The sequence below is a fragment of the Tauraco erythrolophus genome, chromosome 4, assembly GCF_009769465.1.
Source record: "Tauraco erythrolophus isolate bTauEry1 chromosome 4, bTauEry1.pri, whole genome shotgun sequence".
Classification (NCBI taxonomy): Eukaryota; Metazoa; Chordata; class Aves; order Musophagiformes; family Musophagidae; genus Tauraco; species Tauraco erythrolophus.
The window spans coordinates 35,078,385-35,222,563 of NC_141468.1; the positions used below are offsets into that span (position 1 = coordinate 35,078,385).

General features: G+C 38.5%; 1 protein-coding gene across 1 annotated transcript; it reads right to left on the reverse strand.

The window, feature by feature from the left end:
• Nucleotides 1–18,853: 18,853 nt before the first annotated feature.
• ADAMTS20 (ADAM metallopeptidase with thrombospondin type 1 motif 20) lies at nucleotides 18,854–119,685 on the reverse strand. The gene is made up of 39 exons (XM_086609827.1): nucleotides 119,595–119,685; nucleotides 118,885–119,231; nucleotides 105,405–105,567; nucleotides 101,403–101,659; nucleotides 90,224–90,307; nucleotides 89,381–89,505; nucleotides 88,413–88,453; nucleotides 87,988–88,093; nucleotides 86,732–86,878; nucleotides 85,976–86,117; nucleotides 84,524–84,628; nucleotides 72,165–72,310; nucleotides 70,592–70,773; nucleotides 70,359–70,495; nucleotides 69,069–69,186; nucleotides 65,557–65,652; nucleotides 64,138–64,304; nucleotides 63,899–64,028; nucleotides 62,673–62,799; nucleotides 60,818–61,028; nucleotides 60,128–60,292; nucleotides 59,239–59,403; nucleotides 57,496–57,618; nucleotides 56,070–56,177; nucleotides 54,722–54,886; nucleotides 54,209–54,499; nucleotides 53,714–53,875; nucleotides 52,190–52,366; nucleotides 29,463–29,630; nucleotides 28,072–28,245; nucleotides 25,035–25,208; nucleotides 24,190–24,390; nucleotides 23,926–24,055; nucleotides 23,680–23,774; nucleotides 23,489–23,583; nucleotides 22,964–23,097; nucleotides 22,100–22,191; nucleotides 19,632–19,736; nucleotides 18,854–18,943 (listed from the first exon to the last, which is right to left on the reverse strand). Exons 1-39 carry the CDS (start codon nucleotides 119,683–119,685, stop codon nucleotides 18,854–18,856), a joined length of 5,736 nt encoding a protein of 1,911 aa, XP_086465953.1.
• Nucleotides 119,686–144,179: the final 24,494 nt, after the last annotated feature.

A 144,179-nucleotide genomic window follows, 5' to 3' on the forward strand; every position in this document is an offset into this window, starting at 1 on the left:
AACCTAGCACTGATCACCTGATAACAGAGCAAATATTTAATTCTGAGTTGGCTGCAAATATTTGCACTTGAGCTGTGTTTCTGGGTTGTAACTGATAAAATGCACACTGTCATTTCTGCCAAGGAAGGTCTGGTGACTTTTTCAGGTTGCCTTCCAGTGGGATTTCTCTCTGAGTTTGCTATCCATACTCTGGCAAGTTTTACAGCCACTGCCAGCAGCAGGAGAATGGACAAGACCATACACAATGAGTAGGTCTGCATTTCATATCAGATATTTAGTTTTCTATGTTAAATATTTTTAGAATTTCGTATTTGTACCTGCATTTATACATACAGCTATGTGTAAAGATTATGTCTCTCCTGGTTGGGACTGAGTTAAATTTCCAAAAATTTTGAACTTTTCATGGACAGCGTGAAACAGCAGAGTCTTTGTTTCAGACAGTTCACTACACAAAGCCAGAGGAAATTCATTTCAGAGAAAAATATTCATTGTGCTTGCGTATCATCATATATTAGTCTTCTTCCTCCTGTTGTGCAAATTACTGAGGGCTATGCTGGTATACACGGTATACACCAGCTGAGGATTTGGTTTTATAAATCCCTTTTGGGTTTGCACTCCAGCAGGGCCCGTGCCAGTGACTACCCTCGGGATCCCAGAAGAGATAAGAACTGTAATCGATTGTGCCCCTGAGGGCTTTTCTTCCTATTTGTCTGTCTGTATGTGTGTGTGAGAGTGTCTTTTATCTTTTGCCAAAAGTGGCTTTAATCCAGCACTGAGCTTTTCTTCTTCATGCATGTTCCCGAATGCTGCAGTATTTTGTGTTTTCAGGGTGGGATCAGCAAAAGGCAGCTTTCAGAGAACATCTTGCTCCAGAAATTTCAGAAAGCAGCCTTTTTTTTCTTTAGAAGAGAGGCGAGAGAGGCTGCAGAGCTCAATTTTGAAGACATGGAGGGAATGGCACTGCTGCACCATGCCAGGCTCTGTGCCAGGCTAAAGGACTTCAGCGATGGAGCTCTACCAGATCCGGCTCAGGCAGTGAGAGCAGTCACAGCTTCTCCCCTTTCTGTCCCTCACTTTCCTTTCCTCTGCCAGAGGTTCCTGTCCCAGTACAGGGTGATGAGGAGTGCAGGGGGCTGCATTTCACACCCAGCCTGCCAGCTGGTGAGGAAGAGGCTGGTCTCTTCACCGGGCTGTGAATCATAGTGGAAGGACGTGAACCCCTTTCCCTGCTGCCACATGTTCACCAGAGGCCATGAGGTCTGGAGAGATGTGCTGTTCCTCAGGCTGTGCCTGCTCCCCTTGCCATCACTTATCAGTGCCCGGGGGCTGCGGTTACATGTTGGCTTGCAAAAGTGGCTCATATGCCCCCTCAAACTGTAGTTGTCCTCCTCTTCTGCTCTAATTAGCAATTTCCAGCTCACACAGACCTGTGTGGCGAGAAATTGATACCAGGAATAACATCCTCTGGAAGTGAACGGACTATGTGTCACACTGTCCATAAGAGGGGAAGGAATAATGATCAAAAAATATTTGGCCACATTTTTGAATAAAGCAGTGACACGGAACTCAGGACGTTCATGTCGTCCTGATTCTGGTCCAATTTTACTCTATAGTTGTCTTAAAAGCTCATAAATTAAGTAATTAAAAATGACACATTCTCTTAGTGCCTGTCAATTAGAATCATAAGACAGTCTAGGTTGGAAGGGACCTCAAAAGATCCTCTGGGCCAATATTTTGTGGGAAAGGGAAACTAGATAAGACTATCCAGCACCCTGTCCAATTGTACCCTGAAAGCCTCCAGTGATGGGGACTCTGCCACGTCCCTGGAAAGGTTCTTCCAGTGAATGGTTGTTCCCACTATAAAAAAATTCTGTCTTATATGAAGATGAAACCTTTCCTGCTGCAATTTGTACTCGTCCCTTGCTTTGTCTATGCGGCTCTTTGTGACAACAGACCCTCCATCCTCTTTTTAGCTGCCCTTTAAGTACTGGAATACTGTAAGAAGAGATGGCTCAGGGGGACCTCATCATGTTATTATCTTCGTAAAGGAGAAGAGACGTAACTCCTTCAGTCTTTCCTCAAAGGGCAGGTTCTACAGACCTTTGATCCTCTTTGTGGCCTTCCTTTGGGACCTGTCTTTGTGAAACTTCATACTGTTCTTGCCAGCCCACTCTTCCAGACTGTGCAAGTCTACGGTTCTCCCTTCTCACGTGTCCACCTGACCACCCAGTTTAGTGTAATCAGCAAACTTGATGAGAGTGCTTTCAATACCATCATCCAGATAATTTATTAAGAGGTTGAACAGGAGTATTAGGAGTTGTTTCCAATGTAGAGAAATATTTGGACTTTCATTTTAGTCTGAGTCTAAAGAGACCATTTTGCCTCAGTGCTGGGAAGTTTATGGAGCAGATCCTCCTGAAAGCCTTTTGCAAGGACATGAAAGATGAGAAAGTGTTCGGGAACAGCCAGAGTGGGTTTGCCAGAGGCAGTGACCAACCTGACAGCCCTCTGTGATGAGATGGCTGGCAGTCAGATGAGGAGAGCAGGACATGTTGTTTACTTTGACTTTAGCAAGACTTTCTGCAGTATCCTCATAGTCAAACTGGTGAGATACGAGCAAGAGACTTGGATAACAGGATAGGTGGAAATTGGCTAGATGGATGGTGACTAATAAGACTTAGGACAGCAGTAGGGCAAAGTCCATCCAGTGTCTGGTTAAAGTGGCATCCTCAGGGATCAACACCAAAGCCAATACCGTTCAACATCTTTATAAAAAATTTGGACAACAGGATGAGGTGCACTCTCAGTTTTGCAGATATCAAATTCCCTTATATTCAGCACTTGTGATACCAGGTTTGGCTTACTTTTTGCACTTTTGGTCCTCTCCAGCACAAGGAACACATTGACGTAGTGGAGCAAGTGCAGCAGAGGACCATCAAGCTGGTCAGGGCTTACAAGGCATGTAAGGAGAGGCTGGGAGAGCTGAGCTTGTTAAGTCCAGAGAAGACATGGCTTTGGGGGAACCTTATTGCTGTCTACAAAAGTTTAATGGGTGTATAGACAAGAAGAAACCATAGTCTTTTTGGAAAAGCATAAGGCATCAGACACAAATTGCAACACAGAAAGTTTTAATCAGATAGAAAGATGCAATTTTTTTCCCCACTATGAGGGTAGTCGAAGACTGAAAGAGGGTGCCCAGAGACTGTGGAATCTCCATTGTTGCAGATGTTCAAAACTCAACTGTACAAGTAGATCCTGAGCAACCTGATCTAGTTTGCCTTCTAGCTGGAAAGCCAACTAAGAATGGAGGGGCAGCACTCTGAGCACTTTGTGTTTTCTGTGGCATTTTTCATTCGTAGCTTAGTGATTTTTTCCCCTCATCTCTGCATAGGGCCAAGAACCAGTCCCTGTGGAGCCTGACTAGAAAAACAGTCATCTGAGAATGTTTTCTCTTCTACAGTTACATTTTTGTTGCTTCCGCTAATGAAAAAACAATGACGATCGTGTTAAATGCCCTGCAGAATCACAGAATCACAGAATGTTAGGGATTGGAAGGGACCTCAAAGGATCATCTAGTCCAATCCCCCTGCCGGAGCAGGACCACCTAGATCAGATCACACAAGAACGCGTCCAGGCAGGCTTTGAACATCTCCAGAGAAGGAGACTCCACAACCTCTCTGGGAAGCCTGTTCCAGTGTTCTGTTACCCTTACTGGGAAGAAGTTCTTCCTCATGTTTAAGCAAAACCTCCTATGTTCCAGCTTATATCCATTTCCCCTTGTCCTATCATTGGATGCCACTGAGAAGAGCCTGGCTCCATCCTCATGACAGTCACCCTTTACATATTTATAAACATTAATGAGGTCCCCCCTCAGTCTCCTCTTCTCCAAGCTAAAGAGACCCAGCTCCTTCAGCCTTTCCTCATAAGGGAGATGCTCCACTCCCTTAATCATCTTTGTGGCCCTGCGCTGGACTCTCTCAAGCAGTTCCTTGTCCTTCGTGAACCGAGGGGCCCAGAACTGGACACAATATTCCAGATGCAGCCTCACCAGGGCAGAGTAGAGGGGGAGAACAGCCTCTCTCGATCTACTAACCACACCCCTTCTAATACACCCCAGGATGCCGTTGGCAGAAGCCTACATAAATTTCATCAGTCTTAAAAAATTTACCTATCAACCTTATTTTGTTAAAACATCAATGTTAAAATAGCTTGAAAAATGATATCAGGTGAGTCTGACAAGAGCGATATTCCATAAAACCATATCAATTGGCCTTGCTGATGGTGTAGTCCTGCAGAGAGAACTCTTTATAAGTAACTCTGATGTTCTGCCCAGGATTGATGGCAAGTCCAGAAGCCTGCTTTCGGATCACTGTATTTATGTCTTTAAAATAATGGCACACAAATGAGCTTTCTTACAGGCCTCCAGAAACATAAGCCAAAACTTTCCCAGTTGGGTGCCAAAGACTGCACATTTGAATAGTGTCTGCAGAGGCCATGGGAATGGCAGATGCTTAAAATTAGGTCATGTTTATTTATATGCTGAATATAGATTTAGGCATCTAGCTTCTAATTTGAAAATTATACAAGTGTGAACAGCCCACCTCCAGACACGCATTGTTGTGCTTGTGATCATTTGCTTTGCTTATGTGTAAAAACCTGCTAAAAGTGGGTGTAGACAGCAGGAACTCGTTCAGCGTGGCCACGCCGGCAAGGGAGGGCAGGTTTGACACCACCGCCAGGTGTCAAACGCAGCATCAGACAATAGTGGAGGTGTGGAACAGTGTACAACAGGAAGACACACCTGGGTGGGAATTTGCCACAGAGCAGGTCTGGGATGGAGATTACACGGCATTTGAAGAAAGGGACACAGAGAAGGAGGGAGAGGGAGAGACAGAGAGAGTCGGAATTAAAGAATTAGAATTAAAGTCGGAAAATGGTTAGGTCCTGCCAAGCCCTGCTAAGCTACTGCTGCTGAGGACAGGGCTGTCCCTGAGTTCAACCATCTCACTTACTGCCACTTACGCTGCCATTAGAGTGTGCTTTTCCAGCTGACTACATCCCATCTCCCAGGGTAGGAGCTAAACATTGCACAGTAAGTCCAACTGAATCTCCTAAGTAGTGTTAAAAATTACAAGTGCATTGTGATGAGCAACAAGCTATGCTGGTCCTGGTCAAAATCCGTAGCAAAGAAACTCACGACAAAGGTCTTCACAGTGCTGAGGGCAGGAGGTGACATTTTGAAGATGATCTAAGTACGTGCCTCAGCAAGGCTGATTTTCCTGGGCAGACTGCTGTGCTCACATGGGCACGCCACGTTTGATAGCCAAATAAGCTTGTTCAGAACAAGCTGGGCATCTCTGCACAGCCCGGCTTTATCGCACAAGCTTTGCATTTAACGTTGGCTCCTGAATGCATAAGTAATTTTTAAGTGGGACTTCTGGCCAGAAATGAAACATATTTAGACGCCAAATTCATAATTAAATCACTGAGAATTAGATGCCTAAACACCTTTGAAAATCTGGTCCTATGGCTTTCAAGTTGCTGAAATGCATCTGGAAGTCTTAGCCAAAGGACTAGTCTGATCTTGCCATCTACTGATAGGAACTCATGGCTACAGCTGGGAATGTATTTTCTTTACAACTTTTTTCAGGCACCTGAAGGGCCAGAGTCTATGAAAGGGCCAGTCTATGAAAATCAGCTCCTGCCTTCACCAAAATGAAACCTAGTATTTACAGGGTATTTATATTGTCCCTTGACAGGCTAAAAACAGGCTTTGTCTCCTTTATTGTTTCTAAAATGACAGGAAGAAACTGTTTCTAACATTGGACAATACATTTATTCTTCAGAGAGAAGCAGTTTATAATGTGGGATGCCTGCTCCGTTTCCAGTGCCCCGTTTGAGGGCACAATTTCTGAGGAAAATTCTGCAATTCAGGCCCCTTTTAGGTTTCTCAACTTGGTTGCCTAAAGAAGCAACTAGCACAAACTGATCATGGTGAAATAACAAAAAAAAAAAAAAAAGAAAAGAAAAAAAAAAAAAGAAAAAAAAAAGAAAAAAGAAAAAAAAGAAAAAAGAAAAAAAAGAGAAAGAAAGTCTAATAAGCTATCTCAGGGCTAAGAGTAGGGGAGATGGTTTCCAGCCCTCCTGTGCTTCTAGAATCTCCGTTCTTCCCCACCATCTTTGTTCCTGGCTTTGCCTCTGGAGAGCATGTACCTGCTCTACAGTGGCCACCTTCCTTGTGCCTAATTTACCAAGCCATTTTTTTCTGGTTTAATTCAGAAAGGAAAGACTTTATGGACCATGAGACCTCACACTAAAAAAGTCACAGAGGGAGAGAGAGGAAGCAGTCTGGCAAAGGGATACATCAGAAGAAATAAAAGTGCTTTTCCTTCTAGGGAACTTGTGACTGAAAATGTGGGAGGACTGAAATTTGCTATGTAGTTCTGAAGTCAATTTAAAATATAATCAAGAAAGTACTTAAAAGAATGAGCCTCTGCCAAATGAGTAAGCCATTAAAATATGCCCAAAGTATGTTATATAAGCAGAGTTTAATGCAACTAATGGTAAGAAAATATTTGGAGTCGCTAAGTCTGTATGTACTACAAATCAAAGTGTTGTGTAATTAGAATTATTTTGTCACCATCTTGTGGGACATTAGGGAACATCTGGCATGCTTCTGATTTCAGCTTGTGGGTCCAATATGTGCTGAAGAAAATGGTGAGGAAGTGATTGCTTTAAATATGACACTGGTGCCAGTGCACACAATTCTGTAAAATGAGCATTTTAGAGCTCCTGCAGTTTCACTGTGTTGCTGAGCAAACCTTCCTGTTTGCAGGCCAAATATTTCTCCCAAAGGCTGTCTGCAGATTCATACATAAAAGTTGGCACAATAAAGGGGGAAGGGAAATCAAATTGCTAACGTAAACAGTTATGTCCTCAGAGAATGTCTCTTTTTCAGCCAGCTGATTTCAAACGGTTTCCTTTAAGCCCTAATTTATTACTTCAAGTTCAGAAACTGCCTAGTCTGAAGATGCTTGAGACATACACTCCTTTTCTCCACCAGGCCAAGCAGTTGGTGTCTGATGCAAACTTTTCTGGGTAAACGTGAACCAGATGTTCCTCAATCCTGACTTATGAACTTCTGTCCCGGGTTTCTACGCTGAGTCAGTGCGGGTGGGTGGAAGAGCTGCACAGCGGCAAGGGGCTGTCTGGGTAAGTGCCCTGCTCCAGACCCCTGTTCACTCCCATATCCTCCAAAACACAGAGAACCCCCTTTCCAGGGCCATTGTACAGCACCCAGCACAGCAAAAGAGATTTGTAGCGAACAAAAAGCCGTGCTGTGGGTTCCTAAGGCTTGTCATGGCAATCCCTCTGTGCCAGCTTTGCCCATGGATGCTTCGCAGCCAGCTCTCCTGCTGCTGCCGTGGCAGCCGAGGATGTCGCACCTGAGAGGTCTGCCATAGACAAATCTGGAGTCAGATTGTACTTCCCAACTGTTAATAAAATTTCCCCTGGAATAAAAGTAGAGGAGCTGGCGCCACTTGCTGATATTGAAAACCACGAATTTCCTCTCCCTTGCAATCTGCCAGAATTATAGACTCTTTTGCAACTTAAAATTTCAAGATGTTTTCTTCAAGTGAGCATCCCCCTCCTTCGAAATGCACTCAGAGAAAATCAGTGACTCAATACAGCATTGCTGTTAACGAGGAGAGGGAAGGGTGACAGCAAACCAGTACGACAGCTGCATGCATGGGAATATGTTAGTGAGTGTTTCATCCCTGCATCTTCCCCTCCTGGGGCTGTTACAGGTTTTTGCAGCAGCAGTCAACAGGAGTGATGCTCTGGGGCTGAGGTGAAGAACGTAAGCTATGTGCCAGAGGGACGAGGAGGGTCTCTTCACTGTCAGCCTCAGGGTTGCTCCGGGGCCGGTCAATTAAACAGGGCTGGGGCATGGGATGACCTCTGCCTCTCTGGCTGTGGTGTTAAATTGTCACCACGTTTCTCAGTGTTGTTTCAGCCTCTACCATTCTCCAGACAGCGTATGGGAACATTTCAGAGCAGCACACAGCAGAAGCTCCCTGCAGCAAGCACGGACTCCTGCCTTGGAGGGGGGATTTACACCTACAGACGTGTGGTGGTGGACTATGTTGTGCCACTACTTAGTAGGGTAGATGTAGCCATGAAGAGAAGATTTTATCTGATGCCTGGCAAGACCTGTTTAATATTTCTTGTCTGGATTGATAGTCGCATTTTCTTCTCGTTAAGAAGTATCTTTGACTCTAATGCAGGTATGTAGGGAGCTGAGTGGGAAACCATTGAACAGATTCTTTCCCAGTTTTTAACAACATATGTCACCTAATGTCTTTCATTGTTCAGTGTATTACAGTCCTCCTGCCCTGAGGCCTCCAGTTGTATAAGATATCACAAAATAGACCACTGATGTCAGCTGGAGCCTCTTGTTATTACAGCAGTGAACTTGTGAAATTTGTTACAGGTAATAAATTCTAAGAACAGTCAAGAACCCTAAACCAAGAAACTGGAGATTTGAAGACGACCTATTTTGTATTTGATTTGTCGTACTGTTTCCAATAGGCTGAAAGACAGATGGCTCCTGAACTTCAGCAGGACAGAAGGAAATCCGCCCTGAGCGGGACACAGCAGACACCCCAGTGTCAAGCCTTGGAGGTGCCCTGCCAAGTCGTGTGAGCCACAGTCGCAACCAGGACACCCAGGCTCCTTGATAGCACCTATGGAAAGAAGTATGGCTTGGTGATGAGACTGACAGAAGGCACTTCTGAGGAACCCGTTACCCACATTGCCTCCAGGAAAGGCTAAGGCACGAGCATTACGCTGACAGCTGAAGTCCACGCTGGATGGAAGCATCCCCTGCTTCACTGCTCATGGATGAGCCCTTTCCTCATGACAAAGGATCAATGCAGCATCACTGGAGCAAGGACTGGGTCAGTCAAGTGAGTGTGGAAAACTAAATCATTTCTCAGCAGAACAAGCAGGGGTTTACATATACGAAGATCATTCTTTGGTTTGATCTGTAATATAGTAATTAAGAGCACACACTCTTTTTAGGAAGAAGACCTAGGTTTCAGACTCTCGTCTGCTCGTTGCAGCTATGTAGGGATGACAGCTTGTCTCCTGCGTACCAAGAGATCATTTTAATGTCCTTGTATCTAATATTATGACAGTTTTATCTCATAGTTGGCATGGCACTGATGACATCGTTTAGCTTTGGTTCATATGGTAAAGGCAGTGTGAATTAGCAGCACAGTGTACAATTAGACAGACCTTTAAAGCAAGATATGCCCTCAGATGTGCATGAAATTTCTGCTTTCAGAGTGAGTAATTTTTGAGTAGCAATAGGAAATTTAACTTGCAACATTTTTAATTACATAGAAATTTTAAATAGCAACTTGTCGTGGTTTTAGGCTGATCCAGCAACTAAAACTCACACAGTCTCTCCTTCTCCAATAAAGTAGAGAGGAGAGAGAAAAAAAAACAAAAGGACTGAGGGTTGAGGCAAGAACAGAGGGAGCACCCACCAACCATGGTCCTGGGCAAAACAGGCAGCGCTTTTCTCAAAGCAAAACAGTTTATTAATGATTACTTAGAAGGACAAAGGGAAATAAAAACCGATTACTTGAGAGGACAGAAAGAAACAAAACCAGATCTTAAAACCGACACCTTCCCCCCCCCCCCCCCCCTTCCTTTTCCTCCCGGCTCTACCTCCTCCCCCCAGCAGCACAGGGGGCAGGGACTGGGGGAGTGCAGGTCAGTTCATTCCGTGCTGTTACTGCTGCTTCTTTCTTAAAGGAGAAGGAGTCCTTACACCCTTTTCCCCTGCTCCAATGGATCCCCTACCCACGAGGAAAAATCCACAAATTTCTCCAACGTGAGTCCAGCCCACTGGAAACAATCCTTCCCCACAGATTGCTCCGGTGTGGGCTATACCACAGTCTCGGGTACTTAGGGAGCTGTAGCCACTCGCTCCGGCGTGGGTCGTCACGAAGACTCCAGATGCCTTTCTGCCTTGCCGTGCCCCCAACACGACCATCCTCGGGCTCAGGCATCTTCTCCCCACGGGCTGCGAGTGGGTCACTGCTCCACCGAGGCCGTCCTGGTTGCAGGGGGGCCGCCTGCTATCTCACCATCAGCCGCAGGGGAAACTCGGCTCCGGCACACCTCCTCCCGCTCCATCCTCACTGACCTGCTGTCGATGCGGCTGTTTCTCTCAGGTCTCAGTCCTCTCCAGGTGAACTCAGCCCAGTGGGCACCCTGGGAGTGGGGTGCCCCCGAGTTCCCCAGCTGGCTCCGCCGCCGCCATTCTCCGTGGGCGGCGCCGGCCCGACGCAGGCAGCTGCCCGGCCGGGAGCCAGGGAGCGGGGGCAGTGCCCTCCTCCCTTCTCTGGTCGATCCTGGGCGAAGCACCTTTTCCGGTTCCCTTGTCCTGACTTAAATAGGGCAATTCGCAGAGGCGCCCTATTGGCTCAACCCCGAGGGGGATGGCAGTCTGATCCGGTGGCCAGAACTAAGCCCAACCCGGATCCAAAACCGGGGAGGTCGCAGGGAGCAAAATCCCTCTCCTGCCACCAGAACCACCCCCCCCTCCACATCAAACCATGACACAACTCCAGATTAAAAAACCCGCAAGAGCTACTGTGTTACACCATTTCTCCTGTTTTCCTGTTAGCAACAGTATATTTTGAAAAATAACCACGTGTTTTGTCTTGGACAAAACACTACAGGAAAACACATGGCCAAGAACAAACATCTAAAAATCCCCACAGCCTGAGGTCTCAAACACGGGGAACTGGATCCCTACACTAGAGCTGTGCACCAGTGCAGAATTACACGCATATTATCGGGATTCGGTGAAGAGCTAGAAATACACCCTGGTATGGCGACTTGTGGGCTCAGAGCCAGAAGTCCTTTATTATACTGAACAGTGGTCACACCAATTCACACAAAATCTTTTGTAATGGTACCACATTACAAAAAAATCAAAAAACTTTGCCAAGTTGCTTCTTATGCTTGTGGCAACTTCTGCATTCTGACATGGAAAATGCCACTGGCTTGATGAGGAACGTGTGTGAGGGGGGCAGGTGGAAATATTTGAATACAGGAATGTGTGTTTCTACGGCAATAACACTGTAACGGGATTGTGTGGCAATGTGTTGATAGTGGGGGGGTCTACAGGAGTGAGTTCTCTGAGAAGTTGTTAGAAGCCTCCCCTGTGTCTGAGAGACCCAATGCCAGCCAGCTCCAAGATGGACCCACCGCTTGCCAAGGCTGAGCCCATCAGTGATGGTGGTAGCACCTCTGGAATAACATAATTAAGAAGGAGGAAAAAAAACCCACAACTATGCATAGCAACCTCAGCTGGAGAGAGGAGTGAGAATATGTGAGGGAAACAACTCTGCAGACACCAAGGTCAGAGAAGAAGGAGGGGGAGTAGGTGCTCCAGGTGCTGGAGCAGAGATTCCTGTGCAGCCCTTTGTGAAGACCATGGTGAGGCAGGCTGTCCCCTGCAGCCCATGGAGGTTAACAGTGGAGCAGAGATCCACCTGCAGCCTGCGGAGGACCCCATGCCAGAGCAGGTGGCTGCCCAAAGAAGACTGACTCCATGGAAAGCCCATGCTGGAGCAGGCTCATGGCAGGACCTGTGGACCCATGGGGAGAGGGCCCACACTGGAGCAGGTTTGCTGGCAGGACTTGTGACCCTGCGAAAGGGACCCATGCTGGAGCAGTTCATGAAGAACTGCAGCCTGTGGGAAGGACTCACATCGGAGGAGCTCGTGGAGAGCTGTCTCCTGGGGGAACAACCCCACGCTGGAGCAAGGAAAGAGTGTGAGGAGCCCCTTCCATGAGGAGGAAGGAGCAACAGAAACAGCGTGTGATGAACCAACCACAACCCCCATTCTCCATCCCCCTGCGCCACTGTTGGGGAGGAGGTAGAGAAATCATGAGTGAAGTTGAGCCTGGAAAGAGGGGAGGGATGGGGGGATGGTGTTTTTAAGAATTGGTTTTATTTCTCATTATCTTACTCTGATTTGATTGGTAACAAATTGAACTGATTTCCCCAAGCTGAGTCTTTTTTCCCATGACAGTAACTGGTGAGTGATCTCTCCCTGCCCTTATCTCAACCCACCAGCCTTTCATTATATTTTCTCTCCCCTGTCCAGCTGAGGAGGGGAGTGATAGAGAAGCTTTGGTGGGCACCTGGCATCCAGCCAGGGTCAACCCACTACAAACATTGAAATATGCTGCCTCACTTTTTTCAGCAAGTAAAGCAGAAAGAAAAAAAAATTGAAGAACTAATTTCTCCAAAAGAAGGTTTTTTCATTTAGAGAAGTCAGCTTCATCCAAAAGATACGAAACAATGTTTATGGTGCATGGAATAAAACACACAGAGAGAAAAAGGCACTGCACAGTGCAAAATTGCCTGTAGATATATTTTTTATTAAAATTTGATTATTCTTACACTTTATATATAATTTATTATGGCAGGGGAGTTTTGTTTGCTTATGGGCTAGGTAAGCTTTTCGGGTAGCCAGAAGCTTGCTTCTGTTTTAGAGATTAAAACCCTCCCTGTCCCTCTGCTTAAGTAGGAGTGTCAGTTACTGCTAGAAACAGAGCTCCAGAGTTCACTTCCTTCGCTGCTTTGAAAATATTCTGAATGTTGAATTTCATACGAAGCAATGCTGTCGACAGCTGGCCAGGCAAACACATTGCAGGAGGGTTGTACTTCCAATCCAAAGTGATTTTCCTCTTTTCTGCCCGTCTATCTGCATTCTCCACAGATCCGTCTCAAAATAATCCCTCTGAGTAAATATTTGGCAGCATAATACCAAAAATATACCCAGCCACATGAGAAAGAGCAGCAGTGAATCTCTCTAATCCCGGCATGGAAGAGAGGACTCTAGAAGCAAAATAATCTCTTTTTTCACTGTGCACTTTCTAGTACTGCTTTTATGCTGACACACAGGTTGTGTGTTTTCCCTTTGAGGTAACAGCTATGAATTTACTCCTCTTTTTCCCTTCTCTCTCAAAAGTTGCAAGCGGGAATTTAATTAAGGAACTGGGGACAGCGTTATTTTTCTGGCAAGAGTAGTAATAAACCTGAGATAAAAAACAATAATTGAAGGGCAAAAGAATTCTTAGTTAAATACCTTGTAAACCCTGATGAAACGGGCTACTGGAGGCAGCTTGCTTAGCCCTGTCTGAGTTGCAGACCTTCCAGAAGCACAAATACTAGCCAGGCTGCTTTCTTTACTGAGGTGTTAAATAAATGTTTTTAAAACAAGCTTTTTCTGCAAGACGTTTTAAATACAAAAAACTTAAAAGAAACTTTCTGCCACCAGATTTTACAAGCACAAAGTTCAATTTTTCTGTGCAACCACATTTTTAATTATTCCAGCTTCAAGAGGAACATCAAAAAACTCCTGGAGAATGATGAACTGACTCTGAATGTCATTACCAGGATCAATGAAAGACAGTCAGAGACAACTGAAGTGCAAAAAAGGATTTCATCCCACCAGGTGTAAATATATGCTGCTGCTATGAATCACTCTAGCCTTTTGCATAGAGAAAATTCATGAGCTCTCCTTAAATGTTCCTTGCCTCTGTAAATCAGACTGTAAAATAAGACCATACAGTGATTTCAAAAAGAGCCTTTCAGTATTCATAAATGCGAGGTTTTGCTTTCCAAAACAAAATAGTAATGGTGCACAAGGCAGAAATAGCTCCTTTTATTTCAGCTGCTCAGAGAAAGACTAGTTCTCTACCATTTACAGCACGGGTTCTCCCTGTTGCATGCTTTGTTTAATTATACAAATAAGATTTGAAAAACATATGTGGACAAGAGAATTTTGTTGCAGGAACAGAGATAAAACACACACACACAGATTAAAGAAGGAAACATTTGTTTATTAAAAAGGAAAAGGTTCTGGATGGCAGCACAGAGTCAGACACGAGACAGATGAATGTATGCACAGCTGTTCATGTTTAAAGGCAGAATATAGACGTAAATACAGTTAGATCTTCGCTCTGCTCTGCTGCTATAGTATTTTTATACAGTCAATTCAAAGGAATATCTGTCATAACTGAACACAAGGAGAAATTTATCAGAAACAGAGCACAGATTGCTTCTCTAAAGTCAGGATAAACAAAGCCCAGAAAAGCCTCTCAAGCTATGGTATTGCAAAATAAATTTAATTGTGCAAAAGCAAACCACCTTCTGTGGATGAGAAGATCAAATGTCAGATTCGACTCCAAGTCAGATAGCTTGTCCTTCTGTTTTAATTAAATGCAGGTAGTTTTCCAATGCTATTGTCACGATTCCTGCTCTGTCTGAAGGAAAGCCAGTATTGTGAAGCAGGAATGCATTTTAAAAGCAATACCTCACTTTTTTCTATGATCTATTCAGCCTATTTCCAAACCACACCAAGAGAGGTTGATGAGGTCCCCCTTAAAGCTTTCTTTAATGCATAGATACAATGAGACCAGCTTGAAAAAAGGCTCAGGAGAAGATGGCCAAGCACTACAGGAGAGCAAAGCAGGCCTTACAAGAGAGGCCATAGGATACAAACTCTTTCTCAAGGTTGCCACTCTCTAGCCTGGAGGACATTACCTCATATCAGTTCTCCAGGACCTCCAGTCCTACTTTCACCTGCGTAGAGTAACATACCATGTAACTGTTCCATACATGAGTAAGTATAAAAACATTTAAGTGTAGATTTTAGCATTTCATGGCTCAAGTACCACATCAACAAAAGTAGAAATATGGCAGTCTATTGTATCATGAAAGTTATGTTTTGGAAAAGGTTTTGGTGGGTTTCTTTGAAATGCAGTTGGAAATTGTTTTAACTTATAAATAAAACTAATGTGGATTACTATGAAATCTCAATGGTAATTTTTATGTATAATGCTGAGTTTAATACTAATTTCCTATTTAAATATTCAGTTATCTTGCTCCAAAACTATTGCTGTACATAGTTTTCCTATTCTCTATTCTTTAATTAATGTTAAAATATTACAGCTTATTTCTGTTCCACTTCTAATTCAAGTTCTACTTCAAGCCACAGAACTTTCAAGAATCTATTTGTTTCTGTATGGAAACAAAAAAAACCCTCACACTCCTTGCTAATCTTATTTAAAGCCCTGCAAGATATAGAAGGCACTTGCAAGACAGCAATATTTTATTCAGATTCTGAATATCTCGGGGATCTCACGTGTTACTACAATAAAACTGCAAAGATATAAAACCCCTGCTAGTTTTATGTAAGATTTATTTCAAATAGTGAACAAGACTGAGAAGTTATGCTAAACATATTCCAAGTTACAGGAGTGGAAGAAAAAACCCAATGTTTTCCCTCATCTTTTCAAGTATGTCTCAGATATTATAGCCTTTCAATTAGGGAAAAAAAAAATATATGGCCATTCATCAGAAATCTACGTAGACACATACTCATGCTGAAATCACAGTCGTGACTTTTCCCATGAACGCAGGATTGGTGATTGTACAACACATTTACTCGTGTTCTGAATCAAACGCCTGGGCATATTTTACACCTCTCTGTGGGCAGAGTGGCACAACAGACGATGCCAGGACGAATTCAGCTAGGATGGAGACCTGTTAGTGGACCCAGAGCCAGAGATTCCAGCTCCTCTGATGCCTCCCCCATATCGCCTTAGGAGAAATACAGGTAAAAGACACCTAGATGATGTCTTCATCAAGTGATGTCACAGATATTGTTACATGGCAGTAGACCATTTCATAGCAAGCCGAGTGACATTTCGTTAAATAAACATGAGCAATAGGTTTTTTTACATCTATGTAAATGCCATCTTTGGCATTCAATATTCAGATAAACACACTGTGTGTATGTGTGCATACACACAAGCAAGCAAGTGCAGTTGTGTCACCTAATATTTGATGCTATCAATCATTGATGGGATTGAAAATGTCCTGGAAGATGTCTAACAGGAAGTATTGTTACAATCATCTTTAACTATTACCATTCCATAATTATTATTTTTTTTCCTCTATGGAATAGTGACAGAAAGTTGAGTGTTTCATTTCCTAAGCATTGACCAAAGCTGGAGAGCTGTGTGATTGTGACCAGCCATGGGCAGCTTGGCACATGCAGATCTAAGAGGTGGAACTTGGAGCACTCTCACAGAGCACCTTGCTGATCTGGCACACATCTTGGCTGCCCAGTGCGATGGAAATCCACAGCAATGTCAATTAAAGGAGATAGATAGAAACATGATACTGCAAGTATAAACCATGAGTCTCATTTTATTGCATGAAACATATCAGCAGCATCACTTCTCCAAACTCATCAGAGCTGATCATCAGGTCATATTTTCCGTAAATTGCCCTTGAGATGAAAAGTTAGTAAGTTGAAATGGGATGATAAAGCCCTTTTTTCCAATGAAAACAAAACCCTAACACAAAGAATTCACAAAATGTCAGAACACACAAGTACTTTTTCCCTACACTAGGGTTCAAACTCCAAAGCAAGGCTAAAAGAAAGAAAAGATATAAAAAAATACAATACAATGCAGTGCTGTTTTATGCAGAAGTTAACTTTGGGCCACAGGGTTTGCTCTAATTATAGAAAATACATTTTTACTCAAACATCACTAATATTACCTAATAAAAACATGCTGTGTTGAATATTGGATTAAAAGTCATGTCATTTGGTAGTGGATTTTCAGAATGATTCTGTGGCAGGGGAGCTAAGCGTTTCGTAGCCCTTAACTGGAACTTCAGGGCTGAAAAGAAAATGGTCCTCCTGGGGATGGAGATGGACTGCAGTTCTGCTTCTGCCAAAGCAGTAGTTGAGGGAATTGATCTGAATTCAGCACAGGGAGGAGGAAGATTATTTCAGATTTCTACATTATTTCAGTGAACAGTTTGCAGGGCAACCTCTGAAGAAAGATATAGTAGAACATGGAGGGGTGGCTGGATAGAGCATGCAGATATGGAGCTTGTACCTCTGAAGCACGATTTGCTCCCATGGGAAATACTCATATAACTATAATCTACTTGTGTGGCGGTTATTCCAGTACAAGTCTATGTATATTATTGTGAATAGCTATTAAGAATGTAGCATAAACAAGTTAAAATGGTTTTGCAAAATTTTGTACTAAGCAATTGATTAAAAAAAACCCCAAAAGTACTCTGGTACCATTCACACAAGCATATTTATTATATAAATATTTTATAAATTACAAGATTTTAATTATAAATGTAAACATTTCTAGGAAAATAATGTTTTGTATTCTTATTAATGTTTACAACTAATATAAGGCACACAGTGCAAAAATACATTTCTGATGCAGAGATCACAAAATAATTACCTACATGTGTTATCCAAAAAGTAGCTGCTTACACTTCTGTGGTACAGTACTGTTTTTAATCAATACATATTGCTAATTCATGGCTTACTCTTTGTGGGTAAAAATATGATATAGCTGCCATTTGATCTATCAATTTTATTGGGATGCGCAATAGACATTTGGTTTACAGAATGCATATTGTCAGAAAAAGTATCTATAGCTATCTGCTATATAGCATGTGTTATTATGCACATAGAAAATTTTATTCTGAATACCTGAGACTTGGCCCTGAAATGCACTGTCTTTATATGCATATACTTCTACAGTTCTTGACTGTAAAGTAATACAAACAATCAAATCAAAGAGCTAGATCAGTTTTAAGCCTTACAACTCTTTCATACATAAACTTTTCTGGAAGAAATAATTTCAACTAGCAGATGTTAGAACTGTATTTACAACCACTGAAAAATGTAACTGAGTCAAAGATGGACACCAAACACACTGGGGTTTGATGCTGCCTCTGCTCAGAGTTTTCACCAAGGTTACTGAAAACTCTGCTGAATTGGAATATGAGGGAAACACACCACAGCCTTTACTAATATGCCATTGGCCAGTGGAAAGGAGTAAGTGTATATAGAAAATGTTTAAGTAAATACATATTAGAACAGTCACATACAAGATGCTATGGTAAACAGAATACACTGCTTTTACAGCATACTTGGATGAGAGTCAGGGACTGAAAATCAGATTTCCAAGCAATTTGTTTCCTTATTTTCTTTTCCTGTAACCACAACAAAATTAAGCCTAGATGTTTAACATGTGCTATAGAGACTACAGAGGTTAAACCACACTTCTCAGGATTACTGCTAGGAGTTGAGCACCACAAAGAATATGATGAAAAGGATGGGGGAAAAAGGCTTTTACTGACAGAGAAACACACAGATTTATAGAAACTATCTCAAGTATGTTATATACTTTTTCTGTAAATTATTGACAGATAATTCCTAAAATGTTTCGCAAAATTGGAAGTATTTTAAAATATGACCTGTCTTCTCTATATAGAAACCACACTTTCCTTTCTATATTTTAGTACAGTTGATTGAGAAAAGCAGTAGATTATAAATTTTAGCAAATACGGCATAAAGAATCGCACTGATTAGTTGCAGGTAATGCATTACAATTATGGTACAATTTAGGGTGTCACCCATAGTAGTAACCTCAGTGTAATTTACTCGCTAATATATACTGTACATTGAATGAACGGCGCTCTGTTAAAATCTGAAGGTTTATAATTGTGATTTATGCACTTGCTAGCCCACAAACAGGTAAAACACCCCTGAACAAATACTGAAGAAAACAGAAATTCTTAGTAGTGAGCATTACAGTAACGAGCATTACAGAGATGAAAGAATTAAATATATATATACACAGCACCTACAATTTGCACCTAAATGGCGTATGTCCCTGCTTTGATGTTCTTACCACATCAGAGTTCTCACTGTATTTGAAGTTGGAGACCAATAACTGTGTTAGGAATACATTTTCCACAAAATCCTCCACATCTTCCATATATTTTAGTACCATCCTGGGAATTAGACAGAGAGAACAGTCAATCAAGAAAAGCAATTGAAATCCCAGTTTTACAAAAAGCTCCTTGAGGTTTGCACACAATAGACCCTTTGACAAATCATACCTTCAAATACTAAATCAAGAGACGACATAAAATTAGCAAAACGGGCACAGAGCCCCTTTATCAGTATCGCCGTACACCTTCTTTCCCAGCTTACCATCCAATGTTGTCTTAAACTGTGCATGTTTACTGTTCTTGTTCAACTGGTCTTTCGGTTTCCCATATGAATCAAGTTGGAGGCAAGAAATTTGTAAGGATCCTCTGTAACAGAGTATCTTTAATAAAATGGGTTTCTTGGATGTTGTGGCTTTTCTTTTTTTAAAGTATTATTAGATACCTTCAAAACTTTTAACAAACCTGATTAATATGACAACGGGCTCTTAATAAATCAGTAAGAGAAGGGTAGGCAGGCATTGTTGATCTGGATCATATTCTGGTGTCATTAAACATGCTGCGAGATCTTTAAGAGTAAATTAGCAGGCCTAGTGTTCACATTACATCTAGAAGACGACTTAGATGGGTCAGACACCTTGAGCACTATTTTTGATTCACAACTAGCTTTCACCAGAGTCATCACTTGCACTTCTGGAAGCACAATATTCCAAGCTGTGAGAGCAGGTAAAGAAAAACAACATCGACTTACGTGAGACTTGTGTATGTCAGAAGTTGCGTAGTTGCCCTGAGCAATCCACCTAACTGTACTGGATAATCTCAGACCTGTACCAGCCAAATTAATGCTGAACTGTCCCTAACAAAACAAAACAAAACAAGGCAAAAAAAAAAAAGAGAAAAGCAGGAAAAAAAAATCAGAAGGTAAAATACAGAGCTGATAAGCAGAGTTTGAAATGCTAGAACACTTTACATTGGCATGTCTGCACATATCACTTAAGTTATACCTGACATTAAGTACTGCAGGGTGTGTACGTAACTGGGTTAGTTACATTGCACTATATTCTCTTTGTGGACACTCAGGACATAAACACACAAACATGTTATTCTGCTGTAAGTAGGACCTCTGTGTCAGCTGATCTGTCTACAGAGTCTGAATACAGAACTAACATCAGACAATTCAAATTATTTTAGCCTCCTTGCTACGTACTAAATTTTAATTTAAAACAGTATGGACTTGCAACATACAAGAATGAGGTTGGCTTTCTTGAAAGACTTTTTTTTTTTTAAGTGCCTGAACTTTTTGGAAATGACATGGTCAGGACCTACTGCTATCTGGAAATTACAGACTAATCAGTTCTTAGACATCTAATTCTCAAATTTCTGCAAGCGTATTGTTCAATCATCATCATCTTATCATCTTCCACTTCTTTTTCTGTATAACAGATAACATAATTGAACATGAACATAAGCGGAGGTTAAAATAAATAAATTTATAGCTAAATTGAATGTTTTGCCATACAAACCATTCAAAACAGTTGACTGATTCTAAAATATCTACCTACGCAAATACATACTCCGAAAACTAGCTTTAAAAAAGAGTCAGTTCATATAAGAACAAGAAATGTATTAAAAACAACAAACTGCATGGCCTTGGTAAACAAACTGGGGTATATAAAATGATTAAATTGCATTCACATAGAACTGCAATATATGTTGGAACGAACCACTACCTCCACAAAGAGCCTAACAGTCAGTTTAGGCAGCACTACAATCAGAAACCTCCTGCATACCTCCATACAATTCACTGAAGGCTTGAATTCAGACCTAGTTAAAATTGTCTAAATCCTGAGATCAAAGCTTTAGCAAAGATAGCATTTCTATTACATATCGTAGCTTCTATGTTTTATTGCTTAATATTGTCAGTCATATATATATTTTTATATACATATAAAAATAAATATTTGTGCAGGTATATAAATGTGTGCATGTATGAAAATACAGCATTCCATCTCTATTCTTGTGATTCACTGAAATTCCTTCATAAAAATTGAGTCATATTATTCAGTATGGCAGGTTTGTTTTGAGAGCACTTCTATGTAAAGTTGTTGTGTTTATAACACTCATATGTTCGGGCTGAACTAAAACAAATTGTTCTTCAAGTGCCCCAAAAGTGGAAGATTTTAATTTAATGAATAAAGCATCTAGAGGAAATTGATACAAACGGTGTGGAACATTTTCCAAAATTAACAGGCCCAAAGTGACTTCATTCACAGCGATATCATTTTGCAAAAATAAATTAGAAGTGCTACGTACAATTATAATGACAGCTCAACAGCTCTCTGTCATGTCGTGCAGCATATTCAAGGCCAGGAACAGATTTCAAGGACTGAGAGTGCAGGAACTGAGACCTTTCTACTGCATTAGAAGTGTTAGGTTCAGTGCAGATCTTATAGATGGAAATGTGTAAAACTATGTAAGCAGAATGACTCCCAACAGAAGCTACAGATGGCAAATAGATGTGTATTGCACTAAACCCAAAGAGTTTGCAGGTTGAAGATATCCAATGCTGTAATGAACTCCAACTGTTTTCTTGTCAGAGGTTAAGTCATTTGTGCCTGAATTGTACATAAATCATCTCTAGCTACCCTTGAATTAATCTACTCACACAGCCTGTCTTAAATTTAAGCACCTAGGATAGGTGGACAAAAGGGATTCACCTCCAAGTAAGTCTGAGGTAGTCAATCTTAACTCCCTTTATAATCAGTGAAAAGAAATATGCACTTCCAGAGGACGGTTGACCTCATCCTAAGGTGTCTAATAGGGTAAGATTAGCTGAACTGTTTTCCAGGGCATCTCATTTCTGCCAAAGGACTCCAATGGCAGCCTAGGTTGACTAGTTCAGACTAGGGCTATGTCTGCATTAGCAAGAAGGACACTGCATCATGAGCAGATCTGTAGTGTAAGAAAATTGGGCTGGAGAGCCCAATGCCTGTATACAGTGCACAGATTGAGGTTTTACTTTGGACTACCTGTCATCTAGTCCCATAGACTGAATCCTCATTAGCAGTTGGAGTGCATTAAGGCTCTTCTGGAGCTCGTCGTTTGATTTAGTTTCATCAGGAGTCTTTCAGGACTGCTCCGTGATGCGAACCAACAAATGGATTTTTTTTTTCCCCCTTCTTACACGCACATTTCAAAGGCATAAGGAATCATACATACCTGTGGACATCTGGCAGCACTGTAGCAATCTCCAGCTGTAGCAAATGGAACTGCTCTCCCAAGTATAGTCTGAGCAAAAAGAAAATCTGTGGCTAGAAGAGAGAAAAATACTCAACTCTGAAATTGCTGCATTAGAAGGTCAGGTGAAAACAGTGTGAAAATACATTAACATGGGGGGGGGGGGGGGGGGGGTGGGTGTTTTTTGTTTGGGGTGTTTTTTTGTGTTTCGGTTTAAGGTTACTTTTGAGTTTTGTGGGGTTTTTGTTTGTTTGTCTGTTTGGGTTTTGTGCAAACTATGTTTTAAGTGGTCCATTTTGGTTAATACGACATCAATCCAACCTACAAGCCTAGTTTCCTTTCCGAGATAGGAGCGGTATAGGAGGACAATGGATGTTCACTTGGACGCAGCTCCAAGTGAGCTGGTTGTGGACCACCTTGTCATCTTCAGGCAGAGGCTTGAAAGTCCTGCAAGGTTCCCTGTCCATTTAGTACATCTGCCAAGGTCTGAGAAGGGACTAACTACAGCATAGGAAGACTTTCCCAAGAAAAATATGCCAGGTACTAAAAGGAAATGGAATAATAGGAACAAAACCTTAGAAATTGAAGCTAGTTCACATATAAAATATGAATTGGTAAGATTCATGAGACTTGACCACTTGGGACAAACTGACAAGGGAAGCAGTGGTGGTTTCTCATTTTTTTTTCTTTGAAGTTGCCATTGAATTCCTAAAGAAAATAAGAATTTTGATTGCCCGAAAATGGCATAATTGGATCCATAAGTGGGTCGAAACGGTAGTTGGTAATCACAACCATGTGCAATTTCAATAGAACACTCACATTGGCTAAAGCTGCCAAAATGCTTACTTTTAATTTGCATGGAGGCTACATCAAATCTTATTTTGCTAAAAACTGTGAAGCCAGCTGCAAGGTAATCATTTCGACAGGCACAGTCTTGCCTTCTGCTTCCATTGAAAGGGCATTCATATGGATTCTGCAGCCTAGAGAATAACAAAGATTTAGTTTTCCTTCAGACATTTTTCCATAAAATAACATCGTGGCGAAAAATACTTGTATTGCTCGACGCCACATTAAAATATTAAACAACAGTTACTGAACAAGAAGCTCAGCTATTAATCTTGGCTCAGCTGAAACACTATTTTCTACTAAAATCAAGAAGAAAATTTTTATAATCATTTAGTGCAATTAACACTATTTCAATCTGGACATATCCATATTTCTGCATGTGTGTTCGTATGCCTGGATATTCAAATCATAAAATCAAGGGAAAAAACTCCACTCATCTGTTCTCACAAAAAGTAAGTATTATTTTATTTTTTTATTTTGGAAGAAATAAATGCACTTCAAAAAGTTACAAAATCATTTTTATACCTGAAACCATATACTTCAGAGAAGTTGTCTGTTTCACCTTTTACCAATGTCAAATATTCTTTGGGATTCTCTGAGTGCATGCCTGAACAATAAATCTGGAAGAGAAAATACAATCGTTTAGCAAAATCTTTATTAAAACAGTATTATTACATAAAAATATATGCTCATAAAAACTCAAATATTAAAAGTACCTTTATCATCCTTCCCTTAATGTTTAGTAGGTATTCACCATCCTTTATAATCCCTTTTCTAATCTGGATATCTTTGCAGGTGGTAAGAATTTCACCTTCAAAATGAATTATTAAATTGTATTAATATTTCATGAATAGAGCTTGGTTTCAGGACTCACTTTTGTATAATTGGGCTCCAAATATAACTTTTATATAAATAACCTGGGAAAATATTAAATCCAACTGAAAATTACAGCTGTCACTTACATTCTTCCTCATGGCAGATCTTTCTGGCATCTGGTTTTAAACGTGGCAAGCACAAGTCACTGGATAAGCCATTCTCAGTGATACATTCTACAGTTCTTTCCTTTACTCCCACTCCACAAGACACTGAGCACTAGACATGGATCACCATCAAGAGTTAGTTTAGAAGGTAGCAAATAATTAACAAAATTATGTCAGCAAATCAGTGTTGGCATTCATTTGTGTTTGAGGCAGCTATCAAAAATCAGCTTGTGCATCTATACTCACCTTGTTCCACTTCCCCACTCTCCAGGTAGCTGCTTGTGAACATCCTTTGATATTACATTTATAAATGTATGGGGATGGCTCTACTGGGCACTCTTGGTATGTTACGGTTCGAAGGCCATGGGCATGATGATTTTGAACAGAATGGATTCCAACACAGTATGTGATCCTCTGCTGGTAGCCAAACTCGCAACTGGCTGAGCACTGAAATAAAATCCCCAAGCACAGGCATTATTTCTGTGAAACAATCTTTTGGCAGCATTGCAGTTACAGATAAGTCAGCTGTGATCTTCACTTTGGCAAAAGCCAATAACTCCACGTGTGGCACCTCCGTGCTGGTACATCAGAAGTGAAGGTCTACAACAGTTATGCATGCAAGGAGATGGGAAGCCCCATGCCGCCCTTTTCTCAGAGCTCGCAGAGGTTCCAGAGCAGTTGGCTCCCAGCTGCAGTACACACACAGACACGCACACATCAGTAGTGCAGATGTGCAAGGGAAACAAGGCACTGACCCATCACTTTGCTGCAATCAAGGAAAACACTTTTGTTTACTTCAGTGAGATCAGCTCACAAGAGAGTTTCCTGGGAATCACAAAGGAATCCTGTGGTAGGGGCAGCTCTCCTCTAGCTGATGTTCATAAGTCCCAGGGAGCTACCAGAAGGCTGATAACACAGTCACTATAATAAATCATGGCTGATTGGAAGATTCAATGTGCAGAAAGTTTAGGCATCTACATTCAGATGAAAATACACGTTTTTTGCTATGCAAATGTAATGCACGTGTTACAGCAATGACACTCTTTAATGTAAAATTATATAAAAATGTGCAAGCAGTATAATTAGTTTACCTGTGACAGCTCTCCTGTAAGCACAACGTATTTAGAGGGAGCTGTCCTGCAGTTTTTGGTTGATGGAGGCTTTGTGGCAGGATCACAAAAGCTTTCCTCTACGTGGAGCTGGTTTTCATCCACACACTTAACCTTCCGGTATATTTCCTTTGTTTTTCTATATGATGTTGAGCACTGAGGGTGGGAAAAACAATCACGGGTTTTGCACTTAAACTAGCCATTTACAGAACGATGTTATTTGCCAATTGCCACACACCTCAAATAAAACCCAGACAGCAACAACTTTTATGACATCTGTTATCAGTGTTGGACTGAATTACTCACTGAATCAAAATCCTTTGTTTTGTTTTCGAAGTTCAGGTACCTCCAATCAGCTGCAAAATACCAATAGTGTATAATGACATGATGCTAACTGTGGGGTGAGATGGAGGAGAAAATTAAAATGTCAGGCCAAGATGACAGGTTGAGTGAAAAAGCTCTTCTGTATGAAAAGGGAAGAGCCAAAAAAGGCTCAGTGAAAGACGAAAGGAATAAGTCGGTCTTGAAAACAAAACAAAAAGAATCCCTGGGGATACGTACATGATATTACAGTGATAAAAGAAAACAAAATTTCTTATTAATGAAGTCAGTGGCAGCTTTGGGCAGCAGTATCTGTTGAGCCTGTGCCTTTGCCCTCAGTGTTCCCAGACCTCTCCCCATGGCAAGTTGGTGGGTTGAAGAGTTGTCGCAGCTCTGCCAGGACAGGATGAGAACCTTGCTGCCACCAGAATCCAGAAAAGTAGAGATACAGGCTACGTAATAAATGTCAACAGGACGTCCCCAGCTACAGGTGCCTCAACTAACCTATTTGAACTTGTTGTGAAAAAGAAGGAAGGCTCAAATGCACAAAGCCCAGTCTCAGCAGAGGCAGTAACTGATAACACCACCTACTACAGTCAGTCCCAAACCTAACTTAATGCTATTTAGACCCAACAACTGTCAGAGGACTCATCAAGGTCTCATACATAGATCAACCCTATTGTTCAACTTTCATTATTATTGACTCAACGAGGCAATTTGAAGTACAAAACCCAGACGTTGTAAGGCGAAACAGCTCTGCCAGAGGAAAACTTTATCAAGTCAGGTCTTGAAAATCTCAAAGGATGGAGACTGCACCAATTCCCTGTGCAGCCCATTGAACTGCCTGAATTGCTCTCATGGAGAAAACATTTTTCGTAATGTGCAGTTTGAACCTTTCTGGCTTCACCTTACTCCTGTTGCCTCTTGCCTTCTCACCATATGGCACTGTGGAGAGCCTGGCTCCGTCCTCTTGGTAACTTCCTTTCTGTGGACTTGTATCAGAAAATGGAGCATGGATCCAGTTGACTGGTGTAACTTACAGAAACACCTGATCTTTTAATGGCATGAAGCAGCTCAGAATATTAGGCACATAACGAATAATCCAGTCATGAGGTAATGGGGACAGGCAGAAGAATCCTTTTTGTTATGCTTTATACATTAGTCTTGTAGATATTCTTCTCGTAGTATGAAAATGTGTATTTGGTAGGAGAATGCTGGCCGCTGCCGTCAGCCAGCCTCCCAGCTGCAAGCTGGAGAAGTGCTAGATCTGGAAATTTTTCTGCTGTGCTGTGACTGTTGAGGCGAGGAAGTGACACACAAGCACTCAGAGCTGAGACAGCTGGGCAAAACATTGTGAATTTGGTGGAGGATGTACCGCACCGCGAGTGGAATACAGATGGATAAGCACTTGAACTTGTACATTAATACTAGATGTAGAGGGCTGTATATGAATGTGGTGAGAGAAGGGAATTGAACACAGGAAATTCAAGTGAACTGCAATATCCATGTGGAAGAAGTTATGAACTAGCCAGAAGATGTAATGAAACACAATGCACTTGGAGTGGAGAGCTCCGAATACCCAGCTAGAATACACAAATGTTTGATGGGACAGGAAAATTCACTTGCATTCTCTGAAAGTGTATATTTGTGCTAAAAGGACATTGTGAGCCACTTCTGTTAATTCCTGATTTTAACAGCTTCATATGAGTAATGAACACTCGGTAAAAACATACATTGTCAGCTTTCCCTCAATACAGCTTAACAGAGGAATATATAGGTCTGAACTGCACGAATATCATCCAGGTTTTGCAGAGGAGAAACAAATGATTCTATGATATACTAACAGCAGCCACTTCTACAGCATTGTGACTCTCATGGTCTTCAGGTTCAAAGTTTCAGGAGGTTTGCCCTAGGAAATTTAGCAGTGGAGATTATTAAGATGCCACAACTGCAAAAACTGGGGTTTTGTTTAATGTTACAGTAAGAAAGACTCTTCTGTACACCATTTCAGGTATTATATATAATTCTGGGGCTTCTCTCTCTCTTTATATATGTTTGTATGTTTGCATATATGGATACAAAAGTTATTAGATTTCTAGCATGTAGAAAGTAGTCATCACATCTTTAAAAATGACAGTTCTCTCCTGAGGGCATATTTAGATTTTCTTTAATATGAAAATGTATATTTGGTAGGAGAATATTAAGTTTTATTTTGCTTCTTATCTTTCCTGTTAAGTCTTCCATACAGATCATCTTAAAAAAACCCTGTTGTCCAAAAGTTTTGCCTCTGAGGTTTTTATCTCCAGCTGACTTTTCATCTGTATTTCTATTCTTAAAAAGTGATTTTAAAAATGACATTTCATAATGAGATTTTATTAAACATTTTAGGTAATATGTAAAGAACTTTGCATTCAAATTATACAGCTCTATCAATAGGGACCTGCTCACATCTCCATCAGAGCTTTTGTCTACAACAGTAGACCAGCAAGTCCTGTATAAGAGAGTAAACTAAGCCTTTGACTTTTTTTTGTCACTTTCTTTAATTTCACAAACTTGACCTTCAGAACATCCAGCCTGGTCACTTGTTATTCTGCAAACTAATAGCCATTACAAATGTATCTAAATGTGGAAAAAAAACCCAACCCAAACAGTCATGACATCAGTCAGTTACATCACACAAGTTGAAAGCTCTACTTACATCTTCCCATTCATCTGCCAGCCACTGGTACCGCATGCAGGCAGGCAGCCAGCAATGCCTCTTGCTAGCAGGTCGGGTACCATGATTACACATTGCTTCACTCACTTGACCCAGGCCCTTCACCTGACAGTAGACGTCCCTTTGCTGAATCCCCACTCCACAGGATACAGAACACTAAAGATTGATCAAAATTAGTCATGTCAGTGTGAAATGAGACAGTCCCCGGAAGGTGGTATAGTTGCCGTTATTACACGTTCTTAGGATATTATTTAAAATATCCTTCACTGCCCCTACCATACTAGTGTTTCACTGTATCTGAAAAAAAATTATGATGAAAATGCAAACTACAGTTAAAATCAAAATTTGTAAGAAATACAGAAAATGAATCTGAGGTACCCAGACTGATCTTTCTGCTTATCTTAATTCGCAGTAGAAACAATCACTATAGGAAGACGCAAAGCAGAAGTTTACATTTTTGCAAGATTAAACAGTTTAAATTCTGAATATACATCATTCCTTTATTACAGACTAACAGTCTGGTCTGTTGTTTTAAAATGCAAATATTAAAATGAAAGAACAATATCTCAGTATTCAAGGTTAGAAAAATCTTGCAAATGGTGTAGTATTTTGAGGATACTTCTTTTTCTTTTGCAGGTAGTACTAAAGGTTCTGAATCCTGAGTAGCTTAAAAAGGTCCAAATCCTTCCTGCCACATGCCTCCTTTCCTCCTTCCTGGCCAAAGGTGTTTCACTACCACACTAAGGCTTGCTGTGACAGACAGCCCTCTTTCACCCCAGTCAGAAGCACAATTAGTTCCCAAAGTCTACTGGAAGACTCAAGCCTAGTTGTGGGGTAGACGTTGGTCTATCAAGTGCAGTCAGATGGTGGAGAGCAGTAATGTGTTATTATTAATGAGGAGAATTATATTTTGAAAGAGTGAGATAAATGCAAGCTACTGCTCGGTTACACAAAATTTCACAACAAGGTGAGAGACCTTTCACAAGACCAAACCAGGGAAAAGGCCGGTATTTGTGCCCACCACCTCTTTTTCTTGTCCTTCCCTCACAAACCTGGTTTCACTTCAATATTCAGACTACCATAGCAATTACAGTGGTACTACTGAATTCATCACTGGAGGTAAGAAGTAAACTTTAAAAATTTACAGTACAAGATTCAGATTACCAAATACTTTCAGTTTTCACAGATATTTACTTCTAATCACTTTTAAAAGAAAGAATAATGAACCACAATGAACTACTTGCTATTTTGTAGATTTAATTGTGAAGTCCATATAAAAAAAGCTTCCTGACCATTACTTCAATTGGAGTGTCACGAATATGATCTTGTCTTGTACTCTCTTAGAGAACATAATTGTAGCAGATTTTACATACCTCTTTCCATCTGCTGGCCTTCCAAGCAGGACATCTTCCAGCTCTACATACTTTGTACATCCGTGGTTTTTTTAAATGTCTGCAGTTTCCTTCCTCTATTTTAGCTTGGAAGCTATTAAAACAATGCACATCACGAAACTTCAAACCCTTTCCACAGGAAACTGAACACTGAAAAGAGAAGTGTATTTCATCACTTTACTAAAAATCTCAAAGTAATAAGAAAACCAAAAGAATCTGTGGCCTCACCCAAAATGGACTCTATGATTATGGGAATAAGTTTCTGTATTATGACGTAACATCAACCATACATATCTGAAACTTCTGTGTGAGCTCTCTCCTACTGAGCATTACTGATCGGATGTCAAACATCTCATGTCTTGTTCATTCATTCATGTCATCACTGACAAATACCTGAGCTCAGCCATCCGTGTACATGCAGGAGACAGATGGATATCGTCATCTCACAAGAACATGCTATAGCAGCCTGTTTCCAATACATATACTGCTGTTTTCATGTAAGCATTGTGCTCATCATAAGCATTAAAGGAAGAATGAAAACACATAAAATCATGGCTATGCATGTTTCCAGCTCTTAGGCTACGAAGTCATGTTTGTTCTTCCACCAGCTTTGGATATCTTGATGTATGTGGCACAGAGGCAAGAGAAGAGATATCTAAGTAGACTCTGTAGGTTATGGTGCATGGCCTTGCCCTACCACCCTGGTATTCCCTTTCATTCAGAAAGTTGCTACGATATGCACCACTGGCTCTAGGACCTCCCTCCCATGTAACACCAATGGGGCTACAGGTACATTTTGTGAAACTGGCACTGGCAAGTACGCACTTAGCCATGACTAGAGCATGTCCAACACATCAGTCTCTTCTGGAGAACAGGCCATTCCTCTATGTTCCTGTCACAAGACTTTAATGAGGTTTGAATGTAATTCTTCAAACCAGGTCTCTCCTATTCACCTGCAGAGCTGAGTTGCAGGTCCTAGGGAACTTTCAGTCAATAAAGAACAGCTGAAGCACTTCCAAATTAGGTGGCTACTCAGCAGACTTATCTTGGATCATGAGCATTCTGAATATAGGCACTTATTATAATCTTGTCATTAATCTTCCTATTTTATGTCATCCTATCAAAAAGTATTGATCGATGGAGTTAATTTCTTTTCTATCTGGAAAAAAGAACATGCTTGATTTGTTATAGGATTTCCTCTGTGCTTTATTTTATACCTAGACAAACATTTTTTACACAATCAAATAGGGAATTCATACTCAAATCAAAATTTAATTTCTAAGTGGATGTGAAAAGGATTTAAATATAAACTTTCTTCCAAAGCACCTATTTCTCTTCCTTTTGTCTTACATTGACATCTATGTCTCTAGCATTTCACACTAATTTAATCAAGCCCTTTTGAAAAGAAATATATTTTCTATTTTCAGAAAATGAAGTTCAGATCATACAGTTTTGACACAAAACCTGGCAAATATTTGCCTGAGAACAATGGCTAGAGAAAAGGTTTTAATACATACAACGCACAACTATAATAAATCAAGCTGCTAGGAAACAAACATTTTTCACAACAACAAAAACTATACTTTATCAAACAGAATCTCAGTTGACTCACTTGTCCTCAGATACTACAGAGATTCCTATATGTCCTTAAACATTTATATGTGTAATCTTAAAGACTTAATTGAAACTGCCAATGTGTTTAAAATCAAGTTTTTGCAGAATAAAGCAAAAAAATTTACTTATCACACAATACAACGAATAGCATGTTTCTCTTAAGCAGCAAATTATATTTGCAAAAAGATAAGAGTACTGATTTGGTTACAACTTGCCTTTTATATGTCTGATATACAATTCCAGTAACTAAGAATGTTTATTTTTAAATTAAATCATTTTGCTCTTAGCAAAATCTTTCAATTTATAATTTTATAACACTGTTCATGTAGTTTTACAATTTATGTTTAATTAATTTAGAAACTACTTTAAGATAGGAAAATACTTCCTAGAACAGAAATTACCTGAAACTAAATTCTTTTTCTTTCCTTTCCTTCTATGAATAATGTAGGTCAGAAAACTTAAATCTCTGCAAACCATATAATTATAAAGGGCTTTCAGAAAACTCAGCTCTGAATTCAGAGGATTTCATTAGCAAAGCAGGCAAGATGACATGTAAGCATGAAAACTGAAATACTGATATGGTCTTGATAATTGATTTTACCCTCCCTCAAAGACTTTTTTTTTTTTGGTGTTTTTAGGAATTTCAATCATAAAATCTAGAGATAAAGGAGCCCTGAACTCTGAAGATTCTTCCTCTTTATTCCTCAGTCATATGTAAGTGAAGTGCAGTACAGAGTTACTCAATCTTCTCCTATGATGCGTTGGGAAAACACCACATGCCTCTCCTTCCTCCATGGCTTTCACCTGTGAAGCATCGATTAGGGTCCAGAGGGCTACCAGACAGGGCCCTTCTAGTCATTCTAGAGGTGGCATTCCAGACTGAGAACTGCAACCACAGAAGTTGTCCCAAGAAGTCTCTGCTTCAGGAGCTGGGGCTACCATAGCACAGAATGAGCTCACTCTTTAATTTCTCATTGCCCACAGCATTAAGTATCAAGACGTCACTTTTCAGTATATGTACAGAATTGTTTATACAGCCTGTGCAGACGTCTTTTACTCGACAAAAATGAGATTTATTGTACAGGGCTAATGGCTGCTAACAGCAATAGCATGTGCAAAGAAGTCTTTTACTCTGCATCTCCAGTCTTCTAATGATCTTCTGATAATATCTCTACCCACTAGACACAAGATTACATGTTTACTTCTACACAGGTTAGAATTGGGTCTTTTTTGTTGTTGGGTTGTTTTCTCTTCATTGGTGCAAACTCAACTGAGCTATATCTCTTTCATATTTAAATGAACTAATTTAATCTTTATAATCTGTGATGTTCTTTCTTCTAAACAAAGAAATTGAAGATTTGTGTACTATAATAGTAAGATATTTTTAATAGTTACAGAGCAATGCCTGTATAAAGAGATTATTTACAGTTCTCTTTCATAAAGATATTCTGCTGAATTTTGTAATTAGAGTGCAATTATACAGGAATTTGTTTTCAATCATATTAGATGGGAAGCTGAAGAAAGAGTTCAGATAGGAAAATACCACTTTGAATGTTAAGAATAACAGAGGCTTTATGAACAGTTATTTCAAATACTACTAAAACTTTTTTCACTCAAACCGTTTAGCTTAGATGGCTCAAGATAGCAGAAAGCTATTGTTACCTTAACACTAAATGCAGAAACGCAAATGAAAGATACTTAAAATATGTAGGTAGAAATTATTTTCAATTACTTAAAGACTTTTGAATTCAAAAAATCATTTAAATATAAAAAAATATAATTTAAATTTTCAGTAATTTAACTCTGGATAAGTAATCTGATTTTTTTTTCTTGCTCTAAGAGACAGTAAGTTACAGAATGTTGCCAATTCATACCAAGAAAATATCCACATTTAAATAACTTTTTCCAGGGAGGATTTTCACTCCACGTTAATTTAATATCATCTTTAACAACTTCAAAAGACATGTTCAACAGGTTGGGATTATGTTGAAAAATCTTAAATGCATTAAATCCTTAAAAAGTGCAAGTTTTCCAGAAATAGAGAGACAGCATTTCTGTATACAGATTTGCTGTCCTCTTCTTTCCCATATTCATCTAATTACAGATCTGATCCCATGTTTCCATGTGTCCAAACCTCCTGTTGAATAGATCTTGCACAATTTATTTTCTTCTTCAGTGTAAGAGGTAATTCACTAGTGTCCTAATATTACGAGTTTCAACTCATGAGCTTTTGAAGTTGTTGGGGTATATTGTTGTTGTTTTGTCGGGTTCGTTTGTTTGTTTGCTTTTACTTAAGTCACAAAAGAACATCAAAATTTAATTCATTAGTTTAATGCGTTTTTCTTGTTTCACTGAAGGAATGAAAAATCTCCATACTTTTAAAATCTAAAAAAAAAAAAAGCCCAGACATTAAGCAGCTGTAAACCTCTGTTTAAATATGATTGCCCAAACTTAAAACAAGTAAACGACCAAACTGAGAAGTGTCTCCAAGCAGCTGTGCTACAATCAGGTGCTTGGGGTACTGTATCTCCTGGAATTCTGTGGAGCAGCTTCCGCCCGCTTCAGCGTGGTTACGCAGGGACAGATTCTTACTTCTGCTACAGTGACCATGTCCTGCCAACATCAATGTGAGGAATAGAAACCTAAATACTTCTAAGGATCAGACCCTTTACAATTTCAATGGGACCTTGATAAAATTTAGGCAACTGATTCCAGGATTGTTATTCTTGGAGCCTTACATACATATCAGCTACGGAAGCACCTAGGCTGCCCTGAGCCATGAAGACCTTAAAAAGTTCCTTTGGCGCTGAACAGTCTAATTCTACAAACATGCACAATCCTTTTAACAGACTGACCAGCTCAGCACTTTACATGCCCATAAGGACAATCAGCATCCTGAAAACAAGTTTTCCTCTGTTTTCACTAACAAGTTAAAAAAAGAAAGCAGTTGCTCTAAGAGTACGCTGAGTGCACAGCAGGTAATGTGGCACATCACAAAACACAGTGATAGATGATATTTAGTGCAACCAAAGAAGGAGAAATGCTCCTTTTTTCTTTTTTCTTTAAGACATGAAAAAGCTAATGCACTCACCCTGGATGTTGATGATCCAGGACCATCAATGCAAAGTTCAAGAGGGTATATTACTCTGCAGGTAAAGAATTCTCCTGAAATTGGAAATATTCTGTCTTCATTCCTTAGATAATATATAAAAACAGTTCTTAAAGGGACCATTTTCTCCCAGAATGTCCTGGCATCAGATGCAGGCAGGCTCAGTTGTGCTCTTTAGTGGATAGTGACCCACCTTGAGCAAGAGAAGCAAAGACTGCTCCTGTCCAATACAACTTCTCATTACAGACTCCTGACAAGTAGATAAGGGTTGCCTGTCCTCCAGCACAGAGAACAAATACCAAAGAATGGAAACTAGGTCTCTCAAATGCTGAATTAAAAGCTTTAACCAATATAAAGTGGGAATACCTCTTAACTTTTCTGTAAGGGCAGAGCATAGCTTCTGCTCGGTTGTTTGAATGAAAAATACAGGTTCCATAAAAGATCCCTGAGTAGGATTCTCAAGTGGTTAGAGTCATCTAAGCTCCATCAAGCTCCATCCCCACCATCAGTGTTTTCCTTAGAGAGCTGCATATTGCACACACTGACCGCAGACACCCGCCTGACCGCCTTCCTTTCAGCTTTGCATCACCAGTGAGAAGCATCAAATTCTCACTTGTACAGGAGCAAGGCCTTGTTCTGTGCTCTGGAGGTCACTCACGTCCTTTCAGCGCATCCAGCCTACAGTGCATTTCTTATGAGGCTGAATTTTGCTTGCTCCTTCTTGGAGCTCCTAACACATTATTACATGCTACCTGTGGAATACGGTCCTCTCACTGCGTGGCGCCCACTCTGTTCTGTGGGATGCTCTGGTAGTGATCTTCCCAAGGATTAACTCTCCTGACTGGGGGAAGTACAACTGCACTTCACTCTCTTGCTGCTTGATGCCTTTCCATCCAAATTTGAACAAGGTCAAGAACAATCTAGTCCTTATGGCCTAACACGTCTATAATGTAGCTTCACTTGTACGACATTCCACACAAGTGGAGGCTTATGGAGAGTACATTTTCCACACATTTTCTGCAGATTGCATGTGTAGAAAAAAAAATAATCCATAAGCACTTTATATCTCAAACGAAACATGAACATTTCTTCAAAGAAATGCAAGTTGAAGAAACCATCCTGTAACCATTTTACACAGAAATTCTAGCACTTGTCTCAACATCGACTAAAGTAATATTTCCCATATGTCACATTCTTTTAAAAACACAAAACTACAGTAAAAAGCTGGACTTGATTACTATTGTTCAAAGTCATTCCATAACGCTGGTTAACTAGGATTCATCTGTTTGGGTTTTTTTCATAGTAATAAAGTTCTGTGAGGATAAGCCTGACAGAACTCTTGGTGCTTTCTGTGGCACAGACAGACTCTCAAGACAGGCATGCCATCATCTGTTCTGACCAAATTAAGGCTCTTTCTGCAGCTGACATGTGGAGTTTCACTAAAAGCTTTTTGATTCTTTTGCTATTGTTATTATTTCATTGAAAAGTTATTTGGTGGATTTTGTTCTAAATTTTCTTAACCTTTTCTTTCAAGGGAGCGTTTTGTGTAGCTTAGCTGGTAGCTCAGCAGGCTTCTGGATACTGAAAAAAAGACCAAAGTACGTAGCAGTTTCTCTTTGTATTCATATTAGCTATAAAGGGACTTAAAACATAAATGACTGTGACTAAAAGTGGTACTGTAACTGTACTGGTTTTGGCTAGGATAGAGTTAGTTTCCTTCATAGTAGCTACAAGGTGCAAGGTTTTGGATTTGTGACTAAAAAAGTGTTGATAACACATGGATATTTTATTTATTTTTGAGTAGTGCTCATACATCATCAAGGCCTTTTCTGCTCCCTATGCTGCCCCGCCAGCGAGTAGGCTGGAGGTGCCCAAGGGGTTCAGAAGCGACACAGCCGCAACAGCTGAGACCCCAACTGACTAAAGGGATATCCCAGATGATACGACATTGTGTTCAGCACTAAAAGCTGGGGAAAGGAGGAGGAAAGGGGATATCCGGAGTGATGGGTTTGTCTTCCCAGTTAACTGTTATGTGTGATGGAGTCCTGCTTTCCTGGAGATGGATAAATGTCTGTTGATGGGAGGTAATCGCTGACTTACTTATTTTAATTTCCTTTTTGGCTCAGCTTTTGCTTTATCTATTAAAATGACCAACTTAACCCATGAGTTTTCTCCCCCATATCACCGGGGCAGTGGTGGGGAGAGTGAGGGGCCATGTGGGGCTTAACTGCCTACTGGGGTTAAGCCACAACAGGAGCATGGAAAAGGATAAAACATATTACAAATGTTAAAAAGTGTTTTCTTTGTCTCAGACTTTTTTTTTTGTCATGCACTTCAGTGACTAGACAGGAAGATCAGTTTAAAAAAATGACAAATTTATATAGTGGATCAGAACAACTACAAACGTACAGGGTTAAACAAAGCAGTTGCTTGAGTAGTCTGACAAACTGCATTTTGATCATCTCTGGTTGTCCCAAAAGTTTGTCTGGGCTCTTCTAAAACTACGCTAGAAGTAGACTGGGACCACTACTGCACAAGACACTAGTAAAACATTACTTTGAGCATTACATAGTTGGGAGTTACTTCAACTTTTCATTTGCCATGTTAGTACTAGCTCTTCTTGTGCCTGCTTCGTCCCTGTTAGCTGCATCTCCCCAAGGGTCCTTGCCATGCTTGAGCATGAAATGGGCATTTTTCAGCTAAAAGTATTCAGAAACTTTTTCCTTCATTTAAGTATGTAGACTACTAGTCAAGAAGTAAGAGACTTTGTAATTAGATTCTACCGAACTCTTTGATACAGAGTCAGTAATTCTTCACTAAAACAAGTACAAACACTTGTGTTGTTAGTTCAAGCACTCAGAAAGGACCATGGTTACAAAAGACCAAACATTCCATCACTGCTGAGAAAGAGTGGATTGGACTCCAAGAGGTATGGGATTTACTGTCACATTTAAGTTGCACCTATGTTAACTACAGAAGTTACACTGAAGATATTTTTAAGTTACTTCATTGAGTATAGCTTCATTTCAAAAGTTCACTGTTACATCACATTCCTCTAGTGTTCAGAAAATGTCTCAATTTGATTAAGTCCTCCTTGCAGCTGCAGTGTGTACGCATGCTTTGCCACATTTCTAAATGTGCTTTTGCAGCTATAGTAGTGGAAGGGAGGAAGGTTAGGTTAAGAAGGACTCAAAGAATTCATCCAATCCATCATGCTGCCCAGAGTTTGGACCAGCTATACCTGGACCATTTCTGACAGCAGTTTGTCAGTCTTGTCTTCAATGGCAGAGATGCTACAGCCTCCCTTGCATGCATTTTTCCACTGTATAATCATCCCTATAGTTAGAAAAAGTATCTCGGGATTTAATGATAGTCTCTCTTACTGTTAAATAAGATGGTTACTTCTCATTCTACCCTTAGCAGGCTTAGAAACACTCACCTCTTTACAGCCACTGATTATGTGTTGGAAGAATACCTCAGTCCATCCTTCTATAGACTTGGTCTTGAAAAACACGGCTACCCCAGCCTGTACTCATTTGTCACTTTGTCCAAGTCTCTTACCATTCATGTTGCTGTCCTCTGAACACTCCAGCTGTCTGCATGTTTTTTACAAGGAGGTATCCAAGACTGCATGCTATGTATCAACTGAAGCACTATAGTTAAAATGTGCCACAACAAAAAGCGTATACCCAACAAGCATATATACTCAGTATTATTCTTCAAGTTCTTTGTGACCTTCCCACTTTGCAGAGTTCTAGATAACATTTGGAAGATAAGATCTAGAGTGAAAGCTACTTTCCACAGTAGTATTTGCAATCACACTGCAAATGTCATGGGATATTTGAAGTAAATTAATAATAAATGCACTTCCCTCCTACAATTGAGAACCGTAGTCCCACTGGGGCTGCAATGCTACTCTCTGATACAAACACTACCTAGATGACATTCCTGCCACACAATCTGACTAGAACTCTAAGCTCAGTAACTTTTTTTTTTTTAAATCAAGTAGGACTGTATTCCTCACGACCAAATGCACAGCCGGCTGAGCCCAGTGAGATCCAACGGGTTCCTTTCTCTCAAGCTGATGAATTACTGCTGACTGATTTCTACTTGTAGAATACTCCCAATAGCCTCCACAGATACTGCAAATTCGTCCCTGTCTGTTGCCTATGCATGAAGAAATATAGTAGCCCTTGAATGTGTTTGACTCTTGTGTATCAAAATGCGAAAGGTGAGACACCAGCACTCCCCGTGTTTCAGTAAGATGCAACACGAGCATCATCCCAAAAACACTTTGCAAAGTTCAGTTTGCAGCACAGCTTTGGCTCCCGTCACACTGACATATGGTCCCCCAAGGTCAGTGACACAGAATAAATCTCCATATTCCTATTGATGGACTTGTCAAAACCATTTGCAAAGCGTACCATGAGGTACTATAGCGTATCTGAAAACTAAACCAGGTATAGACAGCCCAGCGATGCATGCTCCAGTCACACCTTTCTAAGCCAAACATAATCATGATGTTTAACTGTTGTTCTTTCCCAGGCTTTAGGCACAGATAGGTCAAGAATATGGGTGTTCTCTTTAAGCTCTACAGTGAGATTTCACAGTACAGGTTGTCACTTCTATGCCATGAAAAAAGCCACAATTTTTAGCTGTTGCAACTACTACCACCTACAAAAATACAAATTTGGATTAGCTGTCCACGACTGAATCCTCCATGAACTTGTTAGAGCTGCCTGAAGTCCTTTCTGATTCCTTGCTAAGCCTGGATGGCCCACAATTCTACAACTACCTTCCCTTACCTAAAGTATTGAGAAAATTTATCGCAGCTTCTGAAGTGAAGTTTTATCCCCAAATCCTTCTCTATCCAATATAAGCAACAATACTGCTGTGACTTGCAGGGATATTTTTTATGAGTAGACATGTACGTAAGCTTGAGAGTCTCAGAGCCTCTTTATACAAAAACACATGAAGAAAGCCATTCTTCTTTCTCTGTGACGGGATCCTCCAAAAATGCCCTTGTATTTCAATTGCAATACCTGAGTTCTTTGTAGCTAGATTCTGCAGATAACAATCATGTTTTTCTAGTTAACACTGAGCTATGCTTCATCCAGAAAGTATCGTTTTATATTATTTTTATACATAATTAAGCTTGCATCAAAATTGCAGTACTTATGAGAACACCTCATCTGTGTTCAGATAGCTTTCAAGTAAAAGCACTGTTCCTTCAATTTGAAGACCATTTTTCCTCCCCAACAATTTCACCTAAATTACTTTTAATCAATTAAAAATTGGTAAATTTGGAGTAGAATGCATGATAGATTTTTAAAAGAAAAGTGGTGTTAAAGGTCAGTTCCCTCATTATTTTCCTGAGGGAAATTTACAGACTTGCCTTTCAGAAGCTGTTCTCTTCAACACAGAATTTCAGAAAGGATGGCCCTCACACAGAGTAGCTGCTGTCACCTAGTGCTGTCATGATACCAGAGTATCACCATCAGCAGCCAGTATCATAATCTAATATTGAAATTGCATAACTTCTCTTGTCTCCAGAACAAATGGAGGCAGTAAGAATTTTCTCTAAGGTCAGCCCAAGAAGCACTTCCACATTTTTGGTCTGGCTACATACTCTGGCTGCATAACGGGGTGAGAAGCAGGCACACATCAAGTCTCCACCATCCAGATGTTGCTTTCCAGGGCTTCCAGGTACATTTCATGCATGTGAACACCAGTGCTCTCCAAGCCTATCCCAGTGAGGGTGTAGGACACCCTGGAGTGTGCTGCAGTACGACCTAACAGCTAGTCTGCATGTCTTTAATTTGGCCTATCTCTCTGTCATCTCAAAGCGCTGTCCATTACCTCAAGCGTAGCACAACTAAAATACATGACTGAGTCTTCCTTTGAAAGCCCTGTCATGTCTTTCCCCCTCGCAACGAACCCCACCATTCTGTCCTCACTGCCTGAAGCCTGGTGTCCTTTCTGATGCCAACTACAAAGCATTTAAAAAACGGGCTGTTACCATACTCAGCTCCCACCCACGTGACACTCTTCCAGGCTTCCCTGTGCTGTGCATTCCCAACCTGTCTACATACATCTCATAATGAGACTGTAAGGTTTTCCACACAGCAGTCTTCTCTTTGTTTTAGTTACCTAGCACAATAACACAAGAACAACAGAACTACTAGAACAGCTGCAACATTACTTTAGCAATTGTTGTATTTGGCTTTTACACTACCTATATCTTTAGATCCTGGTGGATATTCAGTTATATCCAAGTCCTTTTCAAGGGCATGCTCAGATAATAGTTCAGTGCCCAAAGAATTTTCACAGGTTCTATATTTCACAGGTGCCACTTCAGGTGTCCTCATTAAAGAAAAAGAAACTTTCAGAAGTTTTTTTCTGTAACCGACTGATCATACTTTGTATAATATATAACTACTCTCCCTGCACTTTCTATTTTTTTTTCTAAAAATGTAAAAGTCTTATTACTCTTCATTTTAAGAAATAAATTACATTACTTATGGGAGACAAGATTTTGTTTCTAAACAAAGTTCTATCCTTTTTCTTTCAAAAGAAAAATGTCTGACTTGTTTGGAGGTGACTCCAGTTCTTTGCTGCGACAAAGAGTGAAAATTCCTGATGCCAGGTAAAAATCTCAAGCTTTAGGGGGAATGAGAATTGATAAATAAAAGCCTTTCATAAAAGTTCACTGTAAAGTCTAAAAAATACTCATAATTCAGAAAGGAAAATCTGGGCTCAAGCAATATTCAAGTCTACGTTTCATAAGAAGGAAGCAAATTTGACTCAAATTTTGGACAAGAATAAGTCAACATGGCATACAGGGAGAAGATTACCATCTTCCCATTTTCCTCAAGGGGAAATGTTTTCCTCCAAGAAAACAATTGTGTTGTATTCCATGTTGTGGCACAGCCATTTCACATGGATTATGGAGATATTATTGCAAGCATTGATGGAAGGTTGTGTGGCACAGTGGAAGAGCAGGAAAATAAAACAAGATGAACAGAACAGTGACAAAAATGCAAGAAAGGCTAAAGAAAGAGGGAAATTCTTCACAGAAAATGATCATACTTCATTGGAGTTGAACATGAATAGTTGAATCAAAGCCCAAAATCAGACTCAGTTGGCATGACCTGTCTCCAGATATTACTTTCTTTCAGATTTCAGCTCCCCTGGAAGAAGAGCTCACTATTAGATGCAACAATAACCTAACAGAGAACCATCTGCCAGTGGCAGGCATGCTAACACTGCTACACAACAGCATCAGTGAGATGCAAAAAACAAGCCTTGTGCTAATGGAAGATACTTTGTGTTTCTGTTACTGTCTGCTTGATATTTTTGAAAACTTAAAATAATCAATTTCATGAGTTGATGATTAACATGTTCACCTTCAACAGTAATGACACATCACATTGGTATCTCATTTAACACTTCCTTTATAGGTTCCATTTCATCTCTCAATTACAGTAAAAGTTGAATTGTGTAGTTATTTTTCCTGCCTTACTTGATTTGAAGCCGTTGCATCTGGCTACCACCTGAGAATCAAAAGAACTATAAGTATTTCTGCCTCCTTTCAGCAGCCTTTTGGCAGGCTCTGCTGCCTCATGTGCAAGTCTAAAGTGTCACTGAAGGGTCTGCATGTACCTCTGCTAAGAATTTCACCATTAGTGCTCATTCAAGCAATATTATCACTGTAATTAATGACAGTATATATTAAAACAATGAGAATATGATCAACTTACTAATTGCTGGGAGGGATGGAACAGATAAACTACATTGCTGAGCCAGCATTCCTGCAACATATCTAGTATGTGTACCTAACTGTTGTCATCTTTCAGTCGAATGATATATACAACAGACAGATGGTTGAGGCAAATCACAATTGAAAATACAGGAACAGTGGTAAATAAAAATAATAACTCAAAACCCAACAGACAATTCTGCCTTACCTCTCCTTCTGAAATCAGTGGCAAACAGGAACAGAGCTAGAGTCTCAATAGGCCTTTTTGAAAATCTTAATCTACAAGTATAAATTTGTGTCAAATTTACAAGACTGAACAGCAGTCCTGCTCTTTGCCTTTGATACCTCCTAGCAAGTATTTTGTACAGGCACTTTTACCGTTACAGACATCAAATTTCTGACTTGGATAGACTTCAGCAAGTCTCATCTTTATTCTACAGTCATGTAACACTAGTAGCACCTTAAAGCAATTACATGATAGCGGCAGCACTGGAGACAAACAGAGAGCAAAGTGCAAGCATTGAGAAAGAAGGGCAACAGAAATGGAGATTAAGAGACCTCAGGGAAATCCAGTGTGAGGAAAAGAAATGCAGGGTTTTTTCTGTTTCAAATATGTAAATAAATTTCTGGACACATTTTCCAAATGGACAACAACAGACGTATCTATGTCTATCCAGCAGTTGTGTTCACAAACCTCCACGAAAAACAAACAGCAATGCAAAGTGAATCCATTGTTGCTTCCAACTACCAGACACAATTTAACAAACTGTATCACAGAGAGAATAGCCTCCTGCCTCTTGGGAAGCCCTGGAAAACTGAAAAAATGCATGAGAAAGACATAACCTGTGTCCTCACTGAAAAGCAATGTCCACCCCTTGAGAGTGACATTTTATTCATAGGTCTTCACAATAAAAGTTGGACCAAATTTTTAACATGATGGAGGATCTCTGTGGAAGCTACATTTGCACAATCAAAGGGGTTGCACAGAAAAAAGCATTTGTTTATATACTTTTCACAATTTAAAACTTCATTTTATGGATTCTTCTTTTATCTTCAGAGATAGGGTCTTTTCAATTAACCAATTACACTAGAGATAATACAGCCTTACAATGGTAGGCCAATTGGTTTTAGCTGAGTTTGCAAAAAACTAAACGTGAGCAGAAGAAACACTGGATTCCAGCAACTGCAATCTGATTTATCATTTTTAATCATGTTAGCAGCAGCAAAAGAGTAGCTCAGAAGTCAAAGGAATAACAATAATAACTGTGCATGTCTGCTCTATAAAAAGTATCACTTCAGTTTTTTTCATTTGATTAAAAACTAAGGCCTTGTGTTTGAACTTTAAGGAAAACTGGAAATACAAAGCAATATTTACTGGAACAATACAGTATTTTCAGAAATTTTTCAAACTTTTTAGAAGCATACAAAAAATAACTCTTTCTATGGCATTTAACTAAATATCAGCTAAAGAATTAAGAAAAGTAACACATTATTTTAAATATTACTTGGGCATGAAAATATGTTTCTTAGTATATTTTACATAATAATAAGCAATACAACATTTTACCTACCTTCACATGTTTAATTCCAGTTTGCTTTCGACCTAAGCCACTCTTCTGTGTATTTTCCATTTCCTTACAGATCAATCTTTCCAACATTACAGTCACGTGTATAAATGTGAGCATGCACACATGCTTCCGGAGGACTAATTCAGCAGGAAATCTAAGTGCCTGATCCTGCTCTCACTGATGTGAAAGCACCATAGATAGATGCATGCACTAGAACATATATTGATCAACACAGTGGTCTGCTTCAGTGGAGACACCAGTCTTCCACAATTAGCAGTTTTCAAAGAAAGGACTAAGAACTCCCACAATAGAGAACTAAGGAACATTTTGTTCATTTACTAACCCATGCTAAGTAACCAAAATATTTGTGTATTAACCTTCCCAAATGTTAGGAAATGCTAATACTTTAATATATGTTTACTAACTTTTAAATATGGGTCTCAAAAACACTTTGAACCAATATTTATGAGTTGTGACTGGGGTTTTCAAAACTGCCACATATATACAGGCAGATCAGAATGATTTTCACACGGATCTGACCACCCAGAACCCTTCAGCTATTCTGAAAGTTCTATTTCTGCAAAAAAGAAATAAATAGGTCAGTAGCTTCACATTCCTTTCATTCTTATTAAATAGTTTTATGTATTTAGGAATGGTATTAAGGACCATCTGCTTTTTTTCCCCTTCCATGATATTTCGGTTGCTTGTTTTCTTTTTTTTTTTTTACTTTGACTATGTTCCCCTCTTAATTATCCTTTTTTTTAAACGGAGGGTCTGAAAGTTCTGCAAACCACCTCATGCAAAAGTGTTTCAGGAACATAAAAAATTGTCTTTGAAATTAAGAGTTGAGCAGTATATTATGATGATCAGTTCTCTATGACTTTGTCACTGACTAAGTGGGAGCAGGACTGGGCAACAAAACTATACTCCAGCAAAAGGTTCAACAGCTAGTATCTTTAAGCTTTAGCATCACAGATCATGTGCCAACTACCTATTCCAGACCAGTTGTTCAATGGCATCAATTGCTGCTTTTGTCAACCATCAATGATGGTTTGCGTTTGGTTTTTTTTTTCTGTTCAAGAGCTTCCCCCATGAAAACGATGTCACTAAAATATCATATGAAATTCATTGCAACACAAAGATTACTCAATGGTAAAAAAACCTCACTTTCAGCAAAAATGGTTAGTTCCTCCCCCGTTGTTTTTTTTTAAAGGACTTTAAACATCAGCATTCCTTAATAAAGGACACATTAAATATAAACACAAAGCCACACAACATGCATAAAAAAGAAGGGTTAAAATGCAACTGTATTTCACAGACACAAGTCACAGTCATTAAATTAAATTATCACACATATATTATAACTTATTTATTATTTCAAGCTATACAGGCAACATAGCACCAAAATGGAGAAATTTTCCTCTAAACTTGATGAACAGTACACAAATATTTGTTTTTGAATTTTGGAAACCAAGTATTTTCTTTCATTTTTATCAGAATTACCCCAAATGAAATCCACTATCCCAAGTCTGGTTTATGACATTGTTTGGGTAGTGACATATGTTATCAGTTATCTCTGAAAAGGCACCCTCATTTCCAAAGTTTTAAAAAAATGAATAGCATATGTTAACATTAAGATTTCAGCCAGTAGGATATTAAATAAATGTGCTGTATTGGTAATGAGGTATTCTGAAGTTCGACATTAGGCAGCAGCAGAAGTAGAGGTAAGAGACTGATGCTGGTTTTGAAAACCAAGTTCACTGATCCTGAATTCCCTTTTAATATAAAAGATTATCTTTAAAGATATAAATACTTTTTACACATTAGAAAAAAAATGAATGAAGGCACTTATACATAGCAAGATTTTTTGCATTAAACCAAAAACAAATAAATATTTTACTTATGCAAGTTTGGGCTGCTTCTGCTCCTGCAGAAGTCAATAGGATGACTGGCAGTAACAACACTGGAAGGAGACTGGGATGTCAATTCTTAAAAGATAAATTTATATTCGTTAAAAGTAATAACAGATTTCTTCCACTAGTGCAAAGACAGAATTACATTGAAATTATTCTGGAGCAACTAAAAAGAAAACTGAAAAACTAGAAAAACAGCTACCTTAAAGAATATTACATTATGTATCTGAAGGGCAGCAAGTAATAGCAGTATGACATTTCTGACACTTGAAAGTAACTTAGAAAAAAAAAAATCTTTATTTTATCAACATTTCAGACAAATAAAATATAATTATCTTCTGTAAGGGTCAAATCTTGCCTGTATCACTAACCATAAAGACACCTCAGCACAAACAGATTTAGGCTGTTCTCAAAGAACTCAAAATAATTAACACTCTTAAATTGTAGTTTTGTGGAACTTCTCTTTTAATGTAATTTGAACAGTTAGTGAAACACTTGTCTGTGACATTCAATTTCTTAACAACAAAGTACAATTGACCTGACTAGTTCGTTGTCAGTGTTCTGTGCTTTTAATAGTGTTAGAACTTTGTAAAAGCACTCTGCACAAGTACTATTCTTGGGAAAGTTGTGCCTGTCCACTTTTAATTTAATGCCTCTTTAATTACAGAATATTTTTAAAAACTTTAAAGTAATTAAGAAAAGAATTCTACTGTTATTATCCGATTTCACAATGGTAAAATGTTAGGACAAATCCTTCCTAAGTTTTAACATTGAAAAGACCTGGAAGTATCATATCTCAACTAACAATATAAATGTGAAGTAAAAGAGCATGAAGTCCAACATACTAAGAAAACAAACGTAAGAAAACAAAGTGGTAATGACTGCACTACAATTCACTCACACTAGAGAGTATAAATCCTCTTCCATTAGTATTCAAATAAAATTCCAGATGTAGATGTTTTCAAGAAAATCTAACAGAAAACAAAAACCTCAGGATGGACCCGAACTTTCCTATTCTCTGAACCGTAACTGGTAGTGCTTAGCAACAAAGCTGTGCAATGACAGAAACTGTCAGCCTCCAAAATACTGACTGTTTGAGGTAAAACTGAGGTACAGAGCAAAGGCATAACTGTTTGCTTATGTGGCAAGACTTGTTACCTTCGAGTTACAGAGCTTCCTGTGCTGCGGCTGCTCAGATAAGGCGTGCACACAGTAAGCTGTCTGGTTTAAAGTGTGCCGTGAAGATTTACTGATAGTAGACTACTGCCAACGACCTTCAGGTAACACTCGGTTACTATCTGTGTTCAGTAATCCAGCTATGTATTCTTTCTCAAGAAATGAGAAAGCATGAGAAGTAAATGTATATTTCAAGTTGTGACATATCTGGTTAAAATGTCTCTGATAAAATTTAGGTTGCTATCCACACTCATACAAGAATGAAAGCCCGAATGAAATATAAAGCTTTCAAGGTACCAACAACTGCTTCCACCAACTGCCTAAGCAGGAACCTTGCTGTTTGGCTACCTGACTCTCCAAGGGTTTTGGTAAGCACTGAAAAACTATGGAGGACCAAAAATAAAATCAAACTCCTAAATATGTCAAAATTCTTGTTATCCAAAAATGCAAACAAACTTTCCTCACTATGTGAAACTGGAAGATATTGTCTTCCCATATGTGAACAGCCTGTTTGATTTCTTCAGTGTAATTCCTCCTCATACTCCATAAAAGCTTTAAGAAAATATATAGAATGAGAGGCACACAGCACAGTAAAATCATATATGTATCAGGAATTTAGACAAACTTACACTTGTTTTCTATTGTGCAGCAACAACCTAGGAGGCATAGAAGAAGAAACTACAAAGGAAGATATGATCATTTAACAAAGAGATAAATACCAAAATCTTAAAAGAAAATGAGACAAGAAGAGGATGCTTCAGTTAGTAGTCAGATACAGTCCTTGAAGTGAAGGCACAATAAAAAACCTCAATTAAGAAAAGCATACAAGATGAGTAAAACAGTTTTCACTTGTTGAACAGCAGAGTAAAACAAGATGTATGTTCACATCACACATTTTGCCCAGGTACCAGGCCATGCCTTTGGCACTGGAAATCTCCTAACTTGCTACTACGTGTCAAATTAATTCCCAGCCAAGTATTGCATTTCACCTGGGACGTACCAGCTAACAGCTGGGAAGTCCTTAAACCTCCTGTTACAGTTAAGCTCTTCAGCGGGCCAGATGAAGCTATAACTGCCAGCTACCCTTGTCATTTCCTTAGTCCTGAAAACTACTGGAGTGATAACTATGTTAGAGTTACTGGATTCATAAGTAAAATGATACTTTAAATTATTGTGTGCTACACGCTAAAAATAGTATTTTATTCTCCATTACAGCTATTTCACTTTGATGTAAATGATGCTGCTCATGAAAGATTTACAAGACTGTATATGTACACGAACTATGCATCTGAAGATTTCTTGTATCTAAACATAACCACTGATCCAACTAACAGCTGATTTGCTTGAATTCTCATCTAACTTTTTGTCAGGTAACAGATGATTGTTTGGCTAAGAATATTAAGCATGTGGATATGGGAAATGCTGTTCAAGGGAAAAAAAAGCTTAGCATTGAACATAAAAAAGCAGCACTTGAACTCAATTAAGATAGATTATTCTACACTCTTCTAGCACAAAATTGTTAAATCTACTCATCACAATTCAGTTTTAAAACCTTATGATATCTTTGCAAATTTGTAATGCTCTCTCTGTTCATGCTTAAAGTAAAAAACAATTTATTGTCTTAGAGTCAGAAAATCTGAACCACTCTGATGAAAATTAATACAACAAACCAGAAGTCTTACTGCATGGACTAAACACAAAAACCTAGTAATGCACTGTGGAAAAAAGGGATACAATAAAAATCTATACTAAAACAGGGTACTCTTAGCCAGCTGTCAGAATGCTGTGGAATTTTTCTTGACATTATATAGTGTGACATATGGTTTCCATACTTTAGCTTGTAATTTATTTATTCTTTCATGAAGTTTTGGATCATTACCTCAATCCCTTCACCAATGAAACTAGAGTAGTCTAAAAGGAAAATGTCCAAGATATATGGGCCAAGTTTATTGGTGGTGCAATTCCATTAAAATCAGCAGCTATATTTACCTCAAGTATTATTTAATATATAAATGCATTATAAATATGTATATTTCAAAATATATACATCTGTATTGTAATTTTTGTGTATCAAAAAGAGGTAGTGTATTTAGATAAATGCAAATTAGGCAATGAAATCTTGAAATCAAATTTTTCAAATTTTGAAACACTTGAATTTAGGAATGTTTGTATAATATTTATCAACCTCATTTACATCACGAATTGACACCAATATTCTTTGGAAACAAGGCAGTTTTCATGATGCAAGAACTGGGTGCAAACCCTCTCCATTTCCTTTGGGTTTTGATACAAAGGCAGAAAAAAGAAAAAAAGATAAGCATGATTTGGTTCTTACTAAAAGAATTCCCTTGGAAATTTGCGCAAAGCTAAGAGGGCAGAAGATGTAAGCTACATTCTAGAAAGATCATTGTCAGAGGCTCAATGACCTCCAGATCAAATGAATTAGTTACAGGCAAAGGATGTGTTTTTCCTAGCCATTCTCCCTGTAAAACTTCAGAGCCTCTTTTTGGCTTGGATATCATGATATGAAAATTCTGGACTGAATTAAAGTTTCAAAGAATCAAAGTTTCTGAATACGCATAATACTTCTGAGAAAGTTTCCTGGAGTGCTATAAGCCTTTAGAATTTGGTATTTGCTTCCTTCATATCCCTTTGAGCAACTGCAGAAACCAGCAGCGGAGGACTACACAGCCTTTAAGCTTTGTCATGGTCAGCTCTGGTACCCATAGACAGAAACTATAAAGTGTAACAGCCCATAGCTGCTAAACTGCAGAAAGCATCAACCAGAACTCTGGCTTCAAATCACAAGCAGAGCCTTGCTTGAAACTGCCCTATTGTACATTTACAAGAAATCTAATCATATTGTTTAAAATGAATAAAAACCTGAAAGAAATGTACTTATAAGGCATACTGCTATAAGTCTTCTATCCTCAAATATATATCAATAGCTAGTGGAAGAAGGTGGAATGTCCCAATACGGAAGAGAGTATAAAAGACACTGACAACTGATGAACTAGAACAACCCTTCTACATGCTGGATCAGGTTCTTGACTCTGAGGATTCTGAATTAGTCTTAGCTAATTGAACTTATTATAAATCTATTTCTGCTGGAATCTAAAATCCAAGAGGAAACTATCTGGCCATTTAAAAGGTGGAATGATACATAAGTGAAGCTTTTAGTTCAGACATGGTTTAGACAAAGCTACATCAGAATGAGGAAGAGGGTTTTTTAAGCAATTTTGATCCGCATTTCTGAACTGGCTGGGCCGGAGACAGGACCAATATTCAAGGAGGCCAAGCAGTTGTTCCAGGTAAAGCATTTGCTCAAACTCCCTTTGTTCTATTCACACTCTCCATTTATTACATCTATGCCATGCATGCTAGAAGTAAGACAGCAGAATCTATCGTGGAAAATTATACTACATGTGCAAAGTCTCACATTTCAGCTTCTATTTACATTTTGACATTGGAATCTCACTAGTAGATATAAAAGTGTAATGCATTGCTGTCCAGACACATAAACGTTACTCAATACTTTTATCAAAAATACAAATAGTGTTTTATCTGGTTCTTGCTATCTTTATAGGGAAGGGAGTGAGTGTAGATGTGAAATGCTTGATGACCCTAGCCTCCAAGGAGTGTCCAATCATTGACAGTCCCCTATATTAGAGCATATCATATGCCAGAGAGGCTTAAGAGAGGCAGAGCCATGATCCGTTGCCAAATTATTACATCACTAGTCCACCACCCATAGGTGAAGGCTAAACAAAGCCATTTGTGCTGGGCTACAACAGTGTTTCTGTGACTAAAGCTTTTACTGCTCTTTCATAATAGTCATCCTCAATGAATAAATTTTGCTATGTTAAAATACCAACAAAAATTAACTGAAGCTTGTGTGCTGGTAGCATTCAAACTAGCTAAATCACTAAAAAGTGGCAGCATATTTAATATGCGAGTCTGCTTTTGTTTCCTGAATCTGCTATGTTTGTTTCTGCACAACACCATATGACAGTGTGATGAAATTAAAACTATTACTGAATACCCATAGCTTGCAATCCTATGTAAAACAGAGGCCGCAAACTCTCTTTCTGATAACTAGATTCCATTCTAAACTTAGTTTTTGAAGGATTAAAATGGCTTTTTATGTCAATCGAGGTATAAACCAACATGAAAATCTTTGCAAAACTGAACCATATGTAACATTTACAATCCATTACAATAGCTTGCAGGTAACCTATCAAAGCCAGACAAACTGCATCACTCAGGGAAGGAACAGGCCTGTGAATAACTTTCAATCTAAAAGGAAAACAAACACGGAGTTCAAAGGCAACTGTGTGCTGAATGTGCTGCTTGTCTTCTCAGCACCTGAAGCACATATGTTAATTAAGTTTTAGCAAGTCACCACTAACTATTTGGCTAATGGCTAAATGAGATACTCTGGTGTCTTTTAAACACAAACCCAAAACTCTGTTTTGCACAGTGGAAGATAGATAACTGTAGTAAATTATTAATTCAAACTTTCATTTTAAAGTCTGTTTGCAATAAATTAGAATTGATTATATGAACACTAATAAATTATTTAAAGTTGAAATTGGACAATATTTTTTAAAATGTTACCATGTTAATTCAAAGAACAAAATTACATAATTTTATTAATAAAAAATAATTTTAAAAAAGAACTGTTGTCCTAGCCCATCTCCCGGGGATGTTAATGACAGGTTTTTAACTTATTTCAATGGAACCAGACCTGGATCCAACTTCCTTTGATAGCCATTATTCTCCTCAGAATTGAGCACAATAATAAATATCATTGTCAAATTCACAGCTTGGGAAATATAACGTACTCTATATTGTAGGGCTTGCTATGATTACTTCAGTATGTTAATAATCTGCTAGTAGCAATTTTAAAGATTAATGGTGATTACTGTAGGCATTTTACATATTAATAGACACTGACATGTGGACAATAACATATTATAGTTACATACATAATTATACATAGACAGCTTTAATTAGTCAGTTTTAAAACCACAAATATAATCTTTTATACACAAATGTACACATAATACGGAATAAAATGTTTGATGACAGAATGTAACATACATGCGTGTGAGTTATTTTATACTTAAATACACTACTAGAAAAAATAATGCACTGAAAAGGTTTGGGGTGGTTTTTTTCTTTTTACAAATATAAATATGTAGGTAATACTACAGTATAAATTACAGCATATACTTCTAAATTTAAACACAGATCAAATCATAACCCTTCAAAATAGAACAACCTATCAGGTACTGCTATCAGCTATGATGATTTCTGGTAATTTTCAAAATATTCCCTGTGATGTTTTACAAAGCATGATACTGTTCCCACTGAAGTAAATGGCTGTTTCCCATTTAATTCAATGACTGCAGGAATAATTGTTTACTAAAACTACATAGAGTATATTCCACATGCATTATTATTTCACTGTTATCAAATAAAATAATAATATAATTTTTAAAAGGCATGGGGAAACAGAGTGACAGAAAGAACAAGAAAGCGAAAAATATTAGTGAATGCTATCGTACCGATTTCCACGGTCCCCGATGCCATGAAACATCACCAGGGCAAGAATGCACATTACATTGTGCCATATTAGGTGGCTTGTCTAGAATTTCACAGTTTTGATCACCCAACATTTGGCCAGTAGGAAGCTGACAAATCACCAGTCTTGTCTTTATTCCATCTCCACAAGTTTGAGTACACTGAAAAACAGAATTTTATATGCAATATTTTTGTTAAGAGAGCACTCACATACCAAGAAACTAAAAAGCTATAGCAATAATCAGTACCTGTTATTATTTACTATGTCTATTTTCATATTCTCTGGACACTCGATTAAAGAATAAGGACTTACAGTCTAGTCTCATAATGAAAAAACAATTCTCTCAACAAAGCATTTGCCAAACTACATTTTAATAGTTTATCAAGTCACTTTCTACAAAAAGTCTCAGTTAGAGAGAATCTACTCTATCAAGGAGAAGTAACCATTTGTGAGAATAAATGTGCATATATATCTCTCTTTGATAGGAGGAAAAGATGGAAATTGGTTTTAAAATTTTCATTTCTAATGAGCTATTAATAACAATCTGATCAAAAGCGAGCATGTTCCAATAGCCTATAGCTTTTTACTGTATTTCAGAGGATTCTAAATTAGACAAAAACTGTAGCATCTGCATTAGCTGGATCCCAAGTCTGCAGCTACAGACAGAAAAAACATGACACTCCGAATGGCCTTGAGAACAAAATAGCTAGATCTGGCCAAAATGCTGGCCAAAATGGGGGGGGGTGGGGGAGGCAGGGAGGGTGGGAAGAAAAATGAAAAAAGTGACTCAAATTTTTATTCTTTTCTCAATTCTAGACATTGATGTATCAAGAATAAGAAAAGAGGGCAGGAATCACAAAAGGTGAAATTAGAATGAATGCCAAACTAATCAGATTTAACTCTTGCAGTAGTGTTTGAGCAAGAATGTGTGGTCAAGATATGACATTACATGGCATGGAGAAACCATTCTTTGTCCAATAATGTATAACACTTCAGCAAAACATTCTAACCCAGGCACATCTTTTAGATGCATGATCCTGTTTACTCACTTTTAATTTGTAACTACAACCAGTAGATACTACTACTTGCAGTTATTCTAGTCAGTATCTATGAAATTTGATGTAATAAAGTTTCTTTATAGCTTCTTGTGCTCATTTTTTTCTTAGACTAGCTATTTCACTGAGGTTTTTCTGCATACAATTCATCTTTTTATAACAGAAAATAACTTTGTATGTCTTCAGATTCAAGACACTACAACAACACTCAATTGTATGTTGTACATCCTTATCCTTACACAATACCATCTTTTGGATGCATATTTAGACTACTCATATTTACACTACAGTTGTGGAATTGATCAAAGAACGTTTATCTAAATGGGTGGAAACTCATTCCTTTTTAAATAAGTAAATAAACAATGTTCAGTTCCATTCACAGTCAAATAATTACGTTACTATTTCTAAGTTTAAGTGGTAAATGTTTCCCTTTGAAAGTGAAATGATCTTACTTCTCCCCAGTTCCCATAGTTCCATCGTGGGCAGGGTCCAGAATCACAGTTTCTTGACTCTAGAGGTTTTGTTGCCTCATCACAATAATTAGCACTTCTTCCTTCCGCATCTTGACATACTACAACTCGACGGTGAAATCCACCTGCACAAGTACTAGAGCACTACCAAAACATGTAAATATATATATATATATCTCAACATTGCATAATCAGAAAAAATGTAAAATATGTTGATTAAAGCAACTTAAAATTATTATTTTTTTAATGTTAACTTCCAAACTGGAAATTTGCCAATAAAAATTAATACTATGAAGAAGTATTTTGAAGTTGAAATCGCAGAAAAAGTACATTTTGAATTTAATATATTCTTCATAATAATATTTTTTAAAATAAATGTGCTTCTCTTTTGACCAAATCTGTACTGCAATAACACTTCTAGAAAAGTTAACACACATGTGAGAGAACAAACTAATATATAAAAAAAAAATTTCTTACTGCTCCCCAGGGTCCAGTTCTCCATTGATATCCTCCCACAGAGGGATGGTTCCACTGGTTTATATTGTCTTGCGGATGGTGTATTGGAAGGTAACCTATTTCTGGAAAATAGCTTGGATGGTCCTGTATTTTTGGAATATGATGATAAACTGGTGGACATGGCGGCATGTTACATTCTTGTTCTTTGGAAGGTCGGCCTTCAGGATCACAGTAATTCTCGTTGATTTGTTGATGATAGTTGGCACAGATAACTTGTCTTGTTACTATTCCACTATCACACGTCACTGTGCACTGACCAAAAATTAACCCAACATTTGAGACAGAACATTGATAATTAATAACCAAAGTTATTTATATTTACTTTTGACAATAAGAAACAGAGACTCGGTATTTTCAAAGGATGCAATTTCAATCACATCTGCACAGAATATGAAGTACCAATTTCTAGCCAGAGGCTTTGGCCAATAATCTAAATAGATATATTAAAAAAAATAAATTACAATTAATACTCACAGGGGACCAATTTCCAACTTGCCACTCTCCACATGGGCTAAAGCAGCTTGAAATTTCAGCTGGTCGTGGTAAATGAGCACAGAAAGATTCATCTGCTATTCCTCCATCAGCATCTCTACAACTCACATAGCGAGCACGATCACCTTTCCCACAGGATGCAGAACACTGTCAGAGAACAATCCAAGCTCATTGCACTTTAGGAGACCAAAACAAGATCATGCAGACGTTTAAAATACTAATACAGCTTAGTATCAGCTTGACTTTAGACTTAAACACTGAGAACCAGATTTCCATCTCATACTGACAGAGTCATGCATTCAGGAAGGAAAGTGAAATATTGCTGGATAGTTTAGGTCTTAAGAATTCCCATTGGCTTGGAACTGAATTGCAGGGCCGTAGTTCTTATGAAGCAATTCAGTGTATCTGAACAGGTAGCATTTCAGCATGGAATCATTATACAGTTGCATAGGCAATTTTTTTATTCATTAACAATAGACACATTAGAGGGTAACCTCCAGAACATTTCAGTTATTACACAGTGATGCAATATTTACATCAACTGACATAATAAAACCTGATATTCACAACCCATTTGCCATTATAGTTTATATAAGCACATTCCATTGATCCCCTTCTGATACCTTTATAGCTGAGAAGTTCAAGATGGATTTAGTGAAGAGTTTCTGAGTAGCCTTAGTCTATGCACTCTTTACTTCCATTTAGTCAAAATAGTTGCGCAAAGCTATAATTGTGTTATATGGTTTGTTAAGAACCTCAAGGGACAGACCCATATTTTTAGAGATAATTCTAAACTTTCACATTGCTGTCAAGTAAAACTAATTTTCAACACTATCAAAATCAAAAACTCTTACGTTAAAAAAAACTTGTGAAAAACCCACATTTTTATAATGCTTATTTTACAAACTATGTAAAATTAGACCTTTAAAGAACCAAACTGTTTAACATGGCTATTCACATAAAAGATTTAAATAATATTTTAGAATTAAGGATGCTCTCCGTACTCAGAAACTGATCAATTATTTAAAGAAAAACACTTCCTTGTACACTCTCAATCACATGAAAGCTTTTTTGTTCAGAATCCCAGCTCCTAGAATCTTATTTTTTCCCCTTTCTTATTTTCCCTGGCTATATTTGAACCATCAGAATTTGCTGGGAGTGTCTATCTTGTCCTTAAGGAATAGGCTCTTCAAAAACATATTAGAATAACTTTAAAATTTAACCCAGGCAGATTTCAGTCTAAAAAATACATTAATGAGAGCTTTATGGAAAAATAGGTGAAGGAACGGAGGACTGCTCTGCAACACGTGACCACTATTACATTACATACTGGGGTCCATGATCCATATCTCCATTGGGTCACCTTCCCCACATGAACTACAGGAAGTGATGTAGTCCATAATTTTGTATTTTCTGGACAAGCGGGCAATTCACATTCCTGTAGGGGTGAGAAAAAAAGCTTTCAAAAGCTTCATTTTGGAAGAGTGAAATGTAAAGCAAACGGCTCCCACAGTGATAAATCCTACCATTACAATAAGTCAGCATTAATTAACAAGTAAATATCATCTTCTAACTTTTCCCTGGCATTGTTCCAAGGCTTTTCATTGAATTGCTTTGTTTGGTTTCAAATCAAGAGGCAAAGAAAATCAATTTGATGTTAAAATGGTATTAGTAATAGCTAATAATATTTGCACTTTGAGAAAGAACTGTGTTGGGCAACTTCATGGAGACAAGGGGCACAGACATTACTGCGTCTGGTTTCCCAGCCACAAGCAGTACAGAAGAACTGAGTGAAGATGGTGGCTGTGCTCTCCTGTCTTTTACACCTTCAGCTGCTGAAAACACAAAACTGCCCAGTTTCAGTCAACAGGTACCACAATTCAAAATACAAAGCACAATCAAACCCAGTGTTTTCACATGTAAGTGGAAATAAATTTCTACCAATTACTTGGTTTTTATATCTTGAAGTCTTATTCAAGAAGCCATTAGAGGGGTGGTAACTTGTGACTGGTTTACTCTGGACCACAGAAACTTTTTCCTCTTTTCCTTAAGACAAGAAGCAGACTATGCCCTTAAGGATGTATGTGGTTACCAGCTTAACTGGACATAAATGACATGTATCAATCTGGTGGCCAGATCAACATATTAATATATAGCACCTAATACACCAATTGCTTTTACTTAAAGGTAAACCCACTGATTGTAATAGAAACATTTCTTCTGAAAAATGATAGATTTAAATTATGGGAAGAGATGAAGTAAGTAAACTGAGAGAAGAGAAGGTAAAGAACCATATTAATACTATATTGAATCATAATTCATGTCTACACAGTTTTGAATCAGTATTATTCTAAAAAATGAAGCTTTCTTCAAGTAACCACGTTGTTCTTTTAAGAGCTATATACAAGTAGAGTTTTAGAGAGTACCAAGCCATTTAGGTGCTATTATTAAGCAGCATGGCAAGCAGTTTCCTTATAATATTCTACATGTTTGAGCTTCCCCCACCTCAAATAATCAAAAGCCTTTGGACTCCTTCAATCATATACCAGATTTTCAAATCTCCAATCTCTAAATTACTCTTCTTTTACTTAATTCCCTAGGCCAAATTCGAATTTCAGGAAAAAAGTAGATAGTATTTTTTTCTCATTTTAGAACCCATTTCCTGCAAGTTCCCTCAAAAAGTCAGTAGACAACACTTGTATTTAGACGCTTTTAACTAAAATGTACAATCAACTGAAAAGTATTTTTCAACTTACTTGGTTATCTCTAGGACGAGTAGCCGCATTACATTCCCTGTCATCATCCAAAATAACTCTGTAAGTCCCTGTAACACATTTAACTGCACGCATCTGGTATCCGCGTCCACATGTTACAGCACACTGTTGAAGTCAATAATTTCACACGCTTGAAATAGAACTATTTATAATCAAATTTCATTTTTATTCACATTTTCTATTTTAAAACTCCTTCTAGAATGAATGACTACTGGGAAGGTGTTAACTTTCTTCATGACAGACCATGTGGTGCTTAAACAGCATCTGTAACACATCAATATTCTGGCTATTGTGGAACAGTGTTTGTGCAGGACAGAGGCTTTCTTTTTCCCCCTTGTACCCTTTGCAGAGAGCAGCCTGGAGGTGGGTAGGAGACTGAGAGGGAATACGGCCAGGACAGCTGACTCGAACTTATCAAAGGGAAAATCCATGCTATATAATGCCATGCTCAGCAATAAAAACTGGAGTAGAGCAAATGAGGAGGAGGGAGTAAGGAGTGGCTTCCAAATGTATCACTAGCTGCAGGTGTTAAATGTCTTTCCTTTCACTATAGAGTTTGACAAGAGCCCACTCAAAGAAGGCATCTAAAATGTTAGATGGTTGAAAACATTATGGCAGGAATCACATCCTATAGATGTTGTGGTTCAAGCACAAATACTGGTAAAAACCTAGGTCATGAATACCTACTCCCAGATGGTATGGTGGAAAAAATGCAATGGTAAGTTCTGCTCTAGTGACTTGGATTGGCAAACTGCTTGTACAAGCTCTTCTAGCAAGGCCACACACTGATTTTTTTTTTTATTCAGAAGAATTATATCATGGAACTGAATTATTTTTTTATTTCATTTTTTCATTTAGCTTGTAGGAATGGAAGGCCAGCACCTTGTGATCAAATGATTACTCAAAAGTAATTCAACATTATGTTAGACAACAGTGTGGTTATCTCTAGCATGAAAAAATGAGAAAAGTTCTACACAAAATAAATGTTTAAGTTAAAAATAGACTTAATTTCCAAAGGTATATTTATTCTGTATTTTGCTAACAGGTTACATGTAAAAAAAATAATTATCAGCTGCTATTCAGTTATAAATTCTCGCTAACATCCAAGAAACACTGCATAATCCAACTCTTCTGTTGGTTTGAGCAACCTGATCTTATGAAAGCTCCATGACATTGAGTACCTTATTAAAACTCTCATCTATTTGGTGACAAAAGCTTCCTTCACAAATTAATTCACTTTTTTCCAGAATTTTTAGGCCACTCGGGTATACATTAGATAAGTGTCACTACACACTGGAACATTTTTTTCAATAGCAATCTCATATAAAGAGATAGCAGATCTTTCATCACTGAAGGTCGAAACAAAACATAACAACAAAATACTAAGTCTCTTTGTCTGCTATTATTAGCATATACATTTCTATGATCTTAAATCTACCACTTAAATATGACCACACATTATTTTCATTATTCTCAAGATGTAATGCATTCACTTGTAAAAACATCTGATACTAATGCTCAGGGTCAAGGACTATTTTAAGCATTTAACTTGCATGTGGGTGTTCCTAAATTACAGGTTAAATAGCCAACAGGAGGAAACAAACGTGAATTAATTCAGCTGAAGTAACTGCTTAAGATCCAATCAAAATGTTGAAAAGATATTGTTTTGTGATCACTCATAATCTCAACTAGAAAACAAAAAGCCAAGAATCTTAATGTACTCACTGATCCCCAAGGCCCTACTTGCCAAGATGCACATTCATGGAGTTCACACGGTGTTACTGATTCTGGTCTATCATTTGGATTACAGAAATCATCTCTCAGTTGTTCATCATTAAGTTGGCACCATACTTGACGATGCTTCACTCCTTTGCCACACGTCACAGGACACTGAAAAATTATTAGAGTCGTTGGTTTGTAAAGACATGAACCTACATTAATGGCTTCACTTTCATTTAGTAATCTGCTGGATTTTAAAGATCACATAAATAACAAAAATATTCCATGAATGTAAGTAGTCCAACAAAATTAGCTTTTTTATGGATTCTTCATTTCCTGTAAACATCAATCCAAATTCTAATGCAAAGGAATCACTATTAAGTTTCTAAAGCTACAAAAATATGAGAACAATGTACAGATCACTTATTTCCATTAGAACAAAGAATACTTGTTTAAAATATGAGTGCATATATCACAGCTTTCAAAGGAAAAATGTTTAAACTATCCATGATTCTTTTATACCCATATAATCTATAATAACACGGATATAATTCTGTTCTTTAGTTGGCTGGATGGTTCTCATTGCTTCACAAAAAAGGAAGGTATGCATATTAGTGTAGATAGATTTACTTTAAGTAGCTTCACTACCTCATTTTAATGTAACAAAATTTCAGAGAAAAATAAATTCTAGCTGTGTTTTTCAGAAGTTCTCACACCATTTGTACATCTGGGATGTATATCAGCCAAATCATAAGACTTCATAATTTTTATTATCACATGTCCCAAAACAGCCAGAACAACAAAAAAAAAAAACAACAAACAAATACTTAAAGAAGCTTATTTTAATGTAGATGATCAGGAACAAAAATGTCTTAAGTTTTGCATGGTTCATTACCTCGCTCCACTCACTAACAGACCAGCTTGGACATAGGAATTCATTGCAACTCTGTGTTACAACTCTTGCAAGTTCCTTGCACTCTCTGTCAGGAAGATGACGACCCAAATTGTTCATACAAAAAGCTTCTCTGGTTCTGACACCCCTTTCACAGCTCCTGGAACACTGTGATGTATAGACAATATTACAAAACAGGAAACAACATGATAAAACCAGGTCAACATACACTATCTTAAGGGTGAAAGACATTAATGGTTGTTTAGACAAATGTATCCTACATTTAATCCTCAGGCTGCTAATATGTTCACAGGAGATAAATTTGGCACTTTATGTAGTAGTTCCAAGAGAAAACTCTTGAATGAAGATTAAAGCTGAAATTGTACTTATTCCTTTTCTCAAAAATACTCTCAGAACTAAATTATTAAGACTGTAAATAACACATACACCTTTAATCACCAGACCTTCTCTGCTGACTTCCAAAACCAAGCTGCAAACAATTTAGCTACAGTTTCTTATAAAAATATGAGGAAGTTGCTGAAATATAAAGATTGGTGTAGGCTCCTCCTACAACTCTGCATTTGTCAAATATTACTTAGTTTAGTTACTTAAACTAACATAATTGACACAGAAATTTGATATGAACGCTAACCAGGGCTATAACGGTACTATTATAAGGTTTTGAACTCGTACCTCTGACCATTTTGTGTAGTGCCAACTTGTTAACATACAGTCGCCATGGCAGAGTTCTCTGGTTGGTGGTTTCTGCTGATCAGCACAGTACTTATCGTCTACTGGAGCATTGAGTCCTTTAGAAATAGAGTACTTCATGCAGTGGATCTCTATAGACCGATACCCTGGGCCACACTTTGATGTGCAGTCACTTTTGCCAACATTGTGCCACCTACAAGGATAAACTGTTATAGAAAGCTAACTATGTTTCAAAAAATAAGACCACGATGAATAAAGCGCTCAGAGAATGTACCAGAAATTGTCATGGAAAAATACACATGCATTTTAGGGAACAAATAAAACTGTAAAAATCTATCTCACCAATGGCATTTTCAAAGCAATATAAAAGAATTTGACTCACAGGCTTAAAAACATCTTTTTAAATTTAAAGGATCTTTTGTCTTAATCTCCTAGATGACTTTGAAAAATGTAAGCTATAATTCTAACTGCTTATCCTCTGAACATTTCACCACGGGCTTTCCTGGAGTGCAAAAACACAAGTCTGTTTCAAATTAGTTCCAGTTGTGGGTTCAATTCTGGTGAAAAATGTATTTTGCCCAGAAATACAAGTTTTTGCACCAGGATATACAGAATAGATCCACAATCGTAACATCATAACAGAACTTTGTACTTCACCGCTAAAAATTAGAAAAGTACACTACTTCTACTTAGATTCAGAGGTGTAAACATAATATATAAATTCATTATAACAATAGATTTGTTGAAAGAACAGAGAGACGGGAGAGATGAGGGAGGTATAGAGGGGTGGAGAGACAGAGGACAAAGTAATTTGAATTACTTTGTTTCAATCTCTATCAACAAAAACATGTTTAACATCTTTGTCAGCTGTTTAACATCTTTGTTGGTGACATGGACGGTGGGATTGAGTGCACCCTCAGCAAGTTTGCTGACGATACCAAGCTGTGTGGTGTGGTCAACACGCTGGAGAGAAGGGATGCCATCCAGAGGGACTTTGAGAAGCGGGCCAATGTAAACCTCAGGAGGTTTAACACAGCCAAGTGCAAGATCCTGCACGTGGGTCGAGGCAATCCCCAGTATCAATACAGGCTGGGGATGAAGGGATTGAGAGCAGCCCAGAGGAGAAGGACTTGGGGGTACTGGTGGATGAAAAGCTGGACATGAGCCAGCAATGTGCACTGGCAGCCCAGAAAGTCAACTGTATCCTGGGCTGCATCCAAAGAAGCGTGGCCAGCAGGTCCAGGGAGGTGATTCTGCCCCTCTACTCTGCTCTCATGAGACCCCACCTGGAGTACTGCATTCAGCTCTGGAGTCCCCAACACAAGAAGGACATGGAGCTACTGGAGCGAGTCCAGAGGAGGGCCACAAAGATAATCCAAGGGCTAGAGCACCTCTCCTATGAAGACAGGCTGAGAGAGTTGGGGTTGTTCAGTCTGGAGAAGAGAAGGCTCTGGGGACACCTTCTAGCAGCCTTCCAATACCTAAAGGGGGCCTACAAGAAAGCTGGAGAGGGGCTTTTTAAAAGGGCATGTAGTGATAGGAAAAAGGTTAATGGCTTTAAACTGAAACAGGGTAGATTTAAATCAGATCTAAGGAAGAAATTCTTCCCTCTGAGGGTGGTGAAGCACTGGAACAGGTTGCCCAGAGAAGTTCTGGATGTCCCATCCCTGGAAGTGTTCAAGGCCAGGCTGGATGAGGCTTTGAGCAACCTGATCTAGTGGAAGGTGCCCCTGCCCATGGCAGGGATGTTGGAACTTTAAGGTCCCTTTCAACCCAAACCATTCTATGATTCTATGTAAGACCACGACAGCTCCATCAGTTAGGAACCTCTTTTTACCTTAATTCACACTCTGTATTACACTCCTCAAAGACATCTGGTACAGTGGGTATAAATTCACATCTTTGATCAGACACTACCACATGATCACTTTTACGTATGCATATCATTCTTCTTCTTCGAATACCTTGAAAAGGAACAAAAATAAATGAATAAAGGGCTAAAACAAGAGTGCCTTTTTTTTACAGTGAGGGATTCCATTTATCATTTAGGAATTTAACTGAGATACTCCATTAACATTAATCATTGTATACAGCAGATTCTGCACAAACATGCTGCTTTGTGCAGATGACTACATTCCAGGTGGAGAACAACCTTGTCCTAGCCACCTCTGCCATCTCCCAGCTGTAACATAGTGGTCTCATGAGGATATCAACTTCCAGAGAACTGCAAAGGTGGAACAGTCCATTTACTCATCAAGCTAAGTATTCCAAATGCATCATATCTGTCCTTTGCTAACTACCAAATTTTCAAACCACGATGCTAACGTAGAGGTTGTGATCATTTTCTTTAAGGAAGCAGAAAATTTGATCACAGTACCTAAAAGACCTGGAATGCTTGGAGAAGTACCACAGTTGACAGATGCTGTGTTTCTCTAGCACATAAGCATGTCTACAGCTTGACTCAAAACAAAAAAACCCTCACCATCACATACCTACAGGCACTTCTAGCACCTGCTAATAGGAGTATCTATCAAAGTGTACACACACTTTATGAATACACTTTATACATATTGCGGTTTCATTTTTACACTGGAATGGCCTATAGCATAACAGTTTAAAAATCATAAAATATATCTTTAAGTAGCTTCACTCCCTGTAGCAGATGAACAAAAAAGACAAATAAATATGCATGAAAGACACTAGACAAATCAGTAATCATCTGGAAATAGGATAACAGAAGCCTAATACATAGTAGTAGATATACAATATCGCCTTCTAAAAATGCATTAGACTTGATTGAACTTTTGGTTTTTATTAAACCACTCCTATGGCTATAAAAGAAACAAACAAATGTAGTTTTGAATATAGAATTCCATTGCATAAATACTGAAAATAGTAAAACAAAATCAGAATCCATTCTGCCCTTAAAGGCTCTGTGCACCTAAAGTTTACTGAAATTTATGAGTTTTTTTCCTGAAAGTAGAGGTGAAAAATGTGAGTACTTAAGACTATTCCCTTCCTAAATGCCATCAGGTCATTGGTTCTGGTGACAATTCACAGTACCTTGGCACATCCTGTTGCAGTCTTGCCAGGGTCCGTAAGGATCCCACGTGAACAGATCATTTCTGTCTTCTATGGGGATATTGAATGAATAACGCACATCAGGGTTGTATAAATTCCCTACACACAAAACCTTAATTGAGATAAAATGATAGCTGTTTTTCAGTGAATTTGAACATAAAATTATTAACATAATGATCATGTAGTAAATTTTTAAACTTATGAAAAAAGTAAACATGCACCTGTAAGGTTAGCTCTTCTTCGATTCTATCAGTGCTGTTAATTCGTTCTATCGTATTGTTTGAACCACTGTACTCAAAAATGGCTCCTTGTATATTGATTTCTCTTTTTGACATGCTTACAACAAAATTTCCATTCAAGAGAAAATTTCCGTGAATATCAGATAAAGCTACAAGTAAAATAAAATATTGGAAATAAAGCATGTATTTAATGAAAAGGTTCTATCAATAAAAACTGTTAATAATATATTTTCTCATCTACAGATAGCTCTATTTGAGTCCATGTGTAATACATTAAAGTTGTATCAAACAGTTTCTAATGCATTAATCCAATCCTAACCATCAGTAACTTTCACCTGAGCAGTTGTCACGGATTTTCTCTGCATTAACAACAGAACTTTAATAATAGTTGTCCTGCTGAAGGGTTGACTGCAGTCGTCACTTTTAAATTTGGTTACGTTCTGCTACTGTAGAAGGAAACAATAATTATCTGTATTTCTGGCCTATTCTACAGCTCACATCCTTGTATTTGCTACTTTTAGTGAAGTGACTTTTAAAAGTAAATTTTAAAGTAAAAATAAATTATTAAGTATTTATAATAATAATTTAATATAATTTAATATATTCACCAACTTACAACAATAAAGATAAGCAACAAGTGAAAAACTAAATTTAAAAATGAAGTACAATTTTTAGTAAAGGCATGCTATTCAGACATTACTACATTTGAAATGGCAGCTAGTGTCAGGGGGTGAGGGTTGTTTCTGTGTCCTGTGAGATGCAAGTGGGTGCATGTGTGGCAATAGGGCAACAGGTGGCAAGGAAAATATTTTGAAAATCTTAAGTTCGTTGAGTAGGATGCTAATGGAAGAAGAGACAGAAGGAAAATATGCACCAATATTCTCTCAGGCACTTCAGATATAACATAAGTACTGTGAAATCAACCAACCAAGAATTTTGGTCCAATGTGCTTATGAATTCTTTGTTCCTCTCACAGACTTGCAAATCTATCAACGTGAGATCTTTACACTCAGACATGATAGAAAAAGAGAAATGTGAGACAACTGATAAGTTTGCTTAAGGTCAGACTGCTTTGTTCATAAACAAAGTGCATGCTTCCAAGATTTAAAACCACTAATACCTGCATTATTCCTGAGTTTGCTTGTGGAGTTTTAATTAACATTGCCACACACAAAAAAAAAATATTGGCAAAATTATGCAATGTATTATAATTAGAAACCTAACAACATCTCATTTTTTTGAAAACTACTATCTCCAGAGAGACTCAGGCAAATGATGACAAAATGTAATTAGATATCTGCTCTAAAGACTTTACCAGACTTCTGATAATACATGTCTAGAGCAGATATCTGGCAAGAGCACAAACACTTTCTACCAATATTATACACAGGAGGTTTTTACCAAGGTAGTTGTCATCTTCTGGTTTCCCTGAGTAGCTGTGCTGCCGAATATCAATGTTTGTTGCTCCTTTGGGAATATTTACTACAACATTGTAACCTGCAATGTAATTATTCACAAATTAATTATATACAAAAAATAGTCAAGTACCAGTAACTATGAACATATGTTTAACTAGTTTTATTCACAAAACTCTACAGTGCACCAGTGACAACCACTGCTGAATGCCTTCATGTTTTAGTAAGGAAATGTGAATATCTTCATGCATACTAAATTTCTTTGTTGGTGGGTTTTGGTTTTAATCAGTTGAACTGAATTTTTATTTTCATAACTCATTAAAATTCATTCCTGTGTTCAGAAAAGTGAATTCAATTCTTTACCAATAACATGAGCTCAGTCTACACTGAAAAAGTCTCTAGAGAGCAGCACTACTCTAGAAAGCAGTCAGGTACGTTAAGTGGGACTCAGGAAACATTGTGGCTCCTCACAATTTAACTACAAAACTTTTACACAAGTCTAAGTAAGACACTTAACATGAAATATCTCCACTCCCTGTTTATACAATTGAGTTAGCTTTTCTCTGTCTCACAAGAGTATTGCATGACAGCACTCTAAAGAACGAGTCCTAAATACTCAAATATTGCAGTTTAGCAGGTCATACACATTGGTAGATATATCCGATACACCAGACATGTTTGATCCATGTTCTGCTACTCAAAATGTTACCCCAGTGTGCTCCCTTCAAAACACAAACGTTTCACAAATGAGTCGTCATTTCCTGTAATACCTCCAACTACTATTATGGTAGACTTGTCATAAGGTGACAAGGTGCATCAAAATCTGCTTTTTAGAACTACTGCTCTGCACATAAACATAGGTTAAAATAAAAAAAATAAAATTAAAAAACTGTTTCTCACAGATGCTAATCACAAACTCAAAAGGATTCTTATGTCTAAGAAAAACTGAGGATAACAAACATCGGAAACAGTAAACACAAACATGCAATCTGCAGCATTAACATAATCTTTGCTAACTTTTCCACTTATTTTGCTGTGTTTAACAGTCTTGCCACGATTTCACTTTAGTTAGTTGACTCACCTCTGTGGGGAAAAATTTAAATGGCAATATAATTTTCTAATTATATTCATTATAATTCTTTAACTTCCCAGTGCTTTTAATCTATTAAAACTACTCAAAGCATGCGAATGAACATTTAATCTAATCACCAGTCCATCACATTTACCAGCTGGGGGCAGCACTGCAATTGCAAATTGACGCGCCGCATGATGTGGATAAACACGCAGTGTTTGGTCAATCTTCCAACATACCGCGAAGACAACCAAAACACAATTTAAAAAGCCCCTCATCTCACACACTGAAGATTTTGTGGTAATAGAATGACAGGAGACAAAATATGGGAGGAAATTATAAACAAAGCTGCATAGCATGTTGTCAAGCATACACAGGAGAATAGATCACATACTAAGGCACTGAGAATGACTATTTTCCAGGAAATCCTCAGATACTCTAATTTGATGCAATAATAATAGCCAACATAATAATTCTCTTTGCATAATTAGATTACCATTTCCTAAATTGAGAGATAAGTAAATTAAAATTTCGTTGTAATGAATTTCTGATGATTGTTTCACTACTGTTTAAACACTCAATGAGAACGTTGTAACTATGAATACAAGCACGTCCCACAGGCTGCTATGGTCCACTTTCCAACTCTGCTTTAGTAAAACGACTCAGGTCAGTACGGAAGGGGACCAGGTGAAGTTAAAAGAAAAAGATCAAGCAGACAGACTTTGGCATACTTATCTTGTGATCCTAACTCAGAACTTTTTGGAAAAGAACATTTCCTCAGACAATGTTTTCAGTCATTAGCCTGGGGATGTTGTAGGCCTCCCACAGACACTGAAGTTTTAGTGATCAGCTATGTACAACCTCTTGTTTGCCTTGCTGCACTCCTACTCAAGCACACCTGAGTGATAATCCCAAATGTTTAGCATACTGTCCAGTAGCATAATTCAGTATCATCTTTTACATGCTATAATTCCAAGAATTTGAACATAATTTATAATATTCAACTAAGTATAAAATCAAAATAATAAATCAAGGTTTTCCTCATCCTAAAATGCAGTGGCTTTTTTTTCCCTCCAACTTCAGTTAGAAGCAAATAAGTCTGTGACAATGCAAAGCTGATAAACAGCGGAGAGTAACAGGCTCAACCATAGATGTATAAACGGTAGTTTCAGTGTAATGGTCACCTGAATCAAAAGTATTTGATAGAATTCATGTGCTACCTATAAGCAAAAAGATGTTTCACAGCGGGGGGGAAATAAAAATATTGACAGTTCTTTACTCAGAATTATGAAAATAATAGATTATTTTCCTTCAGTGTTTTGACCACATGTTAAGAAATCCAGTCTCTAATAGCTCCATGGCAGGGGGGTTGGAACTAGATGATCTTTAAGGTCCCTTCCAACCCTAACCATTCTATGATTCTATGATTGTGTTTTCTTCCAACTTCTCAGGACAGACACAAGAAAAGTTATGTGTATTTGTATGGGAAGGGTAGCTGTATCCCACCTTTAGGTTTATTGGTACTTTTGCTTGGAGCAAGTCCTCTGTCAGTTTAAAAAAAATATAAAATAATCCAACAGGATACTGGGCATACTTTCCTCTTCAGTCAGCAATTCTTTTGTTCTATGAAGATCCTATTTGGCAGCTCTCCAGGTATCATTTTCACTTCGCCTGTGGTCTCTTTCAACCAGTGAAGCAGCATGAAGGAGCCTTTAGGAATCTGATATCAGCCTGGAGACTTCTGTCCTTATGTTCTACGCTCTAACTACTTAACTGCACTGCTACACACATACAATAGTCTCTCCATACTTTCCCAGAAGACTACATATAGAAGAACTGTCAGTAGCTCTATTAGAGAAACTAAATCAAATAAATATAAATTACCAGGGTTATTCAGAAGTTTCTCATTCACTACCTGTCAATGAAGAGGAAAGAACATAAACGTTGCTGCCCATGTTCTCTGCAAAAAGAAGGCTCACAATTCATGAGCAATCACTATAGGAAAAATGGAGCCTCATCAGCTGCTCACACCCCAAACTTCTCGCTATCTCTTCACACAACCAAAAGGAGACATTGGAATAAGTCCTTCAGCTGCATAGTTTCAGATGAGAGATTACAGAGTGCAAAGCAGGAGGCATTCTTCCTTTTAAAGTACTTTTACCCTCATCATATCTTTTACTGCTGTCTTTTGCTTTGACCTTAGAGCAGAACGATTTTCCCACTCCCCCCTTGAATGGGTTAGTGTGTCACAATGTTTGCACCCTTGAGAAGGCATATGTAACTGAAAATCACAGATATTTTTTGACAGAGGTGCTAAAGAACATACACTGAAATCCCACTTCCTAAAATGTGAAACATAACTTAAGCAATACTGAAATGTGTATTAAGATTTAAAAAAAAAAACACAACAAAACAAACATACATACCATAGCGAGCACTGTTGAAAGTACCTGCAAGAGTCTTACATGAAGAATTATCACCACCACAGATTCCACATTTGTCTCTCCTTGCCTTGGAATTCAAAACATGATCACAGCCTGCTTGCTACAAAAAAAAAAAAAAAAAAAAAAAAAAAAATGACAATAGCCCTGTGTCACTCAGCCCAGCAAAAAACAATGAAAACAAACAATGTAAGCTTCCCACTCCCCAAAAATATTCTTATTCACTACGTATATCTGGTCTTCCTTAGCAATTCATAAAAAGCCTTTTATGTTTTTGAGTGCAGCAATATAAGGCCAAAACACAATAGTGCTGTTGTGCTAAGAATGTACAATCCAAATACACTTAATATGTCAAGAACTGTATAAGAATACATAACAACATGTAAAGAATTTGCATTAAAAAAATCAACATAGTGTATAAATTTTAAGTTATATTTACATTAAAAAGTCTTGGAATCCTAAAAGCAGTATGTATGTATACATGGTCATCAATTCTTTTAAAGTCTGTCATTACTGCAAAAGAAGCAAAGGAATACACGTAGACTATGCTGGTTAAACTAGCATAAGCACAATTTTTCTTTATGTATCTTTACTTAAGCTTCTTTTTAAAAAAATATGATAAGCAGGACAATTCTCTGGCATTTCCTCTTTCCTCTTGATTCAAAACTATAAAAAAGGCTAAATTTTCTCCTTATTCTGAATTTACTGAGTTTCACTGCCATCGGCAAAACAACCTGGGCTTGATAAAAAAAAAAATCTTGAGTTGTTACAACATAGCACCTTGTTTCTCCCAGCAAAATCTGGTAGCACTTCCATAATTGCTGTTAAGCAAAGAAGGCTGAAATGAGCCCTTTCAAGTGTCATTTCCTCCCGATTTTGGAATGAAATAATAAATACATAATCTAGCTACTCTTGGATTTTCTACTTTTTTCTTCTTTGATAGCAGAAAAACAACAGCAATAAACACACAGCATGCTTCTTTCCTCCCTTTATGCTAATTTTAGATCACTTTCTCTCTGCTCGCTTAGACAATATTTACTCTCTAATAATATGGGGCTTAACTAGGAAAGACTGTGGGCATATATAACTGTATATTCTTCATTTAATAGCCTCCATTTCCAGATCTTTAATTTGGTAGGGATTGAAATTAACTTAAGCGAATTCAATACATCTTATTTACATATTTTCAGTAATAGTTATTTGGATGAATATTTATTATCTACTTAACCATCTGTTAAATTGATTTTAATAATTAATAAGTTTAGATTTAAATACCCTGCACAAGCCTTGAACACAAAGGTCATTGGTTTCTGCTCCACAGGGAGTACCATCAGCAACTCTGTCCTTCAGCTGATAGTAGGAAGTTGTTCCAGAAACTCGGCAAAAAAGTTTACAGCGATCTTTCATAGAAACTGGAAAGAAAATCCAACAGGTTTCTTGTCTGTTTGAAAACTTTAATTAAAGTAACATTTTTATTTCATTAATTGAAAAAATTTATGATTACTTACTACCACTGTATTTTGGAAGCCAGCGAACAGCAGATGTAAGACCGTTGATATTAAAGTGTTTGCCATCAAATTCAGAGCACTGTTGCTCCCGGAAATCTTTTTTGCCTTTTGGACATGAATCAGTATTACATGATCGAAATTTCATCCTGCGGCCAACACAGTACTTTCCTCCATTTCTCGGTCTAACAAAAATAGGTAAATGTAAAATACACTCAGTTTCTAAAATTGCTGGTTTCCATGAAAAGTGGCTTGAGCCACTAATCTAAAGGAAAGGGGAAAATCTGACACAGCATTCCACCATCTGTTACTGACTTCCTCCCCCCCACCTCTTATCTTCTATTACACTGTGCATACATTTATACTCAAGTGAAGAAAATACAAAGTCCAGGTAAAATACTACTGCCAAGGTAGGTGGTAATTGAGCTACTGATGTTTATTAATGTCTATTACATTTTTATTTCTCTTACATAATTATTTTGCCTGGGAAGCAACATTATTAACGTTAATGCTTTTATCAATTTAGCTGAGATTACAGCCCTGTTTTTACAGAAGCACAATTTTCCTCCGTAATTTGAAATCATTATTTTACAGAGCGACAAAGAAAGACGACACAGTTAGGAGCTGACACATTCTTTTTTTTGTAGCCCTAATATTGGTTTCAGTTTGAGGATCAAAAGAACTAAAAAGGGAAAACTGTGGAAAACATCCCATTTACTGTAACATCTAAAATACATTTCATAACTCTTATAAACCCTGCTACACAATAATTCAGTATTAATAGGTTCTTGGAGAAGAAAAGGAGAATAAATCAATGGCATATTGATACTATCAGTTACTACAGACTGACAGGCATATCTAATGGGAATCTAATCTATCGCCTCTTACTCATCAGAGAAAATAAAATAACCTGAGGTCAACTGATTCAGGTTCATTTATCTCACTGATAATATCAAGATGACATGACTTCCTAGAAAAACCCTCAAACTACCCAGACTGCAGCTCTGGTTCTGCTTCTGGAGAAGTTAATGGTAAAGTTCTCATTGACTTTTATTACAGAGAATGAAACTCACATTGAATTATTCAATTGAAGTTTCTCATTGTAAGTTGTAAACGAGTCTGCTGTAATCAGTGTTCCTTGTGGGTGCTATTGGTGATGATGTTGTGAAAAAGCCTTAAATCAAAGCAAATTAAGTGTTTCACTAAGATTATTACCAGGGAATACATCTACTTCTTTTGCAGCTTTTATTCCAAAGAAAGCATCTCAAAGTTAAAAGAAATCCTCAGCATTTAGAGTAAAGCTAGAAAACAAGGCCCTGTCAAAATAAGTCTTCAGGAATATCTATATATATGAATTGACATAGTTGAGAGACAAGACTAATGTAAATCCGCATATTAGAGTCTGTAGATGTATCTCTCTTTCCAGACATAGCTGAAACAGGCTTTTTTTTTTTTTTAATCTGGTGCTTCAAACTAATTTGTACAACCCACAATACTTTTATTTTGTTTTGAATCAATTCATTATGTCATAGCATTTTCATTATGCACTAACATAAAAACACATTAAAACACATACTCTGGTCTATTACACAGCCTGGTGGTGCTCTTTATTCCACCTCCACAAGTTCTTGAACATGAGCTATAAGGCCCCCATGGTCCCCATTCTCCATCTACAGGACGTGTCTCCATTTCTCTGCTCACACAAATTCCGTGACGGCAGTGCTGCACAGTTGACAAACAAAATTCATAGGTCAGGCAAAAGGATACTGTTTATTTTAGGCACAGAAAGAATAAAATTTAAGAGCTCATTGCTCTGGATCTGGACATTTTCTAAAAGGTTCAAATTCCTTTACGATATCTTATCCAGTAGCCATATTTTCAAAAAAGCTGTCTAGAGTGTTTTGCTGTCTAGGAGAGCTACTGGATGCTGAATATATCTTTATGTCTTGTCACTTCACTCAAATGCCTATATAAGAATCTCAAAATCTTGATCTTGAATTCCTGATATGTTTTATGCACAAACTTCAAAAATATATTTACAGTCATCCTGTATGTATGACTTTCTTCCAGTTTAACTTGGAAAATCATGCTTATACAGAAAGTGAAAAGGTATGATAACAAACCACCAAGAAATTCAGGGTGTTTTGAACATCCTGAAAGCTAAAAAAACTAGTGGGATTGTTTGAGAAAAGCACACAAATTTTCAAGCATTTAAGACCTTATTTATGCAAAAGCAAGATGATGCTATAGATTCATGCTTAAACTCAGACTTTCACTTCTCTAACTATAGGTGCAAAATATTTTATATTTTTGTTTATTTATATTTTACAATTTTTTTATATCTGCTACCAATTTAACAAATTTATTATTACCAATAAAACTAAATTGGGTTATGGGTTTGATGGATGGACCACTCGGTGGATAAGGAATTGGCTCAATGGCCGCACTCAGAGAGTAGTGGTCAACGGCTCAATGTCCAAGTGGAGACCGGTCACGAGTGGCGTCCCTCAGGGGTCCGTGTTGGGCCCGGCCCTCTTCAACATCTTTGTCGGTGACGTGGACAGTGGCATGGAGTGCACCCTCAGCAAGTTCGCTGATGACACCAAGCTGTGTGGTGCTGTCGACACGCTGGAAGGGAGGGATGCCATCCAGAGGGACCTCGACAGGCTGGAGAGGTGGGCCCGTGTCAACCTCATGAAGTTCAACCAGGCCAAATGCAAGGTCCTACATCTGGGTCGTGGCAATCCCAGGCACAAATACAGACTGGGCGGAGAATGGATCGAGAGCAGCCCTGAGGAGAAGGACTTGGGAGTACTGGTGGATGAGAAGCTCAATATGAGCCGGCAATGTGCTCTTGCGGCCCAGAAGGCCAACCGCGTCCTGGGCTGCATCAAGAGGAGCGTGGCCAGCAGGTCGAGAGAGGTGATTCTTCCCCTCTACTCTGCCCTCGTGAGACCTCACCTGGAGTACTGCGTCCAGTTCTGGAGCCCCCAACATAAGAAGGACATGGACCAGTTGGAGAGGGTCCAGAGGAGGGCCACGAAGATGATAAGAGGGCTGGAGCACCTTTCCTATAAGGACAGGCTGAAAGAGTTGGGGCTGTTCAGCCTGGAGAAGAGGAGGCTCCGGGGTGACCTTATAGCGGTCTTCCAGTACCTCAAGGGGGCCTACAGGAAAGATGGGGAGAGGCTGTTCAGGAGGACCAGTTGTGATAGGACAAGGGGTAATGGTTTTAAAATAGAGGGAGGTAGATTCAGATTGGATATTAGAAAAAAATTTTTTACCATGAGAGTTGTAGAACACTGGAACAGGTTGCCCAGAGAGGTGGTGGATGCTCCATCCCTGGAGACGTTCAAGGCCAGGTTGGACAAGGCCCTGAGCAACCTGATCTAGTTGGAGATATCCCTGTTCCTTGCAGGGGGGTTGGACTAGATGACCTTCGAAGGTCCCTTCCAGCCCTAACCATTCTATGATTCTATGATTCTATGAAATTAATATTTAAAGATATAATAATTCTTAGAGCAAGATACTACATTGCAATGTCTACTGTGCTACTTCAGATTTTATTCCTGCTGAAGAACTAACTGCTTTCAACTGAAAACTTAAATGAAGGTGCAATTTTCATTTCATCTGCTGGGATTTACATTATTAAGAAGACAAAGATGGCAAGAACTCTGTCGCCGTCATGTCAGTTATGAGACTTCACCACCCCATATCTGTAAACTGTTATTATTTATACTAAGTTGTAATTACTAGCTATTTTTTTTTCCAGAAGAATCAAGCGATTAATCTCTTGCTTCTAAGTGTTTACTATATAAGTCCCTGACTCTGCAAATATTTATCCACTTCAGTGGTTACACAAAAAGTACATGACTAAAAAGCCTAAATGAGAATCTTATGATTGGTGCATGTGTGACTTTTTTCCAAAGAACCTGCAGGAATTACCAGTACTAATCCTATTGATGACTTATGGCAGTTAGAATTCTAATTCACTTGTATGCTTTAGTAAATCCCAAGTGGTATATTTGATCACAACATAGTGGAATAGTTTAAATACTAAAATAAAATATTTACAAGATACTATAATGTCAGCACTATATCTCCTGTCAACTTCTATGCGGAAAACACATCCTCAACTTTGTCCTTGACTTTGAACACCCTCTGAAGCATCAAAGACTGCCCACATCTGGAGACAAGACACTGGGCAGGATGGACTACATGGGGTCAGCGCTCATACACAATAGAGAGAATTCTTTATTCTAGATGACTGTTTGCAGACTCAGGATTAGACTGATCATTAGGTTTGCTGTCAGGAGGGATTCTCCTAGTCATATTGATAGGGAGTTGCTTATTCCATCCTTCCCTGCAGTACATACATGGATCAGTCACTAGAATCATCAGAACAGATTATATCAATTCAACTGCTTGTTATTTCTGAAGCTTAGGCTTTGCCTCTGCTCTCTGCGACACAAAACAGCTTCAAATTACCTTAAATCTAGAAAGGCTTTAGTTACTAAAGTCTCTGGCACATAAAACAATTTAAGAACCTCTGATACACAGAACAGAAAATAATCCAGGACTCCACCCCTTTTAAAAACTGAAGTAAATGTTGCATAGAATTTCTCAAGAGTTATTATGATGTTACAAATTTATTGTAGGAACTATGAATTAACATAAATTTTGCTAAACACACAGAAATGATATGCGCAATCTTTCTGAATACACCCAAATGACACAAAGCTAAAATGTTTTTCCGTGGTTTTATCACTGCATAAAATAATTCCTAGAAGCAATTTTTTCCTAATTAGTATATGCTTTGATTATATTGATACTTATGCCCATTTACTCACAATCATTTTGCTCTCAAGACAGAAATTTTTCACAGAATCAGATTCCCCTTTCTGAATTCTGCCTGAGTCCCTAATCCAACTTGGCAATAAAATTGCCTGCCTGTATAATTTTTCATCACATTGACTCTTGCACATGGTACTTGTCTTTTAAGCCTTAAATGCCTTCTTCTAAGAATATGACCATTCAGGGTGATTTTCAAGCCCAAAGCAAACACAGAACAAAATCTAGATCTATCGTGTCATACAATCATTTAAATGATCCAGCAAATTGGCCAGATCCTCACTTGCTTGATGCTAAGACTAATGGTTTAACTTAACACCAAAAAGTCATCATTATATCGCTGTGTATCTGCAGATGATTTTCCCATTCCAGTGCTTACTCTTAGTTTTTATTACTTTTTCCAAGAGGCCCTTAGGGTATCTTTGCACCCAAACCTTCTAGTATCTAGCATCTAGTATCTAGCAACTATGCAAAAGTCTCAGGTAAATATGAGGAAACATTAAGACCTCACCTTTCCAAGAACTGTCATTAGCATCTTTAGAAATAACTTTTACTACTATAGGCTGAAGATTCTAAATCCCACCCCACAAAATGAACACTGCATCCAAATATGGGACAACAACCTAGTGTTCAGGTTCTTCTTCCACCCATAAAAACATTTACAATAACTTGAAGGGAGATTTCAGGAAAAGACAGAGTTGTAAAATGAAATTTTATACCCACAACCGCATTATTTCAATCCATAAAAATGCAAAGCACATGTTCACATCTGGGATTTTAATAGCTTATTCAACGAACTTGTCTCAGCTATTACCCTGCTGCATTCCTACAGAAGCAATATGATGAAGTCACAGTAGAAAATTCCAGCACCAGAAGCATTCCAGATGTTCCTCTGTGATTGCTTGAATCATTGCTTCACTGAGAATACTATGATACACAGAACTTTCATAAACTTAAATGTAATGGCTAACAATTTTTTTACCTACATTTTTTATGGCAAATATAACGTATGCGTCATGTAAAGTGGGTATCACTTGTAATTCCAAACATACTGATTATAGGAGGTGGCAGCTCTGCTCTAGCCAAGGTCAATAGTTGGTTTTCTGTCAAAAAGGCAGAAATTCTGACTCAAATCCACATGCAATTATTATATCTTCAGAGATGAGAGGCAAGGTTAATGGCTCAAATTTGGGATCAATGAACCTACAGGTACCCAGATTATTAATCACCTGCTTATAATAAGCAGTTTGACTCTTGCCTATTGATTAAACTATTATTTGATAAACTAATTTCAGGTATTTCCAACTTATCTCACAGCTTATTGAACTTACTAAATTTCCAGGAAAGCAATTCTGAAAGAAACTATTAAAGTGTTAATTGTCAGGCTATGCTTGATTTTGACTGAATCAAGAAGAGTGATAGATGCACGCAGAACAGGACTGGAGCTCTTCTGAAATCAAGTACTTCATACACAGCCTGGTATCAGTCAGCAAGAAAAGGATTCCAAGTTCACTCTTACAACATATATTTTTCCGACTGCTCCCATATCCACATGCAGTTTTTGAAGATGTTGGGGCAAAAATTGCAACTCTGATGCTCAGCGTACGAGGACAGTTTCATGTGTTAGAGCCCTGTGTAGCCTTGCAGAAACGGAGGCTCAGAAAAACTATTCATCTATTTCTAGACATCAACATGATTCCATAGATGTTGCTGGTAGCTGCTGGTGCTTCTAAAAGGAAAGAAGATGACTGAATACTAAAGACAAGTATGAGGAGAAAATTAAAAGGAAAAAAAACATTGCAAAAGTGGACAAGACAGTCCACTGTATTTTGCCCTCAAAATATCCAGTTTTATTGTTCTGATTTCTTTTTGCCTTATAAAATACAATTTCTTCACTCCTGATATCCAGACAGGGCCCAGAGAATGACTATGAGCCACTAAATAGCAAAAGAAGAGAAAGTTGTAGTGGACTGAATGCGAGAAAGGAAAACGGGCACAGTTGGTACCACAAAACAGACAAATACTCCACGCAATGCTGCAGCACAACACCAGTTCAATATACAGCATCCGGCTTGTAGGTGAGTAAACTGTCTCAAAGTAGATTCCAATTACATAGAGCTGGGAAAGGAGCATGAATCTTAGAAGTTACATAGATTCAGCACATAACCCCATGAGCAAGGAGTGAAGATAAGAACACCCACTCAGATGAACGTCAAAGTCCACAAACCTCAGAGATGCTGTTTCTGGTTGATTTATCTCCATGGGATGTTTCCATTCATTCCCTTGAATGAATGTGCTACTACAGACCTCTCTGCTTTGTTCGCTGCAAGTGGACGTAAAGAAGTGTTTTGCCACACATTAAACCTATGTCTGCTCTCTGGCTTCTTCCTATAATTTAGCTACTACATCGGCAAGAAAGCACATTGCTCGAAGAACCAAAACAAGAAGTGCAGCACAGAGTATACAATAACAGTGAAAATAGAGCTGTTAGTAAAATGAGTATACAAGACAGAAGAAACAGAGCTTGGAAAAAATGTCTAACTGAAGTTTTAACTATAGCATCTCCAGTCTCTGTCTCGTACCACATATTCCCAGATGAGCCTGCATTTATTACTCCGATAGCATTAAGCAAAAAACACAATTTTTTTTCAACATTTTCAATGTTTTCTTGCAAAACATCCACATACTTAATTTCTCCCTTGAAATATTGCCCCAGAAAACTTTTAATTTTTCTGAAATCACATTTCATCAGAAAAGTATTTTACGAAAATCCCAGTTTATAGCAAAAATTATTGTTTTCCTCCCTTAAATATACTTTAGTCTGTTTTTACACTTCAGAAGATCTGCTGCTGCTTCCCAGATGGTTAACATATCCCTCTATCACTCAACTCTTAAAATCCATCTGAATTTTTTATACTTACTTTACATAAGTATACACACACAATGAATAATTCTTTCAGATTAACCATCTCCATGTATTACATTCATGAGGCATTCAAGCAATGCAATGATTTTTAAAATAAATCAATACATAAGTAGTAACCTACAACTTAAGAACAGCAAACATACCTCAGAATTAGAGACTCGAACTTCTTGTACTGATCAAAGCAATCCTTTCTTGGTCTGCATCCACATACTCAATTGCCCCTTTATCCCTCTCCTTATGTGGCTATAAAGGGACTAGGATGAAATCTTAATTCATTCGATAGCTATCCTAGATATTTTTAGAGACACTAGCTCAATATACAATATATATCTAGAGTGAATAGAAGTAATAAACATTTCTGCCTCACACACACACACAGCACATGCTTTACAATCAAACTTCTTTGTGAAGACAGGAAAAGAACACAACTATGCTCGAGGTAAGGAGAAATCTTTTGTACTATCGCAGAGTATAAATGCAAGTAAATTCATCACTACAGAAACCCTTGAACAGAGTAAATCTCTCCAAAATAAAAGAAATGGGTAACAAAAGAAAAGAAATCAATTGAAAACATAATCCAAATAGATAATACCAAGAGCCTGCTGGTCTGAAGAAATTTCAAAGCACAAAAAATTTCTGACTAGAATGCAACAAGATAACGTAAGAGGAAGTGGGGCAAAAACATATACTCCAAGTCCTTCACATTTCCTAAACATCCATCAAATTAGATCCTACCTGGAACGTGATGGAAACAAGAATTGTGATTTTTAAGAGAAGGAAACCAGGCCCATTCATAGATTCATAGATTCATAGATTTCTAGGTTGGAAAAGACCTTAGAGATCATCCAGTCCAACCATCCCTAATCCCCATTAAACCATATCCTCAAGTAGATCATCCACCCTATTCTTAAACACATCCAGGGATGGGGACTCAACTACCTCCCTGGGCAGTCTATTCCAGTGGCTGACAACCCTTTCAGAGAAGAAATACTTCCCAACATCCAACCTGAATCTCCCCTGACTAAGCTTATGCCCATTTCCTCTTGTTCTATCACCCAACACTAATGTAAAGAGCCCTTCCCCTACCTCCCCACCATCCTTTCTCAAGTATTTGTAGGCTGTAATCAGGTCTCCCCTCAGCCTCCTCTTCTCCAGGCTAAACAGCCCCAACTCCCTCAGCCGCTCCTCATAAGTTTTATTTTCCAGCCCCTTGACCAGTTTAGTCGCCCTTCTTTGGACTCGCTCCAGGAGCTCAATATCTCTCCTAAAGCGAGGGGCCCAAAACTCGACACAATATTCCAGGTGCGGCCTCACCAGTGCTGACCGAGTACAGGGGCAGGATCACTTCCCTGCTCCTGCTGGTCACACTATTCTTGATACACGCCAGTATCCCATTGGCCTTTTTGGCCACCTGGGCACACTGCTGGCTCATATCAAGCCGGTAGTCAACCAACACCCCCAGGTCCTTCTCCGCCAGGCAGCTCTCCAGCCACTCTTCCCTGAGCCTATAGCGATGCTTGGGGTTTTTATACCCCAAGTGAAGGACTCCGCACTTGGCCTTATTAAAGCTCATGCCGTTGGCCTCAGCCCAACGATCCAGTCTGTTCAAATCCCTCTGAAGGGCCTCCCTACCCTCAAGCAGATCGACACAGCCTCCCAGCTTGGTGTCGTCCGCAAACTTACTGAGGGTACATTCAATCCCCTCATGCAGGTCATTGATAAAGATGTTAAACAGAACCGGACCCAGCACTGAGCCCTGGGGAACCCTACTGGTGACCGGCCTCCAGCCGGATTTAGCCCCATTTACCACCACTCTTTGGGCCCGGCCATCCAGCCAGTTTTTAACCCAAAGGAGGGTGTGCCTATCCAGGCCAGCAGTTATCAGTTTCTCAACCAGAACACTATGAGAAACTGTATCAAAGGCTTTACTGAGGTCAAGGAAAACTACATCCACAGCCCTTCCCTCGTCACCCTGTCATAGAAGGTGATCAGGTTTGATTGGCAAGACCTGCCTTTCATAAACCCATGTTGACTGGGCCTGATCACCCGGTTAACCTGTATGTGCTCATTAATAGCACTCAAGATAACCTGTTCCATGACTTTGCCCGTCACCGAGGTCAGACTGACAGGCCTGTAGTTCCCCGGATCCTCCTTCCGCCCTTTTTTGTAAATGGGGGTAACATCCGCCAGCCTCCAGTCCAGCGGAACTTCCCCAGTGAGCCAAGACTGTCCAAAGATAGCGGACAGGGGTTTGGCAAAAGCATTGAAGCATTCCAGTTTCTGTCCTAATGGAAAATAACTCTATCATACATCTTGTAATACCTGGGGCCTTCTCTGATATCTTGGTCCTCAATGTAGTACATAAATACTTTTCTTAATGTGATTTACTATATTTTTTAAGTTGTGGATATAGTTTATACCATTGCAACAAAAATTACAACTGTATGTATGAAATTCATTGTGGCATCCAGTGAGCAGGCTACCTCTGCCTAATCATATGGCATAGTTCTTAATTCTGAAGATAAATCATGGTAACTTTGATCTGCAGAAGTCACTGAGCTCTACAGGTGTGTGCCCCATGAGACATACAAAATATAATGCTCTTTCAAAATGCTTGCATGCTGATAGATTGCATATGGCAAGAAGATTAGGAAGTGCAGGCACTCAGGAAAAGCTGTTTGCCCATTCACTTGAGAGTCTCTGCTATTACTAGATTTATATCTTCTTATATTTTGGAGAAGGAAAGATACAAGGACTGTTAGAGCGGTCCATAGAGCAAGATCCACTAATCAGACACACAACCTGAAGAAAAACTAAAGATTACTGGGAAAATAAACTCATGTCAAATTTAAGCTTAGAAAGTTGATACTAAAATAACAAATGCCTCAATAGATCTTTTCTATCTTCATCACAGCAATAATGCTGAAAATGCCAAATAAAAATTTATTTAGCTTGCTGGCAAATATTAATTACAATTACTAGTCGCCATGTCTTACTCGCATTAATATCAACAGAAACTTGCTGACTGAGCTTGAAAGGAACTGTCCCTTAGACAGGAACAGATGACAATGTCAGATTAATTGCTCTTTCTCACATCTTTCAGAGGTAATGACTGTAATTAGTTCTTCACTTCCTAGAGAAAACTGATTTCACTGCAGTAATTGCATAAAATAGGTTTTTGTATTTTATATAAAAGAAGTCCTCTGATGTTGGCAAATTAGAGTCAAGTCAATTGAACTAAACTTCACACATGAAGTTTATATAGAACATGAACTTCCTTTCTGATCAGTGACTGACTGAAAAATGGGTTAAACATTATAACACCAGCTGTATGCACAAGATTTAATCAAGCAAAGCTTCCACTGCAACCTTCAAACAGCTTTTACTAATCTTGCAAGAGGGAAAGAAACTATTTGAGACAGTTTATCCACAAAATCATCATCCATTAAGACAGTATTTTCAGATTCCTCAGTACTACTGTCTTATCAAATACAGAAAAAAAAAATCTGTAAAGATCGAAAGTTATTGGGTGAAATTTAGTAATAACTGAGTGAAATGTAGCAGCCTATTATACATAGAAATTAGACCATATATTTTTAAATCATCTTTAAACCTATAAAACTATCAGAAGTTAAAAAAGTAACTTTGCTCCCACAGCCCCTGAAGCTGCCAAAGCACACTACCATTACAAGCAGCTCAACATAATAAAGCAGCCACACTTAAATTAACTAATGTCATATCTGAGTGTATTCAAAAATCTCTGAAATATTTAGTCGCACAATCCCCTGACAGGTAAGAAAATACTATTTGCTGATGGTGAACTGACACATGGAGAAGCCAAAGACTAGATCAGCAAAGAACTCGAGCACCTAATTTCTGCTCACTTCCCAAACTACATACAAATCTAAAACTAAACCCCTCAAATCTTCACGGATAACTCCAAATTCAGCTAGCCTTCTCCACTACTTCTGTTTCTATAACAGTTCTGTAAGTGTGTCGTGGTTTTAGGCCGATCCAGCAACTAAAACTCACAGTGTCTCTCCTTCTCCAGTAAAGTAGAGAGGAGAAAAATATAATAAAGAGACTGAGTGTTGAGACAAGAACAGAGGGAGCACCCACCAACCATGGTCCCAGGCAAAACAGACTTGGCTTTCTTAAAGCAAAACAATTTATTAACGGTTACTTAAAAGGACAAAGGGAAACAAAACCCATTACTTGAGAGGATAAAAAGAAACAAAGCCAGATCCAGACACCTTCCCCTCCCCCCCTCCCCCCCGCCCCTTTCCTTTTCCTCCCAGCTCTACCTCCTCCCCCAGTGGCGCAGGGGGCTGGGACTGGGGGAGTGCAGGTCAGTTCATTCCGTGCTGTTACTGCTGCTTCTTTCTTAAAGGAGGAAGAGTCCTTACACCCTTTTCCCCTGCTCCAGTGGATCCCCTACCCACGAGGAAAAATCCACAAACTTCTCCAGCATGAGTCCAGCCCACAGGAAGCAACCCTTCCCCACAGATTGCCCCAGTGTGGGCTTTACCAGTGTCTCAGATTCTTAGGGAGCTGTAGCCACTCGCTCCGGCGTGGGTCATCACGCAGACTCCAGATGCCTCTCTGCCTTGTCGTGCACCCCAACACAACCGTTCTCAGGCTCAGGCATCTTCTCTCCACGGGCTGCGAGTGGGTCTCTACTCCACCAAGGCCGTCCTGGTTGCAGGGGGGCTGCCTGCCATCTCACCACCAGCTGAAGGGGAAACTCACCCCCTCCCGCTCCATCCTCACTGACCTGGTGTCGAGGCAGCTGTTTCTCTTAGATCTCAGTCCTCTCCGGGTGAACTCAGCCCAGTGGGCACCCCAGGAGTCGGGTGCTCCCCGAGTTCCCCAGCCGGCTCTGCCACCGCCATCCCCAGTGGGCGGCGCTGGCCCGACGCAGGCAGCTGCCCGGCCGGGAGCCAGGGAGCGGGGGCAGTGCCCTCCTCCCGTCTCTCCTCGCTCCTGGGCAAAGCACATTTTCCGGTTCCTTTGTCCCAACTTAAATAGGGCAATTCACAGAGGCGCCCTATTGGCTCAACCCCAAGGGGGATGGGAGTCCGATCTGGTGGCCAGAACCAAGTCTAACCTAGTTCCAAAACCAGGGAGGTCACAGGGAGCAAAGCCTCTCTCCTGCCACCAGAACCACACACCGTCCCCCCCAACCCCTCCATCAAACCATGACAAAGTGCCTTGACTATATCTACTAATTAGATATTTATGACCTTTATGGACAACCCAAGACAGGTTATATCCTCAGAGGATACAGATCAAGATCTGCATTCAACACAACTTGCCGGATGAGGAAGCAGTGAGCTGCACTCTCATCACTCAACACTCTTTACGGAATAAACCAGTGAGCATGGTATAGAAAGCCCAGCTTCCATTTCTTTTTTTATGTGTCAAAGCATTCAATCCATACCTCATACAGCCAGGCAGAGTCCTATGCATTAAGGTGTAAGTAAGAGGAGAGCTCCTGGTTTTTAGCACTGAACAAATCCAAGTATCCTGAATTACTTTACAACAGGCAAGACAGTATATGAGCGCCAGTTATGTGTGGTTAAGGCACTTAGTGGAGTAAGTGAAGAGGTACTGATCCATGCTTTCATATTTTGCCTGAAACAGATACAATATGCTAATACCTACTGAAATTAGGATTCTAATCCAAAGACTCCCTCTTTCCAAAAAAGTGTACTCCTGTATCTAAGTCACTCATACTTAATTTGTTCTGGTTCAGTGAAATAGCCTGAACAAGAAAAACTGGGGGAAACGTGCTTTGAGGATGTCTTGTTTCCAAGAAATTCAAATTTGGAGCACTACCAATAAGGAAAAACCCCAACTTGTCATGAATGATGTGAACTCTTCAAACAGAAGGAAAGATGACAATTTTCCCCTGAGGTCTTCCAACTGTTTTTAATCAATGCGTTATCTGCAAACTTTTATAATTATTCTGAGAAAAAAACCCTATGTTATTTCATCACAACATCAAGGACTAAGAGAAACTTCAGATCAAGTCAGGTAGATGCTGTTCACACAATCAGTGTGCTACAGGCACGGCATTGTCACACAAGCACTGATCTTTCTTATCTACACCAACAATTTTGCCACATGCAAGCACGGAGAAACAAGTGAAGGCTTACCATTCCCACACCGCAAACCGTTCCATCAGCTAAAGGCATGTGCTGAGTACGACAGCCCTTGTGAACCCCTTCTGTGCTCGTGCACCATAAGCGTTTGCATTGTTTCTAAAAAGAAAAGATTACTTTTGTTGTACCTGTAACACCATTTTAGACATTAGTTATTTCTACTGTTTTCTCATACTGTGTGGGCTTAGTGTTTGCTATTAGTACTACCATATTTCACAGATAAAACCCCACAAAACCAAAACAGGTTTTGCTTAAGGCCAGGCAAGAATGTGAAATATTGGAAACTGATCCCATTAGAAGTAATAGGTAACTTCATCTTTCTAAGTCAGTAGAAAATTTAATTAAAAAATATGTAAGAGGTTACGGTTGATACTATGCTTAAGTGTAATCCCCAGATAAAGACTCTAACTGGAATTCTTCTTAAAAATACACTGACTAGAAAATTAAGAAGAAAGCTTCCTTTTCAAATTGTTAAAAGACACTTAATGGACAATTAACATTTATGGATTACAAAATTGACCAAGCAGTATTCAGTAACACCATCTTCAGGACATGAATCCCCCTTTATTTTCCTGTAATATCCCCATAAAGCCTAACTCTTCCTAAACAACATTCTACCTCACCAAAAGCTCCACTTAATTCAGTCTGCATCTGATCTTAAATTCTCTCTCCTTTTAAACATCTCCAACAAGCCATGTGATACAGGAGAGGTATTTGACAAGTTGGTCCAAAATCTAACTCTATATGGCATCGTGACAGTAACGACTGAAGTAATCATGTTATATTTGTATTTATTTTTATATTGCACTGGCCACATTAAGTTTTCAAAATACAACTTAAGTTTCAATGTTCATATACTCAAGTTTTATTTCCTGATCCCTATTTTGCTTCAAAGAAATTTTTGATTAAGTACACAAAATGTACAGTCTAACAGGCATTAAAATATTTTTTGACTCTTTGACAAACTAGAGGGAATCTACACTGTGGACCAAACATTAAGAACAAATATTCGAATTAATATATTAACTTTCAAGTTATAAAATTATAAAAAGCACTAAAAGAAGCAGATAAGAAAGACCTGTTAAGGTAAGATAGGGGCTATAATGTGAAAATATTTGTAGAAAGTGTTGAAATAATTCTTTCAGTACTTGCAGAAAGCCTTCATTGATGCAGCTTTAGATCTTTTAAAGGAATTATAATCACATTCACAGATGTGCAAATCGAAATTAATTCATCCTACTTTCAAACTGTCTATATTTTAGCATATGGAGTTGCAATGCTCTCCACTGAACTCTTCTCCCTTCAACAGAACAGAACCTGAACTTTGACATATTTCAGGATAAAATCCTTCCAAAACCAGAAGTCTTGAGACTTCATTTCTAAATCTAACTTTCAGTAATTTTTTTTAGTACAGATCAAGCACAACTCTGTGTGTTGTTTACTTACCAGATACGGGCACACTTGTGACCCAAGACCAAACATCAGTTCGCACTGCTTGTTGACATCATACATTGACCCAGGCAGCTGAGAGGAAAGATCATATATTCTTCCACTAGGTTTGTCTAGGAGACATTCACCATAACCAGTACTGTTGTAAAAACAGGAACAAGATGCGAATAAATCACTCTTAATTCATTGGGAACCTACTCACACAACATTTACACTTGCATATCTCATTGGAGTTATGGGTTTGCATGTCTACCTGCCTATGTAATGACTTTAATCAAAATTAATAAAATAAACCAAGTCACTTCATTTTCTTTTATTGGATTTTTCATTATATTCACCAAACAAAGCTTAAGGTTTTTTGCCTTCTGGCTGTCATTTCTCATTTTCACATTCTTACAGGAAAAAAAGATGGTACTGCTTAAATTATACCTACCACATCTTTTAAATAAAGTGTATCTATTCTGACCTAGTAAAATCATACTAAAGATATTTTCAGTAACCAACGCCACTATATCAAAAAAAAAAAATCTTCCTAGCTTTACGTGTTGAGTGCAACTTTAACAAAGTCATGACTCATCCAAAGACCTAAACACATGTATTTTTCTGGAGGACTGAGGCCCTACAAGTCCATGGTTAAACCTAAGAAGAACACAGCACTGGTATTTAAGCAATGCCTTTAAAATACTTCTCAGAAAGACATGAAATTGAAAAAAGCAAAACAAAACAAAACCATAGCATTCTATTGATACTTACTCAAGAAATTCAGTGATATATTTTTGACTGCATTTTGACCAGGTCCATGGACTTGTATGGTAATTTAAAGTTGGAGCCATCACATGGTATTGATGTTTAATTCCAGCTTCTTTACATTTAAAACTGTCATCATGAGGCACATTAAATCTAAAAAGCAAAACAGACAAACTCCAAAACAAATTCAGCAATAATTAACTGAAACTCTGTTGTAGCAGCAAATGCTTGAGCTTTGAGTTTGAAAATGCCTTAAAATTTAATGCGATTTACTTATATGACTATCTGACATTATGGCAATAGATATCTTCAAAATGCCTTACAAAATTCTCTCCTTACCGAAAACGCTCCGGAGCATATAATGCTGGGCACAGTAAGAACTTTACAATTACATAGTTCTTCAGCTTGCCAGAAAAATCCCAGTGTTTTGGGAGTATGCCATTTTAAATGAACAACCCATCTCCTCAACTGAATATACAGGCTATCACTAGACTATCCATAACATACTACCCCAATATTCATCACAATTCTTACTATTCAGTAACAAAAACAAACTACAGAGCACATCAATGTCACATTTATGCAACTAGCACACTGTCTGATTTTATATCTCAGTTTAAGCACCATGACAAATGGCATGTATCTAAATGAACTTCAGGCACATGAAAATCAACAAGCTAGCTACTGAGCTCTGTAACGTCATCTTTACCTACACTGTGGCATGCCTCATGGAGCTAGAGTATAGCACCTTTCTGCCATCACTGATGAGGTATGCTTCATAAAATAAAATGCTGTCATCGCCTCTTATTTTTCTGTGTAAAGTATTTCTCTTTGTGTTACTCTATTGTATTCTGAAAGGATCAAACACAAGGAAGAATATTTCTGTGTTATATTAACAATTGTCTTTTCTTAAGGTAAATTCCTATCAGGGCTAGAATGCAATTGGAGTTAAGAGGACTATGTTGAGCATCTAAGAGACCTGTCCCAGTGTCCCAACCAGATCCTATGACAAAAAGACAGAAAACAGCTATATGGCCAGCATCTCCATAATTCAGGATACCAACCAGCCAGGTTATAAAATTCACAATTTCTCTACCTCTAGTGGTGGGTAGAGCTGGCTCACTGCAAGGGGCAAAAACAATTATTCTACTAAAAGGAGTAGCAGACTGCACCCTCTTAGAAATGTAGAGCTCATCATAGGAAACTGGTCATATTCAGAAGGAAAAAAAAGTAAAATTACCTGCTGGGGAATAGGTACTTACACATGTCCAAGCTCATGTGCTATAGTAAAAGCAGCACTCAATCCATTTTCTTCGCTTATAGAACAGCTGCGCAGCGGGTCGCACATTGTACCTAGCTCTGCTAAACCTGCAAAATTGAATCCTTATATAAAAGCTTAACAGAGTGAATTCTCATGTTGAAGGAGCGACTCTATAAATGAATACTATGGCACCTGAGTTGAAAGTCATGCCTCAACTATGCAGCAAATTTACACAAAACGAACAATCACTTGGCACCAAAGTACATGCCAGGGCAAAACAGCATTAAGAAGCTGATTTTTTTTCACCTGAGTGACTTAAACTTTGCATCTACTTTCTGATTTATTCCTAATTGATTTTTCACCCTACATTGAAATTGTCTTATAAATTTTGTTATAAAATCATACCGATTAAAAAAAATAACTCACCAAGAGTATCACACTTCTCTCTAGCTCTGCAGATATCTTCCCTTGAAGAAAAAGATTTATTTAAAATTATTACAGTAAAATATAAGAACATTTTAAAAGTATTTCACTGTTGTTATATTAATTACAGCAATTGCAAATCTGATTCTCAATTTTTAGTCTTACAGTCCATTCAAACAATTTGCATCCTAATGAAAGAAGTAATTTAAATTCACCAGACTAAGCTCACAATATTTCTTTCTAACTATCTAGCTTGCAAATAATAAAAATTCAAATACTATGTTATTTCTCTACAATGCAGAAGGTAGATCAAGCATGAAATGCTGCAGAAAAACTGCAGATTGTGGTATACTTGAAACTACCTCATGTAGTGGACCATCTGACAAAATAACAACGTAAAATTCAGGACAAATATCAATCAGTTTGAAGTGCTGGAGTGTGTCCAACTTGAACAATGGGGGAAAAGTAATAATGAAAAAGAATAGCAGAAGAGAGAATACATTTTAGGGAATGAATATCAGAACCTTCACTGAGGCAATAGGTGTTCAGGAAGAATATATACTAATTGAATATTTTCCATCTGTAAGCTTTTGGTAGTTCTAATTATGCCTGGGCTATCAGGAGCTGACCGTCACTGCATCCTTCAGCTGATTCCGTTATGTACAACACCTCGTTCCTATCGCATATATGTACAATGGTTAAAGAACTCATTTCCTTGTAACTTCAAGTCTAAGTTATTTCCATCATCTTTAACGAAAGGTTCATCAGATGGTTAGCAACCAACATAGCACTGTCAGAGTAATTGCTCATGTACTGATAACCAGTGGTTTGGGAAGTACAAGACAGTCTTTATTTACTTTAATTATTTATGAACAGTATCAGTGGAATGGTTAAAAAATGATGATGTTAAAAAGAAACCAAAGCATTTGTCTCACCTAGCTGAGTAATTACGGCTATTTCAGATACTGTACCTAGTGATAAGAACAGCAGTATCATGATGTGAAGGGTGAGCATCATCCAAATTGTTTTGTGCTTGCTGCCATAAGCAAAAATTACGAAGAGTGGTAGCTGCATTAAAAGTGATAGCTGGTCCTTCCTAAGCAAGAAATGACCAAAAAAACCCAAATAAGCATTTTAACGTTCATGCACTTGCACTTATTACTTTGTCATTTGTGCCCCTAATCTGCAAAACAATGACTATGCGTGAAAAGGAAGTCAGCAGGACTCCACATAAGTTAACTCACACAGATTTTGTAGGATCCTGTTTGTAGGATCAGGTCTTAATTTAGCTACAAGTCATCAGTCATGAGAATTCATTATTTTAATCAATGTATGTGAGCATGCACCACATGTTAAATATTTTTAAAAACATAGCACAACAAGGCATTTATGATAAATAAATACAAAAACGTATTTGAAAATTGTATACTTCTAATAATCTTAAAATACTACAGCTGTTAGGACTGAAAACTCTCCATCAAAACCCTCTATAAAAGCTGCCATTTCCCTGTCATGCTTCCACGCATATAACCACACTTTAGGTAGCTACGCCATAAGCTTTCACATAGTGTCTGATTTATGTCTTACGTCAACAGGAGGTGCTAATAGAGAGATGGGGAAACACAGGCATTAAAGGCTCTGCAGTTAACCTCACATTTGACATTTAGTCTCTTATTTTAAACCAAAATTTTATAGTTAAAGAACATATTTTGTATTTAAAATTAAAATCTATTAAACTTTGCAATTACAATGCAAATCCATTTATTTTGTTTCTTCTATTAGAAATAAATCTTTTTAATATTTGTTTTTCCTACCTGTTCATGGTGAATTACAATTAATTTTACAATAACTATATTTATAAGATTCCCAATACTTGAATCTTTATAGATTGCTGCAACCTAAGGAGAAAAAGTCAGAATATTAGAACATTAAACTCATCTGATAAACCATATCTCTTTTTTGTCATGCAAACAAGTGATCAAAGAAAAACACGCTGCTACACAACAGACATCTCATGGATCCATCTATACTCTTCTACTGAAGGATATAGTGACGAACTCAAAATAGTTGTCCAGTTTTTACACTACTGTGCTACCTCAAAATAGCTCCCATTTACTATATACATGAAGATAAGAACAGGCACATATGTTGTTTTGCAATACTAATCTCCACATAAAAACTAACTATCCTAAAATAGTCTTCTTAAATGCAAAAAATGTAGGCTTTAATATCCAAATAGTTATAATTTTATATTAAATTCCAAACACTTAGAGACCATGTTAAAACGCTGGTGTAAAAAGTATACTTATTATACACTGTGAAACCTGTAGTTTTTTGATAAAATATCAATGAAAAAACAAAAGTAATGTCATAGACATAAGATGGTTTATGGGGATTATTTCTAGAATCAAAACTTAAAATATTAGAGATTTTAGAAAGCAACTTTGAACCAGTAAGTTTTTGCCCTTGCTTTTAATGGAAGCTGGACTGAGTTGTACACCTGTATTGAAAATATATATGACACAAAGATTTCTTTCTCTATTCATAAAATTCGTATTTACATACCCAACAGGCATTTTAATATATAATCTTGCAGCCAGACAGTAAAAATCATGAGTCAATTCCATATACTAAACTGAATCACTTTGAAAGTTATTCTTCATGAAAGCCGTAAAAAAGTTTATTCGTTCTAATAACAGCTTCAGACATCCCATCCATATGGATTCCACAATTTGGCTTAAAGCAGTTGTTCAATGACAGCCTTATCTAAACAAGAGTTGCCACCAAACACAGAAGTACTGGCTTTTGTCCCTTCCGATTTGTACTAAGGCTGCAAGGCTACAAAAGTAAAAGGATCAAGGAACTGATCCAGCTGCAAAACAATTTATTTTTTTTTTTTCTGTTTTTGTATCATGTTATATTGATCAACATGATCTCATTCCTGGTGCAGCCCCTCTGACACAGGTGCTGACAGTGGGAAAGGTGCAGAGAAACAGACTTCTTTGAAAAGTAGCCTACACTTGAACTGGTCCAAATTGCTTGTGAAACCACAGCCTTGCTGTGTATGAATCCTGTGTACCTGGCTCCCACTGACTCATACCCTTCCTCTCCCTAAAGCAGAGAGAGCACAATGCACAGAGTTGTCCTTCATTCTTTTGATACACAAGCTGGAAATAGAGGATTTTATAAGGGTGAAGAAGGAGTCTGAGTTTTGGAATCCATGTGGAGAACACATTTCAAAACAGCACAGCTATTGTCTGCTTCCTTCCATATGGACTCCATTCTTGGTTACTAGCCAGCAAGCGTCCAATTATTCCAAGGTGGGAATAAGGAGCACCTCTCAAACAAAGAGTTCAACGAGACATAGACACATTTAGAATACCTTTATAAAAGAACAGGTGCCTGTACAGGCTCAAGCACTATATAGGCAGATGGGGTTATCTAAATTTGAATGGAATAAACTACTATTTTACTACTACCAAAACTACTTTTAAACTACCACAAATTATTGAGATCATAATGTGTTCTTATAGTTTGAGATCCACTTTGACTAACCTGGAGAGGACATTTCTGGATATTTATCCTCCTCATGAAATATCAAACAGTCAAGTTATGCTCGTGAATGAACTGTCATCTTAGAATAACATCAGACAATTATCACATTCATCTCAGCTCATGTAACTAACAGTAAGTTAGCTGTCTAAATTCCTTCAACGGTCTACGGAGAAAGGATGAACTGTTGTGAAGACATGCCTATCTGAAGATACATATTTAGATACATGTATTTTCATACAAGAGAGTAAGATAAGTTATTTCACTTCTTCATTCCTTTACTATGGAGGGAGACGAGATGTCTAATTTTCAGATGTATGAGGCTAGGGGAGACAAATTCCAGCCCAACTATTTCAAGTTTTATTTTTTTTTTAGCAAAGAAGAAACAGAAGACAGGTTCATATGACATTCCAAAATCATGTCAGAGAGGAATCTGAATTGAGGGTAGGGAGGCCCTTCAGAGGGATTTGAACAGACTGAACTGTTGGGCTGAGGCTAATGGCATGACCTTTAACAAGGCCAAGTGCAGAGTCCTTCACTTGGGGTATAAAAACCCCAAGCATCGCTACAGGCTCGGGGAAGAGTGGCTGGAGAGCTGCCTGGCGGAGAAGGACCTGGGGGTCTTGGTTGACTACCGGCTTGATATGAGCCAGCAGTGTGCCCAGGTGGCCAAAAAGGCCAATGGGATACTGGCGTGTATCAAGAATAGTGTGACCAGCAGGAGCAGGGAAGTGATCCTGCCCCTGTACTCGGTCAGCACTGGTGAGGCCGCACCTGGAATATTGTGTCCAGTTTTGGGCCCCTCGCTTTAAGAGAGATATTGAGCTCCTGGAGCGAGTCCAGAGAAGGGCGACTAAACTGGTCAAGGGGCTGGAAAATAAAACTTATGGGGAGTGGCTGAGGGAGTTGGGGCTGTTTAGTCTGGAGAAGAGGAGGCTGAGGGGAGACCTGATTACAGCCTACAAATACTTGAGAAAAGATGGTGGGGAGGTAGGGGAAGGGCTCTTTACCTTAGTGATGCGTGACAGAACAAGAGGAAATGGGTATAAGCTTAGTCAGGGGAGATTCAGGTTGGATGTTAGAAAGAATTTCTTCTCTGAAAGGATTGTCAGCCACTGGAATAGACTGCCCAGGGAGGTGGTTGAGTCCCCAGCCCTGGATGTGTTTAAGAAAAGGGTGGATGAACTACTTAAGGATATGGTTTAATGGGAGATTAGGGACAGTTGGACTGGATGATCTCTAAGGTCTTTTCCAACCTAGAAAATCTATGAAATTTATGAGATCTGTGAAGGTCTTTGGCTTACAATGTGAAGATGCTTATCCTGAGGATTGAATCTCCTACCGCTTAAGCTTATAAAAGAGCCAATCATGGAAGGCCACTAGATTAGTCAGAAACATCTTCTATTAACTTGTAAATCAGTCTAGTTAATGTCTTGTTTTTGAACAGAAAGCTCTAAAATTCAGGAAGCATATGCAGTTCACTGGCTGTCAAGTAAAGAGCATGCGAGTAATCTGAAGTAGTGACACTTGACACAGTGGAAAACAAACCAATACAGGATTTATCAAGTTCTACAAGGGTATATATCTGGCAGAACGGGCAAAGAGATTTAGAACTGGATAGGGTATTTACTAGGCTCAACTAATACCAAATAATCTGAGTGTCTAAACTGCAACTATCAGTCTTCAGTGCAACGTTACCCCTCAAGTTTCTTAAAGGCCTCCTGTACCATAATACGTGAAAGGAAGATTCATTTCTGATCATGGGTGATCAGAGTGATCTGGGCAAGAAGTCTAAGCTGGAGCTTTCTTGGGAATAAAAATTTGCAGTTCTTGTTCTTGTTTATGGTTATTACTGTAGTTAATGGATGTTCCCTCATGTCCATTAATAATCCCTTGAAAAAAAAAAAATCTGTTACTGTTGTGCAAGTGCTGTCTGTTGAGGTTATCTGCTAACAAAATCTGAAAACATAGAGGTGGCAAAGAAACCAACACAAAACCCAGAATCAGATGTCTTCCTGCCTGCCTGTTGAGACAATGTCCATTTAAAACATTTGAGCAGAAGTATTTCTTCAAAACCCAATACAAGTTACTCATACCTCAGAGGACATGCATTAGACTGAGTAAGTATAAGAAAAGAGAAGTATATCTCATTGCACCCCTGAAGAGAATCTGTTGCAGGACCTTGAACACCATATCCATGCACCAGCTGAATTATCTATTGGCTTTCTCTATCCAGAGACAGAGCCAAGGCCTGAAATCATGTCATTTAGATGCCCAAGGCCAGCAGTTTTTGCCAGAATCTGGAGCATGCTTTCTCTCATACTGGAGACAGGTAAGCTCCTGCTAAACATAAGAGTAACACTGCTCTCATTAACCCTATGTTTGAGTCAAAATATGGTCCTTTGTCTCATGGACACTTTCATGACTTCCAAACATTTAGTTATTACAACTGCTTTCAAAAGATCGAAGGGCAAGACTGTATTAACAAGATGCCCTTAACCAGTGAAGTAAAGTATATTCTGCAGGCTGGCTGAACACATGTGTGAAGAGAAAAATCCTGAGAGTTCAAAACCACAAACTAAACTTGAAGATTTACCTAGGCAACTGTACAGGCTAAAATCATCAATTGTGATTTGAAGTGATAGATCAATACCGGGAAGTATCAAAGATCCAGAATATGAGATTCCTATTTTTAATGAAAAAAGAGTTGAGTACTCCCCGCTCCTGTATTCTAAGGATACCTCTTTCAATGCTCTCTTGTTGGACACATTAATGAAAAAGGATGATAAAATGGGATAGGAATTTGACAGAATACACTACTTCTTTACAATTTCCAGATCTACTTGCTTTACAGTGATCTAAATCTAGTCTTCGCAGAAGTAGGAGTTAATAGTCAAGACAAAGGGAAATTAGTTTCAAGAGATTTTTCAGACTCTTAAAACCAACATCTACACCACAGAACAGTTCAGAGCAACAAAGAAGGGAAAAAAAAAAATATGTAAACAAAGCTAGTTACCCTTCAGTGGAAGGATCACAGCTTTCATTTTCATGAAATTCTTAAAGATTAAGTCAGATATTGTCATCACCATAGCTGTGGCTGCCACCTGACTGGAAGTAACTTGGTTAAAAGTTTGGTTTCTCTTGATATCCCTGTTGTAAAACTGTCCATTAAACTGGGACTGTGAATTGTGGCAAAATACCCTATTTAGAAGAGTGGCTAGTAAACAAGCAAGTACATCTAAAGGCTGAAAGATAAGTAAATATATATACATATCCAAATCAAACTGGATTTCTTCAGCTCTTTTTTTCCTCAATATTGTATCACAAAGACCTCTTCTTTCCTCTTGTTTGTTAGACACAATCATGGTACCAGGAGAACACAAACATTCATATTCCTTGAAAGAAACATGATATCACTTCTTAGCTCACATGTCTTTTGCAGGCTCCAACAATCTCTTATTTATCACTGTAGTACTGAAAGGATGTAAGATATCCAGGATCTGAGAGGTTTCTCTTTCACTTCTTCCATTGTCATATCCTGATTGTGTCATCTATTTTGTAAGATCCCAGAATTGTCTGAAGTCATGAGATAAAGTAATCACAGCATTTATTGCTTCACTGAGAGAATGAGAAGGAGCTGCATTATTTCTGCTGGTGTTACTCCTATTCTGTTCCACCTATATTTCTGTACAAACCTGTGCTTTCACCAGTGGAACCTAATGCCAGCAGAGACTTCTCATGCCAACTTGCACAAGTATACCTACACATCTCAGGGTTATCTCCCCCCCCCCCCCCCGCCCCCACCATGAGGAGTTTTAGGTCATCTCCTGTCCCCTCATCCAAGTCCTCTTCAATCTACCATCTCACAAATTAACCAAGTAGAGGTTCCAGATGACAGCCTATTGTGCTCTAGTGGAGGCAAGAAGAAAGAATACATCTCTTAAAGGCTGAGTCACCCTGCCAGGAATGCCTCTGCTCTGTCTTATCTCTAACTTGGAACTGAGAAGTTGCAAAGACATTCCTTTAATATTGCAATAATTCAGTAAATGGTGACTTAATTATCATCTACAGCCTTTTGATGAAAGTATGCACCAAGGATACAATCTCTTCATATTAAATGGCACTATGTACAGCTTAGATGTGAAAGCATCTTTCCTTTCAGTATCTGAAAGAAACTAACTGAAAAGATCATTTCACAAGGCACAACCATAGCCAGGCTTCTCTAGCCATTAGAAGCTACTCAGAGAAAGACATGAGTGTTGCTTGGCAAGATGTCTCCTTCGTATACGAAAGACGAGTCCCAGGTATCTCAGAGCAAGGCCTTTGCCTAATTAAAGAGCAGCAAGACTCCACCATAGGGACGGACTTTGAATCCTGCACTACTGAGGAGAAAGTCAGAGATAAGTACTAGTCTAAACATTAAATACCTAATTAACAATCACAACCATCATCACCTAGGTAACAATAGTAGTTAATATGACTAACAAAAGCGAAGTGTAAAGATGGGCAAGTATGTGCCTGCTGACATACTGCAAAATTTCCACCTCTGTATTAGCTGGTGGACCTCAAGATCTAGTGAGGTATGAGGCATTATGGCATTAAATTTACAGGCACCCTGGAGCTGGAATACAAGTACAGTCACAATTTTAAAAAATAGCAGGGGATTTTTATACCCATAAAGGTATTCGGATGTCAAGATAAGCAACAAGTCTAGCTCAGAGAATTTTGTATGAATGTTACTTCAAAAATAATTGTTTCCAATTACATAGATTCACTGGTGTATAATCAAATACTCGTTTTCATTTTAACCATGTCATTAAAGTGCACAAGATCACGTGGTTTTATACGTACAAAAGAAACACAATAAGGTATAGAGCTTAAGAAACAAACAAATGCCTTTTGCTGGCTCTGTAGATTGCACTGAATAAGAGAAAAAGCACTGAACATTCCCGCAGCATTAGTAGTAACAAACTGATCCAAGTGAAAAGAGGGTAAAAATCCAAGCTTAGTAGTCTAAATAGTAGATGCAAGGAGCAATATACGTAGTAAATTTTGCATTTAAAAATATTTATTGCCTTTCAGATGCCAGGCATACAAGTGAAATTATTAACCTACAAGTTATTCAAGTCTATTGCCTAATTTTAAATCATGACTACATAGCAGAATCAGTAATGTCAAATATTCTTAAACGCTATGGTATTTATGTTTTCCTAGCATGTTCTGGAAAGAGGAATTGTTAACAGTTGTATGGTATGAACTGCAAAGAAAGTATAAAAAAATTCTTTAAATTCATCCCATATATATTAGGACAAAATCATTTGGCTGTTTTTTAATGATGGGGTGGCACATCAATGCACAGGATCTTTCCACATAGGAAATATTTCACAATCAATGCTGATGATTAGCTGTCAGAATGGCAAAAAAGTGCAAACAAGACTACAGCTGGAAACATTTTTTGCTCTTAAGACCTGTTACTCACTGCCTTATATTTTACATCTCGGTAACTTACGGTAGCCACAAAACATTATTAAAACAGCAGTAGCTATTTCAAGGTACTTCAACAGCAGCTTGATTTTCACAGATCTGAAAGACTGCACAAAGAACAAAGCAACAAAGAGTCAAAGTCACTTCTGTGCAGTCCAAGATAGGAACCTGTCTTGAGAAAAATTAAAAATACCAGCTTTTAATTTGTAATGATGCTATTTTACCATTATATAATGTCATTTTACGATTTCAGTCTTACTGCAAGTTAAATGATCTGAATTGATACTGCCTCAATTCTCTCCCTGAATGCATGGCTGCCTCCCTCCCATGTCCAACTCTAGCACTCACATGCCTCGGCAGTCAGCCAAGTTCCCAGTCTGAGCCGGCCAACATAGCCCTGCCACAGGTGGTTTTACATGTCAAGTTTCCTTTCCAAAAAGGCAAGATTATCAAGTTATTGCTGCAAGCAGACTAAGAACAGACCAAGAAGGTTTTTTTTTACTACCAAACTATATAAACAGCACATTTCTTCAAAATATGTCAGTAATCAGGTACCTGATTCAGAAAGTGAGGACAGTACCTCAAAATGTACAATGGAACCAGATTTCATAAGGCTTTAGTGCTTTTACAGTAAATCCAGTGTCTTCATGAATTATTTCAGTTCCTAAGATCAAGCCTTCGTGTTAGGGACTTTGAACTGTCACAACATAATGTGCCTAAGATAGAGTCCTCCAGCTACTGAATCTATTTATGCAATACCTACCACCTGCTCTGCTGATGCAATGCTTTCAGGAACAAAAAAGAGCGTGGCAAGTTAAGCAATCACAGATTTCTTTGTTATTTTATTTGTCATTTCACATTAATTAATGACACTCTTGTATTTCGATACTAAAGCTTTAATAAAGGCCTATGGCAAAGGTATTACTTTTAAATACATATTTCAATCAGAACTAGTAAGTATTTCCAAGACATAGTGTAAATACCGTGAATACTCATCTTGTCAAGATTTATGCAATTTTAAAGACATGAGAAAACGCATTCCAGTTCCAGTTCAATGGGATTACTTGCATGCTGAGAGTTAAGCCTTTTCAGGTTGAATTGGATGAGTGACAAGACACTCAAAACCCTAAAAATATTTAGCAGTATATTTCAGTTCTTATTTTCCACTCATAAAACAGTATGCTATAGTAGCAAGTTTACTTTGGTGACTTTGTTGATGCAGGAAAAAAAAAAAAGAAAAATGGGCGAGGATTTCAAAGGTTCTTCTGGGAACTACATGTCTAAGTTTCATTAAAATTTAATGGCATTTACATGCTTAAACTTTTTAGGATTCTTTAAAATCCAAGCCAAAACCGAATATCCTTAAAAGTTTCAGAATGATTACAAGAGTAGAGTATAATGAGATTCATTTAAAATGCCAAGGACCTGACAATTTCCTGTAACAGGAGAAGTTGCTTGACCAGACACAAGTACCAGTTAAATTTAATAATCAAAGCTATCTATATAATGACAGAAAGGATAAAGTTTAATAGTTTCATTTCTTCCTTTTATGGGTAATGAAATAAGACTAACAATGGTTCTATTTCAAACGCTAATTGCAGGTGGGTCATTTCTTGACCCACAGCCTTCCTGATGAATTCTACAACAGATTACATAGCAAAAAGTAGTAGTCATTTGTTTTCCTGTTCTTCACATTCATTACTAGCCTACTGAAAAATAAGTATTATGGGAAAGAAAGAAGAGTCTGAAGACTGCGTTTTCATACACATTATTTGATTTGTTTGACAAAGCACTACATAAGTGAGTAGACAGTTGGAACAGACAACTTCCAAAGGTCCTTTACAATTTAAATTATTCTGTGATTCTATGACATCACTGAAATGCTTCAAAGAGAAAGGATATTAGCTGAGATATGTAATCTTGGCAGGGTGGAGAGGCAATTAACTGGACTGTGAAGAAAATGTTTCAGAATTAAGATCTGATTTTATGTATTTTTTTTTTTTAAGAAATCTGCATTTAGAAATGAAGTCTTAAACTTCTGTTTCAAGGTTACCTACAGACATAGCAGATGTACATGTGGAATAAAAGCTGCCAGAAGATGCCAGCTATATATCTTACTGAACACCACAGTAGATAAAGATATTAAATTCACATTAAAGATGTAGTGTTTTATTGTATGCCATTACCTCAAAGCCAGCAGTAACTGCCCGAAGCCTTAGTTTTTTGCAGGATAGATAGGCAAGTGCAAGAATGAAATCACAAGCCTTTTAGCAAAGAACTGGTATTCCTTCACTTATACATGTATATGTTAAATGCTAGATCTTAAAAACAGTTCATATAGACTCTCTTTAGCAGCAATTATACAATGTGTATGCTATTTACCTAGGTGAAGTCCATGTAAGTAAAAAGACAAGAAAAATTGCACTGTAAGGAATAGCAGTTGAATGTACAACATACACAGATGCAGGAACAATGTTTGTTCTTAAAAAGAACATCAGGAATTACATAAGCTATAATCACAACAGCATCTCATGAAAATTATTCAATAAATGTTCCATTTCATCTTATTGTAAAGTTTTGTAAAAAACAGCTTCCATCTTAAAATAATGTTTTGATCACTTGATTTTGTTTCTTAGTACAGCTCTGTATTAATAAAGTAACTTTACGAAAAACAGCATCTTTGGGATCAGCAGTTTCTAAAAGAATTCCAAATTCAGTCTGTACTATAAGTTAAAGAAAAAAATCCACCTTTCAATATTGATTTTTTTTGTAATACATGAACTTTCAGATCTTCACACCACTGCCAGTAGAAAAATTCAGAAGACTATCAAATCAAATTATACTAATCATCCTTAATCTTTAATTGGTTTATAAGAAAAATAACAAAAGAAAATTCCATCTTCTAAATTTAGGTGCCTACCTCTGTGTAATAGGTGACAGCACCTCCATTGCCATCAGCTGGAGATCTAGACATTAGAGTGATCAGAACTCAGTTTAGTTGCCTATATCTAGTGTCACTTCAGATGCTATAGGTTATCAGACACCTACACAGAACTGGCAGATATGACACATGATCTACAGGACACTTGCACGCCTTTGTAAAGCAGCAGCTGAGGCCAAGTCAGATGTCCTATGGCATCCTAAATGGCACTGGATACTTCCATGCAATTAATTGATCACAGTGGAAACTAAAGAGTTACTCTGTTCATCCAAAAAGTAGATGTCTATAATCAGTCAAGTGAATAGCTCTCTTATTTAAAGGACATATCTCTGTAAATACCTATATGTAAGTGTCTTAATTTGCAAGCCCAAAGGTAGAGACCATCTCATATAAATTAAGCTTCTTGAATAGATAGAAGAACAGAAATCTAGAAATAATTACTATGCAGAGTATTTTAGCATGCCTTTTCCTAAAAGAAAAAAAAATTGTTTCAACAGATGTCATGATAAACCTTTGATTTTACAGAGCTTATTGTACTATATCCTGAATCAATAAAATAAGTGACTTTTTGTTCAAGAAAGAATTCACTGCAGAAAGAGCTCAACTAAATGATGCCAACTCAAAGTCTGACCCATATTAATTTGAAATTACTTGAAAAACTAGGATTACTATAACCAAGCTAGGATTACTATAACCAAGCATTTTTTTCACAATGCCTTTTAACCTCTGTCAGCTGTAATTAATCCATATGTTTAAGTCACTGAAGCTTGAGAATTCTTCTAATGCAACAGCAAATCAGGAAATAGGTCACAGTATTTCACCTACACACCTTACTGCATCAAACTGAAGAGATCCATAATCTGAAGTTTTGGCCCTACTTTTTTTAATGTTTATGGAATCCCAGCTCTTTTAAGACAGAACTCAATCAAAGCAGAAGACAGGGAAGTTGCAGAAGAGACAACAACAGAACAGAAATAACTGACCTTGCTAATACTTATGAACTGAAGTTTACTTACTATTGACATCAGCGTTAATACGTAGTGCTGTAAATTCTGCCCATGGTGACGAACCATTTTGGTGTCAGCTGTAACCATCACTTCTACATATCTTGGATAAGAAAGAAAACGTTTTTTCCTGGAATGTGGATTACCATCATCCTCTATAGACAGGTTATTTAAAGCATACTCTAAACTGAGAGACTTCTGTAAAACATTGCTCTCTTCATTTAAACTGCTGAAAGTTCGATGTAGTAAAGTGCTCTTCAACTCTTTTTCTGTGAAGTAAAAAAAGAAATTTTACTGTTGAATGCAGTTTCTAAATTTAAAAAGAGAAACAGGCAAAAGGCTGCCCAAAATAGATGAAGCAATCTTGTATTTATGATCTTATTTCAAGAGAAACAGTGCAAGAATTTCAAAAAATATATATTAAACATGGAAGGCTGTAATAGGAACATCAAATTAGAGGTCTTGTACATTACCATATAGTTTTATCATATATGGATTTATTGTTAAAAATTAGCCCAAGAGATAGCAATATTATACAGTTCCTAGAATGCAGTATAATCCGAACAGGCAGGCTGGAAGGAGATAAAAACTACAGCTTAAGCAGTGCAACAAAAGCAGCAAGTTAATTAAACAAATACATACAAACCTTTGACACCAACAGAATTAATCAAAACAAACCATAACAGAGACTAGGCCTGAGTCCTGAAATCAAGTCTGACCTTTTCATTTGTGTAACATTGTGTATATAAATATGGAGAACCTACTCAGATACCTCCAAACTAAGTACTATAATACTTCCAATTATGGTACAGAGTCCAGCCACCAGAGGCTTCCGATGCGTGATACATAAGACCCATGCATTGATCAGGGAGTCACCTTAGGAATAGCCCACATAAAAATACTTAACTGAGAAGCATATCTGAATTCTCACTCCTCTCCAGAACTTAAGCACCTAACTAGACACTTCAGCTCCCTCAGAACACTTCTCCTCCACTGTCTTTCTGGAAGCTAGATTTCCTCTTAAAAAGTAGCTGCCAAAGGCTATGTTTCCTAATCCTTTTATTCTAATGACTTAGTGACTACAGCAGTGACTGAAGAATTCAGAGATCTCAATTCTGTCGCCCTCATCTTGAGAGAATTTAAATCTACGCATTCCATATTTCAAGGGACAAGTCCTCATCCATAAACTTTTAGCTACTTTTGACATTTCAATAGTCTGTCGTCTTTAAAGTCAGGGCACAATACGGCTAGAAAACAACACTAGAGGGACAACAGCAAGCACTCTAAAGTTTGCTGAGTAATTGTCTAAAAGTCAGTCACAAAACAGAGGTATAATAATTGCAAAAACTATTGGCACTAACATTAACAAGGGCAGAATTTAGGGACTGGCTTTGAAAAGGAACTTGGTTCATGAGTACCTACATATACTAGATGTCTTCAGACTGAGTTTGATGCACTGAAGAGAACTGGTAGAAGCAATCTCATATGCACGTTATCTTTACTAGGTCACAGAAGGTGTCTGAGATTTCAGAGTAATAGCAAAATGGGAAACAGCATCTACATTTAAAGTGAGAGCATAAAGACGACCTAAATTTATGGACCAGCCAAGACAAATTCAGTACCGGAACAAGTCAAATTAATTTTGTTTATAAACACTAGAAATCAATAAGTGGATGAGTAACAGCTATCATATTTATCAAAAACATATCATGGCAAACTCAGATGAGCTTCCCTGTATTAAGGAAACAGAATTTATGGATAGAGGAAACGCAGCAGATGTCCTATCTTGACTTCAATAAGGCAAGTACCATGGTTTCCAATTAATTTTTCATCAGCAAGTTTGTTTAGAAGAAACTAGTACAAAGTGAGGAAAAGATTAGTTAGTTTTAGATGTAATTATCATGGTACAATTTCAAACTAAAAAGATGTACTGAATGCTATGCCTCTCCATATCCTCTGTCAAGGTTCACTTACTAGAGAAAGACAAACTCTCATGATCACAAGTATTGCTAGATATACTCTGTTTCTCCTTGAAAGGTAGATGTGAAAAACCAGGGAATACAAGCATTAAAGGAGACAAATCTCTTCTTTAGAAGGACAGAAACATAGCAACATGAGATTGTTCTCCATGAACATTTCTGCAACTTTGTTCTCTCAAAAATGACAGTAATGCCTGGCTCACAATCTTTTGTAGTTGCTCCAATAAATGAAAAGGGGAAAAATGACCATATTCTTAATGCTTAGAGCCTTTTTCTCACACTAGGTTGCTTATATTAGAATTCTCATACACAATATAGAAAAAAACAAGCAACACAACAAACTGAAAGACCTCTTCTTTGGTTCCGTACGTATTATTCATCTTTTTAGAATCAGGAATAACAATGCTTGCTTGATTTTCAAACAAAGTACTAACTCCTTGTCCTGCAGTGACAACCAATTAATAGATTGATTCCTCGATTCCTATAGCTTCCTAGAACAGAGCTAAAGAAATACCTTTCACTAGAATTTGTTGAATGCAGGATAGTCATAACGGTTGCTTTCTGGCCTTAGTAACTACAGAAAAGCAGAATTCTCAACATATTGCTTCTGAGTATAAAATAAGTATTTTCCAAAATTAAAAACACTAGCCACTCAAGCTACACCACTATTTTTGCAATTTATACTTCTAACATCTGGATAGCTATTCCTTAAGAAAATAAAGTTGAAATTTTCTTTTTTCCTTTTCTTCAGAGTCATATTTATGCACTCAGCCTTGCTTAAATGTTCCTGAAGTGCAAGCACATTCAACATGCATAAATGCAGATTTCAATCTCATGAAAGGTGGAGAATTTCAATTAGACAGGATGTTTCTAAATGCCAAGTTGAACCAAATATAAGTTGCTTTTACCTACTGTGAATCTCTACCCATTTATGTTTTCTTTGAAGTCAAATAAGTGAAGGTTGCACGCTTCTATCAAAAGTGAAAAGAAAAGCATTTATTATGTCACTAGATTTCAAAAAAAAATGTTTCCAACATAATGAAAAATATTTTTTAAATGGCACTAGTATAATAGTAAAGGTTAAGAAGTGCATTGCTCAGGCAGGATTTTCAAAGGCTTCTACATCATTATATCCCAAAGCAGACGGTATCTCAGTGTTACAATGAGTCTATGGACACCCACAATTCCAAATAAATCCTCTCGAATCCTACTCTTTTGTCTAGTTTTTGTACTTTTATGGTAGCTGCAGGTGCCTTTCTCACATCATACTATTTCTTGACTACAAAGATGCATGCATAACTCTGAAAAACAACTACTCAAAGTTTTCTGCCCCATTGAAAAACATATTAGTTTAAAGCACAGTGCTTTCTACTCATTGCTTCATGGTATTAATAAAGCTTTTTTGTCTTTCATAATCACTTTCACTGCATACGTTTTCACTCTTAAGTAACTTTGCTTAATGATTAACCTATGTACTGTGAAGCTACGAAAGTGCAACCATTCACTTGTCACATATCCTAATAGTAAGCCTGTAAATTACTCCACTTACCTTTATTTTAAATAAAACTAAATATTATTAATATTTAGTATGAATAAATCATTAAAATACTCATCAGGAGAAAAAACTACATTAATGGGCAATATTAGATACTTCCATTACTAAAGAAGACACAGATGTCCCATATTATCTGCTAGACTTGCAATAAGTTATGTTTTCTGAATATAAGCAACAACTCCTGTGGATCTCCTTTTTAAATGTTTACATATGGGACAACATAGGAGTTAAAGTAAACCCACAGAGAAGTTCTTGCAATATCAGGATTTTTAATGATTTTTTACATGCACATTTTGTCCTACATTTGAATTAGCCACTGGCAGAAAAAAAGAAATGGCCAGCAAGCCTACATGAAAGAAATGCGTAGGTTCTAATGGAACAGTCTGGAGATAAATACTATTCATGAAAATTAAATTTTGCCTTTTTTAAAAATATCTGACATTTGAAAAAGTCACATAGAAATTTAAAGTAGGACTATACCTGAAGCTTCACAAGGTTTATGGGATTTCTGATACTTTTTTTTAGTTTCTTCATGCCTGTATATAAGATGTGGTTTGTTATGTTCATCTTCATGTTCACTTCCATCCGCTTTCATCAGAGGTTCTAAAAAATATTCACCATCATGTGCCTTAAAGGTGCCCATCTGAAAGTAAAACAAGTAATTGATTTATTTTCCACTAAAGATACCGATACAAAAATAGTTTTCATTGAAGCTAACTATAATGTTTTGAAATCACGTGAGACGCAGGAAACTTCAGTGGAAGCTAGTGACGGAAGCTTGAAGGTAAGGCAAAGGCAAGTTTGCTTTCAGAGACTTGTCACACCAGGATAACTCCTAACAGACTACTTTGCCTATTAACAATGCATCATAGGTAATCACTATACAGAATTAATGAAACACAGGAGATCATAAAAGTAGAGAACCTACGTATAACCACGCAGAACCAGCTGGGAACTGTGCAAAGGGGAGCAGAGGCCACCAAAAATTTTAAGATTTGTCTTGCCCAAATTCTAGACTGATGTGTTGTCTTCTGTCCTTTACACAATTTACATAATTTTGCCCATAGATGAGAACCTGATATTCTTTTTAAAGACTCTGAAATGAGTTCCAGGAATTCAAAGTTGACAGTTTCATTAATGCATTTTTCTCCTTGATTTTTTTACCCCTCCTCTCTATAGCAGACACACATGAGTAACTATGTAATGGGAACCAAAGGAACTTCATTACTAACAAAAGCACTGGCACATATACAAAGAAAAAGAACAAAAATTAAGCCCTGCCCCACCCCACAATCCATTCAATTATGAAATCCTAAACCAGAATCTCTTTTCTCTCTGCACTTAAATTCATATTTTCGTATGGCTTAAGTACCTTATTTTCAGGAAACTCTGAGGGGGGAAAACCATGTAAGAATTTCATCAAATTATTTTCAGACTTTCTGCCAATTAAGCACCTAGAGAGAACAGGTGCACTGCACCCCGTTAGCTGTTTTGCCATATTAGTGAGGCATGTTGACCAATAAGAGACTAGTGATAATCTACATAATATCATTTAAGAGATTAAGTGTTGACATCAACCTTGAAATTCAGAGTTATAGAGAGAGTAGCAGAGCAAGATATATGGGAAAAGAAGCAAGAACAGGGTTTTTTTTTTCAAGCAAATAATACAAATAGTCTTTTTAAATGTGCTGCTGACTGCCTTAGTGTCCAGGGTATAGCACAGGAATTAAAATATCCCCTTGAATTTGGGATCCTCTAGCAGTTACCAGGTTTCTATATTTAAAAGTCTGTTAGGCTTCAAGCATATGTCTGACTATCTGTAATCTTGCCTGATACATGGTGTACATATCATCCAAAATTACAGTTACTATAAATCCACTGTGGTTGGATCCTCTGCATCATCTTTGTAGCAGAATGAAAAAAGTCTCAGCTCCGTAGTATTCTCCTTCCAAGACGGTTTAAATTTAACTCACAGAAACACTTTTCCCCCTCAGTTTCATTTAAATTCTTTGCAAGTAGTCTTCATGCTGGATCCTTTCTATGTTCAGATCCTTTATATGTTCTCACATGCAGTGTTTCCAGGGCTTGTGGTTTGTAGAGGACAGCAGATGGAACATACTGAGAAGGCTATGTGCCTCCCTGGGAAGGGACTCACGAAAACAGATATGCCACAGCTTGTCAGTTAGGACTAAGTAGGTGCAACCTTCTGGGCAAAGTGACAGGGACAGACAAGAAGAGCCCAGCACTCAGGGACAAAGCAAGAACTGATGCTGAGACTCCTGTTGATGATTTTTTACCGAAATTACTGAAGTCTCAATTATCAAGACACGGTAAACTTGATCCCATGCTACTTGTGAACACTAACATGCTAACTAATTCTTTTCTCCTGACATATCTAGAAATAGCATTTATGGTAAGAGACATTCAAAAGATCTTATTTTAAATTTAAGCAAAAGCTTTACTGCTACTACTTTATTTCACATATACATTTTACTTACCTCCTAGTCCTTCTAATAGCTAGAGCAGATAGTCTGTATTTGTTTCTTCAATGGCTTTTCCAACTAACAGGCTTTCAGATTTTACAAAGATATTATTTCAGCTACAACAAACATATCAATTATGAGAATAATAGCGAAGAACTAACAAGGAAAGAGTTTGTGCTACATTTTAAACCAAACTCATCTTACAGATTATCAGACTTCCACTGGAAAAAGATGAAGTGCAAAAACAAGGCTATATTTTCCACCATTTCAGACTCAAAAAAAGTTTTTGGAATTTTCAAAGTGATCAAACTCACTTGTTCAGACTCCTGACCCCATATTTAGGATTCTTTTCCCTCTGATAGCACTTGGTTGTCTATCTAGGAATTCAAAACTATATTTATGCACCATTACCCCATCCAGTGTATTGGGAAGAGTGAAAATGAGGCATCATGACTGACCTAACTCAACCTAGAATTGCTGATACTCTGAAAGAGGTATTTCTGCCTTGCTCCTCCTCTAGATATGTGCTCCCACACTTCTTGGTCTACACACTAGCAATAGAAGTCATGTACACTATATACCAACTCCTCTGTGTAGTTAAAAATCTATGCCTCCTACCAGAGAGATATTTTAAAGATTTTTTCAACTGAAATAGCACAGACCCCCTGGAATGGAGAATCATTTTTCCTGGCAAAAAAACTCAACTTCATATCAGCAAGAGTTTACTGTAAAACCAAACCATCAAGTGACTCAGAATGGTGCTCCAAAGACTGCACATCAAGCTGAGCCTAACAATGAATACATAACATAAAACACCTGGCAACTTCTGTGGCTGAGCCTTCATTATTCTATAGTCTAAGTATCTCAATCAGAACTGATACGTGTATCTTAATTAAAATCCAGAATCCTGTGCTGAAAAAAAGACACAATGAAAACATCTGGGGAGAAGAAAAAAAGCCAAACAAACAACAAAAAACAGAAGGCAATTCTCCCTCTTTTAAAAGATACTCAGAAGTAGCAGTAAGTGTGCTCATCTTCACAGTAAATGATTAGAGAAACTACATAGAAAGCAAAACAATGAAATCTCTTTCATTATACCCAAGAAAATACAAAACACACCATAAACTTGTAACCCAAAAAGTTAGGACAGACAGCTGAAGGGGAAGAATCCTATATTATGTTTCATGACCTCAGAATTTTTCTTAGCTTTTTGTTTTAAATCAAAAGATTTATACAAGAAGGCACAACAGTATCCTTAAGACTGGAGATTCCACCTTTCCAGACACTTGGGCTAACTACTTCAGAAAATCAGGGCCAGGATTCCTCTCACTCGCTTACTCTCTGGCCCACTGATTATTGCACAGTACCCCAGGATCAACCGTCTTTTTAGATATGGAAGAAATAACTAATCAAAAATCTATAATGCAACAAACTTTCATTCTTTCCTCAACGAATTCTCTCCTCTTCAACTATGTATAGATAAATATGTAATTATTACCTCTGACTAGTTAGGAACACCTCTCACCAGTAGTCTATGATAAATTTTTTACACTTCCCCTTTCCAAGTTGAGAAGAACTCATTGTATTGTATGCGAGAAAAAACACAGGATAAGAAATTAAAACAGCTCTATTTTAAGAAAGACATTTTTCATTTAAAACCCCAGCTTAAAGGTACCAATCCCAATCCTTTAAATTCTCTATAAGACTAAAGCTGGATTTTCATTAGCTACACACAGTTATCTCTTCATTTTCCTAACACATAGGTCTACAAAAATTCAGTCATCAGCTATACTGTCTGTTTTGTAGTCCTTCATTCATGAAAGGGATACTTAATTTGGTGACAGACACTGCTGATACACATGGAGCTATCATCATGAGTTAGGCACACAAGGAAAAGGTCTGAGAGATCCAAATAAAAAATAGTTTTGATAAAACCAAATAAACCAAAGTCATTTAGATGTACAGAGGCAGGTTGCCGAAACAGGAGCCCAAACATTTGGAGGAAATGAAATCAGAAATGAACTGGATTTACTTATCATCTACAGATGCCTCTCAAATCACATAACAAGAAATCTGCCTGAAACATTCTATTTCTGTTCTCAGATAAAGAGGTAAAAGTACATTTAAAAGATCTCTTCGGTAGAAGTAGAGTACAAAATTGAAAACAGTCTCTTGCACATCATAAATAAGGGGTCCAAAGAGGGACTGCTACCCCTATGAATATACATAGATTTGAGGAAATTTATGAGAAAAACCACATGAGAAAGATAATTTATTTCTTGGATTTAAAATACTCTGCATGAGTTAGACACTTTATATTAAATCAAGGTTCAATGGATCAATGCAGCTACTCACTATATATGGTATGCCTCAGTCGTTTAAAGTATAGTCTTTATCAATGCATTTGCTCTATTCCAAGAGCAACAGAAATAAATATTACAGAACTTATGGTTAAAGTATGTACCATGCCCATATACAAATTACAGCCTTGTATATAATGGCAACTTCATAGAACACATGGAAAACATAAGGGATATATAGCAGGTTTCAGAAACGTGGAATTAATCTTAATATGTCCAACAGCAAAATTGGAAAGGTTTCAGAAAAATGCTAAAAGAACAACTTAAGTTCTGGAAAACATGACTTTAAACTGGCAGACTCCCTCCCAGGTAAGTTCTGCTCCTATAATCAAGTATTTTTCATGCCCTCATAGTATGGCTTCTTAAATCCAAAAACCTCCAAGTAGTTTACAGCAAGAGTACTTTCATGGTCAAAGTAAATTACAAAATCCCTTCCTTTTATATTATTCTCTTCCCTCCTCCTCCTTGTGTTAATTCAAAGCTCTACTGAATCATGTGAGAAGCCCTTCACCCTTTTCTTCCTGCTCCACTGTTACAATGTTTTCTAACGAAAGACTTAAGCTTAGCTTAATTAGCTCACTGAAGAAAAAAGTATTAGAGGTTATCTGATCACAGTACACAGCCAGCATCTGGAAAAAAATAATTCTACTGTAAGATAATTCAGCTAGAAACACAACAAGAGGTAGTGGTTGCAAGCTAATGTATTAAAACTAGAGCTAATACAACAGAAATGAGAAAGCAGTAATAAAATAGTAACCAATACACTAGTAATAAAATAATAAATAATACACCAGCTGAGCAACAGGGAAGAAATATCTAGCAATGAGTAAGTGTTTTCTGGTGGAATATCTTTTTAGAAGTGACTGAAAGAAACATATTTCAAATTCTTGGAGAGAAATAGAATAAGATGCTAAAAACTTATTATAGGGAAAAAAAATCTTTCAAGTTTAGCTGTTAAGTAGAGCTATGCTCTTAACTACATCTCCCTACAAATTCTGTGATGTTAAAATTTCATAAGCAGATAGAAATCACACCTTTAGCACAGTTAATCACACCTTGAACAGAAGTAACAAGGCACCCACCTATGCTCAGAATTGTCCTGGTCTGGAAAAGCACCTAATCACTGATTAAATAAAATTACATAATTCCAGACTGAAATTTAAATTCTGTGTAAACTCCTACAGGGATCTTAACTATTTTAATGTTTAGATCACATCTGATCTAACCATGCTGACAACCGTAGCACTGGATCCAGCGTCCTTACTGCCAAGTTACACAACATACACAAAAAGGTATTTCCATTTTGCATAATGCATAGGGGAAAGAATATTCTTGCAGAAAGTGTAAATCCTGGCTCTAGGTATCCTGAACATCACTTTGTAAGGCTCTTCTAAGCATGAAAGTCTGGCTGAAGCCTGCTAAAAATGCTATTCCAGGAGTTTCTAAAATACAACTTGTAACAACAACAGTCTCCCTAAATAGCAGAGAACTTCAGAGAATGCTACAGTAACAGTCTCAAAGATAGCTGGAAAGAGCAGGATCATGGCAATTAAAAAGGTTCATTGGAATGGAGGGAAAAGAGAGAGGCCATTTATTTATTTTTAACTTTATATACAATTCACAGTGAACAAGCTAGACAAGTCAACTAAAAATTATGCATAGCAACTTTTGTCATAGATATATACATGCAGATTTCACTATGGAAAAGCAGCTATTCTGCAATACCTGTTGAAACTGGCGAAACAAAATGTATATACACATGAAGAGGCTTTATTGTTTAGTTGGGTTTTGAGGGGAGAAGTTGTCTTCCACTTTTGGTTTTTTGGGGTTTGTTTTTAACACATAAAAAAATCATCAAGCTAAGTGTTCCCATAGAGCACAGACCAATATGCTTCATATTGAAGGAAACTCCAGCATATAAGCTTGTCTGTCCCAGTAAACATCAAGCAAATTTACACTTGCAACTTATCTCTGTTTAAAAAGAACTTCCTAGCTTTGATGTATTTAAGTACATGCAGAACTACCTTTTTCTCTCACTGGGAAATGAGTAACTCCAAAAAGTCCTTTTGACCTCAATATCCACCATCAGGCAATTATCACTCAAGTACACACAAGGTCTGGCTTGATTTTCACCTCTTTTGGTCACCCACACAGGAAGTTACCTTGAGTACTTTTGTCAATATGTGTACATGCGAAGGTATGACCTGTTCTCAGTGTCTGACTTTGCTACCATAATCTTGCCATTTTCTACATGAGGGTATGTCTGAAAAAGAATGACAACTGAGACTATTGCAGATACGTTATCTCATGTGGGAAGTCTATCTGTTCCCCAAGAGTACAAAGTTTGCTGAGATCCATGACAGCTAACTGCTGACTGCCACCAGGGCTGAAAGCGTTAAGACAAAAAAAAAGCCAAAAATAAAAGCTGTTTTGCACACCATGTCAGTCACTTAGCTCACGTAGTGACAGTAAATGGCCATATGTTGTGTCCTCTCCCAACACCTCTATCGCTTATCTTCATGCACAGCAACTTCTGTGTACTTCCTGGAAGTTTAATGAACATGTGCATATATATATATATAAAATATATATGCACATTTTTACATATATATATGTAAGTAAAATCCAACCTCCTACGGCTGCCCATAGCTTTCCAGCAAATTCATCCATGTCGCATAAACCCAAAATGATGAAAAGAGATTGTGGATCTCCTATAAAGGCAGTAGTTAAGAACAGCCTGCAGCCATCAGAACAATGGATCTGGCAAGTAGAATGTGCTCAAACAGCTGCCAGGGAAAGAGGCTACCAGACACAGGATGTGGGCAAAAGGCAGGCCAGTGATGTCTAAGCATCCTGGACATAAAACATTAAACAGACTGGGCCATTCCTACATAAAGGACAATTCATGCAGAATTGCTGGTAAAAAGGTAGACACGTATTCAGATCCTATTGTTTCTGACAGACGTTTTTCTGTGACAGACCTCAGCTGCACAATTCGCAACCTCATGTATTTTTTCTCAGTTTACAATTGCAGTTATCACCTGTATTTGCTGATCTGTGCTGTAAAAGCACATGTGTAAAAGCATAGCATCTGCAGAGATATTTTCAGGAAAAGCAGAGATGTAAAAGTTTGGGGATAATGTACTGGGGATGCTTCAGGTATTTTGTAACAGTACCTGGGGGGACCTCTGTTTTACAATTTTATAACAAAGTGTGAGATGAATAGTGATTCTGCCAAGGCAAGCAGGCAGATATTGATTGGGACCAGGATTCAAGTAAATTCAAGTGTTATGGTCTACTCTCAGGTGTACGTGAAAAAGACATCTAGTGTCTACAAAGCTAAAAAGAGATGAGAGAGCAATAGTACGAGATATGTGCCATTCATCCTGCAAAGCAAGACTAGGAAGAATTCAGGCAACTGCAGCCATTAAAAAAAACTGTTGTTGAAAAATGCTAGGTCAAGTGTCACAGAAGTGGAAATATTTTAAAATTCATCCTGCTTACAAAAACATGTATTAGGTAAAAGTTAACCAGAAAACAAACCAAAGTAAATGAGATAAAAATTGTAAAAGAAATTAAGCCACGAGCAAAGAAAAAATAATCAGAGAAGAAAGCAGTAAAAAGGGAAAAATCAAATTAAAAATTTAAATGAAGCAATCAAGTACAAAAATTTTTATCTAGATCTTTTCAATGTCAAGAAGGTAGAGTTTGGTCTACTTTCTGATGCTTTTTTTTGTTCTGTTTAGATATAAAAACAACAGTCAAAAAAACCCAAACATCATAACATTTTATCTTCTACTTGCAAAGTCAGTCCTTGTACTTGAAAACATTTTTTGCTCATGAGAGATAGAACAAATGCAAAGGGTTATAAAGTAAGCACTGAAATTTGACTGTTGTATTGCAGAGATTCAGGGCTAGAGACTCACCTTGTACACCTATATGACAAGTGAAAACAGAACTATTAAGTGGAAGTCATCACATCAGCCAGTCAGCAACAATGAGACTTGGTTTGTACAAAGAAGAACTGATTGCCTTGAGTTTACATTTTAATTACATTAAGACAAAAATCTATACAAATTAGTATGTGGCTTATGGATGTTCACTGGTTTATAAATGTGACCTGAATGCTGAAAACTATTCTGCCTTTCAGATTTAGAAGGTAACTTTTTTGAAGTGACAGCTAGTAAGTTAAAGCATTAAGTTATGTCAAGGTAAACATATCTTCCAGTTACAAGTGTTAAAGCTTTCTTTGGAAAACCAATGTAGTTTTTAACTCATAGAAGTTATTAGTACTAAGCAGCACAAAACTGGGGAGCAAGTATGTGGAGCTTGTTATCCGCACGAGATCTGCACAAGAAACTAGAGGCCGGCCATGCTAGCACTAGCTTCTAGCAAGTTTGGGGGTTTTCTTTGTTTAGTTGTTTTTTTTAAACCAAACGATTAAAAACTACATTTCATTAAAATAAATTCCAGGACTGCCTACTTCTCCTGAAAAGAAACGACTGCACTCATACATAGTAGCAGACAGAATTTTCATAGAGTCGTAGAATGGTTAGGGTTGGAAGGGACCTCAAAGATCATCTAGTTCCAACCCCCGTGCCACAGGCAGGAAAACCCTCCACTACACCAGGTTGCCCAAAGCCTCATCCAACCTGGCCTTGAACACTTCCAGGGATGGGGCATCCACAACTTCTCTGGGCAACCTGTTCCACTGCCTCACCACCCTCTGAGTGAAAAATTTCTTCCTTATATCTAATCTAAATCTGCCCTCTTTCAGTTTAAAGCCATTGCCCCTTGTCCTATCACTACACACCCTTGTAAAAATATTTTCTCTAAATCTTTCACAAAGGTGATCCACTGACCCATATTAGTAAAAAACTAAACACAACCTCTTGTACTGAAGGAACTCTGAAGATCCATGCTTAGGTTCATAATCCTGCCATCCTCCAGACAAAAGTGAGCCTGATGTGTAGTAAAGGAGTGTTACCAAGGGGCTTCCTTGAGCTCTGAAGGAAGGAATTTGTCACGTAGACCTTGTTACACTCCAGAAGCTACATTAGAACAAATCAGTCCTGCTTTCCTGGCCTGCAGAAAGCTGATAGGTAGCAAATTCATGCAAAAAGAGATTCACGTGCACTTTCCTACTCCTAACTTTTGCCAGTCAGTGAGCACGTGAAATTGCTCTATGTACCAGAGACTATACACCCAAAAAGATGCACGTTTCCTCCTTTCTTACCTTTCCCTCTCTCACAGTAGAGTCACATAAAACACCTTTGTCACTTAGGCGTTCTCCCAGCCCACAAAAACTAATTTTAACTACCCTCAGTCAACACATTCCTGACCTCCCCGAAAGAATACCAGGCTTCTCAAAGGACTAAACAAACTGTTTTTATAGTATTCATTCAGGATTAAGACAAATCAAAATAAAGCTCCTTTCTTCAGACAGGGGCCTGCTAGGAATTGAAGGCTCATTCTAGTTATAAATGGTGATAACTCCCTCATTTTGAGATGCTTTATCCACTGGTATTTGTATTTGTCAATAAACTTGTAAGCCATATGTTCTCAAAAGTTAACTGCTTTTTTTTTTTACTTCTTTGATTTTGCTGTCTGGTTAATGTTTGAGAGGTCTCTAGTCTACATGCATCCAGAGACATCCTCAGGAGATCTCGTTTTCCATGTTTGTAGGAAGCTCTAATTGACCACTGCAGTAAAAGTAAAAAAGATATAGAACTTAGGAAAATAAAGTGAAATAAACTGTTAAATTTCAAGTTACTCTAAAGATGCAAGAAATATGTCTGTATGCGATCAGATGTTCTACTAGGCACCCAGGCCATCACTCCAAATGACCTTCTGCCTTTGACGGCATCCCAACCTTCCCTAATTACACACTCCCTCCTTGCAATTACCACAGACTCCCCGCTGACCTTCTAACCTCCCTTTGCCATTTGCATCCCTGAACTCAGGGCATGCTCTGAAATGTAACACAACAAAACTCCATACAGGGTGTCAGGAGCCATTAAGCAATGCTCCATGGGTACTCTGGGTTGTACGTGCTCTTGGCACACTCAGAAAAAAGCTTAACTGAGGGTGGAATGGGAAAGCAGAGCTTAAGGGGGAGAACACACTCAACTTGAGAATGCAAAAAAAGAAAATAAGGAACTTGGGAAGCAGGAGTAAAGCTGTGAATGAAGGCAGCAAAGAGCTTACAAGATAAAGTGAACTCAAGTATCTGGTTTAACTTCAGATCACTCAGGTACATCTTCAAAGCAATTTTTAAAATTCCATTGTTAGATTTCCTGTACCTTTTTGTCTAAATCCACGTCCTTTTTTCCTCCCTAGCTTTTACAGCACTGGTCTACAGCAATTGCCCTACATATGCAAAGCTGAAAGATAAAATTATACTTAATAATTCAAGGCAATCTCTTCTATTTTAATTTCCATACACCAAGCTCAAGTTCAGCATTGAAAAAATTGGATCCTACAAAGAGGAGGTATCTTACTTAAAATAAATATAATACAGGGCTACTGAGTCACTGGTCTAGTTTCTACTGTTTTGCTCACAAAAATAGTACCTTACCTCAGCAGCAGTCCCACTTAAACATTTGCATGTATTCATGAAGCATGGTACTGTTCAATAAAAGAGCAATAACTTACTAGCGTATTTTTGCAGATACATTTCTTGAATGCACAAAGCTATGAAATTTTAAAAACCTTGAGAAAAAAAAAATCATTTTACTAACTTTTGAGGGTAGCTCCACCTGGAAGCGGGAAATGTATTCAGGGAGGACAAGATCTCACAGGAAAATTCCACCTGGCCTCTATTTCCCTCCTTTCACATCCATTCTTCTCTCAACTCTAAAAAAAGTTGTCTCCCACGGCAGTCACATGAAGAGTGTAGCACTTACTTTGAATCCATGACAATGAGGAAGAAGATTAGGCTGAAGGCTCCGAGTCAGGTTGGAGGATACTCTGTACAGATACAGGCAACCAGCTGGCCTTGACTGCCTCTTCATCCCCACACAATCCCTCCCTGGGGAACTACACGCATATCCCGCAAAAACTGCACTAGCACCCATGCAAGGCTCTGCTTCCCCTACTGAAAACCTCACCAGCTTCATTAGTGAGGGGAAAGCAGCTACAATGCTGGGTACGTTACATACTGTCTGCAAGGCTGCGTCTGCCTGGGCAGAAGGGGAAAGGAGCAGCAAGAGAAGGTCTCGAGAACACCAGGGCAGCAAGGCCTTTGCTGGTGGCCGAGACTAGGCAACTTGTCAGCCAGGCAATGACAGAGGACATGAAATCCAGCTGGAAGCTGCAGCAGAAGTTCACAAGGCTCATCCAGAAGAGCTAACGGCTCAATTTAAAGGCACTCAAGGATTTCCAAGTGGAAGTATACATCATGTAGACTGTGACATACCAGCAAAGGAGAGAGAGAGAGAGAAAGAATATTACAGAGAAGAAATTACAGAGGAGGGTCTTGTGCTGAAGAGTTTGAGAACTGCAAAACAGTAGGTAGTTGAGACAACTTTTCAGTACCGTAGGTGCATGTCTTTCAGAAAAATTATTTTCAGCACACATGGTCCCTTCAAGCAGCGATGGTTTGCAGGGACAGAATTAAAACAGGCAACAAAAGTTATGAAAAAGAGAAGGCTTTAAAACCTTCTCATATTTATTCCATATAGAGTATGACACTATTCTCAACACCATGGTATATAAGCATCTACTAGAACATGAAACATGAGGAAAAAAAATATGTATTTGTGATGTTTCCTCTTTCCTGCTCCCTCTGTGAGTTAGCAGTGCAACATACCGGGAGGTTTGGTATAGGTTTGAACTGGGTTTTGTATAATGCAGACAAGAACCAATGACAGCCATTTGTAAAGGACAATATATAGGCAAAACTTTGATGAATATAGAATTAATCTTTTTGAATGCTTGCTTCTCCAGTAATTTCCAAGGACTAGCCCAAGTCCACAGGCCTCAATCCAAAAACAAGGTACTATATATCCACATGTCCAAGAATAAGCACTGGACAACAGAGGTGTCTCTCTCAAGTACCAATTATTTCTGATCCTCTTTTCCATCATGTGTACCACCTTTCAATACGCGTTACAGCCTCCTGCATGCATCCAGCCATCTCCATTCTGTTTTCTATAGGCTACTAGAAAGAGACTAGAATACAAAGCTGGATTTTTTTAATTTCCCAAAACTAAAAGTCTTGCACCTTTACTCTCCTGAGTGATTGCAAAAAACATGAAACAACATCAACTTAAATTCACAGTAATATTTACAACATCATCCTTTTACAGTGTGCATGTCACACATACTTGTCCTCAGCAATTCAGTAAACAGTGAGGTAGTAAAGCACTAGGCCTCAGTCTTCCTGTTTCTAGACACAAAACTATAAAATTTAGCAACACAGTACAACAGCTGTGTAATACTATTTCTTCATTATCACTTTGGAAGACAAGGAGTGCTATCAAGGGATAAGTAAAGAATGTATATCAAAGGAGTTTTGATTGCTTTGCTCAATTCAGTCCTTTAGAAGTGTTTTATAGACACATTCCCACTGAAGTTAGTAGGAAGCTCTATGATCCACTTATAACAGAAACATGATTAGAGAGGACTGCTGCATACCTATTAGAACATGACACACCTCTGCAGCATTGCTGAAAGCAGAGGAACAAAAATATCAACACCAGTTCTTCTCTCATCATCTCAAGCACCATTATTCCTCACTCATAACCATATAGTATCTACAAAGCTACTAACACGTAAGTGACGCTGACTAACAGCATCACTTTATCAAAACAATAGCTTACTGTGTTTCTGAAGCATGCTTTTTCCTCCGTTACAATGCTCTGGGTGTCAGGAGTTACATCAACCAATTCTATTACAGGCCAGCAATAGATCCTTTGAAAGCAACATTTGTATATCCCGCCAAAAAAGTATCATCATGACCGCAAACTGCCGATGCCAAGACATTTCATGACCAATTACTTGGAATGATGCCTGAGAATTTCCAGCTCAGCTCAGCGGCAAAGGCATCCCACTACATGTCTTTCAGGGAGGAGGAGAATATGAATGGAGACAGGAGGCAGTAACCAACATGCTTACCAAGCCACCGCAGACGCTGAAGACAGCCATGTGCATCTCCTGTGCATTGACATGCCCACGGTAGAAGCAGTGGCGCAAATCAGGGGAGGACTGCTTCTGCGGGGCCCCTACGTGCACCTCAGTGTACTGAGCAGCAACGAAGCCGGCATCAGCACTCAGGTTGAGCTGGAAGACCTGCCCGTACGCACTGAGCCGGTAATGCGTTCGGAAAGCAGCGGGCTCCAGCGGTGCCTCCAAGCTCCTTTTCCTCCTGCTGAAGTGACGCGTGTGAGGGAAGACTTCTCCAAATTCATTCACTCGGACAGGTGTGACGATTTCATAGGAGGAGAGCTGCCTCACTAAGGTCTCTGCAACAGAAAGCAAGAGGCTCAGCCTGATGCAGCCGCACAGAAGCGCCCTCCGCTCGCACCCACACAGCCCCTGACACGGCACTCCTTGCGCTCGCCGGGGCCCAGTGAGTGACAGGAGGGCAGCTGCGGGCCTGTGCCCACCGTGCCCGGCGAGACCCCACTCCGGCCGCCCCGCAGCCCCGTCCCACGCAGCAGCCGCCGGCCACCTCCAGGGACGCGCCCCCTCAACGCTTCCCGGGAGGAAACGCTCCCTCCTCCCCGCCCGCGGCCAGGGCAGCGTCGGCTGCCCCGCAGGGCACAGCGCCCGCCGCAGGGCCGGGACCCGCGGGGCAGCCGCCGCCTTTGTCGCCGCTTGTTTACCTTGTCCCGGGTGGAAGCGGACTCCCCGCGCCTCGGTGACGAGCAGCGAGAGGGAGCACAGCAGACCCGCCAGCCACCTCGCCACCCGCATGGCTCGCTCCGCGGCGGGCGTGCCCGCAGCGCCCCCGGGCCGCCGCCTCAGCAGCCGCCGGCCGCCGGGGCCGACCCCGCACCGCGCGGCTCCTCCATGCTCCCCGCCACCCTCCTCGCTGCCCCGCCGGCTCCGCGCTCCCCTCGCTCGCCCGCTCCCGCGGGAAGCTGCCCCACGATCGCGCTGCCTCTCCTCCCGGCCCCTCGCCTCCGCTCCCCCAGCTCGCTCTCCGCCGCCGGGGTGGGCGAGGGCGGCCCTTCCCGGCCCTTCCTCCGCCTCCCTTGCTCCTGCCCCTGCCCCTGCCCCCGCCGGGAGGCGAGGAGATGCCCGGCCGCCTTCAGGCGGCGGCCATCCCCGCACCCGCACTTCAAAGCGGGCCCCGCGGCCCGGCCCGCCCCCGGGGCAGGAGCCGCCCAATGGCAGGGGGCAGCCCCCGCGCGCGGCCGCCGCCCGGCGCCTCCCCCTCGCGCGCCGCCCGCGCGGGCCGGACCCTCCGCGCCCCGGGGCGGGTCGCGGCGCCCCGTCCCGCCGCTCCCGCCGCCCCTCACGCCGCCTTAGAGCCCGAGAGACGTGTCGGTGAAGGAAAAAAGGACTTCTGAGAAGCCCGGCAACGCCGAGTTCACCCCGAGAAGGGCAAAGGCAGCGCCAGGAAGTTCGGGGGTGTCCCCTCAAGTTCGCCGATCTGCGGGGCACCCCACCGATCACCTTCCGCTGCACGTCAGCTCCAGGGTGAAGATGTTTCCACACCCGGCTTCGAAGGAACGAGATCTCAGGGCAGAGTCTGGCACCACAGTGTTGACAGACTGGACTTATTTTCCTTCACCATCGGGTCCCTCGTTTAAATCATTCGGTCCAGGCAAAGGCTTCCTAAAACTGCTTGCACCAGCATCCAGGGAGCCCGGCATCCCTTAACACGGAGCCTGTGGGTTATCAGCCTTACTGGAAACAGGTTGTTAGGAGGCCGTACTCTGGCAATCGCTGTATGAGTGCAATGGTTCCTTTTCAGGAAAAGTCGTCACTTCTGGAATTTGTTTTAGTGAAATATGATTTTTAGTCTTTTGATCCTCAAATCTTAGTTTTTATAGCTGTGGTTAAACCTACATCTGAGGGGGAGGGAGGAATCTAGCTTTGAACTAGAAATTCCCCAGGCTGGAGAATCCATTTATTGATGACTAATCACTGGTAAAGATGGGGGAATAATTTTCAGCGTCACCATCTACTTGAAAATATCTACAGTGCAGATGCCTTTGGTGAGCCTGGTTCCCAAGAGTTGGGGTCTAGTCTATACAGGTAGTGAGGTCTGTCTATTCGGCCACCAATGCTCCAGAAAACATGTAATGTACATACAACTTTTTAAAAATGCTCCTTTTATCTTCCTTTTATTAAGTGCTTTGTTTCAGTCTTTTCTTGTCTGCTTTAAGAAAAAGTAAGTCAGATACAAGGTTTGAACGGAGCTGTGTATGATCTTGGCAAGTAATGTGTTCAGTGCATTCATTCATTGGTGCGCTGGTGGCCAAGATAGATCAACTTCAGAAGTGATAACCTGCTTATTGTATGGCCGGAGGTGTCAGGGCACAGGTGGAACTGAGCTCGTCCGGCCTCTTCCTTTGTTCTTTAGTGGGGTACAAGAGGAATCAATGACCGTTCTGTCGAAGGCAAAATGGCCTCAAGGATGGCCTTTGAGCTTCAAGTACCTTTTATGTGTTCAGGCCATTTTGTGGTCTGACTCACCTGTTCTTTTAGGAGTCTCATAAGGTAGAAACAGAGTTGGAGGACGTGTTTTCTTCTCCTGAAATGAGGGAATGAGCTGATCAGGCTTTGGAGGGAGTTGAGTAGTACTGGAAAAACCTTCGCTGCTAAAGTCAGATATCGCCTGTCAGAGTCCAGGATTGTAGAAGGGATGTCTGAATTGTTCCAAAGTATGTTGGTCTATTTATCCTGCATAATCATGAGAATGTTGAGTCTAGTTGGGAATACTGAGTTGTCTTCTTGAATACTCTGAAGATGGCAGCTCTCAGATACGTATTAAACTGTTTTCCCTATGTGGACTGTCATATGACAAGAAACAAACATTTGAAATCTGAAGACTTCTGCAAAGTGAGAACAAACAGGAAGCCTATGTCTCCAAATACCAGGAATATCAAAGTAATCCAAGAATGAAGCGAGACTTCCAAACTATTTCTTTTAAACTACTTACACTGGAGAAGACTAATCATGAGATGTAAACAAAACTCCAGTTCTGAGCACTGGGTGGTGGGAAAGAATAGGAGGTGGGTAGAGAGAGCTCCATCCTCACGGTCCCAGAAACATGAGGATACAAGGCTTATTTTAGCATGTTGAGATGTTCGATTGCAGAAAACAAACACATGGGGTGCTTGTATAGTGATAGAGCAAAGTTTAAGCATGAATGCTTCAATTGTACTGACTGCTGTGAAAAGCATGAATAATGGGAAAAAAATTAAATTCAGAGGAGCAATTGTTGCACATGACTTTGCACATCTCCAGCAAATGAGAATTTGCCACATTTTTGAATCTCACGTATTGAAATAGTAGTCAGAGCACAGCAAGTTGTCTCCTTCCTTAGTCAACTGAAACAGTCACTAGTGATGAAGTAAATGGCCATTATTTCATTAAGCATAACCAAATACCCACTGAATAAGATGCAATATTTCATTTGTTCATGATTTGCAAAATTATTTTTTCTAAAAATGAGGAGAAGCGTTAAAGGGAAGACAAAGTTCAATATTCTCACTTCAAGTACAAAACTTCATTGTAGCCCACTTCGAAGCAAATATTCAATTTTTTAATTATGTATGCATATAATTATATACTTCCAGGATTTTAGAAAAGGCAACATTTGCTTCAATATGTGAATGTTTTAAAAATAATAAGATTACTTTTTTTAAATCTCATTTTAGTGTGCTTAACTTTCCCTGTATTCTCCATTAGAATGTAACACGAGCTCTTCTGCAGTAAACACTGAAGGTCCATCTCTGCCTAAAGATTGACTCTTTAGAGCAATTTAAAATTGACAACATTTATTTAGATTGCCAGTGTCATTCCAGTAGCTCCTGGAAGTGCCATGGAAGTATTGCTGAAAATCCAGTGCCAACTAAGCCAATTTTTTCTTTTTTTTTTTTTTTTTTCACATTTTCATCCTAAACAAAAAGTAAATTTCCAAGCCTGAATCTGGTGATTCAGGCAAGTCAGGCATTCAAATCAAACAACTTTTTATGCTTCGCAGCCACTACACTTTCAGAAACCACTGAAGCTCTACAATTATTAGGCACAAGTCTGATTTGCAAACACAAGATGAGTTAGCTGTGCAGGAACAAAGGAGAATAAGAGGGATTTTTTAGGCAGTTCTGACAGTATTCATGTTACCTGAATGGCTTTGGGCAGTAAGCTGTGGTCATTCAACCTGACCTCTACCCATATGGCATCAGTTTGAATCTTGTGAGGAGTAAATACAACCCTGTATATCAAAGGAAGGAGAGTATTTCTATTACAGAGAAGTGTAAGTACATCAGAACATTCAGAAAGCATGGAAATAGTATGTTTGCTACACCTTTAAGAGGTAGAAGGATGGAGACAGGCACGAGGATGAAATGAAGTTGGAGAATTATGGAAGCTGTTTAAAGGAGCAGAACTGAAAAAATACATAATGAAATATTAAAAATAAGAATTCAAATGACATGTTGAGCGCTGGAACAAGGACACGGAGGGGTTATTCAGTCTCCATCCTTACAGATACTCAAAACTCAACTGGATAAGGAAGCCCTGAGCAACCTGAACTAACTTTTAAATTAGCCCTGCTTTGAGCACGAAGTTGGCCTAGATGACCTTCAGAGGTTCCTTCCAGCTCAGATTATCCTATGATTCTTTGAAACAAACTAAAAAACGTTTATGGAGAAAGCTGAAGAGACAGAAGTGGAGAGGAAGAAGAGAATCATTAGACCTACTAAAAGAACAGAAGTATAGGGGGAAAAAAATCAGGAGAAAATTGTCTTAAGCTACAAAGAAACAGTCGAGGAAGAAAGGAGAAGCAACTGAGAATATTTGGTAAGATTTTTCAAGGCTACAAGTTATAGACTGGTAAACCTCCCACTAAGGCAGTGGAACTGTGCTGGTGTACGTCTGCAAACGCAGTCCTCAGCAATGTAATGTATTCTGACTTCATTAAATCAGCATTGACATTAAAGCTTGCCATCAAACAGTTGCCTTTAAAATGCCTCCTACATTAGTGAAATAAATCCATCTATTTACATTGTTTATTCTTTTCACTTATCTCTTTCAGAGGATATGTTTGGAATGAAGTACGTTGTGCCAATTGCTTTGCAAGTGAATGAAATACAAGGATATTCTGTGCTCACTGAAACCACTTGCCTTCCTCGGGGTTTCACTGGGATTGCGTGGACAAACTGAATTGCAATTATGTCATGATTATTCAAATATTTGTATTGCACACTTAACATGCTGCAGTAGATAAGGCTCACCAGATAAAAGAGTAGAATTTGTAAAAATGCACATTGAGTAGTTAATGAATTTCTTCCTTAGGTCCAGTACAACCTACCACAGATTAGCTATTAAATCCTTTAACTTGTTTTCGCCTCCATTTTTTTAAAGTGGTCTTTTGTGACTGGTTTTAACTGAAAATCACAAAGTGGAAAATGGTCACAGTAGAAAAGCCAATTATTCAGAAAAGGCAAAGGCAACATGTAAGTAAGTGAAATTGCTAAAAAAAGTAAGACTTATGAACGAATTTTATCTGGAAAAAGGAGACTATGAAGTATGTATTTTACTTCCTTATTATTTGATCTTGACATCTTTCTGTCTTGTGGAATACAATTTAAATCAATCCTTAGGGCTCTTTATTTACTCTTCTCAGGACACTAAACCCATTGCACAAATCTGCCCAGTTTGCAGTCACTTCACTTATTCATCACCTTGTCTGATGCATATCCTGAGAAGTCCCAGAGGTTATATTTATGCCATATATATACACACACCATGGAGCCACCTGACCCCTGGCACCAGGTCAAGAGTGGCTTGAGCCTCGGTTGATCAAGGCTAGTGTTGTCTGGAGTGAGTTGGCCTTGCCCGGATGCTGAGCCATGAAGCAGACCTGAGTCAATGCCTATCCCATGGCCCTTCCCATCTGCATCCCGCTGGGCCTCCCACAACTCCATCTGCAGTCAGCCACTGAAGCTGGGGCTGTTGGAGGGAGAACATCTGGCTGGATCGTTGCATGCAGGTGAATCAGTACTCTGTGTGCGGTGGCACCTGGGCAGTTCCCACATGCCCAGCCACTGCCACTGCAGGCAGGTTTGGCTTTTCTTGTGAGACTCAGGGCCAGCAGCATCATCCATCAAAATGCTATCAGAAACTGCCTTTCGGCAAGGACTCTGGGCATACTCCAAATAACTTAAAGCCCATACCAGTGCAGTGTTGTTCTCCCCATCCTCCACCCTGCTCTCTCCTCTTTAGCCTTATCCCATACCATCCTGCCCGATCTTCAGCTTCCCTCCCAGAGTGCCTGTCCACCCACCAGCCCAGCTGCAGCTCCGGGGTCTGGTCAGGGAGGAGAAGATCTATCCATGAGACCCCCATGGTACACAAGGACAGCATATACATTACAATGAATATAAATTTATTGTCACTGACATGAGTAAACTAGAGGCTAAATAGAGTCCAAAGGAAGGCTATTTAAAATAAAATGATCACTAGTCAACTATGAAGTAAAAAAAAAAACAAATCGCCCTGGATAGCACTGTTCTAAGGTCTTCTCTGGTCTTGAGAGCAGGATGGGAACTGTGAGCATTGGAGTAGTGTGTAAAGATGAGCGAAGGTGTGAGGAAACAGGGATGCTGCTGATGTTCTTGGGTGAGCTGGAAAGCTAACGCTGGCATGGTCTCATCCACCCTCGCTGGGTGGGGTTGGAGTGAACTGTCCCTTCAATCAGCCTGGTGACTCTGGAGGGAGCCCAGGAGCACATTAGTGTATGTGCAGTGTGGATACTGAGGAGACCAGGGCACAGGGGAACAACTCAGGGTAACCCTGTAGATGAACCAGTGAACCCACAGAATTTAAAGGCAGTGAAGTCAATAAAATTTTATAGAAACCAGTAGAAATCTATAGGTGTTTTGAACAATAAATGGATTCAACAGTTTAATATGATAATCTTTTTCATTCTTAGGCAGATTCAAAAACTCTTCTCAAACAAAATGTGGGGTTTTTTTCCTACTGTATATATACATTTACACTATAATAGCTTTTGAACAATGGTGACTTACTCTGAGGTTAATCTCTGCACATTTACTCTTCCCTTTATCAAAGGTAGCTGAAAGTTAATGACTTTTATATTATTTAACATGAAATCTTTTGCCAGGTTTTATCCCATGAAATATAGGCTTACGTAGAGACTGAAAGGTACTGTATACCACACCATGTAATTGGAACTTGCTTCCCTTAGTTTTTATTGAGATCTTGAATTATTTTCAATATGAATAGTTTTGCAGTATTGTCTATGAAATACTAACACTGGCAAAAAGTATTCTTTGCAAACAAATATATGCCAGGCAGTCATAGCTACGCATTTAATAAGCTTACAATTGATTAAAATGATTTCTTTGTGTTTTGAGTGAAGATGATCACTTTTATATCATTACAAATTTCCTGGCAAGGAAGCGGACAGGCATACACCAGCTACGAGTTATTACACCCCGCGTTGTGCAAGCACCATGGACGTACTGGTGCTCAGTGTCCCGGGACAGAAGTTGGCAGACTGGTCTGTGCTTTCTGCTAACCCCGGGGCAGAAATCCTGCTCTGAACTTCACCCTGACTTTGTGCTCCATCAGCACAGTGCACTTGTTTTATCAGCTGGGGGAATTTCAGCTTTCAAGGGGAGGCAAGTGCAGGTCACCGCATACTCTTAGAGAAGAGTGCATAAGAAAAAGCCCCTCTAACCTGAGATGTACAAGTGACCCCATGCAAATAATTCAGAAAAACAAGAATCACTGCACTGTGAAGACAAAGGCATGTGCACTCACTCTGCCAAAAAAGCAAGCTTTTTTTTTTTTTAAGTCACAAGCACACTGCAGCTGTTACTTTGGCTTGAGAGAAAGTATTCCCTACAGTAAAGAGACATAGGGCCCAATTCATCTCTCATATCAACCCTGTTAGTTATGCCAGGGATAATTTGGCTCAAATAGCACTCTCCTAGCTACCAGCCTTTTCCAGAATCCCACTCTGGGAAGCACCCTAAAATTAGTCCACAAGAACATATAGATTTAACATTCGAAGACACAAACGGCAAACATAAAATATGAGTATCAAATTGTTAATAGCAAGTGAAAAGGCTCCTAATTGTGCTAACTCAAATCTATGTTTACCCAGTAGCATCCTGTGCACTTCAGAAATGCTAGTTTTAGGAGGAATTAACTCCTCAAAACCAGAAATTTGTATTAAATTACATGTCTATACGAGTGAACTGCCCAAAGACTAGAAGGATCAAGAAGCACCTGAATGCCGTTTGCTGTGCTCGATGTGCCTCTGTAGCACAATAAAAAATATTACTTAGAGCACAACACTAGCATCTTGAGACATCCTCATATCACAGTGTTGTGTTTCAGAGGAAGTGTGAGCTCTTTTTGCACTAATTTCACTGTTCTGACGTTATAGTCACATTATACGAATGTGGGAACATGACAAATTCATGGATCTTTGTAGTATCTCACTGGGCAAGATATTCTTGTTCGTTATTAGAATACCATTCATATATCAGAATTCATAACTCTGATTATGTAATTGCTGAAGACAAAAGCAGAGTGAAATGTGTATAGCATTAACAACCTATTCCTGGAGAGAGTTTACACTTCATGCCTTGCAAGAAACTTCTACACCAAGAGTTGTCAGCCCTCTGCCAGCTGATAGTCACTGAATTAGCACACCAGAAGCTACCATCTTCATTCTGTTTCTTCAAATACTTGATTTTTTAATCTTCCTTCATACACTACTTTTCCCAGTTGGCAGACTCACAGGAAAAATACCAAACTGACCGCTAAGACAAAGGATGGGTGATGACTTCAATGGCAAAGCAATACAAAGCTGTGTGTAAAGAGCTATATTTGTTGTATATATAAACTCAACATTCAAAGTTATGGGTCAAGAACCTCGAGCTTCCTTTTTTCGGTGTTTTTTTCTTTGTTAAAACATATCTTATTTTGACATTTTTTTGAATACAGTTTGTATAATTCTAAGTAACTTACCAAAATTTATTAATTTCAGTTATATTTTGAATCTGCTTTGGAATCCATTATTCTATAAGGCTTGGGAATGTTATACCTCTGCCTGTGTTAAATCTCAAAGATTATCTCCCGATAGCCAGATTGTACATGTTGACTTTGCAGAAAGTAGCAATGCCCTAACTGGACTGGTTGATTACATCTTCAAGGAGATTGCAGCAAAATTTTTATTTTGATAAATAAATCCACATTCAGTAGATGATTTTGTCTGAATTTAGTTTTAGATTTACAAAACCAATGAAGGAGGAGAGTTTTTTATCCCAGCCAGCAGTTACAAAATTCATCCAGGAGAAAACCTGTGTTTAATCCTGTTTCTTCCAAAGGAGATTTGATCTTGTGTTTCAGTTAGCTATTCGGTAGAGTAAACTGGGCATGCTTGTTACCCATTTTGTTGATGATATTCCACTATATGTTACATACTTTCCATTTCTCTAGTGGAAAATCTGTTATGGTATAGCAGTTAGATCAGCTTTCTGTTGCGTGGTTTCATATGTCATTAAGGCAGCAACAAAAAATAAACTCAAGGATCTCGCATCATTCTCAGTGAGGTCTCTAAGCCCGGATTACTGGGCAGAACTTCTTCCCTTATCACTGGAGTAATCTCCTCTGCTTTACTTTCGTCAGCCTGAAGGAAATGGAATCAAAGTGGAAGCTATTCCAGTTTTCCCTTTTACATTCTCTAGTCAGGAATTTTGGGAAAAAAAAATAGATTAGGCCTGAACAAAGGAAGTAAAATAAAAATTTAGGTGAGCCACTGACCAAAAAGGTAATAACTTTATACAGCACCAAGCAGGACCCGAAATATTTGCCATGAATATTTATGTTCCTGAACAGATTTGAAGATAAGACTGCTGAATGGACAGGTCACCAAGTATACTGAATTTGTAAGAAGTTGTGAGAGTTTGATATAGATGTACAAGGATACTTCCCCTGTGCTTCAAAATCTGATTTAATAAAAGCTTACAATATTTTCCTGAAACGCCACTGTTCCACTTAATATAGTTACTTTCAGCAAGTGAGAGATACAAAACTGAGGCATTTGGCTAAAACCAGTATTCAGAGAGAATGTTTGCGCTTTCCGTAACCTAGGACACAAACTTTAATGTTACCAGCAAAATCCAAATAACTATTATTGACTATCCTAAGACTTTCCTGTCAAGCAACGAGTGTTGTGTTTTAGACCCTATTTGCTAAGCCCTGAAGCAAAATCATCAGGTCATTTGGTTTAAGACCTTGGAGAGTCACAAAATGGACAATATTTGAATAATAGTACTTTGAATAAAAGTACTTTGAATTCAAGCCAATAAGACTTTCATTCCTTTTTTTTTTTCCTCCTAAGGCTAGTTCCCTCTTTATTTAAACATTTTTGTTTCCAAAACCGGAGAAATATTAAGCTTCTGTACTCAATAATGCATTTGTTACTAAAGAATGAGAAACCCCAATTTTAACATTACTCTCTCATGCATGCGTAATGATAATCTCTTTCATTACACTTTGAGACAATAATGAGCACTTTTATTCAATACTTAATAAAATTATGAGACCGTTCTCTCCTCACAGAACTACCTAGAGGCCTGAAAGGGACTTCAGCAGCGTGCAGTCTGCTTACAGGGAAATGCACGTTGCTCACATGCACACTTTACTCCTGAAAACTGCTGCTACAAAGTGTGGAACTACATATAAGTGAGTTACCTTGAAATTAGCCATTCTTTAAGATTGGCCACATTAAATCAGGGCTCACAGGGAGAAATTATATGCAGCTTTGTCATGTTTGCATTCCCGTGGAACTCTACAGGTAAAAAGAGTAGTTACAGTAATTTCCGAATCACTGCCTGTTTCTGTTTCTAGAATGCATGGAGAGTCTACACACTAATTTATACATAATGAGATTTTATTATTACAGATATTATGCCGTCCTCCATGGCTTGACATCTTACTGCAAATTAACCTTATACAATACAAAATCAGTACAAATTGAGTAAAAAAAAAAAAAAGTAAAATATATAAAGTAAATCCATTATTTGGATTTGGTAAGGAACCAAATGGAATTATGAGTAAGGAAAGTATAATTCTTGAAACCTGAGTCATCCAATTCTGAATTTTTTAATTCATAATTGCAGCATTTTGAACAAGCTAAAATTAGCAGAATATTCCCGGGGAAGCCCCTAGATTAAAATACAGGTTACCGAAACAGTTAGAATCTTGTCAGCAGTATGTAAAAACATCAGCTGAATTCCAGCTCTATTCTGTACAGCAGGTGGTAAAAGGACATAATCTGATACAATGATCCCAAGTTAGCAGGTGGTGGCATCAGTCAGGCTTTTCATAAAAAGCAAATCAGCCTCATCAGAAAGATTAACACTCAATAGAGAAAAACATCGTTCCTCCTTAACATGCATTTTAGTGAGTCATTTCACAAATAATTTAACTAGTTATGGTGAGTCAAAAATATACAAGTGAGGGAGCTGTTTTAATTCATAAGGTTAAGTCACTATACATATCAGTGTTGTTTGCTTACTTTCCTTAGGGTTCTTTTTTAATAATCCATAATTTGCTCTTTAAAATTAGTGTAAGGATACTGTCAAATGCCCATTACCCTGTGATCCTTCTGTCATCAGACGTAGTGGATCTGTGTGTGCACACTGTCTGCGCCTGCACGTTTCTCTGCTCTCAGATTGCCACGCATGACCATGCTGGTTACTCTCCTCTTCCTACATGCATTGCTCTCCATGCTAGCAATAAGAAAATGTTATTCTAAATATGCAATCATAGTTCTTTGATGAAGTAATCTCATGTGCTCTGTTATTCCCCTTTTCTAAACAATATTTTCATTTATTGATTTTATGATTTTTTTCTCCTTTCTTGCAGTTTGTTTACTAAGACGCATATTCCGTACATATTCCTACAAAGAAAGAGATTTTAAAAATGCAGTAGATATACCTGTAAGAGTTCCTTATGTATAATGCATTTTCTAAAAAATATAACTTTGTTTTCAGTAATGAGATTCCTTTAAACTTCTGTTTCTAAAGGATTTCCCTGATAAATATACTCCTTTTTTAAACAAATATATGCACGCACATTGTTCTTATAGCTGATTCAAGGCTGTACACTATGTTTAGTATAGATGATTTTTTTGTACTCATAAATTGTGGACATTAGATACAGTCTTTCTGATTTTGAAACATTTTGCATCCCATTTTCTCAAAAGCATACTAGGGAGAATTATGTTCTCTGGTTGCTAAAAGATAGTTTTTGATAATGCATGAAAACTTTTCCTACAGATTTTAGCAGTCTACTTGGACACATATAGCTTGCACTAGTGAACATCTTAACAATATGCTTTTGTCTGCACTCAGTAATGCTTTATATAATACTTCAGGCATGGTAAAAGCCTTAATTTATCTATCTGGAAGTAAAAACTAACCCATGTTACTGACATATGACTACTGTTATTAATGTATCTTATTCCTCTTTGGAAAATAATTATCTTCTTCCACATTGAGAGAACACCCAGGACCAAACTTTTCTGTGAATTGCACCATACGTGCCCAGTGAACTCAGCCGGCTCTGTCTGGCGTCTCTTTGTTGTCATTTACAGGCAGACACAGAACACCTTGCAGAGGGACACTTAAATACAATTATCTGTAACTTTACTACAGTGTCTTAGAGATGAAAACTATTAGCTGCTAAGACTGACTATGACAGACTGTTAGACAATCAGAAATCCACCTTACTCTGGTCATTCCTTCGAATAAGAGATAAAATAGCTAGAACTTGATCTCTATAACCATAGGAAAAAGCCTACAGGGCAACAGATATATTCTTTGCTTGATGTACTAAATCTGAATACATTAGGAAAACCTCCTATAGTCTAGTAATTAACAGTAAGGACTGTTCATCACATATATAGAAGACAGTCCTATCAGTATAGTATTATGGATCATGTTGCTTCAGCTTTGTTCAACTGATTCCCTCTAGTTTTCTATTCTCTATTTTCTATTATAAAATCTTCTAGTTTTTGAAAATTTGCAAGTGACATTCATCACAGACTGCGTATCCATTTTCGTATCATAATGGGTTTAGATTTATGTAAGGCATCAAAATATAAAATAAAACACAAAGCTCTTATGAAAAAATTAAATAATGTTAGATTTCTTTTTAAACTAGATTATCTATGTGGTAGTATTATTGTGTTTCATAATCTGGACTTCAGTTTATATACTTGTCATGTAAGTTGATGTCATAAAAATGGAGGCAGCAGCAGGAAGCTTCAAATTTAAATGAAATAGAAAGATCTGAAAGTTGGAGAACTAGAAAATGATGTCCTCTTACAAGAAGTTTAAAAATAAAAGTAGACTAAATGTTACGTATTCAATGTGGGTTCTTGCCAAGAAAACAGCCTGGCAGGAGATAAGAGGGAAGATCACCTTTTTGCAGGGGTTACCCCAGTGACCTGCCAGAAGCCCAGTAAGGTGGATTGGCGTCAGGGTGGAGGTGAAAAACAGAGCCACTGGCTATCTAGGCCAGAGACAAGAGGGCAGGAGGCTGGGCAGGACCACAGGATACATTCCTTGCCTTTATTAGAAAGCAGAGCGGGCTAAACGCAGCAAACATTTACTTCCAGATTCCCAGGTACTTGAGATCAATACATGCACTTTCTTTTTATTTAGAACTTCTTTGATTTGCTGCTGCCAAGTACACAAAAAGATAAGCTTCTCCTGGTGAAATCCTTTGTGCAAAGTGAAGGACATATGAGCACTCATCTAAGAAAATTCTCAGAGATATTTTTGCTCTGAAAAACTCCTGCTGACATTTGGAAAGCTCTCTGTCCTTAGAGGTCAAGATAGAAGAGTGGCATGCAACTGCTTGTACTGGGAGCAGCTGATTCCCTGTGAAACAGTGATGCCAAACCCAAGGACTCTCAGGTCTCCTCTTATATATGCTCCTGTATGCCCAGAAATGGGGTGGACAAGCACTCATGTTGGAGGACCTCTGGACTGGTAACACCAAAGAGAGCACCAACCTGAACGAATGCAGTATGGCATATTCCTCTCAGTGGAGGAAAAGACACTATGGACGTTAAGCTGTGGGGCCAACTAAAAGGAGTGACAGTGAGCAACAGCTTTGAAATCCAGCCAGAAGTGGATATGTTGTTTAATCGAGTCTGTTTTAGGTGGTGCGTAAGAATCATGACTCATGCACGATGAAAGAACACGCCTTACGTTTCCCTCAGACACTCTGCAGGACTCATACAGCAATGACGACAGACTTCTCAGCATCCTAGAGGAGAAATATTAACTAGATGATCTTCACGTGATGCGAATAAATAGATTGTCGTATATCACTGCTTGTTTTTTTAAATTGTAAACTCTCAATCCCTAAATAGAGCTACATCATATGAAACAGAAATGCAGAGGAAATAGTTTATTATTTCTGAATGTTGACATTAAACAGCTGCCTTATTACTATCTGCTTCTATCCAGCCTTTTTTAGTACAGGGATGGAGATTATCTTGATTGCAGTAGTTTTGGTAGTGGCTTGGCTGTATCAAAATCTGACCTGCAGGTCAAGCCTGCTCCTGTTAGGATATGCCAAAAAGCAGTTTAATAAGAGGAGATGAACAATGAATGTTAAGAATTAAACTTTTTTAGCAAAAGCTGCCATACACTAAACAATTCGAAAGCAAGAATGATTAAATGTGAAACTGCAAGTGACTTCTATGAGATTGCACAAGGATCTCAATGAGATTCTCCTGAGGACTGCAAAGAGCCCCCACTTCTTTTTGGGTGGCTTGCTAGAGATCCAGGCAGTACTGCTGACAGTACTCTCTTGACAGCTGAGATGGTGCTTGCTTTTTGTCTCCTCTAAGGGTTCCTGATCTCCTAACTGGACAGATATATCCCATTCCACTCTCTGCTTGTGCTTCCCAGAGCAAGTAGGAGCTGTAAAGAAGTGGTACCATAAGCCTCACCCCTTGCTCTGGACCTTGCGTAGTGGGACGGATCCAATCTCACAAGAAGCAGCCTTATGGGCTCTGTGCTGCTCCTGGTGACACCAGCGGCAGTTCTGCAACACTAAGGACAATGGGATTGATTTAAGTGGGAAATAATCCTAAAAGCATTCACATGTTTTTCAGAGTAATAATGAATTTTTAATTGAACACAAATAGTATCAAATTTACCAGTTAACATAAGTAGGTACAGTTTCATCAAAGTAGCAAGTTTCGATCATTGCCTAAAAATTAACTCTGTCCTTGCTAACTACTTTACGTTTACTTCTACTATAAATTTTAAAACCAGAAGTCTTTCAAGCCCTTACAAAGATGTTACATTGGTTATTAGGAAGTAAATGTAAATCTTAAAAAATGTACATCAAGAACTATCTAAAGACACACTATTGGCTTAAATATTGAACACAGAGGACAAATTTTATTACTTGGAGATTTTTTGAAGGAATGGAAATTGATACCAATTTCCAAAAACTGGTATTTTAAAAATAATATATTTTAATAAATTTTAAACTACTTTGAAATAGACATAATTAAACTGACTACAAAGTCAAAAATATTATTGATGAATATGATTAATTTTAGTCCTATTTAGTTATCTGTGCTGAATGAAATGTAAATTACTTGGTATATGTGACAATATATAAACATTACAATATATTTCAACTGTGATGATGTTTATGATGTTCTCAGTAACAGATTTTTAGTCTTTTGAATTAAAAATACCTCCTGAAGAGGATTATCTGTGATACAGTGTGTGTTGGGGTAATGGAGAATGTGTGTTTGGGATCAGGGCCTACACAATTATTACACTTCATTGAAGTATCAGAGAAGTTTTTGAGCACTGTGACCCAAAATTCTTAGAGTACTATAGCGCATGAGATATTTGTCATAGGCTTTCAGGTTCTCAGATACTGCCAGTTCAATAAAGCACTAACCATATCTTCCGTGATGCTGCACACCTTGAAACCCACCAGTCTCGGCAGGATTTGTGGATGCAACATTTTTCTATGAAAACCATAGCACCTTGCAGTACCCGGTTCCAAGTGGGAACATTTGATGCTCATACATGTCAAAGTCTCATAAGAGCTTAAGCCACTTTTCAAATCTAATTAAAACTTTTTGGGAGGGAGAGCTACTACTATAGCTATTTGTTAAAACAGTGTGCAGATGTTGCACAGGACTTGTACAAACCTGTACCTATGAACAAATTAAAAGCTTTTAAGATCACAGAGAAGTTTTTGAAGTTAAAAATGAGCCATGATTATACACACAATACCCTGTCACTTCTTTTATACCTCTGTAAAATAAAATGCTGTCAAGAAGAAATAAAGTGTCCCGAAGAAATGTCAGAACATAACTTTATACTTGATTAAAACATGCTTACAAAGCTTTTAAAAGCTGATTATTAAAGTACATCTCTCATTTAAAAAGAGCTATTTGTTGTCATTTTGATTGACAATAAGAACTTATGATGTAAGACACAAAATTACTTGCTGGGTAGATGAAATTATACAACTTATTTTTTTTACTTATGACCACCAAATATACTAAAGCTAGTTTTCTTGAACATCTAGTAGTGTAGAAATATATTAAAATAAATGCAAAACAGCATTCATTGCAAGTATTCTGCTTTCTTAAGCGTGACTAAACATGCAATCATCGGAACATGCTTTATTCTGATCTTTTTGCTTTATTTATTTATTTATTTGTTTTCCTGGTTCTCCTGGAAAGACGTCAAAAACAGCTCAAAGCTTCTTAACACTGCGAAGCAAAATTTAGTTTTGCTGCCTGAAAAGTCAGCAGAAAGATGTCTTATGTTTCAGGAAAGGGCAAAGGAGGGAAGGGAAAAGAGGAAGAGTTTCAAAGAGCTAGAAGAAGACCTCCAGACAGCTGGGGTTCCTGCACCAGGCCCTGGCGGTGGCACACAGGGAGCCACACTGCCGTTGTGGACTGCTCCTTTGCTGCCTCGTAGCTGTGGTTTCCTGTGCTTCAGTGCCTGGTGCAGGCTCCCTAACATAGTCAGGGTGTGTATGGTTGCTTTTGCCATCCCTGGCATCGTTTGGCCTTCATTGACATCTTCAGCTGAGACTTTAGGAGGTCTACACTGGGTGCTGACGTTTATGAATGGCTGTGAAAAAAGATACTTGACTTGTAAGGCCTTTGAATCATAAGAGAGAGATGGCAGAAACATGGATCAACCAGCGTTTCCTATCTGTGTGCTCACGCAAGAGGTCCATATGCTAAAGAGAAGCTGCTGATCTCTGTGACAGTGAATATAAGTATTTAACTCAATTGAATCCAGTTTGCTGGATAAACAGTGAGCCAGCCACAGCTTGCTGCAAGGAGCAGACCCAAACAGCATCACCCCACACCAGCCTGCTTGAGGTTTGCACAGCTGAATGGAGCGGAAACCAGGACTGGGAGAGAATCTTCCCACGGTGAGGAGAGAATTCCTTACAGACATTCCAAATTGAATTGGTATCTCCGAACAGACCTGATTTTTTTTTTTTTCTGGTTTAAAAAAAGAGTTAACTTTTTCCAACTTCTTTATTATTTTGCATTGTAATAAACCAAGTGCCAGAAGGAGTCATTGGGTATCCTTTTAGGAAAACTGAGGATGGTGTATATGCAACCTGATCAGCACAGAAGCTGAGAAAGAATAAAGCAAATTCCGTTTGGAGAAAACTTACAGATGATCATTCTTGTAAATTATGGAAGTCTCTAGTGCAGTCTGAATTTTCAGAGGTTCGTAATTTGCCAAAATCTGGGAGAATGCAAAGGCCAATCCACTATCAGATATACCAGTTCTTTGCTCCAAGAAACTTTCTTTTAGGTGGGCAGCATTTTTTCAGCAAGTACAAAATAACTTACTTTTTGTTTAATTATCAGAGATAGCTACAATTACCTGAAAATTTTCAAATATAATCAACCTAAAGTCTGGTAAAGTTATGAACGATGACAACAGGATCCTGTAAAGGTTGCCTTGTACATTCTGAATTCTAAGCAACCAGGGAAGTCCTACCTACCATAGCTACTTACATTACTGGAAAGTAAGTAAATAAGTATTTGATACTTTGAAACTTTATAGTAACAGATGGTTTAGGAGAAAAAAAAAAAAAAAAGACATGGCTGGCTGTATTATTTTCTTAAACATGTGCTAGCTGGTTCTTTCCCTCTTCTTACATAAAAGCCAGACCTGTCTTTTTTATCTCCACAAACCAAGAGACTGATATGATCTGTCAAGATCAAGACATTGAAAAGCTGCATACACCAGTGTCAGTACTCAGCCTGACTGCTGACATCGACCTTCCTCTGCCAAGGCCTTACCAAAGCAACAGCGTAGACATAGGATGTATGAGCAAAAGACCATGCTAGTGAGCAAACTTACATTGTTATAGCTTGTGATGAGGAAACAACTTGTAAATACAAGCCATGGGAAACATACCTTTATTTTAAAATATCCAGCCCTTAAAACAAGCAAGCTATGGGAGCACATTTATCCTCGTTGATACAGTTGGGAATTAGACTTATGGCCAAATTCAGTTTTAGAATTTGCAGCCAGAATTTCACCTGTCAGTATGTAAATCTCATCTGGTTTACAGCAGCCACAATCAGCAATATTCGGGCAGTAAATGTATTGATTTTCTCTATAGTAACTTTTTAACACAAAAATTATGATCTATAATCATATTCTGATTTCATTTACACAAAAGTTAATCTGGATGTCTTTGATTACTAAAAAGAAATTGAATATGTAAGATCAGCAACAGGAGCGAAGAATATTTTTCAACTCACTTGCCCAAATTCCAGGTGAATAAACTGGCATAATCTTACTGTCTCAAGTGAGGAAAAACTATAGGTCACCTATGTCAGTGGCATACAGATACAATTCTCCATAATTTAGGACTGGATCCACAGAAAATATTATCCTTACTACAGTTCTAGACAACAGTTTGTGGAAACAAGATTTTCTGGTGCAGCTAAGCTACTCTGGAGAAAATACAAGGGGATGAGAGCCAAAATGATTAGATGCTCCTCTTTGAGCTCCACAAGACTGAAGATGAGTGGAGGAACGATTGGTCCTGAATGCGACCTGGGAGAGACTCAGGGCTGTTACATGTTGGACAGAGTTGTCAGTGCCTCCAAAGGCATCATTTAAGGATGCCAAATAACAGCCCTGCTCTAACCATGCTTCCTCTCCACTTCTAGAAAGTTTGAGCGAAAACAGCATAGTGCCAAGACACCCACAGACAGGGACATATTCACTCTCTAAGAAAATAGAGCATGGGAAGGGAAGCATGCCTTCTGGATGGGCTGGGTCAAAGAAGCCAGAGGATCAAGATTCAGGACTGCTCACTCACACAACAGCTGTAGTTTGGAATTCACTGTATAAAAGATTTAGCGTGTCTTATTTGCACCTTATTTATTTCACTGTTACCCTTAAGTTTTTAATACATTCCCGTAGCAGGTGCTCATGTATTTTTAGTTATCCAAATGTATGTGCATGTGTGTTGTGTTTTCCATCCCCTTAGGTAAGGAGAATATACTTGTTCTTTATGAAATAGATAACTGAATTTGGATCTTAAACTATTTTTAACAAAGCAGCAGTTCATGCTGGCGATCACTGCACATGCATACTAGAAGCCAAATGCCAAATACTCCTGCTCAACTTCTGTAACAGCTGAAAGACATAATTTTTAAAAAATATTCTGATAACAGCTGAATGGCTTTCCTTCAAACTTCTGGGTTAAGGTAGATATGTAAGTTTGCAGCCCAAAATAATCAAGAAAAGCCACTGCAAAAAAAGACAAGACATAAAGTGGTATCTAAACTATAACTGTAGCATCCCCTGAGAGAAAATAAACTACTCAGTTACAACAGTAATAATAATGCATATTTATATAGCAAGTTTCTTCCAGAGATTTCAAAATGCTTCAAGGAAGTACTAATCGTCTCAACCTTCCTGATGAACAGTTGTCATTATCCTCCTTTCAGAGATCAAAACACTGTAACACATCATGATTTAAATGACTTGCTAGCTTCACTTAAGAAATCTGTGGCAGAGCCACAAAACATGTCCAGATATGAGGGCTTCATATTTTAAACTGTCAGTCTAAAGTCTTACACTTTAAATGCGAAGTGCTTTTTGTATTTGAACTTTGTCCAGAATTTCAAACTTAATTTAAACTCTCCGTTTAAAGTCTTACCATTTGTGTGCTATGTGGCCCACAAGAAAACGCTGTTAACATAGTTGGAGACTTTGTCTGAACAGAAGATGAACATACCTTTCCCACAAATGTTTTTAGCTAAATCGTCAACACCTTGTTATTATATCACTTACCACAGTATGCATGGATCTCAGAAATGGTGTTAAAGTGAAGAGAGAGTGAAGTATGTGGCTTTACATTCTTTAAAGAGCTATAATAGTTTGTACTTCCAATCTGTGCGAGACCACTTTCACACTCCTCTTTGAAGGTGCCAGAGGTTATGTGAGGCATGCACATGGGAAGAATGTGCGTCAGCGAGATCCAAAGCAGTGATTTTAATGGTTGTAATTCTATGCTCCAGTATGACGGGTACAAAGTCAGTTATGTCTTCCACTTCCCTTCCAAATGTGGAAGATAAAAACTGTGGCAAGACAGCTTTTTTAATCCTGAAGTGTTTCTGTTGAAAAATACCCAACACTAGCCTAATTGTCATGCTTGTGAGACACACAGAGAAATCATAGTGTGCTACTTTTTTCTTTCCTGAATAACAGTGCACCTCTGTTTGCCTAGAAATGGCATATGTAAAAGAAGTATTCTTGAGTTATCAGACCCTGAAGTGCTGTGCTTTCTTTAGGGACTTTCAGAACAAATTCGAATTTCCAGTCCTGGAAGCTCCTTCTCTGAATTCTGTTATCAGAGTAACTGTTTCCAGAAGGAAAAGAAAAACCTTAGGAGACTCTGAAATGCTGAGGACTGAAGTGCAGGAGACTAAAACATTGAGAAAACAGACAAACAAGTAGAACTCTGGTAGAACTTCCGTCTTTTTACAACAGCAATGGTAAAAACAAACTTGCTCATATAAACATGAGCTATCTTGTCACACCTTTCCTGAACCATTATTTTAAGTGACTAACAAGAAAACACTGGGGTATGTTCATTTTTCCCCTTCTTATCATGAGACATCAGTATAAAAGACATCTTGCTGCTCACATTGTGGCAGCAGAAAAATAAAATGGAATAGCCAAAGTATATCATATTGAATGTAAGTTAATGATCCCACTCCAACAGCACTTAAGAAAGATCTTGTCCTTTTTTCCTGTGTTTGATCCACTTTTAACTTTTATGTAAAAAAGCATTTCTTGAAATTGTGTCAGAAGCTGTTATTGATAGATTTGCACATCATTGAGTAGACAGACAAAACCATTTCCTAAATTTCTCCTGCAACAATGAACAAATCTTTACAGGTGACTATAGAGAACCTGCTTACTATATCCCATTAAAAATGTCCCAACTGGAAAAACGGTTTTATGTATGAGTACTAGAGTCAAAAGATGAATATTTAATTCCACTGCAACTCAAAATGAAGGGCTCCAAATTTGTTGATGGACATGGCACACTAAGAGGCAGTTGCAATAGTGCCACCTTCCACAGAGGCAAAGATTTAAGGTGAAAACAGTTCCGATCTAAAAAATATGGGTACAGTATTGTGCTTCCATAGGGCTTCCTTACTAAGATTCTCAAGAATAGCTGCTGGGGATTACACAGAGTTGCAAAAATCAGTGTGAGAGAATTTATTTAGTTTACATGTATTTCTCCCTAGTCTGGTCACTGCAGATTTGTGTTTCTTCCAAAAGGCAAGCTCTCAAAAAGTCAACAGAGATAAGAAATGAAGGGTCGCCTTGCAGTAATTCTAAGTAGAAGACAGGTCTGGTTCTGGATACTATTTGTACCAAATGTGAGGTTTCTCTGAGATGTGCTCTTTGGATAAATTTATACTCTCCAGGAAAGTGACACATGGTCCTGGGTAGAAATTACTTCAACACCATCAGTGAGCAAGATACCAAATCGCCTTTGGGATCACTACACTGTGCATGGATGGCTGATGCCTTTGGACAATTACTCACTGGCAGTAACTGATCTTTCCTTTGGGAACAAAGGTTTGCTGTTAGAGATTTATAACATAGACACATAAGATGCTTGTCCACTACAGCAATCTCTTCAAGAGCATGACAAGCTTAAGGGGATCCCTGAGAGGACCCTTGGGGAGGCCTTTTGGCACTGTCTCTTGAGGAGATGCTGTTTATAGGCTCAACACAACAGTTCTGCCAGTCTTTGGGGGTCTCCTTGGTTGCGCTGGTCATGTTCAACAATCACTGAACTTCTTTCTTCCCCCTAAATGAGAGGAAGGGGAAATCCCAACATCCTGCAAATGAAAGAAAATAGCAAACTGATTCTGATATGCTCATAAGCACCAAAAGGCCCCTTGTCTGCCTGATCCACAGTTCTTGTTATCACCCTTTATGCAATGAAACTATGGGCCCTCTGTGGACCCTACTATTTTGAATGAAATTTGTCTACAAGGACATAACGCTTTACTGTTATGTACAGAAAATATAACTGTGGCCGTGCAGAACAGCAAATCCTAATGTGGCATGCCCTTTCTGGATGGCAGTTGTTGGCAGAACAAAACTATTTGCAATCTTTTCCACAGCTGCAAAGTAGCCTTTGTGTATTCATTTCTCCAGGATGTAATGCTATTCAAAATGCAGAATTTTTTAATTTGAATGATTGTTTCTTTTGGACCATTAATTTGACTTTTGAAATATCCCACCCAAGCCATAAGAAGAAGCAGGCATGTGCACCTTTTCTGGGGCTAATTTTCAGATTGTTTCAATTTCTTCTGTATGTGTACTGCTGTAGAAAGCATGCATGACATTTGCATGTTTTCAAATGGCATTAAATTATTTGGCCATAACCTGAAAAATTATTTGCAAGCCAGAAAGGTTGTGATTTACTGAAAGAAAAATGAGGTTACAAAGGTTTCTTGAAGACTGGAAAGCTTCAGTTTGAGACTAAAATTCCTGCCTTCCTGTTATTCCAGAACTGCAACATTTGGGAATTCAAAGTGCCTGACGTAGTGTACAACACAATGCGGCATACAAATATCCTGTGTGAAAAAATCCTCTAAGATCAGTCTCTTTACTGCCATCCAGAGGCAGTATGGAACCAATATTAATAATAATTATTTGTAAACACCACCAAAGAGACAACAAAAGTTTGAAGAATAAAATTAGTCAAGGACTTTCAGCTGATCAATAAAGCAAACAGAAATGATGAGTGGTGTTGCATGTATAGAATTTGAATTCCAACAGTGAATGGCTAAAATGGTGATAGTAAGTTTGAAATAAGGTTAAAGGTTGTGTAATATTAAGATTTTAACAGCATGAATTTGGGATTTATACCAGTTCACATGACTGAAGCAAAAAAGGATTATGAAAGATATTTCAACCAAGGGCCAATAAGAGCTTTAGGTCATACCGTATGTATTATTTTATTCCTTTACCTTTAAGTATTGCCATAGGTAATGTCTGCATACCACCCTCCAATATAATGTGTGTTGTTCAGTGTCCCTACTAAAAGTTTAGCTCGGGCAGAAAAATCCATGGAGTCAAATTTCTGCCAAAACAGAAGAAAGTTTTACAAAGTAGTAATATAAAGTAGTAAAAAAATAGAGTTTTGTCTTGGAGGTATACTGGAAGCCCATGTGTTTGCAAGGGACATGGCTGCCACTGCTTGATAAATTTCCATGTCAACTAGGCAGCAATGATGCATTGTGGGTGCTTTCTTGGACCATGGCGGATATGAAAAGATGATTTTATCAGCTCTTTCACATTTTATTTTTAACCATCTATTTTGAAAACCAGCAAATTTTCAAAAATTTACTCAATTCTCTGTATTTACTGTCTCTTCTCACCTACGCTGGAAGTTTAATTCATTCATGCTTTACAAGCATCAATCTTCCCAAGCAACCAAAAGGACCGCAATAGATAACTTACAATATTTTTATGTTTCTTCTTGTGAAACTAAATTCATTATTGGCTACTCAGTAATCCATTCACAGAAACTGCTTCTGCACCCGCACAGTGCACCCCCCCTTTCCAGCCCCGGCCTCTGCTTGTGTGGTCCAGCCAGCTGCGACACTTGATTTTTAAATCATTTCACTTCTAAAAGACTGACCAGAAGTTTCTCTGTCCTTCCAGAAGCAGCCTCCACATGGACACAAGCAAGGCTAAAAAGACAAATTTAGCCTTACACAGTCTTTTTGTGCTGGATTAATTCAGCCATTATTGATTTCACTGACCTTTCCAAAGAATTTCATAAAATTAGCTTCTCCTTTCTAATCTATATAATATGATATTAAAGTAGTTTTCTTGTCATTCAAATGCACTAAACTAACAATAAAAACAACCAATGATATAGTAAACATGGTTTGGGAGGTAAAGTTAAAACATTACGCATATGATCAAGTAAATAACTGCTGCTGTTAGCAAGAAGTTCAGCATTTTTATTTGTCACTTCTATGTTACAGATTAATAATTTGGACAAAAAGTTTGACTTAAGGTTGAAATTAGACTCCGTTTTGGTACTGGTATTTGTCATATTGCTCTATCTCAATCCCAGAAGTGCAAAATACAAATCCAACAGTTTAGAGTCATCTAGACCTCTAAGAGTTCCAGCTCAAATGGAGATCATCCAGCCTGTAAGGACAAACAGGGGGCATGAGGGTGCTTGGGGAGGAGGCAGATGTGTGACCTTCACCTATGCCATCGATGCTCAGAGGGTTTGGCAGAGCATGCCCACTTCAAGGCAGCACCGAGGAGCTGGGGACCGGACTGACACCCTGTGCTGGAGGAGGTCGAAAAACTTGTAATTCAGATAAAACCAGAAAGGAAGTAACCGACCACTCTGGGGAAGCCCACAGTGACAGAGGTGTTGCACGGTTTTGGCTTTTGAGACAAATCTTGGCTGAAGCTGAACTGCTAGCAGCACCCAGGACCACAAATTTAAAGCTATCTTCTTCTCTCCTGTGAGTGCTGTACAGACATCCCTGATGCTGTATTTAAATTGCTTATATGCTCGTGGAACTGTAATCCATGATGATGTCTCACTTTTAGATATGTTGGCATAAAGCA

Bases quoted from the DNA above. Each gene is read 5' to 3' on its own strand.
- ADAMTS20 (XM_086609827.1), bottom strand. From the start codon at position 119,685: ATGCGGGTGGCGAGGTGGCTGGCGGGTCTGCTGTGCTCCCTCTCGCTG. The intron at 70,496-70,591 runs GTAAGTAATCAT...TTTTCTTTCCAG, and splicing joins GCTTCCAAAATACAGTGGTA to TTTCTATGAAAGATCGCTGT. The intron at 65,653-69,068 runs GTATGTATGTTT...ATTACATTGCAG, and splicing joins TTTCAACAGTGCTCGCTATG to GTTACAATGTTGTAGTAAAT.